The sequence below is a fragment of the Dasypus novemcinctus genome, chromosome 31, assembly GCF_030445035.2.
Source record: "Dasypus novemcinctus isolate mDasNov1 chromosome 31, mDasNov1.1.hap2, whole genome shotgun sequence".
In the NCBI taxonomy this organism is placed as follows: Eukaryota; Metazoa; Chordata; class Mammalia; order Cingulata; family Dasypodidae; genus Dasypus; species Dasypus novemcinctus.
Genome location: NC_080703.1, coordinates 24,174,253 through 24,277,251, shown reverse-complemented (window position 1 = coordinate 24,277,251; position 102,999 = coordinate 24,174,253). Strand labels below are relative to the sequence as shown.

The 102,999-nt window shown below is 47.0% G+C and overlaps 1 protein-coding gene across 1 annotated transcript; it reads right to left on the bottom strand.

The window, feature by feature from the left end:
• Positions 1-9,267: 9,267 nt before the first annotated feature.
• SUSD5 (sushi domain containing 5) lies at positions 9,268-92,529 on the bottom strand. The gene is made up of 5 exons (XM_071212828.1): positions 92,439-92,529; positions 86,591-86,768; positions 68,655-68,773; positions 50,053-50,241; positions 9,268-14,418 (listed from the first exon to the last, which is right to left on the bottom strand). Exons 1-5 carry the CDS (start codon positions 92,527-92,529, stop codon positions 13,151-13,153), a joined length of 1,845 nt encoding a protein of 614 aa, XP_071068929.1. The 3' UTR covers positions 9,268-13,150.
• Positions 92,530-102,999: the final 10,470 nt, after the last annotated feature.

Genomic DNA, 102,999 nt, shown 5'->3' with positions numbered 1-102,999 from the left:
GAGGTCCTGGGTTCAATCCCTGGTGTCTCCTAAAAAAGGAGAGTCTAGAAAAAAAGCTTGAGGGTTTTCTCAGATCAGGTTCCCTAGCGGAGCCTGAGAGGGGGATCTACTGCACCTGTCTACTGTGGGGTGCTCTCAGGAGAAACCTGGGGAGACCACCAGTCATTTCCTGGCTGTGAAAGTGCCTCGCGGGGAGTGGGGCAAGGAGACCTTTGAAGACGGGTGGCTTGGTCAGCCGAGGGTGACTCTGGGAGGGGGCAGCTGCGGGCTTCGGCAGCCGACCGCATAGTAGTGGGGTGTGGGGGGAGCAGGTAATGGGCCCTGCTGTGGGGGGGATCTGGGAGGAGCCCGCCGCACCTGCTGCTGGAAACATCGGCTTCCAGATGTGCTTGTAGCCACGAGGCCGGATGGGCCCCCTAGGTTGTATGTGTATGTGGAGAAGCAAAAGAAGGTCAAGGGCAGAGCCCTGGGGCCACTGAGAACAGCAGGCGCGAGTGGTGCTGCAGGAGCAGGCACTCTACGTTCAGCCTTATTTCCCTGTCCAAGGAGCCGTGGGAGGCGGGAGGACACTGGCACAGCATTGGGGCGCTGTCCCTGAGTACAGCGGAGACAGGAATCCCCGGGCCTCCTCTTGGGCCACTCCTCCTGGCTTTGGGTCTTCCGTATAATGATGATTAATTGGTGGGAAACTCGTCCACTTTTATTTCCACACTCCTTTTTTTACTCCTATCAGGCTAGTTTAGCCTGTGGGAACTCAGATAGCTACTTCTAGTTCTCCTTCTGCTCTGTCCTACTATCCTGCTTGCCTCATCCTTTTCCTCCTCAGAGATTGTCTCTTTTTTTTTTCTTTTTAAAGATTTATTTATTCCCCCCCCACCACCTGTGGTCAGCTCTTTGTCTGCTTGTCTTCTCTTTAGGTGGCACTGGGAACCGATCCTGGGACCTTTCGGAGTGGAAGATAGGTGTTCAGTCTCTTGTGCCACCTCAGCTCCCTGATCTGCTGCGTCTCTTACTTCTGTCCTCTGTGTCTCTTCGTTGCGTCATCTTGCTGTGTCAGCTCTCCAGCACTCTGCTCAGGCCAGCTCTCCCCTTGGGCCAGCACTTCACTCGGGCCAGCTCACCACGTGGGCCAGCTTGCCTTCACCAGGAGGCCCTAGAATCGAACCCTGGACCTCCCATGTGGTAGACAGGAGTCCAATCACTTGAGCCACATCCGCTTCCCTTGTCTCTCTTACTTGCACGTGAATTCCCTTCGCAGGTTCCGCTTCTGGAGCACCTAAGACAATAACCTACCACTTCTGTCTTTGCTGATTTTGCTCATGTCAGCAGAGCGTTCCCCCAGGGCCCTGTGTGGCCCAGGGTGCTGGTGCCCTTGTAGGTATTCATGGGTGCTGTTGTGTGCGCAGCCCCTTCCACCCAGGCACCCCAGCCCAGCAATGAGTCAGAGCCTCTCTGCCTTCCTGCGGGATCTCGACCTTTCTCCGTGGAGGGTTGGGTTCTCTTTCCTCATCCTGCCTTCTCTTCTACCCGAGAAGCTTCCCTTTGGAGTCAGTGGGGAATCGGGTCAGAGGGCAGAACGATCAAGTGGAGGGGACCCCGTGGGCAGACCCGGGTCTGTAGACAGTGCACCCACGGAGCTCCTGGCCTCAGCAGTCCTTCCCAGCCAGGATAGGAAGTGACAGAAGTCCACAAGGCCTGGCCCACCCGGGCGTCCTGACTCAACGACACTGCTGGGCCTGCAGGGCTCCCTGTGGACCACGGTGTCCGCAGGGCTGAGGCTGGGTGGAGCTCACCGCTGGGCCTGCAGGGCTCCCCGTGGACCACGGCGTTTGCAGGGCTGAGGCTGGGTGGAGCTCCAGCGCTGGGCCTGCAGGGCTCCCCGTGGACCACGGCGTTTGCAGGGCTCCCCGTGGACCACGGCGTTTGCAGGGCTGAGGCTGGGTGGAGCTCCAGCGCTGGGCCTGCAGGGCTCCCCGTGGACCACGGCGTTTGCAGGGCTGAGGCTGGGTGGAGCTCCAGCGCTGGGCCTGCAGGGCTCCCCGTGGACCACGGCGTCTGCAGGGCTGAGGCTGGGTGGAGCTCACCGCTGGGCCTGCAGGGCTCCCCGTGGACCACGGTGTCCGCAGGGCTGAGGCTGGGTGGAGCTCCAGCGCTGGGCCTGCAGGGCTCCCCGTGGACCACGGCGTTTGCAGGGCTGAGGCTGGGTGGAGCTCCACCTCTGGGCCTGCAGGGCTCTCCGTGGACCACGGCGTCTGCAGGGCTGAGGCTGGGTGGAGCTCCACCTCTGGGCCTGCAGGGCTCCCCGTGGACCAGGGCGTTTGCAGGGCTGAGGCTGGGTGGAGCTCACCGCTGGGCCTGCAGGGCTCCCCGTGGACCACGGCGTCTGCAGGGCTGAGGCTGGGTGGAGCTCCAGCGCTGGGCCTGCAGGGCTCCCCGTGGACCACAGCATCTGCAGGGCTGAGGCTGGGTGGAGCTCCACCGCTGGGCCTGCAGGGCTCCCCGTGGACCACGGCGTCTGCAGGGCTGAGGCTGGGTGGAGCTCACCGCTGGGCCTGCAGGGCTCCCGGTGGACCACGGCGTTTGCAGGGTTGAGGCTGGGTGGAGCTCCAGGGCTGGGCCTGCAGGGCTCCCCGTGGACCACGGCGTCTGCAGGGCTGAGGCTGGGTGGAGCTCCACCTCTGGGCCTGCAGGGCTTTCCGTGGACCACGGCGTCTGCAGGGCTGAGGCTGGGTGGAGCTCTACCTCTGGGCCTGCAGGGCTCCCCGTGGACCAGGGCGTCTGCAGGGCTGAGGCTGGGTGGAGCTCACCGCTGGGCCTGCAGGGCTCCCCGTGGACCACGGCGTCTGCAGGGCTGAGGCTGGGTGGAGCTCACCGCTGGGCCTGCAGGGCTCCCGGTGGACCACGGCGTTTGCAGGGTTGAGGCTGGGTGGAGCTCCAGGGCTGGGCCTGCAGGGCTCCCCGTGGACCACGGCGTCTGCAGGGCTGAGGCTGGGTGGAGCTCCACCTCTGGGCCTGCAGGGCTTTCCGTGGACCACGGCGTCTGCAGGGCTGAGGCTGGGTGGAGCTCTACCTCTGGGCCTGCAGGGCTCCCCGTGGACCAGGGCGTCTGCAGGGCTGAGGCTGGGTGGAGCTCACCGCTGGGCCTGCAGGGCTCCCCGTGGACCACGGCGTCTGCAGGGCTGAGGCTGGGTGGAGCTCACCGCTGGGCCTGCAGGGCTCCCCGTGGACCACGGCGTCTGCAGGGCTGAGGCTGGGTGGAGCTCACCGCTGGGCCTGCAGGGCTCCCCGTGGACCACGGCGTCTGCAGGGCTGAGGCTGGGTGGAGCTCCACCTCTGGGCCTGCAGGGCTCCCCGTGGACCAGGGCGTTTGCAGGGCTGAGGCTGGGTGGAGCTCACCGCTGGGCCTGCAGGGCTCCCCGTGGACCACGGCGTCTGCAGGGCTGAGGCTGGGTGGAGCTCACCGCTGGGCCTGCAGGGCTCCCCGTGGACCACGGCGTCTGCAGGGCTGAGGCTGGGTGGAGCTCACCGCTGGGCCTGCAGGGCTCCCCGTGGACCACGGCGTCTGCAGGGCTGAGGCTGGGTGGAGCTCCAGCGCTGGGCCTGCAGGGCTCCCCGTGGACCAGGGCGTTTGCAGGGCTGAGGCTGGGTGGAGCTCACCGCTGGGCCTGCAGGGCTCCCCGTGGACCACGGCGTCTGCAGGGCTGAGGCTGGGTGGAGCTCCACCGCTGGGCCTGCAGGGCTCCCCGTGGACCACAGCATCTGCAGGGCTGAGGCTGGGTGGAGCTCCACCGCTGGGCCTGCAGGGCTCCCCGTGGACCACGGCGTTTGCAGGGCTGAGGCTGGGTGGAGCTCCAGCGCTGGGCCTGCAGGGCTCCCCGTGGACCACAGCATCTGCAGGGCTGAGGCTGGGTGGAGCTCACCGCTGGGCCTGCAGGGCTCCCGGTGGACCACGGCGTTTGCAGGGTTGAGGCTGGGTGGAGCTCCAGGGCTGGGCCTGCAGGGCTCCCCGTGGACCACGGCGTCTGCAGGGCTGAGGCTGGGTGGAGCTCCACCTCTGGGCCTGCAGGGCTCTCCGTGGACCACGGCGTCTGCAGGGCTGAGGCTGGGTGGAGCTCTACCTCTGGGCCTGCAGGGCTCCCCGTGGACCAGGGCGTTTGCAGGGCTGAGGCTGGGTGGAGCTCACCGCTGGGCCTGCAGGGCTCCCCGTGGACCACGGCGTCTGCAGGGCTGAGGCTGGGTGGAGCTCACCGCTGGGCCTGCAGGGCTCCCCGTGGACCACGGCGTCTGCAGGGCTGAGGCTGGGTGGAGCTCCACCTCTGGGCCTGCAGGGCTCCCCGTGGACCACGGCGTCTGCAGGGCTGAGGCTGGGTGGAGCTCCACCTCTGGGCCTGCAGGGCTCCCCGTGGACCAGGGCGTTTGCAGGGCTGAGGCTGGGTGGAGCTCACCGCTGGGCCTGCAGGGCTCCCCGTGGACCACGGCGTCTGCAGGGCTGAGGCTGGGTGGAGCTCACCGCTGGGCCTGCAGGGCTCCCCGTGGACCACGGCGTCTGCAGGGCTGAGGCTGGGTGGAGCTCACCGCTGGGCCTGCAGGGCTCCCCGTGGACCACGGCGTCTGCAGGGCTGAGGCTGGGTGGAGCTCCAGCGCTGGGCCTGCAGGGCTCCCCGTGGACCACGGCGTCTGCAGGGCTGAGGCTGGGTGGAGCTCCACCTCTGGGCCTGCAGGGCTCCCCGTGGACCACGGCGTCTGCAGGGCTGAGGCTGGGTGGAGCTCCACCTCTGGGCCTGCAGGGCTCCCCGTGGACCACGGTGTCTGCAGGGCTGAGGCTGGGTGGAGCTCACCGCTGGGCCTGCAGGGCTCCCCGTGGACTACCACGGTGTGGAGTGGGTGGGCGGAGTGCTCATTCATGCCCCGAGATGGGGAAGCACCCCAATCTTCCCTGGGATTGGAAAGCAGCCCCCCACCCTAGCAAGGTCCCCCGAGGACCCGTCCCTGCTGACAGTGTGCTCAACATTTCCAGCACTTTGCTTGAAGAAGGCCGTGGAGCCGAACCAATAAACTTTTATTTCCAACCAAACCAATCTTGAAAAGAAAAGGGGTGCGGGCGGGCGGGCTCCTCCAAACCTGCCGAGCGACCCTGTGCGCGTGCAGGCTTCGCTCAGCGTGCTTGGCCCGCGCCTCCCTGAGCGCGCGTCTCAGAAGAACCTAGAAGCTTCCAGCCTGGAGACCCCACAGGGTTGGCGTGAGTCTGGCCTGTGCTTTGAACACAGACGCACTTGTTAAGCTTCCTGGGCGTTCGGGGCCCACCCTAAGACGCCTGCCACCCTCTGACCCGCTGGCACCCAGTGGCTGCGCCCCAGAATGGGGTGTGGGCGCCCATCGCCACTCACGCCACCCAAGAGGAGGCAGCCTCTAGCCCCCAAGGTTCACGTCCAGAATTATTTCCAGTGATGTGAACAGCCGGGGGAGGCTGCTGGGGACACACACTCCCTGTGCCAATGCACCCAACGTGCCAGAAGGGTTTTCAGTTTTGCAAGTTTCCTCTGGGACCTAGAAGGGGATCCGGCCACCAAGGCCACGTTAGGAAAGGTGGGCTTCGAGGCGTTCTTGTTGAAGGGATTGGAGGAGCACAACGTTTTTACTGACCCCAACTCGATGGGCCACAGTCAGGGATTTGTTAGCTCGTCCCTGGGACCGGGTTTATTACGACTGCCGGCGGGATCGACAGCGGGCCGGTTTTGCCTCCCATTTATGGAAATAACGTGGTGTTTCTTTTTGACGTTTTCAATGTGAGCTGTAAACCTAAGGCTACTTCGGTTTAAAAAAAGAAGAAAAAAAAAAAAATCAATACTTAGGCTGTGGGGGAAAAGGTGGACCGGTGCCAGAGCAAACATTCTCATTTCATCGTGTTTGAACCCGGGCCCGCGCCCCAGTGTGTAGCGAGGAAAACCCACAAGTCATCCTTCATCGCAGCTGTCTCAGCTCTTGATCATCTGCCATTCCCCAAACAGCGACTTCTTTTTTCTGGTGACTCTGGGCTTGAATGACCTAGTGTGGCGAGATTAAGCTATGCACGGGGGGGGACATGGGGGGGGCGGGAAGGAACCTTCACGAAACCTCAGCCAAAGGTTTTGTGCATTGGACTTCCTGTGCCTGAAGCAAGGTCATTCTCCAGGCCGGTGCCCGTGACCTTTCCCAGAGCACACGGACGCTGGTAGGCTTTGCCTCGGTCCCAGAAATAAGAGGAGCAGCTGTAGTTTAGGACATGAGAGATATTAGATATTAGAGATATTAGAGAGCTAATAGCCAATAGCCTACCACCAAGCACCGTCCCACCCACCTCCATCTGGCTTCGGTTGCTGCATGGAGTTGGCTTAGTATCTCCTTAGAGCTGCTAGGGTAAGATACCGGGGCCTCATTTTACAAGGAAAAAATGGGAAGGAATGAAGCAATTTGGTCAACAGACAGAAGGTAGATCCCAGGGTTCTTAGCTCCCATTTCAGGGTGGAGGTCAGTAGGTCACACTGTGAATTCTGTGGATGTCTTTTTCCAACTCCCTCCCTGGGTTAGAAGTGGTATGGACAACCTCACTGCTGTGGGAACTTAGAACTGGGAAATGATCAAAAACAAAAGCATCAGGGAAGCAGATGTGGCTCAAGCAGTTGGGTGCCTGCCTACCACAGGGAGGTCCCAGGTTCAGTTCCCGGTCCTCCTAGAGAAGGCAAGCAAGACAGCGAGCTGACACGGTGGGCTGGCGCGGTGAGCTGACACAACAAGGAGACACAAAGGAAACACAATGAGATACTCAACAAAGCAGGGAGCGGAGGTGGTTCAAACGATTGAGCACCTCTCTCCCACATGGGAGGCCCTGGTTTCGGTTCCCGGTGCCTCCTAAAGAGAAGACGAGTGCACGAGTGGACACAGCTGATGGTGAGCTCAAACGAGGGGGGAGAAATAAATGAATCTTCCAGAAAAAAAGCTTTAAAAAAATCATAGTACATGTTTTACTTTGCTTACTCTCTACTGTTTTCTTTCCACTGTTTTAACCACACCCAGTCATTCTAGGACGCAGGTTTGAAGAGCTCTGTTTTGTCAGGTCTGTGAAATTTCCTCTAGCAAAGTAGAAACCTTATACCAGGGACTTCTGGATCTCACATTGCAGGCAGGGGTGGCCACTGCCCCACGTTCTGGGCAAGCCTTCCAGGTTGTAGAGACTCAACCCTCTTCCCAGGAAGGGATCCGGGATCCCACTAGGAAAAATCACTGGGGGTTCAGGGCTTGCTTTGGATCCTCCCTGCCGAAGCCTGAGAAGTGACAAAATGTTACCATTTCAAACAAGCACCAAAGGCATCTTCAGGCATGACTGCCGACAGCCACCGTGCTCCATGCGTGTCACCGGTGGGCAAGCAAGGAGAAAGAGGGGAGCAGGGGGGCAGGTGGAAGGAGTGAGGAGCCAGGGGCCCGTGGTGTGGAGCGTTCACACATCCGCTGTCTGAGGAGGAGGTGGAGCCAATGAGGGGATTTGTTGGGGTCAAGATCAGGAGTCCAGGAGACACGGTGGACAAGTTTGGGCTGAGGAGCAGCGCTGCTGGGAATGAGTCTGAGTGTGGATGGATGCAGGAGGCAGAAAGGAGCTAAGAAGCAAAACTCCACCTCAGCCTCTCCCGTGGGGAGCTCTGGGGCAGGAATTGCACCCCGGGTTGGTCCTAACTTGAGGCATGGGGCAGCCTTCTGTACCCCTGTCCCTCGTCATTGATCCGGGCTGCCCTAGTGGGTAGAGTTTGGAGGAACTTCCTGGGGAAAGGGACTTCCTGTAAGGCCACGGCCATTGTCTGGGTGACACCTGCATTGAATAGCCGACACTCACGGCAGCTGGGTGGGGGGTCCCCTGCCGAGTGCGGGGGCTCTGGGTGGGAAATCCACAGCCTCCACGTCCACGCACGGCTTGGCAGGCGTCGACCCCTGGTGGGCACGCAGGCGAGTGGGGACACGGGCAGATGGCACTGCTGCTCAAGGTCTCTGTGCCCCGTGACTCCACCTGCCTGGCCAGGGCTCCCCTCCGCTCTGCCCCGGGCCCCACTGGCCAGACCCCACTGGTCGACAGAGAGCCTGGGGCCCCCCGTCCTCTGACACTCGGCTGGGTTTAGCCCAGCCGAGATGGCAGGCCGAGATGACAGGCGGAGAGAAGAGGTCCCTGCTTCCTCCAGGCCACGGGCGGCCAGCAGTTGGGTTCTCCTAGAGGCTCCTGTCTAGCCCTATTGCTGACGTGCTGGCTGAGTCCCCTAAAGGGTCTCCACCTGTTGGAAACTGAGGCACAGTGGCCTCTCCAGGAGAGATGTGCTGTCTCCACGCTAGTGCTATCTCCATGGCTACGCTTGCAACGTAAGGAATGCCGTAATTAAGAGTTCCCAGCAAATGGGATGAAGCTGTTAGAGGCTGAAAGAAAAGATGAGCACATACCTTTTGTAGGGAATAGAACACTTAGACTTTGTACCTTGAGATAAGATTTTTTAAAAATTCCTTAGACTACGGGTAATGCTGATAGTTAACACGTGTTGCTGCTTGATGACACGTAGGCTACGTGTGCCTGCTTCTTGGCACGTACACTGGGGTATATAAAGAGCCCCTTGTAAACAATAAAGTTGTCTGAGGAGTTATTACTTGCAGACCCCCTGATCCCAGCTCTCTCGTGCGTTTCTTCTCCCTTTTCTCTTTCTTTCATTCCCGATACCCTTCGGGTCCAAATCTCCAACATCCACCATCCCTGGATGTCCCTTAACCGGCCCACACCTGTGTACATCGTTCCTCCCCCCCAGAGCTCTTTAAGGATTCCTCTGAATGGCGCATCTCAGGCCAGTGCGCCTCACGCTTTGCAGGCACAGCCATCGCCGGGGCATCTTAGGAAATGCAGACCGTGATGCAGCAGGCCCGGGCAGCTGCCCCTGAACCAGGACAGGCGACATCGGTCCTGCTCCTCCAGGGGCCACGCGTGGAGGAGCGAGGGCTGGGGCGCTTCGCTCTGGCCAAGCGAACGGTCTCCCCTGGATGGGGTGGGAAAGAGAGAGGGAGGAAGGAGGGAGCAGGCGTGCCAGGAGCTCCCTGACCTCCCGGAGCTCCTGCTGCAGGAGGCGAGGTGGCTGGGAGCCGGCAGCCCTAGGGAGAGCAAGAGGTAACAGACAATTTTCGAGATTTCTAAAGACTCCCCTCACACACCCACTTTTTGTCGACCAGGGACAGGTAAACCCAGCAATAAAACACATTCAGCAACTGTTCTGGGAAATGAGTGTTTATTTTCAATATCTCAGAAGTTTTGTGTTAGGGGAACCGCTCTCCCCCACCGCGCCCCCCTGCGGCTTTCACGGGTATTAAACCTTTGCCAGGCTCAAAGCAGGCACAAGGACATACCGTTCAGGGTGACAGTGCTTTTAGTCATTCCCCCGCTACATGCATTTTAAGATTCTATAGCAATTTAGAAGACATTGACCAATGAAAACTCAAAAATTCTGTTTACTTTGCTGTTCATGCCTACAAAAGAATATATTTAGATGTATTAATGTTTCTAATTCATTAATATGTTTGTAGTACTCTTTATGCGATTATATTCAGTGTTCTTGGGTTGTTACCTAATAATCATTGATTATCACAACCCCAATCTTGAGACAGGTTACTTTGTTCCGTTAAAAAGAGGACAATTAAAGTGAAATAGCAGGAAAGCTATCTGGAGCTGTAATTTTGAAACCGTATGCACTAAAAATCTAATTCAAACTCTCTTCAGTTTCACTTCAATAACTTACTGCAGTCCAAGTGAGAAAACTAAGCAATTTTCCTCCAGTTTTTGGGTGAGTTTGCCTATTTTACTCAGAACATAAGTGATTATAATGAATTAACTCACCCATTCAACATAAAATAAACATTCGTTGAGTTTTGGCTGTTGGGGTAGGGATCTGGGGAAGTTAAGAAAAATATGGCTAGAATGCCTGTCCTCTGAAAGCTTATTTGTATATCATTTCAGATTGTTTTCATGCACCTTGATTACTCAATAAAAATAATGTAAATAGGATTAACTTAGCAGTTTAACCTTAAATTTTTCCTGCCTAATAATTAACTGTGTTATTAAATTCACTGTACAATTAAAAAAAAAAAAGAGGACAATTATCCTGGAATAGATTAGAAAAGAATCTAATTTATAAACATATACAGTCTGGGGCTTTTCTTCTGCTGTGTTTTGCTTTGGCTACACGTGGACAGCACTTCATTCCTATTGTTCTAGATTTCATTTGTCACGTAGATATTCCATTTGGTACCTTCAGGCCTTCATTTTACTAGTTAAATGTCCTGACAACTTTGATTTTGCTGGACAGTCTTTATAGCTACTTAGCCCAATATTTTTCCAAAGCTTGCACTGAAGAGGGACAGCAGGGTAGAAAACACGTTGCGAGAAAATTCTTTTTTGCCTAACCTTAGGTAAAACATCAACAATTTTTCAATTGTAAAAAAGATCAGGATTTGGCTCATGCCACAGAAAAATCCTTAGACTCCTGTGGGGTCTTGATAAAAATTTATTGCCTTCATGACTTTTTACCATTGGAAACTTCCTAGGAAGGTGACTCATAATTAAAAAATCCACCGTGTTTAGTTTCTGTGCCATCACACAGGAGACAGCTGTCAGAGATGGCATTTTGTCAACTTCAAACACTGCCTCAGGTGCATGTGCCAATGCCCGACTCCTTTGAAAGACAAATCACAGGGGTTATTCATCATCTGTGCTTCCAGGGCTCCAGGCTTGCCTCAAAGCTCATGGTGTATTTTGATTTTCATAAGATTTATTTTAGTTACATCTCTCCACCCCCTCATTGTTCGCACTTGCTGTGTCTGTCCATCTTCCTTGTGTCCTTAGGAGGCACCGGAAATCGAAGCCAGGAACTCTGACGTGGGATGGAGCTGCCCAATTGCTTGAGCTTTTTTGTGTCTCTCATTATGTTTTCCTTCTTGTGTCTCTTGTTGTGCTCAAATTTGAACATGGGAACTTGGCTTGAAATGGAAACGTTTCCATAATGCAGATAACAAGTGTGGGCTTAGGAGCACCAGCCTTGACTAGATGGAACGCTGTCTGGTCAGCATGAAAATAATTTGCATGTGGAGGCATTTGAACTTTGTGTGGCCTGCTCCCTAGCCTTGCAGGTGCTGCAGCTTTAACAACAAGCAGCCTTGAAAGTAAACATAGAGAACTGCTGCTTTGTAATTTCTAGTAAATACAATGTGGAAACTAGGGTCTGAGGCTCTCAGTTCCAGAAGCTGTGAGTCCCCTGGTCCCATCTTTATTTTCTCTCTTGTGTCTTTCTTTCTGTCCTTTTATTTCTTCAGTCCTGCGTTGCCTTCCCTTCATGCAAACCTATTGCTGAGCTGGTCTCAGCATCTTGTCGCGTCATCTTGTGGCATCAGCTTGCTGTGCCTGCCTGTCGCACCACTCGCTGACTTCTTCAGGAGGCACTGGGAACCGAACCAGGGACCTTCCATGTGGTAGGCAGGAGCCCAATTGCTTAAGCCACATCCGCTTCCCTTGTCATTTATGTTACCATAAAGCAAGGATTTTCAAACTTGAGTGTGCATCAGAATCGCCTGGAGGGCCCCTTAAAACACAGCTGGGTTTCTGCTCTGTGGGTCTGGAGTAGGACATGAAAATCTGCATCTCCGAGTTCCCAGGTGATACTTACACTGCTGCTCTGAGGACGGCAGCCTGGCAGCCACTGTCATAAGCAATGCTTGCTGAGCACCAGGAGGTCATCAGATGCCAAGAAACAGGTTGCACAACAGCCAGAGTAGACTCTGTTTCCCCAGAGCTGGCTACTGCCACACCAGAGCAAAGAACTGGCAGCACAGATGATTCTGGATCTTTTTTTTTTTTTCTTTAAAGGAGGCACTGGGGATTGAACCCGGGACCTCATCCATGGGAAGCAGGCGCTCAGCCACTGAGCTACATCCACTCGCTTCATATCCCTTTCTAATTCCTCTGCCTCTTCATCAAGTAGGTATCCGTACCTGCTTGATATTCTGGTCTTGGGCCCTCTTAAAACATTTTTTTCCCCTCCCATGTCATTCCCTCTTACTGGTTCAGAGAAATCGTTAATCCTGAGAGAGGAAACCACGGACTGAGTTTTGTTAGTCCTGGCAAAAATTTCAAGACATTCCCAGGTACCGCCCGGCCCAGAACAAATAGGCCACTGGTTCCGAGAGGAAACTGTGCTTATTGGTACAGAGCTAACCTTGTTTTTGAAAACGGTGGGCTGCCCCTTGGCACCGCAGAAACAGGTGTGGACGTGCCCCCCGTTCTTCACCTCTCACCCCCACCCCCGACAAAATGCCAGTCTTAATTTCTAATTTCCACAGACGAAGAAGAAGAAACCTCAGAACTCTTGGACTGTGTCCTGGCCCTTGGCACTTTCGTCCTTGGCAACGTCACGGCACAACCAGGGGTGGACGTGGCTCGAGCGGTTGAGCTCCTGCCTCCCACACGGGAGGCCCCGGGTTCGGTTCCCGGTGCCGCCTGAAAAAAAAAAAAACCAAAAACAAAACGAAAAAGCAAACAACAGGAAATACCAACTCAGGGACGCCAATGCGGCCCAGTGGCTGAGCGCCAGCTTCCCACATACGGGGTCCCGGATTCAATCCCCGGCCCCTGTGGTACCTCAAAAAAAAAAAAAAGGAAATAACCCATCATTCTTCTGTACACCACTGTCAACAATTCATTATCTCTGTCCTAAGTAACACTGCTCTCAAATGCTCAGCTGATTACACTTATTTCCAAAACGTCCGGGCAAGGGGTGGGGGGTTTTCTTTACTTAAAAAGGAAAAGAAAACAATAGTATGAAGAAAGAAGAGGTGACTTCTGAGCTCTCGTTGGAATCAGGGCCCGAGCTCCTGTCTGGGGGGGGGTGCAGGAGGTACCACGGGCAGGTGTGACAGGTGAGGCAGCCCCAGCCTTCCTGCCCCGCCAGGTGCCTCCAGAGCCACTTCTCAGTCTATACAACAGAGCCCTGAGACGAAAGGACGTCAGTTTCGCCCTCTGGGTGAATTAGCCGGGCTGCTCAGTGGGCGGTGCAGCGGTTAATTCCTCTTTTCCCGCCCCGTGGCCCCAGCAGGGCTCCCAGGAGGGCTAGACCTTCTCCATCTCGATGTGCTGGTGGTAGTGGCGCGCCGGGCGCGGGCCCACGTGCAGCTTGTACACGGAGCTCTTGCGGCTGCACCTGCGGTAGCCCCACGCCGCGCCCACGCCGGCCAGGAGCAGCAGCAGGCACAGGCCGGCGACGACGGCGGCGACGACGGGGGCCCGGCCGAGCCGGGGGCACCTGTCCCCCACGCACGGCTCGGCGGCTGGCGGGAGCTGCTCGCCGGCGCCGCCCTCCGGGCCGGGCAGGTCCTCGGACAGCAGGGACGGGAGGCCGCCGCCCGGGGCGCTGGTTCCCCGCGGAGGCTGGGTGGTGGCGGGCCAGGGGGTGTGCCGGGGCGCCTGGGGGACAGCGGCTGTCCCTGTCCCCGGGGTGGCCGTGGCGAGTTCGTGGAGCTGGGCGGCTGTGGAGGCCTGCTGGGGGGCAAACCTCCAGGGCCCGCTTGAGGGGTGGCCAGTGAGCCCCCCGTCCACCCTGCCGGGACCCTCGGGCTGGGTGACAGCCCCGGGCCTGAGAGCCAGCGCCTCCACCTCTAGGGCTGGAGACGGCGGAACCGGACCGTGGCCGCTGTCCTCACGCGGGGCGAGGGTGGTCCTCCCGGGTCGCTTGATGTCCACGAGGACGGGCCGCGCAGGGGTGACCGGGACCCCTTCGTCCAGGGCCACCGACCCATCTCCCTTGTCGCCGTCTTCCTCCTCTTCCGCCTCTGCCTTCCTCCAAGCCCCGTCGGTCACCGGGTAGCCGTCCAGCCAGGACTCGTCGTGGCTGCCCATGGCCGGGTCGCCCCCCTGGCCGCCGTTCCTGGCCGCGAACGGCCCCGAGGGCCCGTCGGTGCTGCCGTGGCGCTCTCTGGCTCCAGGTCCCCCGGGCCGCAGCGTCACGGCCCCGTGGCCGTCTCCGGAGGGAAGCTGCTTTTTGGTATCATCCTCCACCTCCTCTTCCAACTCAGGCTTATGGACCGTCCCAGCGGGAAACCAGAACGAGTCCTTGTGGTCGAGCCGGGACCCTGGCACGTCCGTGGGGACGCTGGTCCCGCCACTGGGCGAGCCCGCGGTGGGGACAGAGGCTCTAGCCCGGGCGGTGCTCTCTCTCCCTGCAGAAGTGGAGGTCAGACCGTCCTGCTCCGGAGCCGCCTCAGCGGCTTCTCCCCAACTTCTGTCCTTCTCTGTCCTGGAATCCTCCATGAACTCCTTGAATGACACAGATCTGTCATCGGGAAAATTATCTTCATAGTCAATGTGGGCCCCAGCCTCATCTGGAAAGAAAGGGTGAAAAACCTCATTACGTCAAAATGACAGAGCCAGTGTAGAACACAAGAAAGTGCAATGAAAAGCATAAGGGGGAAGCGGATATGGCTCAAGTGATTGAGCTCCTGCCTACCACCCAGGAGGTCCCTGGTTCAGTTTCTGGTGCCTCCTAAAGAAGAGAGCAAGCTGATGAGACAGGCAGGTGCAGTGAGCCGATGGAACAGGATGACGCAACAAGAGACACAGGGAGGAAAACATAACGAGAGGCACAATAAAGCAAGAAGCAGAGGTGGCTCAAGCAATTAGGCGCTTCCCTCCCACATCAGACGTCCCGGGTTCGGCTCCCAGGGCCTCCCAAAGAAACAAGGAAGGGAGGCAAATGTGGCTCAGGTGATTGAGCTCCTACCTACCACATGGGAGGTCCTAGGTTCAGTTTCCAGTGCCTCCTGGAGAAGATGAGCAAGACAGTGGGCTGGTGCGACAGGCATGGCAAGCTGATGCAACACGGTGATGTAACAAGGAGACACAAAAAGGAGGGACAGTGGGAAACACAACAAAGCAGGGAGCTGAGATGGCTCAAGTGACTGAGCGCCTCTCTCCCACATGGGGGAGTCCCAGGTTCGGTTCCCGGTGCTTCCTAAAGAGAAGATGAGCAGACACAGAGAGCACACAGCAAATGGACACAGAGACCAGACAGTGAGTGCAAACGAGGGGGGGGAATAAAAAAAAGAAACAAGGAAGACAAACGACACAGCAAGTGCAAAACAACAAGGGGATGGGGAGAAATAAATAAATAAATCTTAAAAAACAAAAAATAAAAGCATAAGGACCAGACCAGAAGAAATACAACTATTATCATTCACAGATGATATGACTGCATATCACAGATAAATGAAAAGAATCTAGAGAAGTGGACTTGGCCCAGTGGTTAGGGTGTCCATCTACCACATGGGAGGGCCGCGGTTCAAACCCCGGGCCTCCTTGACCCGTTTGGAGCTGGCCCATGCGCAGTGCTGATGCACACAAGGTGTGCCCTGCTACGCAGGGGTGCCCCCGCATAGGGGAGCCCCACGTGCAAGGAGTGTGCCCCGTAAGGAGAGCCACCCAGCGCAAAAGAAAGTGCGGCCTACCCAGGAATGGCGCCGCACACACGGAGAGCTGACACAGCAAGATAACGCAACAAAAAGAAACACAGATTCCCATGCCACTGACAACAACAGAAGCAGACAAAAAGAAGAACATGCAGCAAATGGACACAGAGAACAGACAACTGGGGCAGGGGTGGGGGAAAGGGGAGAGAAATAAATAAAAAACAAAAAATAAAGAATCTATATATGAACCATTAAAACTAATCTGCAAGTTTATCAAGGATAGTGGGTCTAAGGTCAATATAAAATAACTACATTTCTATATACTAGCAATAAATGTAAAACAAAAATTAAAAAGAATGCCCTTTATAATAGCATCAAACACTTCGGAATAAATCTAACAGTAGAAGTACAACACTTCCAAATGAAAAGGCCCAAAATACTGCTGAGTGAAATTAAAGACCTAAACAAATAGAAGCATATACCATACACATGTAATGAAAGACTCAAAATTGTTAAGTTGTCAGTTCTGCCCAAATTGATCTACATAGATTTAATGCAAAACTAATTTAAAAACCAAAGAAACTGAGGCTAAAATTTATGAAAATGCACACGGCTGAGAAAAGACAAGGCAATCATAGGGAGGAAGAAAACTGGAGTTCTTTATAATATCGTGGCACTGGCACAAGGATAGACAATTGGAATACATTAAAATTCTGAAATTATATTCATCAAAAGCCACCATGACGAGAATTCAAATGCAAGCCAGAGAGTTGGAGAAGATATTTGCAACACGTATTTCCAGAACACAAAGAGCTCCTAACAAATAAAAAATAAACAGGCAGACCAACCATAGAAAAGTTGGTAAGATACTTGAACAGACACATCCAGAAAGATATCTAAATAGTCTTCAAACATTTCTAAAGCTGCCCCACCTCATTAGAAATAGAGAAATGTTCATTATAGTCATCATGAGATACCACCGTAGAGCACCAGAACAGCTAATATTAAATAGGTTACAGTATCATGTGTTGTCAAGATGTGCTTCCTGTTGGGAATGGGAATCAGAACAATTATTATAGAAAACTGTTTGGGCATTATCTACTAAAATTGAATATATGCATCTTCCATGGTATAGCAATTCCACTCCCAAGTATACACTCAACAGCAATGTATATGCATGGGAACCAAAAGATGTGTACAAGAATGGTCATGAGAACCCAAAATGGGAACCAATTCAAATGTTCCATTAATTCTAGAAATGATACAGAAATTACAGTATAGTCATACAATGAACATCTGTACACCCATGAATATCAACCAGCCCCTGCTTCCGGCAACAACCTGGATGAATCTCACAACTATAATGCTGAACACAAGAAGTCAGACCCAGAGAGCACACACTGGGACTTCAAGACTGAGGACGATGCTTCAGGGCTCCGTTCCCCTGCAGAACAACCAGCAAGAACTGGCAGAAACATCTTCGTCAAAGCTCTGGAGAACAGTTACAGGACTGTAGTAATGGGGCAAGTGCTGAATCATGACAAAGATTGCTTAGAAGTGGTGGGCTCTGATTTCCACCCCTCAGCGGGTCAGCGTGGAGATGGCCCGTGCTCCCAGCACGGATCCCCGGTCCTGGTTCTGGAGGGAGCAGAGGAGCCCGTGTGCAGATACTGGGAGCAGGTATGTCTGCCCACTCTGTCTGGTGGTGGCCCGAGGGACGTGCCATCCCATAACTTGCCCCACATGTAGAAGGCAGCTCACAGAGGTCTCCTGCAGAACCCGGCGGTAGAGCAGGCAAGTCGGGCTGCCTGGGCGAGGGACAGCTGGCCGTGCCCAGGGCAGTGGGGAAACGGTTTCCTAGGGAAGCGGGGCCTTCGTGTCCATGTAAACGGGGGGGGGGGGGGGTGCCCAAACAAGACACATGCACAGAAAGGATCTGGGAGGCCCCTCGTGTTGCGCCCAGAGTTATTCTCTAAACTCATAGTATAGATAAGCCCTGAAGGAGAGCACTTGCTTAAGTTCATCACAAAGTCTGTGAAAGGTGTTTACTTTTTTCCTCCTCCTTTTTAAATTTTTTATTAGTGCCTGGTAACCAAGGAAAGTTCTATCATAATATTTACTGGATATAAATGTAGAAGCCTCAAAGTCTAAATGCCAGTAAGAATAGAAAATATCAAAATGCAAAAGAACAACAAAACAAAAAAGGAAGCAGATATAGCACAAGTGGTTGAGCGCCTGCTTCCTAATTAGGAGGTCCCAGGTTCAATCCCCAGCCCTGAAACCAATAAAAAAGGGGAGGAGAGGAGGTGGCTCAAGTGGTTGAGCACCTGCTTCCCACATGAGAGGTCTTGGGTTCGGTCCCCCATGCCTCCTAAAAACAAAAAAACAAGCAAACAAATGAAAAAATCAAAGAAGGGAGCTGATGTGACTCATGGTTGAATGCCGGCTTCCCACATACAAGGTTTGGGGTTCAATTCCTAGCCCCAGTTACCTTTAAAAAAAAATCAAAATGCCCAGGTTTTACACAAAGTCACAAAACAAACATATGGGGAGCAATGGCCCAGACAAAGGAAAAGATTAAAGCATTAGAATCCATTGGTGAGGAAGATCACACTTGGGATATACCAGACAAAGACTTTTAAAAGATTAGTTCTAAATATGCTCAAAGGGCCAAAGCAAAACATGGACAAAAAACTAAAGGAAATTAGGAAAATGACAGGTGAACACAGACAAAGGAACCAAACAGAGCAGAATTCCATAGTAGCAGGCATTTAAAATTCCCTAAAGAGGCTCAACAGCAGATTAGAGCTGGCAGAAGAAAGAATTGGGGAACTTGAAGACAAGGCAATTGAAATCATCCACTCTGAGGAGCAGAAAAAAGAAAGAATGAAGAAAAGTTAACAGAGTCTGAGGAATCTGTGGGATACCATCAAGCATATCAATATATGGCTGTGGGAGTCCCAGAAAGAGAAGAAAGAGGGAAAGGGGCAGAGGAAATATTCAAAGAAAGAATGGCTGAAAACGCCCCAAATTTAAGGAAAGATATAAATATACACAATTGCAGACGCTCAATAAACTCCAAACGGGATGAACTGAAACACCACACAGTGGCATATTATAATTAAACTGTCAAATGCTGAAGCTAAAGAGAGAATTCTGAAAGCTGCAAGAGAGAAGCGATGTTTAACGTACCTGAGAACCTCAATCAGATTAAGTGCTGGCTGGTCTCCCCTTGGAAATCACAGAGATAAAAAGGAAGTGGGATGACATTAAAATAACTAAAAGCAAAAAATTGCCAATCAAAAATTCTACATCTGGCAAAACTGCCTTTCAAAAATGAGGGAGAGATTAAGACATTAACAAATAAACAAAAGCTGAGGGAGTTTGTCACCACTAGACAAGCCTTCAAGAGATACTGAAGAGGGTTCTGTAGATTGAAAGGAAAGGGCAATAGACAATAAATTGAAGCCACATGAAGAAATCAGTATCTCCAGTGAGAGAAACAACGTAGGTAGATATAAACGCCAATACTTTGTGTTTTTACTTTGTAACTCCATTTTTCACTTCCTGCCCGAACTAGAAGGCAGATTCATAAAATATGATAAATCTGTAGTTTAAGACTCAATGTATAAACATGTAATTTGTGACAAGAACCACATAAAGGTGGGGGACAGGGGAGTAGAGGAACATAGTTTGTGTATACTATTGAAATTAAGTTGGTATCAAAATAAATGAGTTTGTTACAGATTTAGGATGTTAAATTTAAGCCCCATAATAACTACAAAGAATATATCAGAGAAAATGCAAGTTCAGAGAAACAGAAAGAGTATAGTTTGCCAGGGGCAGGGGCAGAGGTAATGGAGAGTTAATGTAAAACGAATTTAGGGCAAGTTTTTGTAATGGAAGGTGTTCCCAACACTGTGAACGTGATTAATCCCACTGAACGGTACGCTTGGGAGAGGTTGAGGCAGGAAAGTTTATGTTGTATATATGCTCCCACAATTAAAAAAAAAAAAAAGAGCCACTAGGGAGACTGATAATTAAATGCAATACATGGTCATTGATGGGATCTAACAAGGGAAGAGAAAAGGCCCTAAGGGACATGATTGGGGCATATGAAAAAATTGGAATCTAGACCATAAGCGTGATATCAAGGTTAATTTTTTTAAAAACTTGATAACTGCACTTAAGGTGGTTATATAAGTGAGACTTCTTCTCAGGAAACGTACATGGCAGTATTAAGTGCTCATGATGTTTGCGACCTACACTCAAGTTTTAAGAAAACGGAGCGAGGATAGAGAGCATCACATGAAATGGGGCAAATGCTAAGATCGGCGGCTCTGGGTATGTGGGTGAGCTGGGAGTAGGAGTATGCTGGAGTTTTCTGTATGTGGTTTATATTATTTTTGTAATTGACCTGTAAGTTTGAAAGTATTTTAAAAGCTGTTGTTGTTTTTTTTTTGTGGTTTTTTAAAATCTGATTTACAAAAAGTCCCCAAACAGGCAAAACTAATTTATGATGCTGGAAGTCAGGATGGTGGCTGGGTGTGGGGGTAATATAGGGTTTGTAAACAAGGAAGGCTTTTGGGGTGCAGGCCATGTCGTGTGTCTTGAGTGGGGTGGTGGCTAAATTTCTGCGTTGACTTTTTGACAGTTCATTGAACTATACACTTACGATTTGTATGTACGTTATGATTGAGTAAAAATGTATTTTTAAAAACACTGATTTGCTTGAGCTCTAAAAATGGATTAGCGGGCATCTGACTCATTTTGAAAGGACCTTAGAGAATAAGACTCTGTATCTTGCTCAGTTAATGACTTGTAGAGTTTAACCAACCAACCAGTTGACTGATCGATTCCTAAAGTTAAGCCTATACCCTTGTGTTCTCAACGAGACGTGGAAAAGAACGATGAAGAGCAAACGTCTCTGATCAGCGTCAAAGGCATCGATGCTTTATGCTTATATGAAATATTTCAGGGGAACCCTTCCACCCCGTGATGCCCTCTTCACACATCCTCAAACGAAAAGCACATGAGAGAGCTGGGCCGTTCTTAGGTGCCTTGTAGATTTCAGATGCAGGCTCAGGCCTGGGCCAGGCTGCGTCCCTGCCTTTCTCTGCTTTACCGTATTCCTCGTTCTATGCTCCACTGTCATTCCAAGTACTACATGCATCCAGTCTTCATTCAACAAACCTGCACTGAGTGACAGCCACCTCCCTGATACCGCGCTGGTACTTACGGTCCCTCGTGAACCAAATGTCTCATAGAACTTTTGGCACAGAATCACAGGTCTTGAGACCTACCATGTTGAATTTCAAAGCTTTCTTTTTTTAAAGGTTTATTTTATCTATTTATTTCCCACACACCCTTTGTTTGCACTTGCTGTCTGCTCTCTGTGTCTGCTTGCCTTCTTTTTGGGAGGCATTGGGAACTGAATCCAGGACCTCCCATGTGGGAGAGAGGAGCTTTATCGCTGAGCCACTTCCCCTCCCTTAAAGCTTTTGTATGTATAAATTCTCATCCATCATGCTGAATAAGCATTAGGTTTTATTTTTTTTAAGATTTACTTATTTCTCCCCACCCCTCGTTGTTTGCACTTGCTGTGTGCTGTGTCTTTATTTATTTATTTATTTATTTATTTATTTAATTTTTTTATTTTTTTAATTTTATTTTTTATTGACTTTGTAATAATATTACATTAAAAATATATATGTGAGGTCCCATTCAACCCCATCCCCCCACCCCCTCTCTCCCCCCCCCCCAACAACACTCGTTCCCATCATCATGACACATCCATTGGATTTGGTAAGTACATCTTTGGGCACCTCTGCACCTCATATACATTGGTTCACATCATAGCCCATACTCTCCTCCATTCCATCCAGTGGGCCCTGTGAGGATTTACAATGTCCGGTGATTGCCCCTGAAGCACCATCCAGGGCAGCTCCATGTCCCAAAGACGCCTCCACCTCTCATCTCTTCCTGCCTTTCCTCATACCCTTCGTCCACTATGTCCACTTTTCCCATTCCAATGCCACCTCTTCTATGTGGACATTGGATTGGTTGTGTCCATTGCACCTCTATGTCAAGAGGAGGGTCAGATTCCACCTGGATGCTGGATGCAATCCTCCCATTTTCAGTTGTAATCACTCTAGGCTCCATGGTGTGGTGGTTGTCCTTCTTCAACTCCATCTTAGCTGAGTGTGGTAAGTCCAATAAATCAGATTGTAGGTGCTGGAGTCTGTTGAGGCTCAGGACCTGGCTATCACATTGTCAGTCCAGAGATTCAAATCCCCTAAATATATCTTAAACCCCAACATTAACTGCACCTCCAGCACCCATTGGCATGAAAGTCTTATGAAGGGAGATCCCATCTGAGTCCAGATTCATCACACATAAACACCATTTCCAAAGAGGGGCCATCTGCCCTGGTAGTTAACCCCATCGTCCATGACCATAACTCCCGTGGGTCTCTTTAGCCCTCAAAGGAACCAATATCTGGGGGTTGTATCTGCTTTATCTGTCTCTCTGACTCTGCTCCGTTGTGCATGAGGGCAAACCTTCTGCCAGCCTCCAGACTCTTTTTTAGAAACTCGTAGCCATATAAACTCATTTCTCCTTTCCATTTCCCCCTTACTTTAGGTCAAACAGCATTTTAAAGTCATGGTATTTTATGTAGACATGGATATTCTGCTGATCCGCATTGAACCTTCCGTATAAGGTCATTTTCCAGTTGCATCATCAGTTGGTAGTTGATAGTGGTCCCTCGTTGCCAGGGAGGCTCATCCCCGGGTGTCATGTCCCACGCTGGGGGGAAGGCATTGCATTTACATGCTGAGTTTGGCTTCGAGACTGGCCACATTTGAGTAACATGAAGGCTGACAGGAGGAAATTCCCAGGCACAATGTTGCTCTAGGCCTTGTTCTTATTTTGGGTTTATCAGCTCACAAGCATAGTCATTAGCATCAGGGGCTCACTGTTGAACCCTCACTCCCTCCCGGTCCCCCCACTGTACCTGGGAGACTGTCGCTGCTCCCCTAGGGACCACGACAGAGCACCACTGGCCAGGAACCCAGTACCCCCCCTGCTGTGGTTTTTAATTGTTGCCACTATGAGTATATCCAAACATTACCATGCACCCTGGACATATGTTCTGTACAGCTCCCTGTCAGCCATATATCACCTGTCATTGGTACCCCATACCAGTATCCCTCCATTGCCATTGTTGAAACACTCTGTGATCCAGAACTCCCCGAAATTTGAAGCCCAATATAATTTCATGGTCCCTTACTAGGGAATGGCATATAGCGATGAGCTTAAAGGATAGATAAAGAACTTGGATAAAGTTAGATAAAGAACTTAGATAAAGAATGTTGACTTGAAAAAATTCCACATCCTATCTTTTTCTTTCCCCCCCCCCCCCCAATTATTCAGCTTTTCTTCACAGGAGTCCTAGACCACAGCAATGTATATATATAATATACTGTGCTGTGTCTTTAGAAAGCACCAGAAACCGAACCCAGGACCTCCAATGTAGGAAGGAAGGAGGCCCTTAATCACTTAAGCCACCTCCATTCCCTGCTTTTGTTGTGTCTCTCATTATGTTTCTCTTCTTGTGTCTCTTGTTGTGCCATCTTGTTGTGTCAGCCTGTTGCCTTGCTCGTCTTCTTCAGGAGGCACCAGGAGCCTCTGCTTCCAGCTTTGTTATGTCTCTTATTATATTTTTCCTCTTGTGCCTCTTGTTGTGTCATCTTACCATGCCTGCCTGTTGTGCCAGCTCGCTGTCTTCTTTAGGAGATACTGGGAACTGAACCACGGACCTCTCATGTGGTAGGCAGGAGCCCAATTGCTTGAGCCACTTCTGCCCCCCAGCATTAGGTTTTAGATTAAGTACCCTCCTTTTCTTAAAAACGCCATGATGAAACAAACATCACTATGACTTCTCTCTAAAACGTACCCAACGACTCATACTGGATCCAAAGGTAAATCGAAGAAGGCCATGCCTTAAGTCTGTGGACATTAATGCGGTCACATTGTTTGCTTGCACAGGTGTGTGGATTGCCTGGCTGTGCATACGACCGCAGAAATGACCTCAGTTCTCCCCTCCTCCCTGCGTCAAGTCCCTGTGCAATGTGCTTTTGTGGTTCTTCCAGCCTGGGGCGGGCCCATTTCGCCATCCCCTGGGTATGGAATGGCCTTGATGGTTACTTTGGCCCACCGAAGGCGGCAGGGCCTCCCATGCTTTTTCACTTTCTCAGAACCCTGCCAGCTGCCGTGTGAGCAAGCCAAGAGCACCTGCTGGAGGACGACAGACCTGGCGAAGGAGAGGCAAACCGCCCCAGCGGAGGCCTTCCAAGATCAGCAGGGCCCAGTCCACATTCACTTGAGTGAACTTAGCCAAGACCGGAGGAACTATCCAGCTGACAGCAGCCTGAACTGCCCGCCTCTGGAACCAAATAAGCTGTTATTGTGTCAAGGCGCTCATTTTTGGGGGGTTGTCTATTACGCAGAAAAAGCTAAGCGATACACTGGCAACGAGCTACCGGAGGGCTGGGAGCAAGCCCCTGTGCGTGGCTTGCTGCTCTACTGTCACCACCTTGAAATTCTTATTAGTTTTATCTTTAAATTGCATTTTGCAAGTAAGATCTGATGGGGCAATGAGGCATGCACGCGAATGAAGGAGATGCGTGCCATACGCCTAGCCCTGCTGTTCCTTTCCACCCCATCTGTGGGCTGTGTTGACGATGCCCCGGGAGCAGAGGGACCCGTGACGCGTGGGAGTCAGCAAGATTCAAAGGGAGCACAAGGGACAGGGTTACATCCACTCCTGGGTAAAGGGGGCACTGATAGACCTGCGAGGCAGAGCTTTCCACGGAACCAGAACTTGCTGTGAACAGAGAGTGTGAACTACGACGTAAGCTGTCATCCATGCAGGGCAGCAGTGCTCCAACGGTTTTCATCAAGTGCAATGAATGTGCCACAGTGATGAAAGAGGCTGTTGATGTGGGAGCAGTGGGGTGGGGTATATGGGAACCTCATATATTTTTTAATGTAACATTTTGTGTGATCTATGTATCTTTAAAAAAAAAGATAATAAAAAAAATCCACAATTTAAAAAAAAAGAACCCAAGGCAGCTGGCAGGTGACTGGAAACCGCATCTTGATTTCAGGCTCAAATATTGAAGCATCGTTTTATTGGATCTTATTTATGTTTGACAAAATAAATTTCACTGTCTTAGGGAAAAAAAAAATAGGCAATGGCATTCTTAAAAAAACAAACAAATAAAAAAAACATGTCTCAAAGAACCCTATCTGTGGCAAGCTGAAGAATGGCTCACAAAAATGTCCATGGAGCCCCGGAACCTGTGAATACGTTTCCTTTCCTACAAAAGGGACTTTGCAGGTGTGATCAAGTTAAGGCTTTTGAGGTGAGGAGATGATCCTGGATGAGCCACGTGGGCCCAGTTTAATCTCAGGGGCTTTTATAAGAGGGGGGCAGGAGAGTCAGAGTGAGAGGAAATGCGATGACGGAAGAGACAGACTTTGGAGATACCACGCTGTTGGACTCGAAGGTGGAGAGGGAATGCACGTGGCCGTCAGAAGCTGGAACATCGGAAGGCCGGGGATTTCCCCCCAGAGCTTCCAGAAGGCAGGCAGCCCTGCCTGCACCTTGATTTTAGACTGCTGACCTCCAGAACTCTACGATAATAAATTGGTATCGTTCACTAAGTTTGTGGTAATTTATTTTAGCAGCTATAGGAAACAGTTACTTATATTTCCTTCTTGTATTCGACAACTACAGAAAGAGAGGGAAAGCTAGGGCTACCCATAGTTTCTTTTTCTTCTTTTTTTTTTTTTGAGGTACCAGGCTGGGGATGGAACTGGGACCCGTAGTGGGAAGCCGGTGCTCAACCACTGAGCCACATGGGCTCCTCTGAGTTGTTTTTTCCATCTGTTTTTGCTTGTTGTTGTTTTTTGTTTGTTTGTTTTTAGGAGGCACCAGGGACCAAATCCAGGACCTCCCATGTGGGAGGCAGGCACTCAACCACTGGAGCCCCATCCGCTCCTGTCAGTTCTTTGAAGACAGAGTCGGTAGAATGCGTGTACCAAGCAAAACAAAAACAGCTGAATTAGTTTTGTGCAGCATTTCGACTGTTCTGGCAAGAATGAAATACACATGCATTTATAAGTTATGAAATACAAATTGTGTACTTTCAGTGATCTTGCCTTTAAGTTAAATGCCCCTATATTTGCATTTCTTTTTTTTTTTAAAAGATTTATTTGTATTTATTTCTCTCCCCTCCAGATCCCCCAGTTGTCTGCTCTCTGTGTCCATTCGCTGTGTGTTCTTCTGTCCGCTTGTATTCTTGTCAGCGGCACCAGGAATCTGTGTCTCTTTTCGTTGCATCATCTTGCTGCGTCAGCTCTCCGTGTGTGCGGCGCCACTCCTGGGGGCTGCAGTTTTTTCGCGCAGGGCAGATCTCCTTACGGGGCGCACTCCTTGCACATGGGCTCCCCTACGTGGGGGACACCCCTGTATGGCACAGCACTCTTTGCACGCATCAGCACTGCACATGGTCAGGAGGCTCTGGGTTTGAATCCTGGACCTCCCATACGGTAGGCAGATGCTCTGTTCATTGAGCCAAATCCACTTCCCTATATTCGCATTTCAAGCTGGCATTACACAACATAAAGATGAAGGGTAAATTTATGCTAACAACAACTTACATTTTTCTTAGAAAGACATTAAACAGCAAATTTTAAAAATCATGATGAAGTGAGAGGATGCAGAAGAAGGAAAAAGCTTTCTATCTTAGTACCTTTCATTAAGTATGCTTACTCCTGCTTTTTAAAGAAAGGCCCCCACATTTTCATCATGAAAATTATGTGGCTAACCTGGATGTACACTGTCTATGAAGCCCACACTTCAGGGGTTTCTAACTGAAAATCCACTTGTGTCTTTCGTGAGTTCAGAAGCGTTGCTGAGGCACCTGGCCCCTGCCATCTCCCTGGCTCCCCCACCTCTCCCCCTTTTTCCATCTCTTCCCCTCTCTCTTTGAAGCAACGGAACCATCCTCTGTACCTAAGGTTTAACCATTTCACACCAAGAACCTATAAAGGAACATTGCCTAAACAACACTTACTCATGGAAATTTGGGGTGAATTTAAGAATCTCCAGATTGTATTAATGATGTTTCAATCACGTGTACCCCCACTGCCCAGAGCATGGGATGCTACGGGATGTGTTCTGTGGAAATGGAGCAGGGGGCATACCCAGCCGGGACTGGGCGAGTCTTGGGAAACCAGGATTAGGGCAAAAGGACACCTTTTCCCTCTCTTCACCACTGCAAGAAGCCTTTTTATCAAGAGGCAGAGAGGTGAGCACAATCTTTTAAAATTAAGTCCTAATGCAAAGAAACTTGGCATTCTAGGTGTCTGAAAGATCATTTCTGCCTCAAATCTGCCAATTTGTTTTTAATTTTTATCCTTTTTTATTTTATTTTTCTTAAAGAAGTTGCAGGTTCACAGAAAAATCATGCAGAAAATAGTTACCATATATACCCTCATACACAAAGTTTTCCCTATTGTTAACACTTTGCATTACAACTGATGAAACAATATTATAATTATACTATTAACTATAGTCATAATTTACACAAGGGTTTACTGTTTGTGTAGTACTGTTCTATGGGTTTCTTTAAAAATGCTATGTAGCAAAATATATACAACCTAAACTTTTTCCTTTTAAACACATTCAAATACATAATTCAGTGATGTTAACAGCATTCACAATGTTATGCTACCATCACCACAACCATCACCAAAACTCTTCCACAACCTCAAACAGAAACTTTTTATCCATTAAACATTAATTCCCCATTCCCTACCCCCACCCTGGCCCCTGATAACATGTAAAGTATCCACTTTTAAAGCACTTATGTTTTGAAATTTAAAGAGATTCTCTTGTAAACACTATATAGTTTGGTCATGCTTTTTTTAATCCGATCTGCCAATCTCTGTCTTTTGACTAGAGAGTTTAATCCATTTACATTTAAAGCCTCTACTGATAATGCACGGCTTTCTTCTGCCATTTTTTAATTTGGTCTTTGTAAGTCTTATGTCTTTTCTGCCTCTTAATTCTTCCTTTAATGAATACGTTCATATTTATTTGATTTTTTAGTATTGTATCATTTGGAGAACCTTCTCATTTCTTCCTGTATATATTGTTCATGTTTTTTTTGTGGTTACCATGGGTTAAATTTTAACATCATAAATCTATAACAAACACATCTGATACCAACTTAACTTCAATAGCATAAACACATACTGTTCCTGTACCCTTCTGTCCCCCCACCTTTTTGTTGTACCTTTTATTTCTCCCCACCCCCTCGTTGTTTGCACTAGCTGTGTCTGTTTTCCTTGTTTCTTTAGAAGGCATTGGGAGCCAAACCCAGGACCTCTGATGTGGGAGGGAGGCAACCAATCACCTGAGGCACCTCTGCCTCCTGCCTTACTGTGTCTCTCATTGTGTTTTTACTCCCCATGTCTCTTGTTGCATCATCTTGTTGTGCCAGCTCGCTGCACCTGCCCATCATGTCAGCTCGCCGTCTTCTTTGGGAGGAACTGGGAACCTCTGCTCCCTGCTTTGTTGTGTCTCTCATTGTGTTTTTTCTTCTTGTGTCTCTTGTTGCATCTTCTGTTGTGTCAGCCTGCCACACCTGCCCATCACACCAGCTCTCTGACTTCTTTAGGAGGCACCAGGAATCGAACCACAGACCTCCCATGTGGTAGGTGGGAGCTCAGCCGCCTAAGCCATGTCTGCTTCCCTCCTACCATTTTTTGAAGCTGCATTTTCTTGGTTCAGCACTTACCCACTTTTTGCAGCCCTTTAAATGTTTTCTGGAATTTTGAGGAAGATGGCTCTGCCAGTTTTTGCTATTTGTTCAAAGATTCTGTAGGGTGAAGGGGAGTGGAACCCTGGAGAGTCTTGGTTGACCAGAAGCCCCGGTGGCACATTTTTGCTCTCAGGCCAGTTACTGGCTACACGTTACCTGTGGACTGAGTGCACAGCTGCAGATGGGTGACAGCACCGGGCCTCCCTGGCCCCTGCATCTTTTCCTGAGGTTGGGCTCACCTCAGAAGAACCTGAACTCTACCTGGCTCTCTGGCCACAGACCTACTAGTTGGTTTGTTGTTGTTGTTTTTTGCCATTTTTTTAAAGATTTGTTTTGTTTTATTTATTTATCCTGCCCCCCTCATTGTCTGTGCTTACTGTCTGCTCTCTGTATCCATTTGCTGTGTGTTGTGTCTGCTTGTCTTCTCTTTAGGAGTCACTGGGAACCGAACCTGGGACCTCTCCTGTGGGAGAGAGGCGCTCAATTGCTTAAGCCACCTCAGCTCCCTGCTTTGTCGTGTCTCTCATTGTCTTTCCTCTCTGTGTTACCTTGTTGCATCATCTTGTTGTATCAGCGCTTCACACCTGCCCATTGCACCTGCTCGCTGTCTTGCTTGTCTTCTCCGGAGGCACCAAGAACTGAACCCAGGACCTCCCTTGTGGTAGGCAGGAGCTCAATCGCTTGAGTCACATCCACTTTCCCAGTTTGCTTTTAATTTTAATTTTTAAAATTTTATTTTTATTTTTTTTAAGATTTTTTATTTATTCCCTTCACCCCCTTCTCCCTGTTGTCTGTTACTACAATAAAATTTTTAAAAATTAAATCACGTTTCCCTAAAATTTATCCTTAGAATGTTCAAGAATATTAGACAAAAGTGCTACGACACTGATTTTTGAGGGAAACAAAATGTAATTCAGCAATACTATGCCTAGTTCAGATCTCTTTCAATTATAAAGACAGTTGGCATTTCATTCTTCTTAAGATATCTGATCTTCAAAATATTCCCAGAATATTCTGTGTTATATAGTATTCGTGTGTTACCCACATTAAGCTGTATGCCAGTTGCTACTGACATTCCAATTAAGAATTCAACAGTCCAAGGGTAAAAGTCAGCATTCCTGTCAGGAAACTGATATTCCAGAGGTGGCTACAACAAACATTTCTATTATCTGCATCCTGATCAAAACTATTACTTTGCTCATTAGAACTCGAAATATCAAAAATGAGTTTCTATTGATGAAATATGTGGACTATTACTATCATGATAAATATTAGGAATGGGCTCTCATTGATAAAATGAAAGATATTCAAGATGTGGAGACTGGCTAAAAGTATTTCAGAGACACTTCTCACCCTTAAATGGACAGGGTAAAGCTAACTTAGATCTTGATGGTGCTTGAACTGTCAATGGTCTCAGTCTAAGGGTAATGTGTTACCCAGCAGGCAGTGGGAACAGCAGCCTTCTCCACCTGGGCTGGCTAGGGCCCTGTACCAGTTTGATATTGCTTATGAATTCCAAAAATTGATACTGGATTTTGTTTGTAAACTGGCCTGCTCCTCTGGGCATGTTAGATTGGATTAAATTCAGAAGTTTCACTTTTACTTAAGATTGGTACTTTCGATTTGGCCATTCAGTAGAATCTCGAGGCCCCGCCCCCATGGTGGGTGAGGACTCACAACAGAGAAAATGACAAGGCAGAGGAGAGAGTTGGAGTTTTTGATGCTGGAGTCCTGGAAGTGAACAGAGAAGCAGACACGTGAGGAAAGAGAGAAGGTTCCACTAGACACAGCAGAGGTCCCAGGAAGAGAGAGGAGCCGTTAGCCTGATAGTCTACAGCTGGCCTTCTGGAGAGAGCAACTGAGCCTGGAGAGAAACGAGCCTGGGAGAGAGAGACGAGACTTATCCCAGCCTGCAGCTGATACTGGAAGAAGCCGGGACCACAGAACCTTAGGAGGAAGAGGAAGCCTGAACCCTGGCAGATGTCAGCAGCCATCTTGCTCCAACACGTGCAGACTTTGGAGAGGGAGTAACTTACACTTTATTGCCTGGTCCTGGAAGCTTCTACCCCAAATGGATACCCTTTATAAATGTCAAGAGATTCCTGGTATTTTGCATCAGCACCCCCTTGGCTGACTAACACAGACCCCAAACCCATCACGCCTCCCTGCTCTCACTGCACCGCCTGTTCAACTCCCCCACCCACTCCCACCCCCACTGCCCAGGAACTCTCTGGGAACAAGGCCAAGTCCTCCCTGGCTCTGCGGGCCCAGCACACAGCATAGTGCCTGCACACGGTAGACACTCCATGTGCATTTGTTGAATGAATGAATGAGCAGGTAAGCGAGCAAGCGAACGAGTGAATAGTAGAAGCTTGATTCACTGTGGGAGTCCAGCAGCCAGGGGATCATTGATTCTTGAGAGAGGCAAAGGGTGATGCAGGACCTCGTAGTTCCCGAGCTGGGCACAGTCAACGTTTGCTAAATCCCTCTTTCCTTGTAACACATCCCATGAACTTAGATGTGTTACCAAGCCAAAAGGCTTTTGAAATGGGGGCAGGAGGTGATCCCTGTTCTCCCCTCTTCTCCACCCCCTCCACACCCCTTTTCATTGTGGAAACACTGGCCTAATCTACAGGGTTAGAGCTGAGAATTTAGGACAGGGCCGCCCACTCTGGCCAGGGCGGACCTGCTCTGCTGTGGATCCTTAAGGTCAGCCTGAGCTCCGGCAGTGTGTGTGGCTCTGAGGTTCTGCCTCCAGAGCTCCCCGGGGCTAGAGCATCCTTGGACAGCAGCCCAAGGCATTGAGCCAAGCTCCTTCTGCATCCCCAGGTCCACCGGCCGAGGTCCTGGCTCACCAACAGGTGCTCACTATGTCACAGGTTTTCCCGAAACCTCAAATGAAGACAAGGACAAGGAATGTTTATGAAGAGTCCACTCGGGAGAAAGTATCCCAAGTAAAGTTTCTTCTTCCTTGAATTTCAACCAAAACTGAAATTCTGCCCGCAGGATGGACAAGCCCAGCTCTTCACCTGTTGAAGGGCTCTCTCATTTCCCCTCTGCCTTCCTGAGTCTGTACTCTCCAACTCAGATGTCCCCCCGTCACCTTCTGAGCCTCTCCCCTTCCCGACAGTCTTCACAAAACAACACGTGGCTTTTGGAGTTGGACAAGCACATCCAGAAAATGGAAACCTCATGAGTTTTCCTGGCAAAAATCAGGTCATTCATTGTAGGATTATATTTAACTGCTGCTGCTGGAAAACAGAAGAGCACAGAGAGGCTGAGCTGTGGGAGGGGAAGGAGAAGGCTCACTTGTGCACTGCCCGAGTTTCTTATCAGGGTGTAACGTGGTCAGGGGCTGAAGGACGTGAGACTGGAGCCCAGAATCCCGGGGCTCTCCCGATGCTGGCACTGTTCATCTTTTTCGAAATTATTATTTTTTAAAAAGTTGTTGCATTCTAAAAGCCCACAGATGCCTTCTTTTTCCCTCTGGTCTTGGCTAAACAGCCTTTAAAAATAGTAATCCTAAAAAAGACAACCAGACAACCAGAAATAACCACTGGTCCAATGAGCCTCTGAACAAATATGGCAATAGTGACAAGGACAGTCTAAATCCAGTTTCAGTCGCACGTCTTATGCTGGTAAGAAAATCAAGTCCAAAGGATGGAGCAAAACAGAAATTGATGTTAGCTGAAGAAAACAAGAGAGAGCCTGTATAAATGAGAGAGAAAAGAAGCTAGCAAAGTGACTTTCTGAGGGGACAAGTGGCTTGAAAGTGAGCTGACAGGCTACCCCGACACCTTGCTTTCCTTCAAGGTTAGAGGTCCCTGGAAGGAAGAGATCTTTGGGTTTCTGGAGGAAGCAAATGGATGTTGGAATAAGACATGCCTGGTCTGAAGTCCAGCTGTGTGACACAGGCAAGTCGCTTGGCCTCTCTGTGCCTCCGTCTTCCTATTGTAAATTGGAGTCAGCCATTTCTCCTTCCAGGCCTAGGAAGAGCGAGTGAGATAAACCCCTGGCAACAAAAGGCACAGGGGAGACTCGGGGGCGATGGAAACACTCTCTGTCTTGGTCTGTGTGGTGGTTCCATCAGTGCATACATCTGTGACAACTCATAGGATTGCGTCCTCTCTATGGGTGCCGTTTATTATACGTCAATTAAACCTCAACAGAGTTATTAAAAATCAAGACAAAAAACAAACAAACCAAGAATCGACTCCCGGCTTGGGTCATCACAGCTCCCTTCTCAGCCTCCCTGGGCCACGTGCTTGCTTCCAGGGCTGGGTCGGACCAGGGAGGGGAGACAGAACGTGGCACATCCGCCGCTGGCCTCAGTGGCGGCAGGGTTGGTAACGTGAGGTCAAGCCTGGGGACAACCACTTTGCTGATTCTCCAGCCCGGGAGGTGCAGGCAGAGCCCTGCAGCTGGAAGAGTGTGAAGGTTTTCCTGAGCCTGTGCTAACCCTCGGGGACTGGCACCCTTGGCCAGGCAACGTTTCCAAGGAAGAGAAAAAGGGCAAGTCATGGCGGAAGAGTTGGAGTCTCTCGGTTCCTGGGCTGCCTGTCTCGTGCTGCTCTGGCCAGCAGTCCTTCTCTCCTTCTCCGGGCACGAAGGGAGGATAAGCAGCCCCAGCTGGAACCAGGGGGGAGAGGCCACAAGGACCACGGAGCCCGGAAGTAGGAGAGAGCAGGGATGATGGAGGCCACGTGATGCCAGGACAGTGGGTAGGAGTGGGGTCGGTTGGCCGGCGGAACCCCAGAGCTCCTTAGGAAGGACAGAAGTGGGACTCACAGGGGCACCACTTGGCGGGGTGGCCACTTGGCACAACGGGAGGGCACAGATTATATTCTTAGGGGGGCAAGTGGCCCGAGAGAAAATGCGGCTTTGAAGGTGTACGTGGAACTCAGCCTAAGAAGGCCAAGGAAACCAAACCTAGCTCGGAAGGGTGCTGCGCCAACATTTAGGGCAACAACCAGTTAAATACTGAGAACCTTAGAGAGGCACACCAGGCATTACCCAATGCCCAGTGGGAATGGGCGCCATGGAAGGATGCGTGGACTCCAACGAGAGTTTGGAAGGCTACGTGGCGAGACCAAGGGCTGGATTCTAGGGACCCAAACTAGGGAAAGAGCAACACGGAGTGGGGAGAAAATGGTAGTGAACGAAGGCCTCGGCCATTGAGGAGAAGTGGTCAAGGCCAAGTCCCTCTGCTCCAGGGAGAGCCCTGCCACACCACTCCAGGCTGGCACTGAGCCTTGCTGGTGGACCCACGACCAGGCTGGCGTGTGGCTGAGGCACCTGCTCTCACCTCAGGCTTACCTGCCTAGGTATCATTACAAATTTTAAATTTCAGCCCGCTCCTTCAAGCAGGGCCCCTTTTATGAATAGATTATATATAATACATATATATATATATATATTTTTAAAAATATTTATTTACTTATTCCCCCCTCGTGGCTTGTTCCATTCATTGTTGTCTCTTCTCTGTGTCCATTCGCTGCACATTTTTCTGTGTCTGCTTGTCTCCCTTTGTTGTGTCATTTTGCTGTGCCAGCTCTCCGCGGGCGTGGGCCGTCAACTCTCTGCGGGGGCAGCCAAGCCTGCCTTCACCAGGAGGCCCCGGGACGTGAACCCAGGGCCTCCCACATGGTAGACAGGAGCCCAATCGACTGAGCCACAGCTGCTTCCCAGATTATATATTGTTGGAAACTGAGGCACAGTGGCCTCTCAAGGAGAGACATGCTGTCTCCATGGCTACGCTTGCAACGTAAGGAATGCGGTCATTAAGAGTTCCCGGCAAATGGGATGTAGCTGTTAAAGGCTGAAAGAAAAGATGAGCACATACCTTTTGTAGGGAATAGAACACTTAGACTTTGTGCCTTGAGATAAGATTTTTTGAAATCCCTTAGACTATGGGTAATGCTGCTTGATGTCACGTAGGCTACATGTTCCTGCTTGTTGTCACGTACACTGGGTTAAATAGAGAGCTTCCTGTAAACAATAAAGTTGTCTGAGGGGTTATTACTCGCAGACCCCCTGATCCCAGCTCTCTCGCTCGTTCCTTCCCCCTTTCCTCTTTTTTTCATTCCTGATACCCTTCGGGTCCAAATCTCCAAAAATAAATATTTTTTAAAAATCACAAGAATTAGCTGACTTGGGAAACCATCGCTCCACGGAATCGATGCTACCAGAAAGCAACGGAGTTCTCCGTTGTAGTGGATGCCCCCTGGCCGTACGTCCTTCCCCAGGCCCGTGTTCCCAGGCCCCGGCTGCTGTGGCATGGGCTGCTGACAGCCCCTGGCCAGCCCTCTCTCTAGAAAACCGCCCTGGTGGAAGGGAGTCTCCCCAGGGAAGTTACGTACCATGCCTGTCCATGCCACAGCCTGCAGCCAATGACTCTTCCAGAGCAGCATGGGGCAGCTCCCAGGACCAACTCTGTGGCCCCAGAGCTCCCCGTGGGAGCAGGGGGAGCTAGAACGCAGCTGAAGACACCTCCTCGCTTCACCCCTTCCCCTGACCCGCCTGCCTCCCCAACTCCTTTCCTCCTGAAAGCCTCCCTCTGTAAACCAGGCACCTCTGGATTCCTCTCTCAGGCTCTGATTTCAGAGATTATGACCCAAGACACCCAGCTGGCTTAAAGGGCCCGTCCAATACCAAATTTGCATGCAATAGTATTCATGGGAGCCCTGAGTTGGTAAACTCATAAAATCTCTCAGCCCAAACACCTCCAAGCTCTGAGTCCTTTTTTTTAAGGTTTATTTTTATTTATTTACCCGACCCTCCATTGTTTTGCATTCGCTGTCTGCTCTCTGTGTCTGCTCATTGTGTGCTTGTCTTCTTTTTAAGAGGCACCAGGAACTGAACCTGGGACCTCCCATGTGGAGGGAGGAGTCCAATGACTTGAGCCACCTCTGCTCCCACTTATCTCTCATTGTGTTTCTTCATAGTGTGTCTTTGTTGTGTCATCTTGTTACATCAGCTCACTGTCTTGCTCGTCTTCTTAAGGAGGCACCGAGAACCAAACCTGGGACTTCCTGTATGGTAGGCAGGCACCCAACTGTTTGGATCACAACTGCTTCCCTCTGAGTTATTTTTTTTTAAAGATTTATTTTAATTCATTTATTCCCCCTCCCACTTGCTGCTTGTGCTCACTGTCTGTTCTCTGTGTCCATTCACTGCATGTTCTTCTGTGTCTGCTTGTCTTCTCTTTTTTTCTTCTCTTTAGGAGGCACTGGGAACTGAACCTGGGACCCTCCAAAGTAGGAGAGAGGCACCCAATTGCTTGAGCCACCTCAGCTCCCTGGTTTGTTGTCACTCATTGTCTTTCTTCTGTGTCTCTTTTTTGTTGCATCAGCTCTCTGTGTGGCCCAGCTCTCCTGTGTGGCCCAGCTCTCTGCACGGGCCAGCTCGCCTTCATCAGGAGGCCCCAGGAATTGAACCCAGGACCTCCTCTATGGTAGACGGGAGCCCAATCGCTTGAGCCACAGCTGCTTCCACCTCTGAGTTCTTTTAAGTCTTCAGTTCCATGGAGTCTGAGCCTTGAGCTCTGGGCCCTGAAGAAGTGGGCAGAGACCCTTACGGCCATTTCAGCAGAGGAACTCCTGGTACAGGGTCTACGGGCTGGCTCCGCCAGAGGGTTTGGAGTGGAGAGCCAGCAGCTCACAAGGAAACAAGGAAATGCTCCCAGGGTGGGGTGGGGGGGGAGCATACAGTCTGTTTCTGTTTTGTTTTAAAGTACTTTTTTTTTTTTCAGATTTATTTATTATTTATTTCTCTCCCCTTCCCTGCCCCAGTTGTCTGTTCTCTGTGTCTATTTGCTGCGTGTTCTTTTTCTGCTTCTGTTGTTGTCAGTGGCACTGGGAATCTGTGTTTCTTTTCGTTGCGTCATCTTGCTGTGTCAGCTCTCCGTGTGGGCAGCACCATTCCTGGGCAGGCTGTACTTTCTTTCGCGCTGGGCGGCTCTCCTTATGGGGCTCCCCTATGCGGGGGACACCCTGTGTGGCAGGGCACTCCTTGCACACATCAGCACTGCGCATGGGCCAGCTCCACACGGGTCAAGGAGGCCTGGGGCTTGAACCGCAGACCTCCCATGTGGTAGACAGACGACCTAACCACTGGGCCAAGTCCACTTCCCATGGGAATCTCTTGACTACTAGTGTAGCTCAATATTTCCAAACAGGTAGGATGGAGAAGGGACTCTGCCCTGGAGACAAACGGCCGGGCCCAGCCCTGTCCTGGGTGCTGCAGGAGTCGGTGGAGGGCTCGGGACTTCTATTGTCTAGGCCTGAGGGCCGAGGGCCAGCCTGGCTCAGCTTCGCTCAGGCTCAGCCGCCCTGGCCTCCCCCTAGTGGGGTCCTGGAGAAGGGATGCTGCCCACAGAGGCCGACATCAGGAGCCTAAGAGGGCTGTACGGGACCCCAGCAAGGCCTCGGAAAGGGGGCGGCGGCTGGGATGGGGTGGGGGCTGCTGGCAGTCCCTCAGCAGGGGGCCTCTGCCCTTCTCAGCCCCGGAGCCCTGAGGGTAAGGCTGGCTGGGTCCAGCAGGCCACCTGCTCTAGCCAACGGCGGGAAGGCCACCACTGCTGGCGCATCTCCGTGGCAGCAGAACGCAGGCACCGGGAGGGCGTGGGCTAAGCCCTCACCGCCAGCCGGCGTGCAGGTGACAGCAGCTCACACGCAGTTGACCAACGCGCAATCGAGAGCCCCTGCGCCACCGAAGAACGGCTGCCGCCAACGGACAGTCCAGGGGGGCAGGGCAGCGGGGCAGGCCCCGTGTTGCTTGGCTGGGGCTACCAACCAGGACAGATGGGCGAGGCGAGGAACCGTACCCAGAGGCTTAAGCCAATCACACGCCTGGCTGTGGTTTCCCAATCCTACCAGCACACCCCAGGGCAGTAGGTCAGCCCTGGGATTACAGGGGGGTAAGGGCCAGGCCCGACCTCGATTCCCGGACCCTCGGATCCTGGTTATGGGAGAAACTGCACCGTAGAGTGGACGCTGATTTAGAGCATGCACAGCCTCCTGGAGAACACTGCCCCAGCCCTGCAAGGCATTGCCTCCTAGTTGGCACTGTAATTGAGTCTTCAAAAGGCCATTCCACCGTTGTATCAATTCAGCTGCTTCAGGGTGATGGGGAACGTGGTAAGACCAGTGAATTCCATGGGCGTGTGCTCTTTCCTGCACATCACTTGCTGTGAAATGGGTTCCTCGATCGGAAGCAGTGCTGTGTGCAGTGCCATGGCAGTAGGTAAGACATTCGGTAAGTGCATGGATGGTAGTTTTGGAAGAAGCATTGCATGCAGGAAATGCAAGCCCTTATCCAGAGGATGTGTCTATCCCAGTTAAAACAAATCGCTGCCCCTTCCGTGGTGGAAGTGGTCCAGTGTAGTCAACCTGCCACCAGGTAGCAGGCTGGTCACCTTGAGGAATGGTGCCATATTGGACACTGAGCGTGGGTCTCTGCTGTTGGCAGATTGGACACTCGGCAGTGGCTGGAGCCAAGTCAGCTTTGGTAAGGGGAAGTCCGTGTTGCTGAACCCATGCATAGCCTCCATCTTTACCTCCATGGTCATTTGTTCATGAGCCCACTGGGCAGTGACAGGAGTGGCTGGGGAAGGAGGCTGAGCATTAGCCACAGAGCAGGTCATCTTATCCACCTGATTAATAAAATCTTCCCCTGCCGGAAGTGGACTTGACCCAGTGGTTAGGGCATCCATCTCCCACACAGGAGGCCTGTGGTTCAAACTCCAGGCCTCCTTGACCTGTGCAGAGCTGACCCATGTGCAGTGCCAATGCGCGCAAGGAGTGCCGTGCCACGCAGGGGTGTCCCCTGCACAGGGGAGCCCCACGTGCAAGGAGTGTGCCCCGTAAGGAGAGCCACCCAGCGTGAAAGAAAGTGCAGCCTGCCCAGGAATGGCGCCACACACACGGAGAGTTGACGCAACAAGGTGACGCAACAAAAAGAAACACAGATTCCCATGCCGCTGACAACAACAGAAGCGGACAAAGAAGACGACGCAGTAAATAGAGAACAGACAACCGGGGTGGGGGAGTGAGAAGTGGGGAGAGGTAAATAAATAAAATCTTAAAAAAAAAAAAATCTTCCTCTACTGAAGTCACCCTCTGGGGAGCATTCACATGGGACACAAAAATTTTCATGCTTTTAGGCCCACTCAAAAAGGTCAATCCACATACCTCTTCCCCAGACCTCTTTGTCACCAATTTTCCAATCACGTTCCTTCCACGTCCCTGACCATCCAGCCAAACCATTGGCAACAGCCCCTGAGTCAGTGTACACACGCACTTCTGGCCATTTCTTCTTCCAAGCAAAATGGACAACCAGATGCTCTGCTTGAAGTTCTGCCCACGGGGAGGATTTGCCCTCACCACTGTCTGGAAGGTGGAAGAGGCCCACAGCCCTACCCCAAGGAGCAGAAGCCTGTTTCTCAGCAGCCGGAGTCCCTGGACCTTGCCCTGGAGGGAGGGTGGCAGGGGCAGAGCTGAGGATGGACGAGGCCCCTTAGGCTGGCGGGGCGAGGACCCTGGAGGAGTGAGGCAGTGGAGAACCGTGCATCAGAAAATCCTGGGTGCGGGCTGCCTGCTGGAGGGTCGCCATCAAGTCTGAAAGCCACATGGGCCATGCCTTCTGGAAGGACGTGCTGCTGATCTCCAGAATCCGAGAAGCCTGCTGGCAAACGCCAGCTTCTCACCCAAGTAGCAGATGCTTGAAGTCACAGGCTGCCTTTGGTTATTTGCTGGAATAGGGACTAGAATCAAGAGTCAGTAAGGAAGCCAAGAGCCAGTGTAGTGCTCAGACCCCTTCAGATCTCTACGTGAGAGGATCTGAACACACATGCGGGTGAGAGGGAAAGAATGAGCATTCGCTGAGCCTATCCCATACTGCGGGTCTTGTTCTAAGTGCCGTACCTGCAGCAACCCCGGGGGTAACTCTATGAGATAAATAGCACCCATTTTGTTCATAAGAGCAAACTAAGACTCAGGCCAGTCTCTCATTCTCTTGACTCCTTTCCATTGTCACTGTAAAAAGCTCAAGCCTGCTCCATCTTAAAATAACCCAAGCAGGGGAAGTGGATGTGGCTCAAGTGATTGAGCTCCTGTCTACCACATGGGAGGTCCTGGGTTCGGTGTCCAGTGCCTCCTAAAGAAGATGAGCAAGACAGCGAGCTTACAGGACAGTGGAGGGGCAAGGTGATGCAACAAAGAGGAAAACACAATGAGAGACACAACAAAGCAGGGAGCACAGGTGGCTCAAACAATTAGGCACCTCTCTCCCACATGGGAGGTCCTGGGTTCAGTTCTGGTGCCTCCAAAAAAGAAGACAAGCACACAAGGAACAGACACAGATAGGGAGCGCAAACAAGGGGGGTGGAAATAAACAAATAAAATATCTTTAAAAAAATAACTGAAGCAAACAAACAAAATGAAAATTACAGCCTCTCTGGGGCCCTGATCCTCTTCCAGCTCCACCCTCTGTCTCTTCCCCAGTCTTCCTCCCCCACAGCAGAAACTCAAGAACGAGTTGTTTGCCCTTGGCCCTCTTCCTCACACGCCCCTCCCCTTCTTGAACTCACAGCAGTGGGGCCCCCTCCCCACAAACACACTGACAAGGCCTTTAGAGCCTTCTGATACTGTAAGCCCAGTGCACACTTTTTAGCTCTCAGTTACTTGGTCTTTGACAGTCTTTGAGCTCCCCGAATACTGGTTCCATCTGGAAACATACCCTTCCATCAACATTTCACCTTCTGTGATAGCTCGCTGTCCACGTTTCCCTTCTACCTAGGCAGCCACCGCTTCTCTGTCTCCTTTGAGACCACAGGTTCTTTTAAGAGTGGGGCAGGGAAGCAGATGTGGCTCAAGCAATTGAGCTCCCGCCTACCACACGGGAGGTCCTGGGTTCGGTTCCTGATGCCTCCTGGAGAAGATGAGTAAGACAGTGAGCTGGTATTATGGGCAGGTGCGGTGAGCTGACACAAGATGACGCAACAAGGAGACACAAGAAAGAAAAACCTAATGAGAGCAATGACAAAGCAGGGAGCTGAGGTAGTGTAAGTGATTGAGTGCCTCTCTCCCACATGGGAGGTCCCAGGTTTGGGTCCTGGTGCCTCGTAAAGAGAAGAAGAGCAGACACAGAGAGCAGATGGCAAGCGCAAACAAGGGGGTGGAGAATAAATAAATAAAATAAAATCTTCAAAAAATAGAGTGGGGCGGTGTTTTGCTCAACTTTGTGTCCCCTGCACCTCGAATCCTGCCAAATGAAAGGACGTGGACTGACTGAATGGATGGCCAATCAGCTGGCCCTGGTGAGAGCTCTTATCCAGATACAGATGGACTTCCCTCTAAAATTTGATCTACCCCATGACGATTTGTTTCCTATTTGAAGCCATTCCCCAACCAAAAATGTTGATGTTCACTGGAAAAATAAATGTGAAAAATGGAATGAAATATCTGGCTAAGATAATAAACACACACAGAGATTTCTTCTCATGACACAAATACTTTAAATGTTAAGTCTACAGCGTAACGAAAACTGTTAACAGTCTGTATACTCGGTCAAGTGTAGAAACTAGAATTCCTGCCCAGCAACTGGGAGCCCTAACAAGTCTGCGCTGCAGTGAGAAAATAAACACCGTTTCGGACACACAAAACCTGCATTCAGCTCTCGTTCCATTGGGGCCAGTAAACAACCCATCTGGCGGGGCGGGTGTGGCTTGTGGGATGGTGCAGTTTCGGCGCCTCATCAGAAGTAAAGCCAGCTCAGGGCGAGGACGGTCTCCTTCCAAAAGGGACATCGTCCACAAACAGGAAGCTCAGGCCTTCCGCTTGGCTTTCTGCAGCAGGTGAATGGACAGAATGGGCACATAGCTCCTGCTGCCACAAAGCAACAGCCTCAGAGGAAAGATGGAGAGAGGCCCAGGGCAGAACTCGCCTAACTGCAGGACCCCGCAATGGAGAGGAAAAAGGGCTTTCCCAGCGACCACACCCCCTGCTCTGTGCCCTTCATGGCAAAGCACCTTGAAAACATTTCCATATCCTTCCATCCCATTCGCGCTCTCACTTTTTAAAAATTGTAAAACGTGACAGACACACTGAAAAAGCTTAAAACATAAATGACCGATGGAAGGGCTACTGCAAAACAAATATTTGTGAAACCAGGACAAAGGCCAAGAAATAGAGAATTTTCAGTCTCTGGAAAGCCTCCTTTATCCCAGACAATTCCTGCTCTGTCACTTCTAGATTTAGCCGTTATCCTGAGTTTCGCAGTTTTTACTTCCCTGCTTTTATAGTTTTACCACTTAGTTAAATATGTTTTTTGAATTTATATACAGGGTCGCGTAGCATGTTTTCTTGTGTCTGCTGCTTTAATTCAATATATCCATACTGTTGTGGTTAGTATAGTCCGTTTATTTTTTTGTTGTTTTATGGTTTTCTGATGAATTAATATATCACAATTTATTTAGTCACTCCTTTTGGGCTTTTGGACTATTTCCAATTAGGGCAGTTACAAACAAGGCCACTATGAACATTGTTGTATATACATCCTGAGGCAGGTAAGCACGTACTTGATAGGACATATATCTGGGTGTGAAATTGCTGGTCAGTCTACTTTGCAATACTACAACTTTACTAGATAATGCCAAACTGTTTTCTAGTTTGACTTCTCACAGTAACGTATGAAAGTTTCTGGATCTCTGTGTCACTGCCGACACTTGGAATTGTCAGTACTCCCCAAGTAGAAGTATAGATTCAATGCAGCCCCAGTAAAAATTCCAATGTGTGTGTGTGTGTGTCAACTTGATAAACTAGCTCCAACTTATATACGGAACTGAAAAGGGCCAACAATAGCCAAAGCATTGCTGAAGAAGAATATTGAGGGAGAAAACTTACTCTACCAAATATTAACATAAATTATTATTCCAATACTCTAGTAACTAAGAGGTATTGTGAACCATGTTAGACAAAATAACAATAGAATGGAATGAGTCTAGAAACAGACTTATGCATAGAATGGACATATTTAAAAGAGATTTTGGGAAGCGGATTTGGCTCAACAGATAGAGCGTCTGCCTGCCACATGGGAGGTCCAGGGTTCAAACCCAGGGCCTCCTGACCTGTGTGGTGAGCCAGCCCAAGCACAGTGCTGATGTGTGCAAGGAACGCCGTGCCACGCAGGGGTGTTCCCCGCATAGGGGATCCCCACGCGCAAGGAGTGCGCCCCATAAGGAGATCCGCCCCGCGCAAAAAAAGAGCAGCCTGCCCAGGAGTGGCACCACACACTTAGAGAGCTGATGCAGCAAGATGACGCAACAAAAAAGAGACACAGATTCCTGGTGCTGCTGACAAGAATCTAAGCAGACACAGAAGAACACACAGCAAATGAGCACAGAGCGCAGACAACAGGGGGCAGGCGGGGGAAGGGGAGAGAAAATAGTAAAAATCTAAAAATAAATAAACAAACAAATAAATAAAAGAGACTTATGCAGAATAATAGTGAACTTTCAATAAATCATTCTGAGACAACTGGGCACTCACATCCAAGGGAAAGACTGAAACCAGATTCCTACCTCACATAATATATTTTTTAAAAAGCAATTCCAGGTAGAGTACATAACCTAAAATATGAAAGACAAACCAAAGCTGCTTTTTAAAAAATTAAACTTTTTCATTTTAACTGTGTTGCTTCATGGTTATTCAGAAACAATTTAAGAAAGGTTATAGTTACACAGTAGTCAATATACTTTTCAGCACAAATGCACTGATTTATACCAAATAAATATTGTTAATATTTTCAGAACAAAAATTTGAAAAACATGCAGCAGGGGGCAGCAAGAAAATTTCCTAATGTTAATTTTATTACAAAAGTCATTATACTTGTTTTAGAACATTAACAAAATAAAGACAATAGGTAAGAACCTATTTATTGCTGGAGTTACATCACTAATCACTAGTAAGATAATAGTTTAATTTTGTTTGTATATGTCTTTTTTTTTAAGATTTATTTTCTTTATTTCTCCCACCCCCTCATTGTTTGCACTTGCTGTATCTATTGTCTTCCTTGTTTCTTTAGAAGGCACTGGGAACTGAACCCAGGACTTCTGATGTGGAAGGGAGGTGCTTAATTGCCTGAGCCACCTCTGTTCCCTGCTTTGTTGTATCTTTCATTATGTTTTTTCTTCTTGTGTCTCTTGTTGCATCAGCTTGCCGCACCTGCTCATTGCATCCGCTCACTGTCTTGTTCACTTTTTTCTTTAGGAGGCACCAGGAACCTCTGCTCCCTGCTTTGTTGTATCTCTCATTGTTTTTCTTCTTGTGTTTCTTGTTGCGTCATATTGTTGTGTCAGCTTGCCATGCCTGCCCATCACGCCAGCTCGCTGTCTTCTTTAGGAGGCACTGGGAACCAAACCAGGGACCTCCCAAGGTGGGTAGGCGGGAGCTCAGTTGCTTGAGCCACGTCCACTTCCCTGTATATGACTTTATATAGTATATGATATATTAAGTTGATTCTAAAGCAGTGGTAGGATTTCAGTAAATGTTTATTAGAATGGGCTTTATCTGGGATATGATGAGCTTTTTCAGTCTAATGTCAGAGAAATCCCTCCCCCACCCAATTATGTTTAATTTTTTTTCTTTTAATGCTGTGCACATAGGTGTTCTGGCTTCTTCCGTGGAGGCAGCTATAATTCTTAGGGGTGATCTCAGTTTTCTATCTCCCATCTGACCGTCTTTCACATTTTTTCAATTCTTTGTTCTTTCTATTTGCATTTGAGATAGTTCTTGAGGTTTTGTGCACATTACTGATCTCATTTTATCACCTCAAATGTGACTGCACCATGACTTTCTTCATTTTCTTATGGATTTCCTTTTCAGCTCAGATATTTTTTCATCTCAAGCTGTCTTCTACTTACGGATTTCTGCCTCGGTCACATCTAGGTATGACAGATCCAGTCCTTTAATTTTCGGAACCAATGGATTACACAAAAAATTATCAACATCAGCAAGTCAAAAGAAATGTTATGATCAGGGCACCAGCATTTTTTTTTTACTTTGCTCCGTCTACAGTGTTTTACTTGTGGGACACTATTGCACAGTGTAGCATATCATTATGTACCACAATGTTCAGAAAGCAGGAACCTTTCCCATTAGTAATCATTTTTCCTGGGCCTCAGTTCCTTCAAGTTCACACTCAGTGAAAATTTTTCTTAAACTCTGGCAGCATACTGATGGCCAATCCTAGTTTTCAGGGGTGGTGTGATTTTTCATTTCCCCTCCCCCAAGCAATATGGCTTTTAAAGAAAGTATAGGGAGTAGATGTGGCTCAAGCAGTTGGGCACTTGCCTCCCACATGGGAGTCCTGGGTTCAGTTTCTAGTGCCTCCTAAAGAAGATGAACAGATGAGTGGACATAACAAGCAGTAACAACATGCAGAGAAAACCAGCAGACACAACAAGCAGAGATAAGCAGACAGACGAGGAAGCCTCTCGGGGGGAAAAAAAGGAAGATGGAAGAATGTACATTCATGAACTTGGGGTAGGAGAAACATTAAATAGAACTAAAACACCTTATTATAAGGGAAAAGATTGATAAATTTGACATTAATTTAACATTAAAACACCAGATGGTTGTACAGGATGTGAAGCACGTGTTCATTTTCACTTTTTCTTCCTTGTGAATATCCCATTGTTCTCTATCAAATGAAAAGCATTCTTATATTTTCCTAATAAACGGAAATTAATAGTTTGTAATACCCTCTTTACCTCTAGTGTTGTTTTTGTCTTGAAGTCTGTATTATGAGATAATAATATAGCTACACTAATCTTTCAATTAATGTTTGCATTAAGTTATCACAACTTTTTACTCTCAACTTTATCTTTACATGTAAACATGTTTCTTGTACAGAGTATGTATTAGGGTTTTATACAGATATAAAACAGAGTAGTATTATTTTCTTATCTTGTCTGGCAATCTGCCTTTTCATTGGGTCATATAGCCCATAAATAATTATTGACACATTCGGTTTTAAATATTGTTTTGTAGTTTTTACTTGTCCTGTCTCTTTTGTTTACTTTCTTCATCTTTCTGGCCCTCTTTAGATTCTATTTTTCTGATTCCAATTTTTCCTTTCTATTAGTTTAGGGTTTTAAGAATTAGAACAGGGAAGCAGACTTGGCTCAATGGATGGAACATCCACCTACCACATGCAAGGTCCAGGGTTCAAACCCCGGGCCTCCTGACCCATGTGATGAGCTGGCCCACGTGCAGTGCTGATGCGCGCAAGGAGTGCCCTGCCAGGCAGGGGTGTCCCCACGTAGGGGAGCCACATGCAAGGAGTGCACCCTATAAAGAGCCACCCAAGTGTAAAAAAAAAGTGCAGCCAGTCCAGGAGTGGCACTGCACACACTGAGAGCTGATGCAACAAGATGACGCAACAAAAAGAGACACAGATTCCCGGTGCTGCTGGCAAGAATATAAGCAGACACAGAAGAACACGCAGCAAATGGACATAGAGAGCAGACAACGGGGGGTGGGGGAGGACGGGGTAGGGGAGAGAAATAAATAAATAATAAAGTCTTAAAAAAAAAGAATTTGAACATACATCCTTGACTTGTGAAAATCTAATGTTATTCTTAGTATTCAATCTCATCCAGGGTAATTAATGGACCTTACAAAACTGTCACTCCACTGACTACCTCTCAACTTGTATAATATTCATATATGTGTACGTATGTACACACATAGTAAAAAAATATTAGCAGTATTTTGTCAAGGGGACCATGAACTTAACTTTCAAATTGTAAAGTCTAAAAAATTTCCTGACAAGTTATTAGAATGAAAAAAATTGAACTGGTTTCCTAGATACAAAATAAATGTATCCATTGTATCCTATATAGAAAAGTAAACAGATAAAAACAAAATTTAAAAAATCATTTAAAATGTCAGACAATAATAAATATGGAGTATTAGAAATAAAGCTTCAGAGACATATGCAGGTCTTCTTTGGACAAAGGATCATACTTCACAGAGAGATCTTTTAAAAGAACAAATGAATAAGGAAATAAATAATATTCATAGAACGGAAGGTTCCATTTCTAAAGATGTCATTTTTTCCTCAAAACCTGTATAAATTTAAAGCAACTCCAATGAAAATCCCAAAAGCTTTCTTGAGGAAACTCGAAAGCTCATGTTTAGCATTTATTAGAAATGTAAAAGGTCCAGAAAAGCCAAAAAAATAACAAGAACCCTACCTTTTTTTTTTTTAAGGAACAAGGGTGTGACAATATGCCTCATCATTTATCGACTTATTAGTTCTACAGTAATTGTCAGCATGTTATTGGCCCAAAGATAGAGACAGACACCATTGGCACGGAATGTTCCAAAACACACCGTAATTAATGGGCTTTTCTAGATGACAGGGATGGCACTAGGGGATGGAAGGGACAATCTTTCTGAGGGACAGAGGATGACTTTATACTCATGAGGAAGTAAAAAAATGAAACTAAACCCAACTTCACACCATACTCAACACTTAGGTGCAGTAAATGATTAAATGTGAAAAGCGAAATGATAAAGCTTTGAGAAGATAATTTAACAGGCTATCTTCACAACATTGGGGTCATGAAGGATTGCTGAAGCAAGTCAGGAAAGAGTCCCAACACTAAGGATTAAAAAGGAATGGAGGGAAGTGGACTTGGCTCAGTGGTTAGGGCGTCCGCCTACCACACGGGAGGTCCACAGTTCAAACCCCAGGCCTCCTTGACCCATGTGGAGCTGGCCCATGCACAGTGCTGATGCGCGCAAGGAGTGCCATGCCACGCAGGGGTGTCCCCCGTGTAGGGGAGCCCCACGCACAAGGAGTGTGCCCCGTAAGGAGAACCGCCCAGCACGAAAGAAAGCGCAGCCTGCCCAGGAATGGCGCTGCACACACAGAGAGTTGATGCAGCAAGATGATGCAACAACAACAAAAAAAGAAACACAGATTCCCATGCCGCTGACAACAGAAGCAGACAAAAAAAAGAACACGCAGCAAATGGACACAGAGAACAGATAACTGGGGTGGGGGGGGGGGGGAGGAAGGGGAGAGAAATAAATAAAATAAATCTTAAAAAAAAAAAAGGAATGGAGGGAAGTGAATTTGGCTCAATGGATAGGGCGTCCGCCTATCACATGGGAGGTCCAGGGTTCAAACCCCGGGTCTCCTGACCCATGTGGAGCTGGCCCATGCGCAGTGCTGATGTACGCAAGGAGTGCTGTGCCATGCAGGGGTGTCCCTGGAGTAGGGGAGTCCCATGTGCAAGGAGTGCACCCCGTAAGGAGAGCCACCCCATGCAAAAAAAAAGCGCAGCTTGCCCAGGAGTGGCACTGCACACACTGAGAACTGATGCAGCAAGATGATGCAAAAAAAATAGATACAGATTCCCGGTGCCACTGACTAGAATGCAAGCGGACACAGAAGAACATACAGCGAATGGGCACAGAGAACAGACAACAGGGGTGGGGGATGGGGGGGGCAGGGAGAGAAATAAATAAATAAATCTTAAAAAAAAAGATAAAGCTAGATGACTGCTCACTTGTGTTCTAGCACCAGTCTCAGCCTGGAAATTGTTACCAAGTTAAATAAATACATTGAGAGGAAGCTCTCAGAAGCTTCTGTAACAATTTGACAGAGTAATTTGATGTCTATTTAATCTAGCAAAATACGTTTATGTTTGGACTATCTTTGTTTTTTCAACTTAATTTTTTACATTAATTCGCTTTCATTGTATTTTAGCAAAGAATCAGTCTGCCAATTACTGGGGAAAAAATTTCAAGTGGTCCACAGAGAGTTTGAGAAGCAGTGAAAGCAAACCATTAAAAAAAGCAGCATACCAGCTATTTGTTAAAAGACACTTCAAGAGGAAAAAAGAGCCACAGAATGGGGAAAAGATTTTGCAATACATTAATTAAGGAAGTTTTGTGTAAAAAACAATGATAAAATATGTAAGGAATCATTGCATAGTAATTAGGAAAATGGGCAAAAAACCCTGAACAGACACTTTCCGTGGGGAAATTTTAACGCCTCCCCACATGGGGTAAGTGTTCAATCTCAGCATCATTCAAGACATGAATATCACAGCTACAACAACCCCAGAGCCACTGAATTGGCCGAAACTAAAACGACTCACAAAACTAGGGGTTGGGGAGCGTGTTGAACCCAGCTCTCATACAAGGCTGGTGGAGGTGTGGGGGGTATATGGGCACCTCTTATATTTTTTATTGTACCATTTTCTGTGATCTGTGTATCTTTAAAAAAAAAAAGACAAATAAAAATTTAAAAAAAAAATGACATCAAATGACAGAGAAAACAAAAAAACTTCAGAAAACTCTCCGGCGGTATCCCCTATTGCTGAACGTACACATCCCCCATGGGTGGGACCCCACTCGCAGGAACCGAGGGAAAGGAGTTTGCCCGTGGACTGAATGATGTGGCTAGTACACACAGCAGCCTAGTTTGTAATAACTGCAAAATGCACCAAACCCAAATGCTCACCGACCGCAGAAGGGATAAGCGAATGGCAGCGTTTTCACACTAGGGACAGGAAACAGCAGTGAAGACAAAGGACCGTGGCTTCAGGCAGCAGTGTGGATGAATCTTTCCATAGCACGGTGCCCTGGCTCTCCTCCCCAGCCCCCCGCAGGGTCTACGGGACAGACTCTCCTATAAATCTAGTACGACTGCGGTGCTGGAGTCGCTCGGGTCTATAGAGCCAGACTCTGCGTGGTACCCAGATATTGTGGGAAGGAAGGGAAGGGCCCCCCTAAGGAGTGTCGGGCTGAGAGGAGCCTGTGAAGTGGGAACAAGTCAGGGCCTGGCATGGGTCAGAGGTGGAGGGGTCCCTGGTCCCAGTGGAGCTGCCAGAGTGCCCTGCTGGGTGCTTTGTCCTGGGCGGCTGGGGACTATGGCTGGAAACAGGGGGGTCGCTGCCGTCAAAATTCCCAGGGGCTGGGTCGAGGGGGCCTGTAGGACCCTAAGACTCCCGGGGAATAGGGACAAGCAGGGAGAGGGGGAATCAGGTCAAGTTTTGGAAGCTCAACCCCAGGAGTCTTTTTAATCTCAACTAAATACTCAGGCTGATATGACTAGAACAGGCCACCCCGGCACAGAGGCTGCAGGCCAGAAATATATCCAGGCAGCGGGGCAGCGGCAGGCAAGTCTCTTCCCCATCTCCAACCCCCACACCCCCATAAGGCACAGTTTCCAGGGCCCCCCGTCTCAAGACTCAACCGCACTCAGGCAAGTCCAATGCTGGACTTCCTATCAAGTATTTAGAATTCAGTTACATTCCTCCCAGCCCAGGGCACCGATCTGGGTTCCTTTTTCCTATCAACAATGTTGCATGGTACCACAGTCCCCATTCCACTTTTATCAGGTTTCCAGGGAGGAGAGGTCGAAGATTTGTCCTTGGAGAAGAAAAGTAGGTGTTGCTAGCCCTTTACCCACAGGACAGAAGATGGCATTCAAAATGCTGCAGGAACACCCGGGTGGAGATGGGGCCAGGTTCAGAGTTCAGGGGAGAGGTCTGAAAGCCTATTTTCAAAGGAACCTTTCGAGAAGCACCCATCCCATGCAGCCAGCAACAGCGGGCCGACGCCCTGGGGCAGCTTACCTTTCCCGCAGGCCTGCACCAGGCCGTACCACTCCCCGCAGCTGTTACACAGCAAGGTGAAGGCGGTTTCTCGACGGCCCGTGACGTGGCCCGGGGCGCACACGTACAGCAGCTCATCCCCCATTTCCAAGCCGGTGCGTCCCTGCAGGACGGTGTGGGGAAACGAAGGCGGATCTCCACACGGCTTGTCTGGGGAGAAGGAATCACAGTAAGGTTTCCCAAACTACGCAGAACTTTTTCAGCCCGTGAGAAAACACATCTAAGAACAAGTCTCCCCTTTTTGGGTGCTGCCTGGGCCCTGAACTGCAATAGCTGGATGACTGCTTGGTGTTGGGGGGCTGTGGACCCAAGACCAGCTGTTTCTGGTTCACTGTCATTTCCAGCACCTGGCAGAATGCCTGACACAGTGAGGCACTCAAAAATTCTTGTTGAGGGAAGCGGACTTGGCCCAGTGGATAGGGCGTCCGTCTACCACATGGGAGGTCCACAGTTCAAACCCCGGGCCTCCTTGACCCGTGTGGAGCTGGCCCATGCGCAGTGCTGATGCATGCAAGGAGTGCTGTGCCACGCAGGGGTGTCCCCCACGTAGGGGAGCCCCATGTGCAAGGACTGCACCCCATCAGGAGAGCTGCCCATCTCGAAAGAAAGTGCAGCCTGCCCAGGAATGGCACCGCACACACAGAGAGCTGACACAACAAGATGACTCAACAAAAATACACACAGATTCCCATGCCGCTGACAACAACAGCAGCGGACAAAGAAGAAGACGCAGCAAATAGACACAGAGAACAGACAACCAGGGTGGGGGGGGGAGGGGAGAGAAATTAATAAATAAATAAATCTTAAAAAAAAAACTTGTTGAGTGAATAAAAGAACTGCTACAACTTTGTATTTTAAAGTTTCCAGGCAACACTAGGTGAAAGAGGTCAGAGATGTATGCCTAGCTGCAAGCAACTTTTAGCTTTTTTTTTTTTAGGTAAATGAATAGGTGCCCTTTGTTAATATCTAGAATACTCTATACAGAAATATAGAGTACAGCAAAAGGTGTGTCTTTCCTTCCCAATCTTAACACCAATGGTAAACAGTTAATTGGTATGTGCACATAAATACACACACATATAGTTTTTAAAAAATATGTTAAATTACATCCTATGTATTACTAAGTACCCTGCTTTTTTAATGTCTGAGAGCTCTTCCCACACTAGTACTAAAATCTCTCAATATTTTGAAAGGCTGCATTGAAGCACACATTATTTAATCAATAGACATGTATGTTGATTAACACTCTTTCCACCTTCGCGAACAATTCTGCAATGAACATCCTCATATGTGCATCTTTGCACACAGCTCATTTCTCCAGGATAAACTGCCCGTAGTGGAACTACTGGGTCAAAGGGATGCAGTAATTTTTTTTTCAAAACATAATTTGTAATTTAAATTTATTTTTTCTAATTTTTCTATATTGTTTTCCTTTAGTCCCTATACAGTCCAACTAAACGAGACCCACACGGCTTAAAAGATGACCAGCTGGGGAAAGAGGAAAAGAGAAAATCCAGCTTGTGCCTTAAACCGCCGCGATTGGCCTGACAGCTTGCAGTTTGGGCAGCACTTTCTCCAAGATCGTCGTTGCTTCGCACTTTCTTTAACGAGAGGGAGATTTTGAATGAAAAAGACTGTGGCTGTCCCTGGAGAAGACAGCACACGGTGCCACATTTTAACCACCGCCGCCTTGGCCACCAAGTCCAGGAGATCCAGGAGGGACAGGCGGCCACCCTGAAAGCTGCCCCACCTCTAGGGGCACCCACCGAGCAGGTGGGTTCTCTTGGTCTGAACAGGGCACCCCGCGAAGAATGGACCCAAGCCATCGGCCTGGGTGGGTCAGGCTGGACTGAAGTCCAGCTGGTATTCTCGGGGGGCAAGAGTCTCCCCTTCTCTCTCCATCATCTCAGTGCCCACGGCTGGAGGCGCCATTCTTTCTCCTTCTGCCAGGATCTTGTTTCGGGACCCTGGAGGCTCCTCGTCCAATACTCGCTTTCCAAGCTAAACACCTTCAAAAGTTTTCAGAGGCATGCAGATCAGTCTGCAGAACACCACACCAGTTCCTTGGAAGGAAAAGCCAGGAGCAGAGAGGAACTGCATGGTGAGTGGAGAAAGGAGAACTTCGGGCCAGTTCACAACCACCAGACTCACAGGACCTTCCCCCCAAGGGTTAATTTCCAGAACAACACGGGCTGGACCGCGGCTCAGGAAAACCACAATAACGCTCCTGAGAGTCTGGGTCCACAGACCAGACGCTTTGGGATTTCCCACAAACGTGCGAGACAGGAAACACGCCGCTTCGTGGCTGGTCCAGGGCAACGGTGCCAGGTGTTCAACGCAGGGCGCCGAGGAACGCCGCTCACACCCAGGTGCAATCTGAATGCGTTCCCTTCACCAACCTTCCCAATCCTGAATCTCACGAGAAAGCAACGGAAAACAGCCGGCTATCCACCTAGGCCCTCTTTTTGTCTCCAGGGGGACGTATTGAGGCAGCCTTTCCTGCTATTTCTCAATTATCCTGCAGGCAGGAGCTGTGGTTTGTGGGTTTCTCGGACCTTGGAGCCGGGCTCAACAGTTTCACCACCACGAGCGATTGCTATTATTTTCCCTTCCAAGGAAAGCAGATGTTAGAAAAGATCTTGACTCGCAAACCCATGCCTATTAATAAACAATTATCCTTTTTCCATTTAAAAAGGCACGTAGAGCTGCCCATCAGACTGGTGCGTACACAAAGAGTTAGGAACTCATGTAGGAAATTCAGTGCTTTTGAGAAATGTGAAGGCTTCCATAGTTTGAAATGCTATAGAAGAGCCTGCAGACTTCCGTTATTGTTTCACAAATCAAAGATTTGGAACTTTGGACACAAATGCCCTCCCTTTTGGTACTACTCAAGCGATTGAAGAATTCATCTTTCGTGTCCGTCTGTCCAGTGTCACCCACCTCATGGCACCCAATGCACCAGCATTTCCCACCCCATGGTACTCGAACTCTCCAGATCGGTGGCTCTTAAATTCAGGCACACCTTAGAATCACAGGGAGGGCTTGTAAAACCAGACCGCAGTGTTTTTGAGTTTTTTTGACTCAGTAAGTCTGGGTTGGGGCCCAAGATTTTGCATTTCTAGTAAGTTCTCAAGCAGGGCTGATGCAGCCAGCCCAGGGAACAGACTTGGAGAACCACTGCTCCAGACCAAATTCTACGTTCGATAGCAGCAAAATTAATATATGGTGATGGGAATCAGCACAGAAATTGCCTCTGGCCTGCTGGCGGCGGTAGGGACTGAGGATTATGGGAAAAGGGCTCGAGGGAACTTTCTGAGGTGAAAGCAGTTCTCTACTTTGATTAGGCATTGATTACACAGGTGTATGCCTTTGTCAGCACTCATCAAACTTAAGACCCTTGCATTTTGCCGATGTAAATTATACCTCAATAAAATAACCTAATTTTAAAAATTTCCCATCAAGGAAATCTGAAACATATTCATCATGAGGTATAAATGGTTGAAAATTATTCACAATCCACAACCTCTCCCAAGAGGATTTGCATTTGACAAGGATTCATATCTTAAGACAGTGAGTTCCAACCGGCAGGCCTTTTACCCCGGAAGTACAACAGTATTTATGAGAGTTCATATGCAAATGAATCCTGCATCAATCAACAAATCAAAATCAACTACTATCACATGGTAATCTTCGTGATACTAGTTCCTGAGTTTCCCCTTCTAAAATAATTCTTTAAAACATTTTTCTAGAAGGGAAGCCGATGTGGCTCAGTGGTTGAGCACGGGCTTCCCACAAACGTGCTCCCAGGTTCAATCTCTGGCCCCTGGTACCTCAAAAATAAATATAAATATACATATATTTTTTTCTAGAATGAAATGGTATATTATCTGGAATTTACTCTGAAATATCTCAACAGGAGAAAAACATTGGGGGAATTAGATGAAACTAAATTTGCAAAATATAATTTTTGAAGTTGGGCGATGGGCATATGGGGATTTATTTATCCTACTTTTGTGTTTGTTTATAATTTTTCATAATAAAAAGTTTCTAAATTGTCCATGTAAGTAACTATTACTCAAATTAGGAAACTTGAAAAATTCACAGGGAAAAACCATGGCAGGAAAAGTCAAAATGCTCTAACATGACTTTTACCTTTTCAGTTTTAAACACACATATTGTATTAACCCATGATGGAAATTTTCTAGCTTTATTTTTTTGAGGTACCCAGGACCTCCAATGTGGGAAGATGGTGCTCAAGCCCTGAGCCACCATCGGATCCCCTGGGCTGGCTTTTTCATTTGTTTGCCTGTTGCTTGTTGTTTTTATTTTGTTTTCAGGAGGCACTGGGGACCGAACCTGGGACCTCCCGTGGGGAAGCAGGTGCACCTGGCTGTACCTCATTTTCCTCACCTGTAAACTATGACTTAGCTGCAGCTTCCCTCCCGGCTGTTGTGAGGATTACATGAGTTAACATCGGTAAGAGCAGGTGCTCTAGCAACAGTTAGCTATTCTTCTTTCCCTGAGGTCAAGGAGCTGACATGCAAGTCCATAACCAAAGCTGCAGCCTCAGGGTCAATGGCAGTGTTGGAGATGTTTGCATGAACAGAGGCTTTATTGGGTCCTGATCCCTGCTGTCTCTGTGAGGCAAGAGCAGGGCGAGAAGGTGCGGGGGTGAGAGCTCCCGGCGGCACCTCCCAGGAGCTGTGTGACCTGAGACAAGGCACCAAACCTCTCTGTTCTTCAGGCTCCCATCTGAATAAAAAGGATGATAATACCCTCATTATGGTTTTCTTTGGTGATCAAGCGAGATAATAGATGCAGGGAATGCTCTGGAAAAACACCATTTTGGAAGTTGCTCAATGTTGGCTTTGTTAAGCTATTATTTTTAAAAAGAAAACTCAACAGTTTTAAGTGTACGCTTAACAGACTTTGATATTATATAACCAAGGTAAAAATTGGCACCCTCACCCTAAACCATCTCTTGATTGCCCTTCCCCCTGGGTTCTCCCACCCACATGACCCCATGCACTGCTGATTTACTTTCTGTCACTGGTTGTTTTGCCTTTTCTAGAGTTCCACACGCAAGGAATCATCTAGTGCGCACGTTTTGTGTTCGGCTTTCTTCTCTTAGCATAATGCTATTGAGATTCATTCATGTTTCTGCATATGTATTAGTCAGTCAAAGGGATGCTGATGCAAAATACAGAAATCTGCTGGGCGTTACAAAGGGTATTTATCTGGGGTAGGAGCTTACAGATACCAGGCCATAAAGCAGAAGTTACTTCCCTCACCAAAGCCTATTTGGAGCAAGATGGCTGACGACGTCTGCCAGGGTTCAGGCTTCCTGGGTTCCCACGTTCCTGGGGCTTGCTTTTCTCGGGGTTCAAGGTTCCTTCCTTCCTGGGGCTGGCTTCTCTTTCCTCTGGGTGCTGACTTCCCAGGGCTCTAGCTTAAGTCTTCGGCATCAAACTCCAACATCCAAACTCCAACATCAGAAACCCTCACATCAAAAGCTCCAACTCCGGTGGGCGGGGACTCAATGCCCTAATGACGTGGCCCAATGAAAGCCCTAATCATAACTCAATCATGTCCAGTAACAGACCAGATTACAAATGTAAGCCAATATCTATTTTTGGAATTCATAGCCATATCCAACTGCTACAGCATGTTTCACTATTTCATTCTTTTGATTGCTAAGTAGTAATTGCTGATATGGGTATACCACAGTTTTTCGAGCCACTCACAGTCGATGGCCAATTGAGTTGCTTCCAGTCTTTGGCTTTATGATAAAGTTACTAGGAGCATTTGTAGATGCTCATATTTTCAGACGGTTGGATATTTGCATTTCTCTTGGATACAACACCTAGCTGTGGAATTGCTGGATTGTATGGTATATGCATCTTAAACTTTGCTCAATAATTTAAAAAATGTATGGGTTGACTTATTGAATGGTCATATATTTCCATTTCTCTTGGATACAACACCTAGCCATGGAATCACTAGGTTGTATGGTATATGCATCTTAAAATTTGCTCAATAATTTTAAAAAAATTCTGCATTGACTTGTTGGCAATAGTGTGACATCGAGGTAAAGAAATTATGCTATTATCATTGTATATTATGCGAGCTCGTGTGGCGCCAGATACGACTCACATTTGAGGCTCACGCTTGCTGAGGTCTTACTCTGTGCTTTGCACTGGGCTAAGTGATTTACTTGCCCTGCCCCATTTTGTCCTCTTGACAACCTTATGTCATGGATTCTAATATTATTGACAGGGCAGGTAAGTGGCAGAGCCAAGGCGCGAGCCCAGAGGTTCTGGCTATGAGCCCAAGGGGCTAACCACTGTACTCTACTGTCTCCTGGGCGTCGTTTCCTCCCAGCACGCCAGGGGTTCCTTCTGATAAATTTTCTTGTTATAATCCAGGGTGGGAAGTGCTTTGCAGGAGGACAAGTTTCAGGGTCCCTGATCTCCCACTGGACTGCACAACTAGCAGCCAGAGAGTCTGCAGAAAATGTTCAAAATTACCCCCCCCAACAAAAAAAAAGAAAAAATTAAAAAACAAGAAACATTAAAAAAAAAAATCACCCCGTGGCAGAAAATCCTGCAATAGTTTCCCATTTTCCCTTAAAATTGAGTCCACTTTCCTCAGCCTGCATCTCAAACTCTTCTCTCGGCTCTCTAGCTCTATCTTGAACGACTTTCCCCCTTGCCTGAAACCATCTAGCTCAGGGGCTCTTAACCAGGGGTCCGTGAGCTTGAATTGAATTTAAAAAAATCTATTTTTGGGAAGCGGTTGTGGCTCAACTGATAGGGCGTCCGTCTACCATATGGAGGGTCCAGGGTTCAAACCCAGGGCCTCCTGACCAGTGTGGAGCTGGCCCACGCGCAGCGCTGATGTGCGCAAGGAGTGCCTTGCCACGCAGGGGTGTCCCCCGTGTAGGGGAGCCTCATGTGCAAGGAGTGCACCTCATAAGGAGAGCCGCTCCATGCAAAGAAAGCACAGCCCACCCAGGAGTGGCGCCGCACACATGAGAGCTGACACAACATGATGACGCAACAAAAAGAGACACAGATTCCCAGTGCTGCTGACAAGAATGCAAGCAGACACAGAAGAACACACAGCGAATGGACACAGAGAGCAGACACCTGGGGGGGGGAATAAATAAATAAAAATAAATCATTAAAAAAATTTATTCTTGTGGGGACGTGTTGGTGCAATAGTTGTATTAATAACACACAGTATAGTTTGGACTTAGCAAGGGGCCCATGGTTTTCGCCTGATTGGCTAAGGGGTCCATGGAACAAAAAGCTGCGCAGCCCTGCTCTAGGCACACCGCCCCCCAAATCCACCGCCTTCTTTCCTGCCCCTGGTGAAGTGGTGACCGAGCCCGGCCTATTCTCTCCGACCCATTACCCCAAGGCCAGAGCTCTGGGAAGCCCCCAAGAGATGCGGCTGGGGCGGTGCAGAGGGAGCCCCTTTACCTGGAGGAGGGAGAGAGCTGGAAGATGGCCCCCTACTCTGCCTGCCCCGGGGACGCTGGCGTCACCAGCCACAGCCTGCAGAGTGTGAGCAGGAGGCACCCAGACTACGATGGAGGCAGATGGGTGCAGATCCTGGCCTGGAGAACCCCCACGCCCGAGCGTAAAACCCAGGCTGAGAGCAGGAGGGAGAGGTTTCTAAGGCGCATCAGAAACGCAAGAATGCATGAGCCTCGTGGGAAAAAAAAGTCAAAGCCAACCGAGTGCGGCACGTGAGCCGCGGGTGTACCCCTTGGGGCTCCACCCTGCTCGCGTGCCAGGGGGCTCGCCTCTGGATGTGTGTCCTTTCCGGGGGGCTGGGGAGGCATGTCACACACATGTGCAAAGACGAGTTTTTCAAAACACATGGCAGCTCACACTATACATCTCCCTTTTTATCAAAGATTTATTCATTTACTTATTTTCCCCCTTCCCCTCCTCCCGCTCTGCTGTTTTTGCTGTCTGTGTTCTCTTCTCATTTTCTCTCCTCTAGGATTCCCTGGGATTTGATCCTGGTGACCTCTGATGTGGAGAGAGGTTCCCTGTCAATTGTGCCACTTCGGTTCCTGGTCTCTGCTGCGCTTCACCTTGACCCTCCCCTTCGTCTCTCTTTTTGATGCGTCATCATCTTGCTGCGTGACTCACTTGCGCAGGCACTGGCTCGCCACACGGGCACTTGTGCAGGTACTGGCTCACCTTACAGACACGCTTTCTCTTCTTTTTCACCAGGAGGCCCCAGGGATTGAACCCGGGTCCTCCCATATGGTAGGTGGAGGCCTTATCACTTGAGCCACATCTGCTGAGACTTGCGGAAATGTCTTTTGGAAGATTGTCTCCATCACTGGCTCTCGCTCCATTCATCCTGCCTTCTCCCTTTCCTTTGTCTTGCAATCAAGAGTAGGGCCAAAAGTGGGGAGCACAAACACTCCATCCCCAAGATCAGCTCCTTCCACTGTCCAGAAGAGATCAAGATGGGCTGTCATGCTGGTCCTCGTTTGACATCTTTGAAGAAGATCATCATTTCCTTTCATTTTTTAAAAGATTTATTTTATTTATTTATTCCCTCCTCTCCCTCTCTCATTGTTTCTGCTTGCTGTCTGCTTGTCTTCTCTTTAGGAGGCACCGGGAATCGAACCTGGGACCTCCCGCATGGGACAGAGGTGCTCAGTTGCTTGAGCCACCTCAGCTCCCTGCTTTATTGTGTCTCTCACTGTCTTTCCTCTTTGTGTCTCTTTGTTTCATCACCTTGTTGCGTCAGCTCGCTGCACCTGCCCATCACGTCACCTCGCTGTCTTGCTCGTCTTCTCTGGGAGGCCCTGGGAACTGAACCCATTAACTCCTGTGTTGTAGGTGGGAGCTCAATTGCTTGAGCCACATCTGCTTCCCTCCGCTTATTTTCACCGAAGAGAGAGAAGACTGGAGGGTCAGGGACTCTGTATGACTTTCTCTTCTTACACATAAGCAGAAGTGTGGCTGGAAACTGCAGGCCTCAAGCAAATGCTAGAGAGGGACTGGCTGCATTCGAGGGGAGCTGCTCACTCACTGCTGCTTTGCAAGACAGGGTGGGGTTTCTTGAGCAGCATTTGACCCATGGAGGGTCCATATATATCTATCATATATTGATAAATGTATGTCTGCAGCAGTTTGATATAATTGATGAATTCCAAAGAGAAATATTGGATTATGCTTATAATCTGATCTGTACCTGGGCATGACTGAGTTATGATGAGGACGTCGCATCTCCACCCCTTGTTGGGTGGGATCTCACAGATAAAAGGCATGGCAAAGGGCAGAGTTGGGGGCTTTTAATGTTGGAGTTTTGATGTTGGAGTTTGATGCTAAAGACTTAAGCTGGAGCCCTGGGAATTCAGCACGCAGAGGAAAGAGAAGCCAGCCCCAGTACGGAAGGAAACTTGAACCCAGAGAAAAGCAAGCCCCAGGAACGTGGGAACCCAGGAAGCCTGAACCCTGGCAGACGTCGGCCGCCATCTTGCTCCAAACAGACTCTGGTAAGGGAAGTAACTTCTGCTTTATGACCTGGTATCTGTAAGCTCCTACCCCAAATAAATACCCTTTATAAAAACCAACCAATTTCTGGTATTTTGCATCAGCACCCCTTTGGCTGACTAATACAATGTCCCAGAGACTTAAATCTTTGGTCCACCCATGTGCCAGTTGAGTCTTGTATCTCAACAGAGTTGCAACACCTACTCTCCAATTCATGGGACTCACCCAGGACAACTAACAAATAGATGAAGATGGACAACACCCATCCCAAGGAACAGAGAGAGTCTACAGCTGCAAACATGACAGTTCCATCCATCTACTCCTTGGGATCTAAGCTCCCTCTCATTTAAAAGCAGAGTGGGCATCACCATCCTCAAATCCTCAAGATTGGGGAATGAACAATGGACTAGAGTAGACTTATTAGTATTCTACTATAGACTTATTGGTAGTCTAGCAAGGGAAGAATTCTTATCATTGCTATGAAGGCAGTGGCCACCAGAGGTTCTGAGGGGAGAGAGGGAAGAACGGGTGTAATATGGGGGTCTTTTCGGGATATTGGAGTTGTCCTGCATGACAGTGCCCTGATGGAAACAGGCCATTGTATATTTTGTCATAACCTACAAAATTGCGAGGGACAGTGTAAACTATAATGTCAACTGTAGTCCTTAGTTAAAACGATGCTTCAATATGTGTTCAACAATTGTAACAAATGTACCACACTAATGAAGGATGTGAATGTGGGAAAGTGTGGGAAGGGAGCGAGTGGGGCATATGGGAATCCCTTTTATTTTTTAGGTAATATTTATACAATCTAAAGCGCCTTTAAAAATAAAAAATAAAATTTAAAAAAAGTGGCTGGTCCCCTTGGGAAGCTGTGTGAGCAGAAAGCCTGGGCTTGGGAGCCAGAAAGACCCACATTCGAATCCCTTGCTAAGTGTGGCTCTGGCATCGGGTCAAAACAAGGGGCGGGCTGCAGAAGTGAAACCATTCACCGTCCAGGGGTGAGCTCCCCAACAGCCCCGGCCTGCAGCGGGGGTGTCCGAGTGGCAGCAAGGATTCAGAGAGGCGATAGAAGGAAAGCGCCTGGCGCCTGGGACAGGTTCCACAAACACTTGCGTGGCCTTTGCTCAACTGGAGCGTGCTTGGCTCTACCCTTTCTCTCTCCAGAACCCTGAGCCACATAAGGACCCTTTCTAGGAAGCTGATAATAGACCTGGTACGGTCCAGGCCTGGGGGTGCGGGCAGCAGGGAGGGGGCAGCCCTGCTTGGTGGGATGGGGTTAGTTTGCTCTGCCCTCTGCAGCCTCGGGAGACCTGCCCAGCAGCTACTCCAGCCCCCAGGGATGCTCCGTGCCTGAAGCCCCAGTACACCCAGGGGCAGCCCGAGTCTGTGATCTCTACGCTGCCAGCCTTGCCCCAGCTGTGCCTGCTGCCAGGGTCTCCTCTCCTCCCTCCATACCCATTGTCCCCAGGAAGCAAAATCCTTCCAGTTGCTCCTCAAATGCCACACCCAAGACCTCTCCCTAATTTCCCTCTTCCTTTCCATCATGGAAATGCATTCACCCCTCACCTCTCCCGACACCCTGCCAAGTCCTGCAGGGTGGGGCTGCCTCATCCATCCATCTGTCATCTTTCTCTCTCTCACTAACTAGCCACCTAAAGCACCTACAAGCTCACGCCATGGACTTCGCGTGACCCTGGATGAATAGATAAGCCAACGAATGCCAAAGCCAGGTTGATGACAATGAGCTCAGATTCCTCCACAACTGAGGAGCCCTTGAACTTAAGTTCTAGCAGCTGTTCAAAGCATTGGGATGAACTGGTTCCATTCCCATGAACACAGCTGGAGAATTTCCCCAAAGCCATTCTGCGGTGCAGGTCTCTTCCAGGCAGAGAATCGGCCACTCTCAAAAATCCCTGATTGCTCTCAAAGATAGGTGAGCATTCAGCTCTTTTTTAAGATTTTAAAAAAATTTATTCATCTCTCCCCATTCCTCGTTGCTTGCACTTGCGGTGTCTGTTCATCTTATTTCTTTAGGAGGCACTGGGAACCGAACCCGGGACCTCCGACATGGGAAGGCAGCACCTAATTGCTTAAGCCACCTCTGTTCCCTACTTTGTTGTGGCTTTCATTATGTTTTTCCTCTTCTGTCTCTTGTTGCATCATCTTGTCGCGTCAGCTCGCTGCACCTGCCTGACATGCCAGCTGGTCCTCTTTAGGAGGCAATGGGAACCTCTGCTTGCTGCTTTGTTGTGTCTCTCATCATATTTTTCTTCTTGGGTCTCTTGTGTCATCTTGCTGTGTCAGCTTGCTGTCTTCTTTAGGAGGCACTGGGAACCGAATCAAGGCCCTCCCATGTGGTAAGCAGGACCCAATTGCTTAAGCCACATCCACTTCTCTCACTTTTTCTTTTTTTAAGGTAATAATATTGTAATAATGTTTCTTGGCTTTAATACTTGTACTAGGATTATATAAGATTCATCATTGGACAAAGCTGAGTAAAGTGTACATATGCTTTTTGCCTCTTCTCTGCAAGTCTAGAATTAATTTAAAATAAAAATTTACTTTAATAAGAGACACTTGACAGTTCAAGCCAATCTAATTCACTTGTACTGACCACACATATTTGCTGAGCACCTACTATGTGCTAAGCACTGCAGAGATGACGATAATGAGTAAGCACATGAGGGGTGTATAGTTTGGTGAGAGTAATACACTAAATGAAGCTAGCCGTTTGAGAGTTCCAACCATCACAGCTCTCTTGTGATGCCATAAAGGAAGGGAGTCATTTCATTTCTGTCTTTGAGGGAAATGGAGGCAAGAGTCAAGTATGCAGGAGAAGGCGGAGGCCAGGAAGGAAACAGAAGCCTTGTGGCTGGAACAGAGAAGGTGAGAGGCGACTGAAGGCCTCCAACCCCAGCCGCCGACCCCACGGACGAGCTGCCAAGAGAAGCAGAGCCCGAGCACCCAAGCGGGGGCGGCTCATTTCATCAGCATCCTGTTGGCTAAAAATAACCTCACTTATTAGTTTAAGTGAGATCACCCCAGGGCTGGAAATTCACCGTCAGGGAAACACACACACTGGGAGGAAAATGAGCAGAGTCTACACTCACGATGGACTTGGATCCAAGAAGGAAGCACAGGAGGAAGGCTGGCCCAGGCCATGGCCCCGCTTTCCCCTCTGGGCCCCTGAGGAGGCCCAGCTCTGCCATTTGCGGGGCGCGCTCTCTCTCGACTCTTCCCTCACTGCCAGAGAGACGCAGCAGCACAGAGCCGAGTGCCGCAAAGCGTCGTCTGGGAAAAGGCCGCCTTTGGAGAGAAGACTGGGCCACAGGAGCCCCCAGTCAGGAATCACCCCCCCGTCATGTGGGAATCTCAAGGAGCCGCCCGCTCTCCTCGGCGTCCACTGAGGCGCTGCACCTTCCTTAAGCGGACGGTGTGGTCGGTAAAGGCTCCCCTGAGGAAAAGAAGCATCCCACCGAGAGGGGTAGGAGTGGGAGCCATTTTCATGCTCTTTCCTTTTTTGTTCTTGTTGTTTAAAGATTTTATTTCTCCCCTTGTTTTGGGCTTGCTGTCCACTCTCTGTGTCCATTTGCTGTGTGCTCTTCTGTGTCTGTTCATCTTCCCTTTAGGTGGCACCAGGAACTGATTCTGGCACTTGCTCAAGTGGGAGAGAGGCGCTCAATCTCTTGCTCCACCTCAGCTCCCTGGTCTGCTGTGTCTCTTATTGTTTCTCCTCTGAGTCTCTTCTTGTTGCGTCATCTTGCAGAACTGGCTCTCTCTGCTCGGGCCAGCTTGCCGCGCGGGCCAGTACTCCCCGTGGACCAGCTTGCCTTGACCATAAGGCCCTGGGAATCGAACCCTGGACCTCCCATATGGTAGATGGGAGCCACATCCGCTTCCCTTCATGCTTCTGAAGGAGGAAAGGCAGAGAAGCAGGGATAGTGCTTGCTCTGAGTGACCCTGGAGAAGCCATCCTGCTTTTCTAGAAACCTGGGGAGAGGGGGGCACCTCAGCATGCATTCGTTAGTTCCCCCAACGGCCCACTGAAAGCCTCTTCAGGAATCAGGCCCTGCGGAACCGAAGTCCCAGGCCCCGTTCAAGTCCCACTCTGGGCAGCCCCCTCCCCCTGGAAAGTGTCAGTGGCGAGGGGAGGCCAGGGTCACTTCAGGGCCACAGAGCCCGGAACACTTTGTGTTTTCTTGTTTTCATTTATTTATTTTAATATATTTTTTATTTATTTTTAAAAGATACTTAAATTACATAAAACGTTGCATAAAAAAATATAAGGGATTCCCATATACCCCACTCCCCACTCCTCCCACATTACCAACATCCTTCATTAGTGTGGTACATTCATTGCAATTGATGAACACATTTTGGAGCATTGCGACAAAGCATGGATTATAGTCTACATTGTACTTTACGCTCTCTCCCACTCAATTCTGTAGGTTATGGCAGGATATATAATAGCTTGTATTTGTCATTGTCATGTCATTCAGGACAATTCCAAGTCCTGAAAATATCCCCATATCACACCTCTTTTTCCCTCTCCCTGCCTTCAGCACCTCCAGTGGGCACTGTCTCCACGTCAAGGATGTAATTTCTTCCATTGCTAGAATCACAACAAGTCTATAGTAGAACACCAGTAAGTCCACTCTAGTCCATATTTCATTGCCCAGTTCTGAGGATTCTGGGATGGTGATGCCCACTCCACCTCTAATTGAGAGGCACCTTCAATCCTATATGGCTGAAGGAGGGGACTCTCCTGCTTGCAGTTGTAGACTCTCTCGGTTCCTTGGTATCGTTGTTGTCCATCTTCACCTCCTTGTTAGTTGTCCTGGGTGAGAACAATGAACTGGAGAGTAGGTGTTGCAACTCTGCTGAGGTTCAGGCCCAGCTGGCACATTTACAGCCTGGAGATTCAAGACTCTTGGACACACACCCACCAACTCCAGCAGCAACTATAGGTTCAAATAGAAGGGATGGAAGAGGCATGCGTAGAGAAGTCTCATCTGAATCCAACTCTGTCACACTCAGGAGCACAACTCCAAAGTCGGGCCCACTGGTGTGCACCAAACTCCAGAGCCATCTGCCATGACCGTAGGACCTGGGTGTCTCCAGAGCCCTCAGGAGCCCCACTATTTGGGGTAGTATCTACTTTAGCTGTCTATAAGATCCTGCTGAGACGTGGGTAAGCGTTCTCTCTCTGATGACCTCCCGACTGTAGCACTCTGAATGTGATGCATCGTTCTGCCACCTGGGAGTGAGCTCTGAGAGCTCCCAGGCCACGGCTGGCATCGATCTTCAGCTTCTCTAATGCAGGCAGACCACCGCTATAGCTGGGTTTCAGCCCCCTCCGATTTTGCTTCACAGGTTAGTGCCCCAAGACTCGGGAGCTTTGGTTTTGTTTTGTTTTTTGAGAGGGAGCATGTAGATCATTTGATCTATTAGAAATGTTTTATTTTTACAAAATTGCAAACTTACAGAAAAAGTATAAGAATAATTCAGGGAATGCCCATAAATGCTATATTAAGATTCACCAGTGTATTTACATTTTGCCCTATTACCCCCAGCCTGAGATGGCTCTTTCATTTGTTCATTGTTTCCACTCACTCTCTGCTCATGGTCTGCTTGTTGTCTGTTCGTTGTGTCCATTTGTTGTCTGCTCACTGTGTCTGCCCATTTGTCTGTGCATCTTCCTTTTCTTCTTTTTTCGGAGGCACCATGAACTGAACCCAGGACCTCCTGTATGGGACATGGGTACCCAATCACTTGAGCCACACCTGCTCACTGCTTTTTGTGTCTTCTTGTTGCGTCACCTCATTGCATCTGCTCATCTTCTTTAGAAGGCACTAGAAACCAAAGCCAAGACCTCCCATGTGGGAGGCAGGTGTCCAACTATTAATACTTGAGCCACATCTGCTTCCCCCATTTGTTTTATTATTCTCCCTCTCATTCTCTCTGTATGTATACATGTCTGTAAATATAGATGTACACATACAAATTACATGTATATGTATATATGTGTGTGAATAAATACATAATTTTTTTCATTCTATTTGAGGGTAAGTTGTATATATGATTTCCACATTGACCCCAAAAACTGCAGTGTGCCTTTCCTAAGAACAAGGATATTTTTTTATATAACTATAGTACAAATACAAAAATCAAGAAATTTAAACACTGATACTACTATCTAATTCACAATCCATATTCAAATTTTATCAATTATTTCAATTACGTCCTTTACAGCTATTTTTTTCCTGGTCCAGTATATAATCCAGGATCATGAATTGCATTTCATTGTCAAGTCTTTTTGCTCTATTTTAATTCGAACAGGTCCTTAGCTTTTGTCTTGGTCTTTCTTAGCCTTGACATTTTAAAAAAGTACAGGCCAGTTATTTTGCAGGATATTCCTCAGTTTGGGTTTGCTAATGTCTCCTTACAAGTGTTCACATTATGCATTTGTGTCAGGAATACCACTAAACTGATATCGTGTTCCTCTAAGGGCAGCATATCAGGAAACACAGCCTATCAGTTTGTCCATGACTCAATTTTGGAGTCATTTTCATGGTTTGACCTCGGTGCCTCTAGGACATGAATGAGTGTTTCCAATCTCTGGCTTCACGTATTACAGTTATGGGTAAGGAAGGACACATCCTCGAATATACACGCCTGAAGGCCTGTGAGGTGAAAATCCTAGGCTCACTTGTTGGAAGATGAGAAGCATGGCTCAGTTACCCATCACCCAGCCAAGGGCCAGCCAACTGCCAGAAGCACGACCACCCAGCTGACCGGCAACTGACAGCAGACTCATGAATGAGCCCAGCCAAGGCCAGCAGAACTTCTCAGCTGAGCACAACGCAAAGTGCTCCACCAAATCGGCAGGTAAATACGTCGTTGTTGTTTTAAGCCACTTTGGGGTGGTTTGTTACACAGCAGACACTAACTGATACACTTGTTCATCAGAGGAAAGAGAAAGGGCTCAGTGTGAGATCACTGAAGAGGAACATGTTATTTTTCTTCTATCACTGTCCTCTCTCCTTCAGGGACCTGAACCTTTGCCTAGGCTTGGGATACAAAGGATCATTTTAATTTACTTTTGTAGTTTTGGCTTTTTTTTTTTTTTAAGACACAGACCTTGTTTTTCCTGGGAAAACTCTGAGGTGACCTACACTGTTTCCTGAACAAAGATGCATCCCCTAGTTGCTTGACTAGACAGATAATGTCCAGAGACTTTCCCAACAAACTCTTCCATAGGAATCAGCAACTGAAGAAGTCCTTCTTGGAGGAGGCCCCACAGCAGAAGAGAGGCCACTAGTAAACACCGAACAAGCGTCTGCCTGGCCTTGGGGCTCACGAGGCCTTTTGAGGTCCCAACACCCCCACCCCTTTCTCGGAGATTAGGATTTGGAGCCTCTGGGATAGAACCCGAGAATCTGACTGTGTTCATCGGGTGTTTCTCATCACTGGAGAAGTTTGGGAAACCCTACATTATGGAAGTAGTTCTCAACCTGGGCCACATGTTAAAATCACTAGGGTGCTTTAAAAAACTTAAATGCCCAGAACATCTGAATCAGTCTTTCTAGGGCTGGGACCCAGGCACAAAACTCCTCAGATGAGTTCGATGGACAGCTCAGCAGGACATGGGCTGATTTCTATGACCGATGGGGAGGCGGCTTCTTTTCTCTCCGTTTGCATCACTGCTCTTCAAAGGCATGTGTTTCTGACAATGAAGGTGTACTTATTTCTGTGCGTATAAGGCATTGTCCTAGAGACTTCTCTGTGCTTTTCTTCCCACAATTCAGTGGATTTCCTGGAAAGAGGTTGAATTTTCCTTCCTAGGAGCAATTTCCTAAATCCTATCAATTTCCTTTTGGGGAAAAAGGATTTTTTTTCCCTTTTAAGTGTGCTGTCCACTCTGAAGAGAGAGTAAAGGGCAAGGTCTGGGCATCAGCAACCGTAGCAGATGCTTCCAGGCTCTGCCCGTGTTCTCTAGAGCCCTTTCTCATTCCCCTGCTCAGGGCTGCTGGTGTGTCCCCATGCGTCTTTGTTGAAGGGTGGCACCCCTTCCACTGGACTTCTTTGCCTGTGTACATGGAAAACCAGAAGAGCCTGGAAGCTTACATCTGCCCAAAGCAGCCCTTAATCAATGACTGACAGGTGCAGGGGTACAAATATCCCAGCTCCCTCACCCCTGATCGAGAAAACTCTAAGGCCACCCCTGTAAGAATGAGCCAGAGGGAAGTGGACCTTGCCCAATGGATAGGGCGTCCGCCTACCACATGGGAGTCCAATGTTCAAACCCTGGGCCTCCTGACCTATGTGGAGCTGGCCCATGTGCAGTGCTGATGCGGGCAAGGAGTGCTGTGCCACGCAGGGGTGTCCCCAGCATAGGGGAGCCCCACGCGCAAGGAGTGCGCCCTGTAAGGAGAGCCGCCCAGGGCAAAAGGAAGTGCAGCCTACTCAGGAGTGGTGCTGCACACACGGAGAGCTGACACAGCAAGATGATGCAGCAAGAAGAAACACAGATTCCCGGTGCTGCTGATAAGGATAGAAGCGGTCACAGAAGAACACACAGCGAATGGACACAGAGAGAAGACAACAGGGGGGGCGGGTAGGGAGAGAAATAAATACAAATAGATCTTAAAAAAAAAAAATGAGCCAGAGTTCCTCCCCTTCTCCCCCTCCCTGTGGGACTGTGCTTAAACTATACCATTGAGTGTGGGAGGGGGAAGGAGTGGGGCATATGGGCATCCCCTATATTTTTCATGTACCATTTATGTAATCCAAAGTATTTTTTTAAAAACCTTTTTTTTGAGTATTAAAAAATGGTAAAAAAAAAAATTTCACCATTGGTTGGCCTCCTTCTCTTTCCTGTCCACTCCCTCATGGCCCTATCAGCTTTTCCCTGGAAGACTTTGATAAACCATGTTCAGTGAATCCTCACCTCCGGTCTGCTTCTAGAGGAAATCCAAGGCAGCGGCCCCCAAGGTGCACCCTTTGGCCCTTTACATAGGCTCTGGCACTGACCTTCATCCGTGATACAAAGAGCATTGAAGAGGCCACCAGGAACAGGACTGCTCTCAATTCTCACATCGACAGCTCTCACGCTTCGCTGTTCTCCACTCCCTTCGCTACACACTGTGGTTCTGAAACAGACAAAGAAGACAGTCGGTTAGGAGAACTCTTCTGGGTTGAAAACAGGGGCAAGAGTTCTATCAGTTCTGAACCAGCAGAGGCTTTTCTCATTCATGAACTTTGACTGAAAGCACCAACATGGAAACACTCTCCTAAAATAAAGATTTAAAATCGGAGAAGCATAGGTGATACCCAAATTGAAGACACTGTAGCAATTCGAGCTTCAGAGGCAATACATGTTAAAACTGGCTGGCATTTAAAGGCAGGTAACTTAAAAAAAAAAAAACTCTGGGGAATGGTATCTGCATGTCCTACTCCCTCTTCCCTCAAAACTTACTGATTTGAAAGCTCTGTCCATTCTGAACCAGAATATATCTTGGCATCACAAGTTATACTGTTTAGAATTTAATTTTTTGGTAACATGTACACAACAAAAAATTTCCCATTTTAACCTCTTGTATGTATATAATTTTATGATATCAGTTACATTCCCAACATTGTGCTACCATCACCACCATCTATTACCACAACTTTTTCATTGACCAAGACAAATTCTGTATGCGCGATACAATAAATCTCCCTTCCTTCCACCTCCCAGCCCCTGGTACTCTGTAAGCCACTTTCTGTCACTGTGAATTTGCTTACTCTAGGTTATTTCAGGTAAGTGAGATAATACAATATTTGCCCTTTAGTGTCTGACTTATTTCACGTAATATGTCTTCAAGCTTCATCCATGTTGTCACATGTATCAGAACTTCATTTTCCTTTTTTATAGCTGAATAATATTCCATTTTGAAAATCCATTCATCTATTGATGGATACTTGGGTTGTTTCCATCTGTTGGCAATTGTGGATAATGCTATTAACAGTTCTGTACAAGATCTGTTTGACTCCCTGCTTTGAATTCTTTTAGGTACATAAAGGAAAGAAATTGCCAGATCATTGGTAATGGTAATTCTGTTGAACTTTCTGAGGAACCACCAAACTGGTTTCCACAGCAGCTACACTTTTATATTCCCAACAGCAATGTATGAGGGTTCCTATTTCTCTGCATCATTGCCAACACCTATTTTTTGTTTGTTTGTTTTTTAATAATTGCCATCTTCGTGGGTAAGAAGTGGTCTCTCATTGTGGTTTTGATGTACATTTCCCTAACGACTAATGAGCTTGAGCATTTTTTCATGTGCTTTTTGGCCATTTGTAATCTTTGGAGAAATGTCTATTCAAGTCCTTTGCCCATTTTTAAATTGGGTTATTTCTCTTTTTGTTGTTGCATTGTAGGAGTTCTTTATATATTCAGGATATTAAACCCTTGTCAGATATATGATTTCCAAATACTTTCTTCCATTCTGAAGGTTGTCTGTTTCACTTTCTTGATAATATCTTTTAACACACCAAGTTTTTTTTTTTAATGAAGTACAATTTATCTGCTTTTCTTTTGTGGCTGTGCTTTTGGAGTCATATCTTAGAATATATTGCTGAATATAAGGTCCTAAAAATGTTCCTTTGTGTTTTCTTCTAGAAGTTTTATGGTTGTAGCTCTTACATTTAGGTCATTGATCAATTGTGAGGTAGTTTCTGTATATAGAAGGGGTAGGGACCCAATTTTCTCTTTTTCCTGTGGGTAACCTGTTACCTTGCTGAGTCAGCTCTCTGTGGCGCTTGTGCACCTGCAGCTTTCCACAGTGTGCGGGTGAGCCTGCCTTCACAAGGAGGCCCTGGGACACGAACCCAGGGCCTTCCATATGGTAGGTGGGAGCCCAACTGATTGAGCCACAGCCGCTTCCCAGGTCTTTAAATTTTTAGCAGTATTCTGTAATTTTTAGTGTACAACTGTTTAAAGTCCTCAGTTAATTATATTTCTAAGTGTTTTATTTTTTTAGATGGTACTGTGAATGGAATTATTTTCTTGATTAACTTTTCAGATTGTTCATTGCTAGTGTATAGAAACACACCTGATTTCGAGTGTTGATCTTGTACCCTGCAACTTTGCTGAATTCATTTATTAGCTCTAGTAGCTTTCGCAGAATTCTTTGGGATTTTCTAAATACAGGGTCTTGTTATCTGCAAATGGAGATAGTAGTTATTCTTTTCTAATTTAGATGAGATGATTTTTATTTATTTTTCTTGTCTAACTGCTCTGGCTAGAACTTCCAATCCAATGTTGAGTAGTAGTGATAAAAACAAGTATCCTTGCCTTATTCCTGATCTTAGAGGAAAAGTGTTCAGTCTTTCACCATTGAGTATGACGTAAGCAGTGGTGTTTTTTTCCATATATAGCCTTTATGTCGAGGATATGTTTAGGAAGTTCCCTCCATTCCTATTTGTCTGAGTGTTTTTATCAAGAAAGGGTGCAATTGAGATGTTCATGTGTGATTTTTTTCCTTCACGGAATTAATTGGTGTTACATTGATTGATGTTCTTATATTGAACACCCTTACATTCCTGGGATAAATCAACTGCTTATGAGGAGATTGAAGGAGATTAATATCTATCGGAACTCTGTAGACAGCAGGGGGAGGAATGAGGTAGGGAAGAAGCAAGACCATCTGAGGAAAAGCATGGTAGAAGAATTAGAGAGACTCCAACCCTGCCAAAAGAACCAAAGGAAAGATAAAGAAAAGCCTAAATAATGGATGTGGCAGAGGTACCAGAGACAGATTTGGGACTGAATCCTGGATGTACCAATTAGCAGCTTTATGACTTTGGGCAAGATCCTTAAGGGCAGGAGGGAACATCTGTTTCCAACTCATCGTGTTTCTACACAGAGGGACCTTTCTAAGAGTAACACTCCTAGCCTCATGGCTTGCCCTCTACTTATTCCTTCCCGTGGCAGGAGAAACTGGGTTATGGTCACTTCACTCCCACACCCCTTCTCCCTTTTAGGACCTGCCTGCCTCAGACATCAGTTTGTGTCTCATCTACTTTCGCCATACGCTTGTGTGTGCAGGTACACGTGTGTATATGAGTAAGAGGGATACCAGAAGTTTGATTTTGGACAAGTTGTATTTGAGGCACTAAACATCCAAGTGGAGATATTGAGTAGTCCATTCAATATATGAGTCTGGAATTCCGATGAGACGTCCTAGCAGGAGATGTAAATCCAGTAGTTGTTAGGGTAAGGTTGGCATTTAATGCCATGGTTTGGAGGAAATTGCCTAGAAAATGAAAATACAGAAAAAAGGAGATCTGAATAAAGAAAGTAATTGAGGGACTGACCAGGTAGAACTCATTAAAGTAGTTTAAAAGAAACCATCTTTATGTCCTTGGGAGAAGAACTCAAAGATTTCGAAGAAAGGACACAAAAAGTACTGATTCATAAAAGAAGATATTGAATAATTGGACTTCCTAAAAATAAAAACCTCTGCTCATCAAAAGCCATTAAAGATACCATTAAGGAAGTGCAAAAGAAAGCCACAGACTGGAAGAAAATATTTACATCTATCTGCCAGCTGATTCCTATCCAGAATATATAAAGAACTCTCAAAGATCAATTAGAAAAACAATTTAATATAAAAGTAGGTAAGAAACAATTGGATATTTGTTTACTGAATTGTCACCAATAAGCATATGAATAGGTGTTCAACATCATTAGTCACTGGAGAATGCAAGTTAAACTTCCAATGAGATTCTACTACACAGTGGATAACATTTAAAAGGCTGACATTACCTGGGGATAGCTAGGATACAGAGCAACTTGGAACTCTCATGGTAGGAGTATAAAATTGTAAACCACTTGCAGCAGTTTGATATGACTCATGAATTTTTTAAAAAGATATTGATTGTATTTGTAAACCGGTCTGTTCTTCTGGGCGAGATATACATTGATTGTACTATATTCAAAGTTTTACATTTACTTGATTAAACCAAGATTAGGGCTTTGATTAGACCACATTATTAGGGCGAGACTCAGGGTCAAGTCCCCGCCCCCTTGGTGTGCTGATAGAAAGAGTCACTCACTCAAGGAGACCCACTGAAGGAGACACAGAAGAAGAGAGAACTTTGTCAGTTTTGATGCTGGAGCCCCAGGGAAAGCTGAGCCATTTGCCTGATAGTTTGCAGCTGCAGAGAACAGAGCAGCTGAGCTGAGGAAGCCTGGAAAGAAACAAACCCTATGCCAGCCTACAGCTGAATCAGAAAAAGCTGGGTCCATGGAGCCTTAAGAGGAAGGAGAGACCAGGTCGCCATCTTACTTCAACACGTGGCAACAGACTTTTGATGAGAAAGTACTTTTTTTTTTTTTTTAAAGATTTATTTATCTATTTAATTCCCCTCCCCTCTCCCGGTTGTCTGTTCTCTGTGTCTTTTTGCTGCGTCTTGTTTCTTTGTCCGCTTCTGTTGTCGTCAGCGGCATGGGAAGTGTGGGTGGCGCCATTCCTGGGCAGGCTGCACTTTCTTTCGCGCTGGGTGGCTCTCCTTACGGGGTGCACTCCTTGCGCGTGGGTCTCCCCTACATGGGGGACACCCCTGCATGGCAGGGCACTCCTTGCGCACATCAGCACTGAGCATGGGCCAGCTCCACACGGGTCAAGGAGGCCGGGGGTTTGAACTGCAGACCTCCCATGTGGTAGGACGGACACCCTATCCACTGTGCCAAGTCTGTTTCCCCTTAATGATTCCATTTATATGAAGTTCAAGAATAGTAAATCTAATCTATAGTGAGAAAAATGATTACGTTGGGGTAGGGGCATATTGACTGGAAAGAGGCACAAGGGAATTGTGTGGGGCGACAAAATAATCTCTAATGATCTTAACTGTGGGTATGTGGCTGTGCACATTTGTGAAAATTCACTGTTTTAGCCTTAAATTTTGTACATTTTAGTGTATGTCTTATCTCAATAAAAAGAAAAAGAGAGAATGGGAGGAGAGGAAATGGAGGCAGTGAATATAGGGATTTTTGTTGATGATAGACTCTAAGTTCCAGAGGGAAAGTGAAAAGGGCTTGGAATCTGTAGGCCATGGGAAATGGATTTATACTGGTGAATGTACAGGGCTATGTGGGTATTAGTCTGAAGGATGGGGAATGACTAGTAGTCTTGCTTCTTTCATGACCAAGGCAAACATAGATTAGAACATGATGGCATTAGCAGGAGCATGGTAAGCTCTGGGTCCCCCTCTTCAGTCTTGCAGGTGGTGGTAAGGAGGCTGGAGGAAAGGTGAATAACAAATTACATGGGGAGGTGGATTTGGCTCAATGGATAGAGCATCTGCCTACCACATGGGAGGTCAAGGGTTCAAACCCAGGGCCTCCTGACCCGTGTGGTGAGCTGGCCCATGCACAGTGCTGATGCACACAAGGAGTGCTGTGCCACACAGGGGTGTCCCCCACATAGGGGAGCCCCACGCGCAAGGAGTGCACCTCACAAGGAGAGTTGCCCTGTGTGAAAAAAGCGCAGCACACCCAGGAGTGGCGCTGCGCACATGGAGAGCTGACGCAGCAAGATGACGCAACAAAAAGAAACACAGATTCCCGTGCCGCTGATAAGAATAAAAGTGGACACAGAAGAACACAGAGCAAACGGACACAGAGAGCAGACAACTGGGGGGGGGGGAGTGGAGAAAAAATAAATAAATAATAAACCTTAAAAAAATAGCAAATTACATGCTAGTAATTTTTTGTTAGGTTTATTCCTAGATTCCTTATAGTTTTTGCTATTCTAATGGGATTTTTTCTATTATATTTTCCATCTATTAATGCATATGTATAGGAATGTTACCAATATTTACATGTTGATTTACAATCCAGCAACCTTGCTAAATATTCTTATTAGTTTTAACATTTTGTATGTAGTTTTTTAATTGGGTTTTATATGATCATATCAATCTATTATATTGGGGATTTTCATATCATCTGCATAGAAACAGTTTTATTTCCTTTCTACTTCTTACACCTTGTTTTTCTCTTTATCTCAATGCATAGGCTAGGATTTCCAATTTAATAATGAACACTGTTAATGTAGGCATCCTTATCTTGGTCCTATATTGTTCCTGACTTTAACTGGAACACTTTAAAAGTCTCACCAAAAAGGATATTTGCTGGAAATTTTTCATAGATGCTGTTTATAAGGTAAAATCTATTTCCAGTTTGCTAGTTGGATGAGAAGTTGGTTTCTTTTTTGTTTTGGTGTCTCTTTTCTTGCAGAAGTTGAGATGATGAAATATTCCTCATTTGATAATGGTCTCTCAGTGAGCCACATTTACAGGCTTTTCAAATATCAAACCATCCTTGCATACTTGGGATAAGCTATTTAGTCATGATGATGTGTTATGCATTTTTATACTCTGTTTATTTCAATTTAGGAAATGTGTCTCTAAGTTCAAAAGTGAGATTGCTCTACAGTTTTCTTTTACTGATCATTGTCTAGTTTTGGAATCATTGTTGCACTGGCCTTATAAAATGAGTTGATAACTTCTTCTGCTAGTCTGAAACAATTTGTATAAAATAGGGATGAATATTCCCTGAATGGTTTTAAAACTTGCCCCTAAAACTATCTGGGCCTTGTGCCTTTTCAAGTGGGAGAATTTTTATTTCAAATTCAATTCCTTTACTGGTATATATAGATTTTCTATTCCTTCAGGTTCATTTCTGGTATTTCTTATTTTAAAGAATCAAATGTTTCTTTTTCATAAAGTTGCTTATATTATTCTCTTATGATTTTATTCATTTCAACTGTCTGTACTTTCATCTAGTTTTGGAACTAATATCATTTATTTTGCCCTTTCTCTTTCCTTCTGATTAGTTTGCTAGAGATGCCTAACGTAAAAGTTTTTTTCAGAGATCCAACTCTTAATTTTTGTTAATCCTCTCTACTGCTCCTTTGTTTATTTCACTAATATCTGCCCTTATCTTTTTTAACTGTTTCCTTCTGATTTCATTAAATTTACCTTACCTTTGGTAGTTTGAGGCTTTTATGGACCCAAGAAAGATCATGTCCTCGGAACTAATCCATTCCTGGTTGCGTAAACCCGTTGCAGGTGGGACCTTCCTATTTTGAGTAGATCATTTCGGTAGGGTGTAACCCAGGGTAGGTCTTAATCCTCTACTGGAGTCCACTATAAATGGGTGAATATGGAGAGAGGGAGACACAGAGAACAATCCCCAGAAACGGAGAGAAAGTCCCAGAAGGGAGAAGCCAAAATCAAGAGAACCCAGGAGAGAGAGAGCCACAGGAGCAGAGAGAAAGCTGGAGGAGCTGGCAGCCGAAAGCAATGAGACCTGGAGGAGAAGGGGATTGTGCCCTGCCATGTAACAGTCCGGGACCACTGGCAGCCAGTCTTGGGGGAAAGAGCTTCACCTGATGCCTGAACTGGACATTTTTCTCAGTCTCAGAACAGTAAGCTTATGAGTTAATCCCATCATATAAGCCAACTCCTTTCTCCTATATTATCTTGGCAGGCTTTAGGGAACTAAAACATTAACTTTTTCTACTTCCTTAAAATTCACATTATTTTTCATTTTTCTTTTTTTTTTTTTTTCAGTAAATGCATTTAAGGATTTAATTTTTACTACTTTATCCCTAACTTTTTCATTACTTACTTCAATTTCAAATTTAATTGCATTGCAGTCTGAAAATATGCTCTGTAAGGTATCAATTCTTTGAATATTGTCAGGTTGTGCATAGAAGGATCTTTCACTCTCCTTCCTGGAAGGAAAAGGTCAGGCTACCAGGGCCCTGGGGCTGTGTGCGGAAAGACACCTGAGGACCTTATGTTTAGTATGTAAACCATGAATTATCCCATGTCCATATGGTGCTCCCTTGTCACATGGGTCAGATATTCCCCAGTCGAGTGACTTTCCTGGAGGTCAAACTGCTAATTTTCTGCCAAGGTAGACGAAGGGCTGCCAGGGGTTGGGTGGAAATTTGGGGCACTTATATCATAAACAGACTTCTGCAACTTGCCTGTTTTTAGACCCACCTTCACCTCCACATCCAGAGATATCTGATATCACCAATTGTTGGAGCTTTCGGGGTTTGCACAGGATTATTTTGAAGTTGTGTTCTCAAACACCAATTTATTATTTTACCCCCTCCTCCTCCCCCGCCTTGCTGTTTCTTTGCTGTCTGTGTCCATTCGCTGTGGGATCTTCTATACCTATTTCTCGTTTTTGTCTTCTCTTCATCTTTCTCCTCTAGGATTTACTGGGATTCGATCCTGGGGACCTCTGATGTGGAGAGAGGTTCCCTGTCAATTGCACCACTTCAGTTCCTGGTTTCCGCTGTGCTTCACCTTGACTCTCCCATTTGTCTCTCTTTTGTTGTGTTGCCATCTTGCTGTGTGACTCACTTGCGTGGGCACTGGCTCACCACGTGGGCACTCGGCTTGCTGCAAGGGCACTTGGCTCGCCACATGGGCACTGGCTCACCGTGCAGGCACTGGCTCACCACGAGGGCACTCAGCTCACCACACGGGCACTCATCTCGTCATACTGAACACCAATTTAGTCTTGAGTCTGCCAAATTAATTTTTACTGCTTAGTTATAAAATTCTAAAATTTAGTTATTTTCCCCTTTCCTGCTCTCACTGTGATTTGTGGGATTTATGACTTTCTTTCCCCCATATCCCTGTGCCTTCATTTTAATGGGGGAGAGGGTTTCAGAAATAAGGCAACATAAATGCATATTTGCAATTTTCCATCTTTTCTTGGATCCCATAAAACTACTTCCAACTGACTGCGTTTGGGCCAGCCAGTGCCTATAACAATCAAGAGAAACTTCACAAAAGAATTACCTATCTGTGATTGGAGTTTTGGTGATGTTTATTTAAAAAGAGTCCTTTCATTATAGTTACAAATGAAATGATATGAGATCTGGAATATGCTTCAAAGTTATATGGGGGGATGGGGAAATGGATGTGACTCTACCAATTGGGCTCCCGTCTACCATATGGGAAGTCCAGGGTTCGATGCCCAGGGCCTCCTGGTGAGGGCAAGCTGGGCCATGCTGCAAACTGGCCCCCATGGAGTGCCGCCCTGTGTGAGAATGCCGCCCAGTGCAAGAAAGCCGTCCTGCACAGCAGTGCCAGCCGACGTGGAGAGCTGGCGCAGCAAGATGATGCAACAAGACACACAGAGGAGAGACAATAAGAAGACGGAGCAGAATAGGGAGCCGAGGTGGTGCAAGCGAGTAATCGTCTCTCTCCCACTCCGGAAGGTCCCAGGATCGGTTCCTGGAGCTGCCTAATGAAAATACAAGCAGACACAGAAGAACACACAGCGAATGGACACAGAGAGCAGACAATGGGGGGAATGGGGGGAGGGAGAGAAATAAATAAAATAAATCTTTAAAAAAAATTATATGGGAAGGGGCTGTGGCTCCATCAGTTGGGCTCCCGTCTACCATGTGGGAGGCCCTGGGTTCATGTCCCTGGACCCCTTTGTGAAGGCAGGCTCGCCCGCAGGTGCCACGGATCACCGCCCAGCCCGCAAGCACTACGGAGAGCTGACTCAGCAAGGTGACACAACAAAAAAAGGGAGACAAGCAAAAACACAGAAAAGCACACAGTGAATGACACGGAGAGCAGACAGCAAGCAAGCTGCAAGGGGGAAGGGGAAATTTTTAAAAAAAATTATATGGTGGGGAGGTGATATGGCTCAAGCAATTGAGCACCTGCCTCCCACATAGGAGGTCCCAGGTTTGGTTCCTGGTGCCTCCTGAAAAAACAAAAACAACAAACAACAAGCAAAACAAATGATAACAACTTAGCCTATGTGGCTCAGTAATTGAGCGCTGGCTTCCCACATACAAGGTCCTGCGTTCAATCCCCATCCCCTGGTACCTTAAAAAAAAATTACATGGGGGGAAGACTGAGTAGGAGGCATGGATGAAACAAGAATGGCCATGAGTTGATGGCTGTTGAGGCTGAGGAATGAGTACATGGGAGTCCACTCTACTATTCCTTCTACTTTTCAGGTTGTGGGAAAATTCCAAAATACCAAGTTAGTGGGTTTTTGTTTGGTTTGGTTTTAAAAGATTTAACTATGAGAGTTGGTCCTGTGTATGTGGAAAACAAAGACAATCTTAACAGGAAAATCCTCAGGCAGTGATTACATATTCCGTATATTCCAGAACTTCTTTTTTACAATATCGATGAAAGATTCAATATGGTATAAAATAAAATCATGATTTACTTTAGTCCTCTGGAAGACATTTAAATAGTGTCACGATATGAATTTTATCTCTGACTGTGTGTTGGGTTATGATTTTTTAAAATTTAATTTTATTTCTTTCTCCCCCCTCCCTCATCTGCTCTCCGTATCCATTTACTGTGTGTTCTTCTGTGTCTGCTTGTCTTCTCATTAGGAGGCTCTGGGAACCGATCCTGGGACCTTCCAGAGTCGGAGAGAGGCGATCATTCTCTTGTGCCACCTCAGCTCCCTGGTTTGCTAAGTCTCTTATTGTCTCTCTTCTGTGTCTCTTTTTATTGCAGCATCTTGCTGTGTCAGCTCTCCGTGTTGGCCAGCACTCCTGTGCAGGGTGGCACCCCGTGTGGGACGGCACTCCGTGTGGGCCAGCTCGCCATGCGGGCCAGCTTGCTTTACCAGGGGGCCCCGGGCATTGAACCCTGGACCTCCTATATGGTAGACGGGAACCCAATTGCTGGAGACACATCTGCTTCCCATGGTTATGATTTTTAGTTTTGGGGAATTGGGATGCTATGTACAATCCCAAAACTTAGTAGACACTCAATAAATGTGTTGAACGGTGACTATTAATGGAGGTAGAAGATGAGGAAGAAAATACTTTAATACTACAGTAACAATAAAAGCAACAAAAACCTATTTAGTACTTATGGTATGCTGGGCATTATTCTAAGTGGTTTATATATATGTACTCATTTAATCCTCCTAAAAATACTACCCTATCTCCCCCATAAAACACTTAAAATGTTTACAGAGGTAGGTGTTGTCACTATTTTCATTTTACAGATGAGGAAACAGAGACAAAGAGATGAAATAACTTGCCCAAGGTAATGTATCCAGTAAGTGGTGGTACAGGTCTCAGAGATACACTGAATCTATAAATCAAATTGGAAAAATTGGTATTTTTGCAATGCTGAGTTTTCCAATCCATGGATCATGGTTTAGCTAATCATCTATTTAGTTCTTCCTTAATGTCTTCCAATAAGGCTTTATAATTTTTCCACAAAGATCTTAAAAGTCTTTAGATATATTTATTACAAGGTACTTCATAATTTTCTGCTTCTGTAATTGTACCTATAAATTTTTATTCTGCTGATGTAGAAAAATGTGGTTGTTTGTATATTTTGATGATGTATTGAGTAACCTTCCTAAATTTCTTATTAATTCTAATAATTTATCTGGGGAATTATTTTTTTGTGTAAAAACCCAGTACGAAGCTAAGGAAATGTGAAGAACTTTTATAATTAATGAATATTGAATTAAATCAAATACATCTGCATTTACTGAGATGATTCTATCATTTATTTCTCCTTGAATCTGTTAATGTTGAATTATATATTTTTATTGTTAGAATTATCATAAATTCCACATTGTCATAATGTATTGATATTTTTATACTGATTTTTGTGAATAATATTATTAATACTGTGGTAACATAAAAATAACACAGAATTTCCCGTTTTAACCATTTTTAAGTGTACGATTCAGTGAGATTGATTTCTTTTATAATGTAGTGCTACCATCACCATCTTCCATTACTAGAACTTTTTCCTGACCCCATTAAGCAGTAAGTCCTTTTTCTTCCTCCTCTAATCTATTTCCTGTCTTTACGAATTGGCTTTATTCTAGATATTTCATATAATAAGAATAATACAGTATTTGTCCTTGCACGTCTGGCTAATTCTGAATCCCGTTTCTGACCCAGAATCCTCAGTGATTCTACACATTATCCCCCTATAAGCCATCAGAGGAGCTGGTGATGCATCATGTCTTCAAAGATTGTCCTCTAACATTTTCAGAATTTCTTTCCAGGCTTCAGGATACCCATCCTGTAAATTTTATGGTAAGTATTTTCTTTCTTCACACATGATAGGAATCATTTTGTCCTTTTCCCAGTAATAAAAATAAATTCCATTTCCTTGTGGGGTTCTTCCTCTCTTAGATCCCTTAGAGCATTTGGCTGTTGTTTTGCATCTTCAGTGATAACTATTTCCTTCACTAATATCAAATTCTTGCCTCACTCTTCCATCTCCAAGCCTTTCTACATGCACAATAACTTTGTTTAAATGCTAAATCACAGCATAACCTTTTTGACAACATTTTATTTTATTTTTACTTTTTAAAGATTTGTTTATTTATTTATTCTCTCCCCTCCCCCCCGCCCCGGTTGTCTGTTCTCTGTGTCTATTTGCTGCGTCTTCTTTGTCCGCTTCTGTTCTTGTCAGTGGCGCAGGACTCTGTGTTTCTTTTTGTTGTGTCATCTTGTTGTGTCTCCGTGTGTGCGGCACCATTCCTGGGCAGGCTGCACATTCTTTTGCACTGGGTGGCTCTCCTTACAGGGCTCACTCCTTGCACATGGGGCTCCCCTATGCGGGGGACACCCCTGCGTGGCATGGCACTCCTTGCCCGCATCATCACTACGCGTGGGCCAGCTCCACATGGGTCAAGGAGCCCCGGGGTTTGAACCACGGACCTCCCATGTGGCAGGCAGACGCCCTAACCACTGGACCAAGTCCACTTCCTCTGACATTTTAAATAGCACTTAAACCAAACAGGTGCAGGAAGGAGAAGGCATGGAACTCACCTGACAAAGTTGAGGTGTGCATGGCCGTGGCTGCCACTGCCAGTGGCTGTAAGACTCCATTGGCATAAGAGATGGTAAATTGTGAATAAAAGGCACATCTTAGAATTGAGCGTCAGCAGCAGTAATAATATTAAACAAGGCTTGAGTGTCTACTCTGTCATGCACTGTTCTAGACATGTATTAACTCTCTTAATCCTCATAACAATTCTATTAGCTAACTATTATCATCCCATTTTTTAAAAGATGAAGATCTCTCTGGCTTTTTTAAATGGGCCACTAGATCCATTCATTGAGTATTTTTCATTTCTATAGTTTCTATTTGGTTGTTTTTATAGTTTTCAGTCTACTGCCAAAATTCTTGTTTTTATATCTCTGCACATTACAGTCATAGTTATTTTAATGTCTGCATCTAACAATGCTAGTATCTGGAGTTTCTATGGGTCTATTTCTATCGACTACTGTTTCTGATTATATTTCTTCTTGTTTTCCTGTCTCCACATGTGGCTGGTTGTTTTATATTGTGTGACAGATCCAAGGTTTGCAAAATTGTTAATTTCCTAGGATGATGCTACTTCCTTTAGAGAGAATTTTTATTCAATCCAACCAGCTGTCTGCAACACTGGAACTCCAGTGTCACTTCAATCCAAATTTATATCTTTTGAAGATTGGAAACTATTTTTGCAGCTCCAATAAGGGCCCACGTACCTCTTCCAGTTAACTCTGACTCCTGGGATACAAATATACTAGTCAGCCAAAATGATGCTGGTGCAAAATACCAGAAATCTATTGGCTTTTATTTGGGGTAGAAGCTTACAGTTACCAGGCCACAAAGCATAAGTTACTTCCCTCACCAGAGTCTGTTGCCACGTGCTGGAGCAAGATGGCTGCCGACGTCTGCCAGGGTTCAGGCTTCCTCTTCCTCTTAAGGCTCCGTGGTCCCAGTTTCTTCCAATTATCAGCTCAAGGCTGGCATAGGGCCCGTCTCTCTCCTGGGGCCCATTGCTCTCCAGGCCCAGCTGCTCTGCTTTCTCCACAAGGCCAGCTGTAGACTATCAGGCAAATGGCTCATCTCTCTTCCCGGGGCATCTGCTGTGTCTAATGAGCCTTCTCTCTTTCCTCATGTATCTGCTTCTCTGTGTATTTACTTCCTCAGGCTCCAGCATTAAAACTCCCACTGTCTCCTCTGCCTTGTCTTTTCTCTGTGATTCCCCACCCACCAAGGGGGCGGGGATGTGACATCCTACTGACGTGGCTCAATCAAAGCCTTAATCATAATTTAATCAAGTAAAAGCGAAACCTCTGAATCCAATACAATCTAATGTACCCAGAGGAACAGACCAGTTCACAACACAATCTGTATTAGCCAAAGGGGTGCTGATGCAAATTACCAGAAATTGGTTGGTTTTTATAAAGGGTATTTATTTGGGGTAGGAGCTTACAGATATCAGGCCATGAAGCATAAGTTACTTCCCTCACCAAAGTCTACTTGGAGCAAGATGGCTGCCGACGTCTGCGAGGGCTCAGGCTTCCTGGGTTCCTACATTCCTGGGTTGCTTTTCTCGGGGTTCAAGGTTCCTTTCTTCCTGGGGCTGGTTTCTCTTTCCTCTGCGTGCTGCCTTCCAGGGCTCCAGCTTAAGTCTTCAGCATCAAGTTCCAACATCAAAACTCCAACATCAGAAACTCTTAACTCTGTTCTTTGCCATGCCTTCTATCTGTGAGTCCCCACCCACCAAGGAGTGGGGGCTCAACACGCTAATCATAACTTAATCATGCCCAGGTACAGATCAGATTACAAGAATAATCCAATATCTATTTTTGGAATTCATAAATAATATCAAACTGCTACAATAACCCTTCAAGGTCCCAATCCAAAGGAAGACAGCTCACCAGGCCCCCTTCTATGCAGAACCTGAATTCAAATGTCTTCCTTGGGAAACGGACTTTGGCCCAGTGGTTAGGGCGTCCGTCTACCATATGAGAGGTCCGCGGTTCAAACCCCGGGCCTCCTTGACCCGTGTGGAGCTGGCCATGCGCGGTGCTGATGCGCGCAAGGAGTGCCATGCCACGCAAGGGTGTCCCCTGCGTAGGGGAGCCCCACGCGCAAGGAGTGCGCCCGTGAGGAGAGCCGCCCAGCATGAAAGGAAAGAGCAGCCTGCCCAGGAATGGCGCCGCCCACACTTTCCGTGCCGCTGACGACAACAGAAGTGGACAAAGAAACAAGACGCAGCAAATAGACACCAAGAACAGACAACCAGGGGAGGGGGGGAAATTAAATAAATAAATAAATCTTTTTTTTAAAAAAAAAAAATGTCTTCCTCATCCCATGAAGCTCCCAAAATTGCTATTCAGCTTTTAAGCTACTCTTTTTTTAAAATTTATTTTATTTATTTATCTCTCCTCACCCCTTTGTTGAATGTCTTCCTTGTTTCTTTAGGAAGCCCTGGGAGCCGAACCCAGGACCTCTGATGTGGGAGGGAGGTGCCTAATCACTTGAGCCACCACCGCTCCCTGCTTTGATGTGTCTCTCATTGTGTTTTCTTCCCCACATCTCTTGTTGTGTCATCTTGTTGTATCAGTTCGCCATGCCTGCCTGTCACATCAGCTTGCTGTCTTCTTTTGGGGGCACCAGGAACCTCTGCTCCCTGCTTTGTTGTGCCTCTCACTATGTTTTTCTTCCTATGTCTCTTGTTGTGTCAGCTTGCCAGGCCTGCCAGTTATGCCATCTCACTGTCTTCTTTAGGAGGCACCAGGATCTGAACCAGCGACCTCCCATGTAGTAGGTGGGAGCCCAGTGGCCTGAGCCACATCCGCTTCCCTTAAACTACTCTTTATGGAATCTGCAAAGCCTCCCAGGAGACAAGTAGCTCCAGATTCTGGCTTCACCACACCAGACCGCCATCCTCCTCTGGATTTATGTATATACTCAATCTATATTTATGAAGATACAGATCAGACTATTTCTGTACATCTACCATGCCGCGAACTGCAAGATGCACTGTGTATTTCATAGTCACTTTTGGGGTGAGGGTTTGTGGTGGAAAGACACAGTGAAATGGACATACTAGTTGTCAGATATTTCCTGGTTTCCAAAACATTAAAATGGAAAAATGGAAAAACTTTTTTAAAAATGTCATGTAGTAAATATAACTAAGTCTGTCCTCTCTACAAGGAAATACCATCTCAGCATACAGAGACCCATTAATTCGTCTTAACTCCTGCAAACCCAGAGAAGAGAGAACTTTCCAGTGACACAGCCTGACTCGTAACATCTGGGAGCCCGACACCCAACTACACCCAGCTCCAAGCTGGCTCTTCAGAGTCTCTGAACACCACGATTATCTGAAGACATTACAGAGACAGAGTCTCAAACAAGACTCCTACCTGACCACATTATGGAAATGTGAATGCATGGGGCATGTCTTGTCTATTCAGGAGCACAGACAATAAAATAGAAGCCGAGACGTCCGAATTCCAGAGTCACTAGGAAGTTCCGGAGGTAGCCTCGGTTGTCTTCCTCCTTATCCATGCCAACGTTTGCCACATTTTGGAGACCTGAGTCAGCACGGCTGAGTGTTTTCTCCACAGCCACCTGCCAGCCAGACATCTTCAGGGTCATCATCAGTCAAAGGACTTCTTGGATCCTGTTTTGCTCTTTCATATTTCACTGCCATGAGGAGGAAACCGCAATGGCTTCTGCCTTCTTGAAAGAAGCAAGTGCCAGCACTAGTGGGGAGTTTTGCTCCTCACTGACCATAACGATTCTTTCTTCATAGGGATTCTGTGGGTCAGAACGCAGACAGGGGACAGTGGGTCTCACCTTAATGTCAGGAGCCTCTGCTGGGAGGAATCACAGGCTCAGGGCGACTCTGCAGCTGGGGCCACGGTCACCCAGAAGCATCTTTCCTCGCATTCCTCCCCATTAGTGCTGGCTATTGGCTAGGACTCCAGGGGGCTCTGACAGGGGGCACCGACACAGAGCTGTCCAGAGGCTTCCTCCCAGCATGGCCATCTCAGGGTCTGCAGGCTCCTCACACGGCATCTCAGAGCTACACAAACGAGCGAGGCGGGCAGAAACAGCACAGGGTTTTCTGGCCTCGCCTCACAGGTCACAAAGCATCACTTCTGCTGTATGCTATCGGTCAAGGCAACAATATGCTGTCTGTGACTGAAAGGACACAGACCCCCATCTCTCAGGGTGAGTAGATCAAAGAAATTGTGGCCATACTTTAAAACCTCCATATCATCTCCCCACACGTACATACGCAGGTACGTACCTACATAGAGAAAGGATAAAGAACATACACCACACAGTTCAAGAGTCATTACCTCTGAGCTGGGGAACAAGAAAGAAACTCATCTTGTAATTTTTGTACACCTGTATTATCAAAAAATTTCCAAGCACATTTTTTTTTTTTTGGTAGCTTAAAAAGAAAATTCAAAATAACAGTCAGCAGGGAAAAAATATGGCAACAGAACTCCAGAAAAACGCTTTTCTTTTTTATGAGAACTCAAAACAAGACTTTGAAGAACTATCCTGGTGCCTCAATAGAGCAATTATTGAGCCCCCATATGAATCTTTTTGAAAAAAAATTTTTCCCTCTCCTCCTCCCTGCTGTTTTTGCTGTCTGTGTTCATTCGCTGTATCTATTTCTCCTCTCATTTTTTTCTCCTCTAGAAGTCACCGGGATTCGATCCTGGGACCTCTGATGGGGAGAGAGGTTCCCTGTCCATTGCGCCACCTCAGTTCCTGGTTTCTGCTGCACTTCACCTTGACTCTCCCCTTCATCTCTCTTTCATTGCATCACCATCTTCCTGCGTAATTCACTTGTGCGGGCACCGGCTCACTGTGCGGGCACTTGGCTCGCCGCGAGGGCACTGGCTTGATGCGCGGGCACTCACGCACCAGCGCAGGCACTGGCTCGCCACGCAGGCACGCTTTCTCTTCTTCTTTTTCACCAGGAGGCCCCAGGGATCCAACCTGGGTCCTCCCATATGGTAGGCGGAGGCTCCATCACTTGAGCCACATCCGCTTCCCCCGTACGAGTCTTGGTGGGGCAGTCAGGGTGAGCTGGAAAGAAGCTTCCCCTGGCTCGCCTCACTTACCCAAGGGTGCCATCTGCCAGCCAGCCCGTGGTGCACACCGCGAAGGCACAGTCGTCGACCACCTGCCGCAGCTCGTCCGCGGACACGAGGTGGGCGCCCCTGCTCTGGCAGGAAAGCCGAGCCGCCTCCAGCTCCAGGCCCTGAGAGCCATTCTGAGAGTCCAGCACAAAGAGCTTCCCTGTGGGGGCGACAAACACAAACACAGGCTGATGCCAGGGTCCCCGAGAATTTAGTCAGAGCCAAAAACCCATTGGCTGGACAAGACGCCTGTCAGAACTGTAGCATCAGGACCCAAAACTCCAGTTGGAATGAAGAACTGTCTACCTCCATTTGTTAGAAAAGTGGTGATAACATAAGGTTTTGTTATAATAAGATACTTAATTCATCCACTGGGAAACTTATAATAAATATAATGATCTCCCAACCTTCCAGCCAAAAGGGACAATGAAATTAGAAAAAAATTTTAAAAATAAACATAAATGTAGGTAACTCGTTCTCCCTTAGATTTGGTTTCACTCTTCATTACACAACCTGGTCCTGCCCAGAGAAGGAAGCAAAACATTTTTTTGAAAGGAATCAAAGAAGACCTATGTAAGTAGAATGACACCCCATGTTCAAGGCTCAGAAGACTCAATATTGTTAAGATGTCAGTACTTCCCAAATCGATCCACAAATTCAGAACAATTCCTATCCATGTCCTAGCTGCCTTTGTTGAGCCTAAGATTCATATGGAAATTCAAGGATCCAACCCTGCCAAGACGAGCTGGAAGATTTAGACTTCCCAATTTCAAACCTTATTACAAAGCTACAATCATCAAAACAATGTGGTACTGGCATAGGATAGACACTTAGATCAGTGGAATTAAGAGTCTAGAAATAAGCCCTCATGTTTACAGTCAAGTTATTTCCAACAAGGGTATTAAAACAACTCAATGGGGGAAGAATAGTCTTTCTAATGAATCAGTGGAGTCGATGGATAGCCACATGCAAAAGAATGAAGCTGGGCCCCTACTTCAAACTAACAGGACAGGAGGAAGTTTTTGCAAATGTATATCTGATAAGAAACGTGTATCTAGAGTACTCAAAGAACTAACTCCTACAACTCAATAATAAAAGACAAATAACCAATTTTGAAATGGGCAAAGCATCTAAATAGACATTTCTTTGAAGAAGATAAACAAGTGGCCAGTAAGTGCATGAAGAGGCGCTCAGCATCATTAGCCATTAGGAAATGCAAATCAAAACCACAATCAGATGCTACTTCACATTCACAAGGACGGCTATGATCAGATGGAAAATAACAGGTGCTAGAAAGGATGTGGAGAAACTGGAACCCTCCTATACTGCTGGTGGGAACATAAAATGGTGCAGCTGCTTTGGAAAACAGTCCTGTGGTTCCTCAACGAGTTAAAAACCTAGCAGGGAAGCGGACTTGGCCCAGTGGTTAGGGCGTCCGTCTACCACATGGGAGGTCCGTGGTTCAAACCCCGGGCCTCCTTGACCCGTGTGGAGCTGGCCCACGTGCAGTGCTGATGCGCACAAGGAGTGCCGTGCCACGCAGGGTGTCCCCGCGTAGGGGAGCCCCACATGCAAGGAGTGCTCCCCGTAAGGAGAGCTGCCCAGCACAAAAGAAAGTGCAGCCTGCCCAGGAATGGCACCGCCCACACGGAGAGCTGACACAACAAGATGACGCAACAAAAAAACACAGATTCCCGTGCCGCTGATAACAACAGAAGCGGACAAAGAACACGCAGCAAATAGAAACAGAGAACAGGCAACTGGGGTGGGGGGGAGAAGGGGAGAGAAATAAATCTTTAAAAAAAAACCTACCAATTCCGCTCGTATGTATGTATCAAAGAGAAATGAAAACACCTGCTTACATAAAACTTTCTATGACTGTTCACAGAAGCATTGTTTATAATAGACAAAAAGTAGAAACAACCCAAATGTCCATGAACTGATGAATGGACAAGCAAAATGTGGTGTATACATACAATGGAATATTTTTCAGCAATAAACAGAACGAAGGACTGCTGCAGGCCACACATGGATGGATCCTGAAAACATGCTAAGTGAAAGAAGTCAGCCACAAAAGCTCACCTATGATTCCATTTACAGTAAATGTCCAACACGGACAAATCCAGAGAGAGAGAAAGCAGATGGAGTAATTGCCTAGGGCTGGGGGAGTTGTGAAGAAATAGGGAGTGACTGCTAATGGGTATGGGGTTTCCTTTTGGGGTGATGAAAATATTCTAAATTGTAGTAATGGTCGCACAACTCTGTTAATATACTGCAAATCCACTGAATTACATTCCAGTGAATTGTAGGGTATATGAATTATATCTCAACAAAAGTCTTATTTTAAAAAGGGCATTGCTAGAGAAAAAGAGGGTCTCTTATGATGATGAATTATTTCATCCGTAAGATAAAAGAATTGTAAATGCTATTAAATAAATAACAATAGACTACAAAGAGGCAACAGTAACAAAACTACATGGAGAAATAGCAAAATCCACCATCATTAGGGAAAATTTTAATCACCGTCCTCATCGGTAACTGACGAAACAGAAAAAAAATCAAAAGATATAGACGATATAAGTGGCAAAATTAACACACTTGATGTAAGGACATGTAGAATACCATACACCAAACTATAGGACACACATTAATTTTAGGTACCAACAGAACATTTGCAAACTGATCAAATTTTGAGCAATAAGGCAATTCTAAACAAGTTTCCCCCGACCAAAAGCCTGATTTGCAGACCACAACACAAGCTAAAATCACTTGATTCATTTATCAAACTCTTCTATAGTGTTTATTATGGGCCAGATGTTCAAACTGCTTTAGAAATACACACTAATTTAATCCTGAGAACAGCTCTATGATGGAGATGTCATTGTTGTCCCCATTTTAAGCATTTAGTATGTAGAGGTTAGTATTAAAGATTTATTAATAGTAATAATAATTTAACCAAGATTGCACAGCTGGCATATAAAACCAGGCAGTTTGGCTTTCTGGTCAGTGATCCTAACCACTGTATTAAACTGACCTTCAATAACAAAATAACTAGGAAAATTCCCTTGTGCATGGAAATTATGAAACATACTTCTAAATAACCATGTGTTCCAAGAAGAAACCCCAATGGAAATAAAACATTTTTTATGTAACTGACAAAAACTTGTGGAGAAGCTAAAGCAGTATTTAAGGGAAATTTATAGCCTCAAATACTCCTATTACAAAAGAAGAAAAGTGGAAACCAATGATAGAAGGTGCCATCTCAAGAACCTAGAAAAAAAGAGTATAAAATTAAAACCAAGAAAGTAGAAAGAAAGACATAGTATAGCGTAGAAATCAAGGAAATGGACAACAGATGTGCAATAGAGAAAATGAACAAAGCCAAAAGTTGCTTCTTTGAAAAGAATAATAAGATAAACCCTGGTAAGACTGATCATGACAAAAAGGACACACAAATTACCAGTATCAAGAATGTAAGTGGGTTGGATGGATTGTACAAGGCAGGGGATGGTTTAACACAGCGAATCCTGTGGTGTGTGAATGATGGACTGTGGTTAACAGCACAAATATGAAAACATTCTCTCATGAACTATAACAAATATACTACTAATACATAGTATTAGTAATAGGATGGTTTGTGCAAAGAATACATCAAATGTAAGATATGGGCTATAGTTAACAGTAATATTGTAACAATGTTCTTTCATCATTTATAACAAATGTATCACAACAATGTAAGGTGTGGGTGGCAGGGCGATGTATGGGAATCCTGTAGAACTGTAGAGTATGCCTGATTGGTTTTTTTTGTTATTTCTCTCCTTTACCCCCGCCCCCCCAGTTTGTCTGTTCTCTGTGTCTCTTTGCTGCGTGTTCTTCTTTGTCCGCTTATGTTGTTGTCAGAAGCACGGGAATCTGTGTTTCTTTTTGTTGCGTCATCTTGTTGTGTCAGCTCTCCATGTGGGCGGCGCCATTCCTGGGCAGGTTGCACTTTCTTTTGCGCTGGGCGGCTCTCCTTACGGGGCGCGCTCCTTGCGCATGGGGCTCCCCTACGCGGGGACACCCCTGCGTGGCAGGGCACTCCTTGCGCGCATCAACACTGCATGTGGGCCAGCTCCACATGGGTCAAGGAGGCCCGGGGTTTGAACCGCGGACCTCCCATGTGGTAGACGGATGCCCTAACCACTGGGCCAAGTCCACTTCCCCCCTGATTGTTTTTTTAACTCACAACTTCTCAAATAAAAAAAGAAATTTTAAGAAAAGGTAGTACAGTCTAAAATATAAACAATAATGTAAACCAAAATGGAACCATGTTTGATAGCTATGTTTCAAAATTTGTACATCACCTGCAGCAAATATAACATGAACATGTAAAGAGATCATTGTTGGGGAAAGGGGAAAAGGGTTTGATGTTGGATATCTGGGAGTCCCCTATATTGTGTATGTGAATTACTCTGATCTAAAACTTTTTTGAAGACAAAATTTAAAATTAGAAAAAAAATAAAGAAAGGATGTAGATACTAAGAAACAAAATTGGCTTGCCACTGTACATACAGGGCAACACCTATTACATTACAGTGATGAAAGGCAAAACGTTAGAAACAAAGCTTCATAATATTTTTCATTTTATTAATACACCAATTTATTTTTACTCTATGTTAATATTTCTAAATTATTATGTATTCTATTTCTAAACTTTAAACCCATCACTGTATTTCAATTTCCTATTAATTGAATTTGGCAATATATTAAGATTCATTGTTGAAGAAGTTTTGGACCACAGAGAGGTTCAACCATGGCAGGGGAGGAACTCTGGTGTGGGGTGTTATTGATGGGGGGCACATGGGTGGGTGGGGAGTTCTCCAGGGCAAGTATATAAGGAACATGAATATGTTAGGATGTATGTTGGGTATTTTTATGGTAGTTACAGTTACGAACGTCAACTGAGGGAGTGCTGAGTTCCCACCCAGGGGTGCTCTGTCACACTCCCCAGTGGAACAACAATAATCCCCCTAGTGCAACGGCAAAGATCAGCAAGGAAGAATGGTCCAATAATGAGTCCTTGATTCTGATGACTATGCTTATGAGTATGTGTGCCCGAAATATGAACTAGGTCTAGGGCTGTAGGATGCCTAAGAGTTACCTCCTGAGAGCCTCCATGTTGCTCAAATGTGGCCACTCTCTAAGCCAAACTCAGCATGTAAAGGCATTACCTTCCCCCCAACGTGGGACATGACTCCTGGGGATAAGCCTCCCCAGCACCAAGGGATTACTACCAATCACCAACTGGAGAAGCAACTAGAAAAAGACCTCAAATAAAAGGGTCAGCTCAGATCAGCAGAATATCTCAGCCTACATGTTGATCAAGTGTTAAAAACTGCTCTTTGATCTTGAATAAAAGGGGGAAATGGCAAAGACAAATGAGTTGATATGACTAAGTGTCTTCCAAAAAGAGTCGGGAGGTCGTCAGAGGAATCGTGCTTACACATGCCTCAGCAGGACCCCAGAAAAAGCAAAAATAGATACAACCCTAGGTACTGGTTCTCCTGAAGGCTATGGAGAGCCTCAGGGTATATAATCATACCAGATGGATTTGGAGCTCTGTGCCATGTCAGAGGGCCCTACTTTGGAATTTGTGCTCCTGAGTGTGATGGAGTTGGACTCTGATGTGACTTTTCTGCACATGCCTCTTCTGTCACTTTTACTGAACCTGTGGTTGGCGCTAGGGATGGTGCATACTTAGGAGACTTGAATCTCTGGACTGCCCATGTGCCAGCTGGGCCCTGAACCTCAGCAGAGTTGCGACTCCTACTCTCTGGTTCATTGAACTTACCCAGGTCAGCTAACAGGGAGGTGAAGATGGTCAACCACCACACCAGGGTATCAAGAGCTCCTACAACTCCAAGCAGAGGAATTGCAACCATCATCCATGTGGAATCTAAGCCCTCTCTTGATCTACAGATGGAGTGGACATCACCATCCCAGGGTCCACAGGAAGGAGGAATAAAATATGGACTAGAGTGGACTTACTGATATTCTACTATAAAACTATTGTGACGAGTAATAGAAGAAATTTTAGCATTGAGGTGGAGAAAGTGGCCACAGCAGTTGCTGAGGTCAGGGAGAGGGGAGAAGAGATGTGATGTGGGGACATTTTTGGGGTTTTGAGTTGCCTTAATGATACTGCAGGGTCAGATGCTGGACTTTATATATCCTGCCATAACCCACTGAATGTACTCGCGGAGAGTGCGAACTACAGGGTAAACTATCATCTGTGTGGTGCAGCAGTGCTCCAGAATGTGTTCACTGAGTGCGATGAGGGTGCTGCAATGATGAGGGGGGTTGTTGGTGTGGGAGGAGTGGGGTAGGGGGTAGGGGATATACAGGAACCTCATATTTTTTAGTGTAACATTTTTTTTGTGATGTATGTATCTTCAAAAAATACAATTTATAAAAATGATGTGGTGGGGAGTGCATTATATGGGAACCTCTTATGTTTTTTGTTTTTTATGTTTTTTAATGTAACATTCCTTGTGATCTATTAATTTAAAAATTTTTTTTAAATAAATAAACCATAAAAAAAAAAAAGAAAATGTAAGAGGGGAGAATGGGAGTTAATGTTCCACTGGTACAGAGGTTCTGTTTGGGGTGACAGAAAAGTTTTGGTAATGGATGGTGGTGATGGTAGCACAACATTGTGAATGGAATTATGACCACTGAACTATATATTTGAAAGTGTTTAAAATAGGACAATTTAAGTTGTTTATATGTTACCAGAGTAGAATTTTTTTTGAAACCATAGAACTGTACAACGCAAAAAAAGAACCCTAGGCGGCAGACTTGGCCCAGTGGTTAGGGCGTCCGCCCACCACATGGGAGGTCCAAGGTTCAAACCCCGGGCCTTCTTGACCCGTGTGCAGCTGGCCCATGCGCAGTGCTGATGCGCGTAAGGAGTGCCCTGCCACGCAGGGGTGTCCCCCGCGTAGGGGGACACCCCGTAAGGAGAGCTGCCCAGTGAGAAAGAAAGCGCAGCCTGCCCAAGAATGGCGCTGCACACAAAGAAAGCTGACACAACAAGATGACGCAACCAAAAGAAACACAGATTCCCGTGCCGCTGACAGCAACAGAAGCGGACAAAGAACACACAGCAAATAGACACAGAGAACAGACAACCGGGGTGGGTGGGTGGGGGGGAGGGGAGAGAAATAAATAAATAAATAAATCTTTTTTTAAAAAAAGGAACCCTAATGTAAAGTTTAGACTATAAGTAATAGTATAATTTTAATAATAATAATAATATTGTTTCATCCATTGCAACAAAGGTACCATGCTCATACAAAATATTAATAGGGAAAACTGTGTGTGAAGGGGGCTTATATGGGAATTTGGGAACACTGTACTTACCGCATGGTTTTTCTGTAAACGTACAATTCATCTAAAAAGTAAATAATTTTTTTTTAACTGACATAGTTAGTTGGAAAAAGAACAAAAAAGAACGTAAGAAGACATCACTACAAATTGTACGGACAGTGAAAAGATAATAAGAGACCATTGCGTTATAAATGCCAGTGCATTTGACACCTTAGATAAAATAGACCATTTTCTAAAAAAAAAAACAGACACAAGATGAATAAGAAAATATGAATATTTCTTTTTCTGTTAAAGAAATTAAATCCATCATTTAAAATCCTCTTACAAGAAAAATTCCAGGCCCACGTGGCCTTACCTGAAAACATTAACAAACAAGAAACTCCTCACCTTACAAAAACCTTTCGGAGGACATGGGAGGGCACAACTTCCTAATTCGTTTTAGGAGCCATCACAACCCTAATACCCACACCTCGTGAGAATATGACAAGAAATGAAAATGACAGGCCAAAATATGTCATAAGCATAGAATCAACCATCCCAAACCTGCTTCTACCACTCCAGGCTCGGTTCTAGATTATTTCGCTATAAACTCTTTCCCTAGGAATCCATCCACATGCTTGGTCTCAAATGTCATCCTTACACAGATGTCTCACATTTTTCTTTTTTAGCCTAGACCCCTTCCATCCACCCCTCTCCACTCTCCACCCCCATCTCTCACATGGACAACTATAGAGCAAATGATATGGTCTCTCTACATCCAATCTTGCCTTCACCCCATCCATTCTCCCTACACTGCCATCAGGGTGATATTTTCAAAATGCAAATCTGATCAGTCATACTCCTGGAAGTCATTCAATGGCTCCCATTACTTTTTTGGATTTAGACAAAACTTGACTCATGAGAACCAACAATATTGGTCATCTCAAACCACTTCCACCTTGCACTCTCAGCTCTAGCCACTCATTCTGAGATCACACGTCCCATTTCCCCTGCCACCCACAGGTGCTTTGCACATGCTGTTTTCTCTACCCAGTACACTTTTTCCTCCTCCTATTTGCCTAGTTAATTCCCACTCATCTTTCAGATCCTCCCGCACAAAGCCAAAACATCTTATTATATACCCTCAGAGCACCGTCTATCTTTTAATCATATCACTTGCCAAAGTTGCAATTGCACATTTTGTCCATATAATTATTTGCTTAATGACTCCCTCATTGGATTTTTTTTGTTCTTAATGTTTTTCCATTTATTGTCCATTTTTTCTTTCATAAATTGTTATTTTCCAATACTCTCATAGGGTAATCATACTTTAGTGGAAAAGGTTTTTGTCCATTGGGGATATTAACCCTTTGTCTGTTTCTAGCTTTGCAAATACTCCCTCATTTTGCTATTTTTTTTAATTTAAAAAAATTTTTTTAAGATGCTTAGATTATACAAATGTCACATGAACCTCATTGGATTTTAAGGTCCAGTTTCTCCTCACCATTCTAACCACAACAGCAAGGACAGTGCCTAATATATAGTAGATATTTGATAAATATCTTTGAATGAAGGAATCTTGTCCTGTAACCATTACTCAAACACCATTCATTTGCATCAGTTAAAGTGAAGGTTTTTTAGTTTCAGTAATATTTAAAAGCACAGTAGTAGGTCTCCTTTATGTTTGAGATCCGTGTCTAATTAGTCAAATGTAAACAAAATGTCTTTCATTTGAATTTTTTCTCATTGATTTATTTTTAAAAAAGAAAGTTTCTCATCAATTCTACCTCTTCAAATATCTGCAACACATCACTGTTGAACATTTCTTTTTCTCCCACCCATCACCCTAGTCCTTGCCCAAAACCCACACAATTAACTAAACGTGGGGAGTGGTCGTATTGATGCATATTTTTAGTAAAGTAAAGAATCCCTTCATAATTTAGCTTGTAATTCTTCAGTGGATGTACTATAAAAGCTGGAGTTGAGCAAATGCAGTTTCTTTAAAGGAAGTGTACCTATAATTTTACATTGGAGAAGAAGGGAGAAAGAAAGGAAGAAGAGGGGAAGGAAACATTTATCCCAAGAGGTAACAAGAAAACTCTGGTGCTGCCGTTACTTTCCTGTCCAATGATACTTCTACCTTCAATTGATGGCCTGCATCAGGCCAGACAGGTACAAAATAATGATGCAAATCCATCAGGTGTTTCACTGAAGCAATCACATTGTGACGCAATACCCAATCCTCATGGATTACACATGGATTAAAAAGAAATTGGTACAATAGTCTACTCCATTCAAAATTTAAATAGCTCAAATTTGTTCTACTTGTAGTCTTCAAACAGTTTAATTTTCACAAGTCATTGTCATGCAAAAAAAACTACAGTAAAGAAATAACTGTGGACTTACTGCTAATAGGTACAGGATTTCTCTGTTTTGGAATTAGATAGTTGTGATGGTTGCACAACATAGTGAATATACTAAAAGCCACTGAATTATATGCTTTAAATTAAAATGCAAAGATATGTGCATATAATTTTATGTTATGAGAATTATATCTGAACTTCAAAAATTAACAGTGGTCACTAACAGCCTTCAAAGTTAAAAATGTTTTGTCTATCTGTGGATATGGAGAAATAAGAAAACATTACCCTGAATCAGGAGCAAAGAGTTCTTGGCAGGAATTTATGACAAAGGGCACTGAAAATCCTAAAATAATATGTGAAGTTTTTTTCTTTCTTTCTGTTTTTCCCTTTCTCTAAACCAGCATGCTTTTTTTTTTTTTTTTTTTTTTTGCTTTTTGTTTGTTTTTTCTGCCTACTTCTAGTTTCATTCAACATTGTCTGCTAAATAGGAATGGTATTTAAATATATCATAACAAAGCATCCTAAATCAGCTGAGGATTTTCCTCCTCCATCCATCTAATTTGTCCCAAGCTTGGATTTACTAGAAACCTCCCATAGGTGTGAAAACTCTTGTTTTTCTAAACTTGCTTCTTTCAGATATTCCTAAATCAATGAGGTTTTGTTCCGAAACCAAAACACAGTTGAATTCGTTTTCCAAAGCTGAACTGATAACAGGGCTCCGATCATGCCAACTTAAGGGAAATATTAAGTACTGGCTACATCTTGAAACCAAACAAAAAGTGGGTCAAATCGCGAAGACCCTGCAGTAATCCGACCGCTACCTATTTCTCCAGCCACATCTCCCACGACATACCTTGCACTATCGGCTCCAAGCACTAGATCATAGATCTCATTTTCCCTGCCACCCTCAGGACCTTTGCACATGCTATTCCCACTAATCAGGACACTCTCTCCTCCCCCTTTGACGGATTCCCACACGCTCTTCAGATCGTCCAGGTCGAAGACACAACCTCCGACAGAGCTTTCCAGCCACAGACCTTGCCTTCTGGGGCGCATTTATTTGGCATTGAGAATTTGGAGGGGGCTGGGGGTGGAAAATACATCTCTGCAGAAGAGATCCCAGAGCACCCTAGTGGTTCTTTCATTCTCCAGAATTTTCACGGAGATCTTGGCAAAGCTGGCCGCAGGACCGAGGGACCCACGCCCAGGGCTCCCTCGGGGGCGCGCGCGGCGCCCAGGGCGGGATCGCAGGCCCGCAGGGTGTTGGGGCGCGCGGAACTGCAGCCACCCCGCGGGCGGGAGCGGGGTGCCGGGGCGCCGCGGAGCCGCTCGCCGCGTGGCCTCCCGGGGTCGCCCCAGGCGGGATCGCCCTCCCCCGCCCCGACCCCCCGCGCCACCCCGGGCCCCGCCGCCTCCTCCCTGGCGTCCGGCGGCCACTCACCATCCGCCCGCACGGAGAGGCGCGGCAGCCCCAGCAGGAGCAGGGTGGCGGCGCAGAGCCCCCGCAGGCAGCCGCGCGCCGGGGCCCCGGGCCGGGCGCGGGGGGCAGCCATGGTGCGGGTGCGGCGCGCGGGCTCGGCTGCGGGGGACACCGGCCACCGTGCGCCCCTGGGCCAGGCGCGCTGCGCTCTGCAGCCGCGGCGCTGCCCTGGCGCCCGGGGCGCGGCGAGGGAGGAGCGTGCAGAGCCGGGGGGAGGCGGGGGGCTGGGACGCCCGAGCCCCAGCGCCGGGGCTGCCACCTCCCGGGGGTCCTCCCCGTGGCGCCGGGCAGGCGGCTGCGGCCCGGCTCCGCCCTCGCGCCGGGCACCTGTGCCAAACGCGGCGGGCGCCGGGGGGCGGGGGTGGTGCGGGGAGGGCCTGCGGGGACCCCCCGCGCGCCCAGGGCACCCACAGCGAGAGGGTGGTGCCGTCGGAGAGGCCGAGCCCCCCCACCCCACCCCCGAGAGGGCTGTGAGGAAACGGGTGGCCCCCTCTGCCCTCGGCCTCTTCACTTGTCCAAACTGGCGTCCTCCTAGAGGGGAGAAAACATTTTTGGAAAAAGGGATGATGCATCGAAGGAGTGAAGGACAGGGAAGAAGGAGACTTCTAGAAGAAGCATCTCAGTCTCTTGCCCCTTTGAGCTGAAGAAGTCCTGATTTGGGAAGGGGGTGATAATGATAATCCGTCAACGCTGTTAATCGATTGACGCTAAAAGGAAAAGCTCGTTGTCCCCATTCAATGAACTAGGACACAGGTACCGAAAGACTAACTTATCTACTTTCTAGACACAATAAGAACTGGGATTTGACTCCTCAACCTGATGGGCTACAGGTGTCATTTTTCAATTAACATAAATTTTTAAGGGCACTTGAAAGGTATTATTCCCACCAAATGCCAACTAAAAGGCGATTAAGTCCTTTGGGTAATAAAACGTTGCTTTTAAAAATACGAATTCTCGAGTGTGTTAAATGCTGGTGGGACCTCACAACCCTTCACATGTACGTGAAAATGAATTTACTTTGCCACTTCCCTTCTAACAGTTAGCTGGTAAGTGAAGGAGTGAGACTTGGCACTGAAGGAGACATTTTAAAGCCTGATCCGAAGACACCTGCAGGAACTACTTTTTTTTTTTTTTAATTGACTTTGTAATAATATTACATTGAAAATATATATGTGAGGTCCCATTCAACCCCACCCCCCCACCCCACCTCTCCCCCCCCCCCAGCAACACTCCCTCCCATCATCATGACACATCCATTGGATTTGAAGAAGTACACAGCCTGACCCACTCAGGAGCTGTGCCAAGTAATGTTTTTAGAAGAATTGGATATGGCTACCTAGTCGCAATGCCTTGTTAAAATTTGTCTTCATTCAGAAGTCTTATCCTGTCTTCATTTGGGGAGATGGCGTCCTCCCATAGTGTAACTGATACAACTGCTACAGGAAACTGTTAGGTTGTGTCATATAAATTTAAACCTAGGCTTTCCCTAGGACCCAGAAATTTCACTCTTAGGCATATATACCAAAAGAAATGAAAACTTCGCTTACAAAAAAAATGCATCTACACAAATGTTCATAGCGGCTTAATTCATAAGACCCCAAACTGGAAGCAGCCCCCTGCTCATTAACAGTTGAGTAGAAAAACCAAACTGTGTCATAGTCACACAGTGGAATGCTATTGGGAGAATAAAAGGAGTAAACTACCCATACATTGAAAAACATGGATGAATCTCAAAAATAGGCTGAGTGATAACACCAAAGGCTTCGTACAGCGTGTGCCTCTATGAAGCTCAACAATGGGCAGAACGAATCTGTAGTGAAAACCGTCTCCCCAGGGGGGTTGCGTTTGAGGGGGTGGGAACAGGGAACTTTCTGAAGTGACGGGAATGTTCCATATCTTGGCGGAATGGTGGTCCCTGAGGGTTTACCTTGTCAAACCTCATTGAACTGTCCCCTTAGAATCTGTGCATTGTATTGAATGTTATTTATACTTCGATAACAAATATTTCCAAAAATAATAAATTCTGTCCTTGCCCTAAGGAAGAGACGTGGTTTAATCCAAGAGAGTGTAAGGAAAGGGCTGTATACAGAGACGGGGGCTGTGATGAAGGGTGGGGGGATGCAGTGGGGAAGGTGAAGCCCCTGGGACTGAGAACAGCAGGGATCTGCTCTCACGGAGGCCTGAAGGTGTGTTTGTGGGGGGTGGGGAGCTGAAGTGCCACCAAACCCCAGCAAGAGCTGTGGCCCTGGAAGAGGCCGCCTTCCAGGCGTGGTGGCCGTCGGTAGAGGCGCAAAGTCACTGTGATACGGGCTGTGTGTGGAGGGGGCTGTGTGTTTCTTTATGGATAACCTGCGCTGTGTGTGTGAACTTGCTAAAACTTAAGATTCCAGCATAAGCCCTGTGTGCATGCAGACAATAAGAACTGCAGCCCTGCCTTTCGTTACCATGCCTACCACTGCAATCTGCCTAGTTCCCGGAGAGCCAATTAAGTGATACAAGCTCTACAGGCTTTGGATATTCAGGGAGGATGCAGACTAAATATGTTAATTCAAGCTTACCTGGAATGTGGGGGTATGTGTTAATTCAGGCTTACCTGGAGGATATGTGTTAATTCAAGCTTACCTGGAATGTGGGGGGTATGTGTTCATTCAGGCTGATCTGGTACTCAAAACAAAGCACCATTTGACTCCCCACTCCTACATCCTCTGTATAAGAGGGACCCAAAACTCCGATTCGGGGCTCGGCTTTTGGACAAGAGTCCGCTGTGCCCGGCCGGTCATTAATAAATTTTCCTTCTCAAAAATGTTCCTGAGTCCTGGCCGTCCATACGGGATCAATGAGTCTTTCTCCTTCTACCACGACTGCCGCAGATATGTCAGGGACTTTATGGGCGAGCAAATACCCCACCTATTCTCTCCTTCTCCCCTACCGGCACCTCCTATTGGCTGAGCCATTTGAAAACTGGAGTACTTGGAGTGTGGGGGCTGCCGTGCTTAGAAGTGATCCTTCTGAGGCACCCGCCAGTAGGTCAGAAAAGAGTAGAGAGTGGATCTGGAGAGGCAACGGGAGAAAAACCAGCACAATCCGTCTGTTGTTTTTTTCATTCAGATGAAAATAAGGAAAGACACAGGGAAGACACACAGTCCTTTCTGTTCCTATATTATCTGAGAATAATGCCAATTCAATCATATTCCCATGTGGAAGCTAATATTAACCACCTTTAGCACTCCAGGTGTAGGGTAAACAGAGAGAAGTAAACAATTATCATTAGGTATAGGTGCTTTAGTCCCACTTCTGTAACTGGTCATGAGGCCATATTTGATAATTATCACTTTATTACCCCTCATTCAATGTTCTCTTTCTACTCTCTGAGCATCTCAGCTTGTAAATTTCTTTTCTTTTTTAAAAAAGAAACTTAGATTACACAAATGTCACTTAAAAAAATATAGGGGATTCCCATATGCCCTGCTTCCCATACCTCCCCGATTTCCCCACATTACCAACCTCCTTCATGAGTGAGGTACATTCATTGCAATTGATGAACACATTTTGGAGCATTGCCACTAAGCATGGGTTATAGTTTACACTGTAGTTTACCCTCTCTCTCACCCAATTCTGTAGATTATGGCAGAATACATAATGGCCTGTATCTGTCATTGCAATGTCATTCAGGAAATCCCCAAAATGCCCCCGTATCATATCTGTTTTTCCCTCTCCTTGCCATCAGGACCTCCAGTATCCACTGCCTCCACATCAATGACAGAATTTCTTCCATTGCGAGAATCACAGTAAGTCTATAGCAGAATACCAGTAAGTCTACTTTAGTCCATATTTCATTTCCCAATCCTGAGGATTCTGGGTTGGTGATGTCCACTCCACCTCTAATTGAAGGCTGTGATCCCATAGGACTGATGGATGGGACTTTCTTGCTTGCAGTTATGGATTCTCCTGGTTCCATGGGATGGTACTTGTCCATCATCACCTCCTTGTTGCTTGTCCTGGGTGAAATCAATGATCTGGAGAGTAGGTGTTGCAACTCTGATGAGATTCAGGGCCCAGCTGGCACATGGACAGCCCAAAGATTTAAGTTTCTTAGACATACACATACCAACTCTAGTACTAATTAAAGGTTCAAATAGAAGGACAGAAGAGCCATGTACAGGGAAACCACAACTGAGTCCTGCTCTGTCACACTGGGGAGCATAAGTACCAAAGTAGGGCCCACTGGCAAGGCACCAACTCCTGATCTGCCTGCCCTGACTATAGTGTCTGGATGTCTCCAGAGCCCTCAGGAGCCCTGCTATTTGGGGTAGTATCTACTTTGGCAATGCACTTTTCTTTTTTAAACTATTCAGAGGAACCCAAACTTTCATTTCTACTAAGAACCTGCCTTTATTAGGTTGCTTTGGTTTTCCACTGACGATTATTTTTGGACATGAGAGGCCCCTGGAATCTAGACATAATCATCCATGCCCCCATTGTGCCGTAGCGGCCCAATCTGTCTTTGGTAATAAGGGTCAATCACCTAGTCACTAGTGTGGCCTATGCCTGTTGATTCTGTAACACAGGAACTCAGAATGACCAAAAAGCTGTGTTTGTTTACAATCTCCAAGGCCAAGACTGTGTGTTTACTGATGGAAGTCTTTCTCGTCTGGGCACCCAGACTTCCAAACTCACCAATTTCAGGACTGCAGGGGTGATAGGCAAAACTTTGGTAAGTGGGCGATTTGATGTGGTAGCGCGGCCACTCCCACTGCCACCCCATGGTTCTTAGTGTCTTCTGTCTATAAGGAAAATGACACCATCTATTGGCTGCTGGCTTAAGACATATACTGCATCCTGAGCAGGTACCCCAACATCCCAGGGTGTTGACCCCAGCTGGTGTCCTAGTTGTACCTTCATCTTCCTATCAAGCCACCTGCTCCTGGGCGATGGAACACGTAGTAAAACCCACAGGCATGAGCCATCGTCCCACTTTTCTGGGTTTTTTTTTGGTTTTTTTTTGGTTATAAATGATGTTGTGTGTGACTCCATGGCAATAAATGTGGCATTTTGTGGGTACAGGTATAGTAGTGCTAGTAGGGGCAAGTCCAACAAGGAAGGCAAAATCACACCTCAAATAAGGATCTTTTCCAATAAAGGCAAATACGTGTGGCCTCCGTGATAAAAGCGATTCAGTGTAAGCAACCTTTCCCCACATA

Coding starts and splice junctions, on each gene's coding strand:
- SUSD5 (XM_071212828.1), bottom strand. CDS start 92,529: ATGGTTGCAATTCCTCTGCTTGGAGTTGTAGGAGCTCTTGATACCCTG. Junction 68,774..86,590: donor CTGGCAGATGGCACCCTTGG/GTAAGTGAGGCG, acceptor TGTCTGTTTCAG/AACCACAGTGTGTAGCGAAG. Junction 50,242..68,654: donor TCTTTGTATCACGGATGAAG/GTCAGTGCCAGA, acceptor CCTTCTCCCCAG/ACAAGCCGTGTGGAGATCCG.